The sequence below is a fragment of the Rhinopithecus roxellana genome, chromosome 11, assembly GCF_007565055.1.
Source record: "Rhinopithecus roxellana isolate Shanxi Qingling chromosome 11, ASM756505v1, whole genome shotgun sequence".
Lineage (NCBI taxonomy): Eukaryota > Metazoa > Chordata > Mammalia > Primates > Cercopithecidae > Rhinopithecus > Rhinopithecus roxellana.
The window spans coordinates 80,444,982-80,584,334 of NC_044559.1; the positions used below are offsets into that span (position 1 = coordinate 80,444,982).

The 139,353-nt window shown below is 43.8% G+C and overlaps 1 protein-coding gene and 1 pseudogene across 3 annotated transcripts; one reads left to right on the forward strand and one right to left on the reverse strand.

The window, feature by feature from the left end:
- Positions 1-20,377: 20,377 nt before the first annotated feature.
- On the forward strand, positions 20,378-103,273 carry LOC104665807 (annotated as a pseudogene).
- A 29,445-nt stretch (positions 103,274-132,718) lies between these two features.
- On the reverse strand, positions 132,719-136,826 carry LOC104676509 (cytochrome P450 26A1). Of its 3 annotated transcripts, none has more exons than XM_030940964.1 (7): positions 136,102-136,826; positions 135,569-135,916; positions 135,155-135,445; positions 134,917-135,075; positions 134,269-134,403; positions 133,520-133,672; positions 132,719-133,252 (listed from the first exon to the last, which is right to left on the reverse strand). In XM_030940964.1, the coding sequence occupies exons 1-7, from the start codon at positions 136,288-136,290 to the stop codon at positions 132,911-132,913; spliced, it is 1,617 nt and encodes a 538-aa protein (XP_030796824.1). In that variant the 5' UTR covers positions 136,291-136,826; the 3' UTR covers positions 132,719-132,910. The 3 variants fall into 3 exon arrangements, with proteins under 3 accessions (XP_030796824.1, XP_010379633.1, XP_010379632.1); XM_010381331.2 differs by having other exon boundaries at positions 135,692-135,916; positions 136,391-136,821; XM_010381330.2 differs by having other exon boundaries at positions 135,692-135,916; positions 136,102-136,385.
- Between the last annotated feature and the right edge of the window lie 2,527 nt (positions 136,827-139,353).

The window sequence follows — 139,353 nt, forward strand, 5'->3', positions numbered from 1 at the left end:
ATATTTAATGCTAAACTTTTTCCTTTATTAATTGCATTAGTTGAATAGCCAGGACTTGATTATTTGTGTTTTCATTATCATTCTTTTCCAGAAATTCTGTAATTTCAGGTTGTTCTTCTATCTCTAACAGCTGCTTAGTAACATGATTTTTTCCTAATTTTCAGATAGAGTAGTCTTTTGAGTTTTTTTTTTTTTTTTTTTGGTCTTTTTGGTTTTCTAATTTTGTTCATGCTTTGGTTTTTGTGCTTTTGTTTTGGTTTTGTATTATTACCAGTTGGTATCTATATCATAAACTCAACAAACATAGTTAACATGTTTTAGTCTGTCGTAGAGGAAATTATGATCAGAGAGTATTCTCTTTGTTCTTTGAAATTTAATGAGGTTTTCCTTATGGCCCAAAGTGTAGTCATTTGAGAAGGTGTGTTTGTCACTATTGGGGTCCAGGTTTCTACATACATCTTTAAGATCTACCTTATTGATTAAGTTTGTATCTCCTGCATCCTTATTGTCCATTTGATCTCTCTTGGATTGACAGACATGGATTAAAATCAAGTATTTGGGTTTCCATTTCCCCTGCATCTTTAGTTTTAGGTGCTTCAATGTTAATAACTTATGTATCTTCAATGTGAATTGTTACCTTTAGCATTCTAAAGTCTCCTTCTTGCCTCCTTTAGTGCTTTTTGGTTTAAATTCCATCTTGTCAGCTATCAAAATTATAACTGCTTTTAAGTTTTAGTTTGCATTTGTTTTAATATCTTTTTCTTTTTTTTTTTTTTAACTTTTCAGGACCTCTTGTTTTAGGTGTGTCTCTCGCGTAGAGCAGTGTTAAATTTTGCTACATTGGCCAATGTGGAAATCCTTATTTTAGTAGGTAAATTAAGCCTATTTATATTTTTTGATATTATTGATACGTTTGATCTTGCTCTATCATCTTATTTTATCTTATTAACTTCGAAAATACCTTTTTATCCTTGAAACTTTTCTTCCAGCCTGTAAGCCCTTCACTGGGCAAAGTTCCAAATAACTCGCTTTTCTTTCCACCATCCTTCATGCTGTTTTTGATGCTATTTTCTAGTTCACACCGATCATATATCCGTCTTGTGAGCCTAAAGCTTGGAAACCTCAGCCTGTTAAAACACTTAGAGTCAAAGCATTAGTCTGTGGCAGTGTGTTCCATCACGAATGAAGGAGTTGTTTAGAGAGACTCACCCAGGCTCGCTTGACATAGGAATGAACCCGGAGTTTGGAAATTAAAAGACAAAGGGTGTTAGGAGAGGAGAGAAGTGCTTCTGGGAGCCTTTCCCCTTACTTAATGAATTACTAGGAGATTTGTGGCTACACAGCCCGTCCGGGTAAGTCTTTCAGCATGTGGACCCAGGAGTGTCATGGGCTTGCTCCACTATATCCTTGCTGCCCTTTCTGTGAACTGAGACACTTCCTGTCACCAGTTTATTTTCACTTCTCTCCTGGCAGCTGGCCACTGCAATCGGCATGCATTTGAAATCATTTGCTACTTACTTGAGAATTCACACTAGGGAGAAAGGGAAGAAAATAACCATTCCTGGGGACACCACAAAAGTCAACATTAATGAAAACTTATTTCCACTTTTTCTTTTTTTTTTTTTTTTTTTTTTTTTTTTTGCCACCCAAATGACTGTGGATTAACAGACCCAGAGAATGCCAAATAAACCATAGGATAAGAGAAAGAAAAGTTCAAGTCAGTTGCAGGGGTGCCTTAATGAAGCTGCAATCCCTTTGCTAGCCTCGTGCAAGCCAGTCGGCTCCGTGGTCTATCACCCTCCCTGTTGGTGTTCAGCGCCAGACTCATCTGCCCCAGGCAGAAGTTGCACATGTCGGGATTTTCTTGGGATTTTTCTGAAGAGCTTTGATTTGGTCTCAGATGTGTGGGTTTTTGTTGTTTGTAAACTAGAAACATAGGAAGTTGAAACTGAGAGGAAACCTCAGAGGAAGGCAATATCACAGCAAGAGCTTTGGTTTAAATAGTCTAGGATTCAAATCATAGCTCTGACACCGTGTGACCTCTCTGAGCCTCAGTTTCCCCATCCAAAGGATGAAGAATATAACACAGCATTTTTTCAAGTCTTAAATAAGTTAATTTAAGTCAGTGGTCCTCAGGTCAGCAGCATCAGTATCACCTGGAAACTTGTTAGAGATGCAAAATGTCAGGCCTCACCCCAGGCCCACTGAATCAGCAGCTCAGGAGGTAGGTTTTGCAACCTCTGACTGAAAAAGCTCTCCAGGTGATGCTAATGCGTTTGATAACCACTGGTGTAACTAAAGTGTCTAGCACATAGTCGGCAACATAGTAAGTCTTAGATAAATGGTAGCTCTTTGCATTGTTATTATTTAGAGCTCAACTCAATCCTGTGTTTATGGCTGGATCAACAGGGGCCCAGGGAGGTAGCAGTTTGCTCAAGATCACAGTGAATTAGTTGAATTAGTGGCACAGCTGGAGTTGAACCTGTATCTTCTGGGTCCTTCCTGTCTCTTTCTCGCCTCCCAGGAGACAGCCATAGTTGACTTCTGTATGTTTTCTTCTATAATTTTAATGCACATAGATATAGGTATACAATGTAATAGTTATATATTATACATGTATATAGTATGTAATGTCATTCATATAATATATATAAGAGGTGTGTGAGTGTGTGTGTTTCATAACACAAAATTGGGATCACACTGACTAAAGGGATTTAGAAGTCAAATAGTACTACTAAGTTTATAATTTTTAAAATAACTCCATCTCTCCCCACTCCCAATTCTTGTTCCCAGAGGTAACTACTTACTATCTTTTCAGCTATTTCTTATATTTTACTTCATTTTTATAAATTACAGCTTATAGTACTTTCATTAATTTTTCATATTATCCATTAACTCTCAGCTATGGAGAAGGAGGATTTAGGTACTGCCTAATTTCTTAGTAGTAGCTCACTGTGCACAGTTTGGTAACACCTAATGTTTGTTGAGTACGTATTATATGGCAGGTATATTCTAAGTGCAAATGTAGATTATTTGTTCTTAAACATATTCTTTTCTTCTTGCAGATGAGAAAATGGAAGCCCAGAGACTTAAGTAGTTTGCTCAGAATAACATACGCTAGCCCCTCAAAATGCATGCATACACTATAGTGGACATATTTTTAAGTACCTCATCTTATTTATTTATTTATTTAGTTTTGAGATGGAGTTTTGCTCTTGTTGCCCAGGCTGGAGTGTAATGGTGCGATCTCAGCTCACCTCAACCTCCGACTTCCAGGTTCAAGTGATTCTCCTGCCTCACCCTCCCGAGCAGCTGGGATTACAGGCATGTGCCACCACGCCTGGCTAGAAGTACCTCATCTTACATAGACTCCTTCAACTCCCTCTCCCCTACCCATTATGGTGAGTTCCCAAAAACCATCAAAGTCCTTACCGTAGGAATCTGGAATTGGAATGGAGAAAGAGTTAGAATTTCAGGCTGTCTGGAATTGTCATGTGTGTACATTTGGGCACTGTGGGTAACTCTTTGCATTTGCCCCATAGACTAAATATCAGAGAGATCTGGTATGCAGTGAGAATGACCTAGAGGTCCAGAGAGAAGCAGAGATCCACCAAACAAGAAGATTTGTGCAAATTTCCCACTTCCTAACTCCAACCCCCCATGAAAGTTGGCTCATTCCTACTGTTTAATTTAGTAGAATGTCCCTGAATCTCAATAATAAATTGTCTATCTTTGCTTTAAAAGTTCAAGTGTGTTTCTGTTCCTTGCCCCCAAACAAGCTCTAATGATTATATGATCATACATAACAGTCCCAGCTTAAGAACCCCTGCCTTAGGCACAAGAGCAGGCACAGAGTTGATAGGAAATTGGGTATATCCCCATTCACCCAGTTGCAGTATAAGGGATAATTAGATTGGAAAACAGGATCATGAGAAATAGAGAGGAGGAAAACATTTTGCAGCAGCATCTTGTAGATGGATGAGATCCCCATTCAGCGCTTGGTAGGACCAGAAATCCCAGAAGCAGTTATGGATGACTGGGACAAGGTCATGTGGAAATGTAGGATATGAGTATGGTTTGGAAGGTGTCTTGGATTCAAAAAGAGAAATTTGGAACTGTTGCAGCTCTTGTGATCTAGCTGGTTGGGAAAATCACAGAATAACTTTAAGTTTCTATTTCTTGTGAATCTATTGATTCTTCCTCAAAGATCAAACCGGCTTTGTGCAACCTAATAAAATGAGCTCGTTCCTGGTCCAGTCCAAGTCAGGAGCTGCTAGCATTGAAACAACAACCCAAAAAATAATTATACAATTTTTATCCCTCACTCCTCCCATAGTTCTCCTGACACTCTCCAAATTCCCATTCTAAGAAGGCAACTATTTTATTTATCTATTTATTTATTTGTCTACCTTATTTGTTGCATAGCAAATCACTAAGTTTTAAGACTTAGTGGCTTAAAACAACTATTTATGATCTCTATGGCTTCTATAGGCCAGAAATTTGGAAGTGGCTCAGCTAGCCAGTTCTGGCTTGGGGTCTCTCATGAGGCTACAGTCAAATGTTGGCTGGGGCTGCATCATCATCCAAAGGCTGTACGAAGGTTGGAGAATCCAATTCCAAGGTAGCTCACTCATGTGATTTGCAAGTTGATGCTGGTTGTCGGCAAGAGGCCTTAGTTCCTCTCCTCATGGACTTCTCCACAGGGCTGCTTGAGTGTCCTTATGCCATGGTAGCTGGCCTTCTCCAGAGTGTGCATTGCAAATATTAGAGAGAGCCAGGTGGAAGCTATATCTTTTTAATGATGGGCTTGGAAGCCACATAGCATTACTTCTGCCACACTCTATAACATTCTATGTTTTTTTTGTTTTTTTTGTTTTTTTTTTTTTTTTTTTTTTTTTTTTTGAGATGGAGTCTCGCTCTTGTTGCCCAGGCTGCAGTACAGTGGTGTGATCTTGGCTCACTGCAACCTCCACCACCCAGGCTGAAGCAATTCGCCTGCCTCAGCCTCCCAGGTAGCTGGGACTACAAGCACCCACCAACATGCCCAGCTCATTTTTGCATTTTTAGTAGAGACGGCGTTTCACCATGTTGGCCAGGCTGATCTCAAACTCGTGTCCTCAGGTGATCCACCCACCTCGGCCTCCCAAAGTGTTGGGATTACAGGCGCGAGCCACCATACCTGGCCAACATTCTATGTTATAAGTGACTCACCAATGGCCGACATTCAAGGGGAAGGGAATTAAACTCTACCTCCTGAAGAAAGGTGTGTCAAAGAATTTGAAGACATATATTAAAATCGCCACAGTAACCAACGTATCTGTTTCCATGGAAATAGAGGAAAAACTACTACAGTTCTTTCTTTATTTAATATTTGAATACCTACAATCAGGGAGGGCTAATAGGATTCAGATCATGTGCCAATTCCCACCTGTTGCAAGTGGCTTCCAGAGGCACTGTACTGCAAAATATTCTGAGGGCATATCAGGAAAGAGTAGTGCCATGGTTCATTTGCCATATCTGCCATCACAAACCCTATACATCCCTACACCAGAGTAGGGAGTGCTGGCACATGAGCCCAGAATTTCTGTGACAGGTGCTTAGCCCTGTGATAGGGACAAATATGAATAAGACACAGGCCTAGCTCTCCAATTGTTTACAATCTATTTATTGAAGACTATGATGAACATAGTGAACTATTCACTAAATTCCAGTACTCCCTTTTGTTTCATAGTGATAAAACTATAGCTAGACACATGGGTACCCAGTGGATACATGTTCTAATTTCCTATAGAGTTAGCTGTGGCCACGTGACTAAGTTTTCTCCAAGGTAAGTAGAAGTGACAGATGCCACTTCTGCTCTGGTGCCTTAACACTGGCTACACCTAGGAGATGGTAAAGAAAAAATATGGAAAGAACTAAGGTCCCTGAATGACTATGTGGACTACAGGCACCAGCCAATCTGAAATCTGCTTCCTGAATTTTTACATGAGAGAGAAATACATGTTTCTGTTCTTTAAGCAACTGGTCTTGGAGATCTCCTTCTTGTAGCAATTAATACAACAAACACAAATGAGACATATAATAAACCCTGCAAAGTCTTCCTATAGTACAAGATAATCACACAAAAGACATCATAACCTCATGTAAGGACCAAATGAGTCATACTGAATATTGATGATACAAATTTAATAGCAATAGAACCTAATTGTAAATAGTAACTACTCATAGAATTCTGAAAGTTAAATGAGATAATATCTATGAAGTGCTTTGGATAGTGTACAGAATAATGTAAATGCTCAATACATTTCAGGATGTTGTTCACATAAATTCAGTTATAAACACTGGTGGGGTGTGTTTTGGCACAAAGTGTATATAACAAGAATCAGACATTTTTGTACTTAAACACAAATTCTGTCCCATTATTTCAGTTTGTTTTCTGGGGCAGGTCTATTCTTTGCCCATTAATCTGTTTATCTGATATGAAACCAGGACGATGTCTGAGGCAAGAAAGCTAATGTACAGCACAGATGTGGCCTTGGTCTCTAAGGAATTCATCACAGGCGCAGGAGAGATGAGTGAAAACCTGTTCTTGACATTGAAAAACTAAAACCATGGAAGGAATTTAAAGCATTAGAAGTAAAAGCAGTAATTCTATGTCTGAGCCAAGGCCGTCTAAGTATTGGATGTGTATTAACGTTCATAAGCAAAGCTGCTGTATAACCAGCAATTTTTTCATGAAGATATGCACTTAGTGGAGAAGCACACAGTACACAAATATATGACAGCAGAGAGTGCCCTTCCCTGCTTCTCAAAACTTCCTCAGGAAGAAGAATACAACACAATTATTAGGAATTATATACTTGGTTCCTCCTTAGCATTACGAAGAAAGGCACTTTTTACCTTGTTCCTTCTGTGTGTTCTTTTGAGGCGGGGCCTCGGATAGTCACGGGACTAATATGTGAGAAAGCGAGAGGAAGGTTGGAGGTCATGGCTGTGGGAAATTAGATGGAATATGTGGCCAGTTCCTCCTCTCACTGAGCTTACAGTCTTATGGGAAAGATGGATGCTCACAAGGAAAAGACAGAAGGCACAAATTATACACCCACAGCTAACAAATGGTTAAATCTCACAGCCCGGCCTGAATGTTACAGGAGGCAGAGAAAGGATCATGCATTGTGAACTAGGTTAGACCCATTAAATATCAGAGCTGGAAGGCACTAGTGGCTTGGTATTGGTTTTCTTCTTGCAGTTGGTAATAGCTTATTAGTCTAATTCCTGCTTATATTGTATAACAATGCACATTCCAGAGCCAAGTAGAGAAAAAAAATTTACTATGGATCATTTTTGGTCTGGCTGGTAAGAAGAGGAAGAGGGGCTTATAAAATAAAGCAAAGAGAGAACTTTTGTGTCTCTTCTGGTGCAATCCCTCAAAAAACACCCCCAACCCACCCCACACCTCCACTCCAGCCTTAGGTTGATTCTATTCTAGCTTCTATTCAAAGGGGATCAAATGAACCCATTTAATGTGTCATATGGCGTTCCAATATATTTGTTTTCACTTGTATATAAGCTTTCACAGGATTTCTCTCTGGGATTTGAAACTTTCAGTGCTGCCTTCCATTCCAATGATGACTTTGTCTTTTGAAAGTCTAAGAAATATCCCTTCAGCTGGATTTGAGATGTGAGAGAGTCAAGTTGGGGTAAAAAAGTTTTTTTAGCTTAAAAAAATTCTCAGACATTTTTTGCTAAGCCATAAATCAACAGTGGTTGAATTAAAACCGATCAAGCTTGGCTTGGGTTTAGACCTCCATGAGGTCTCTGGCTAAGCTTGAAGGGGAAAAAAAATAAGTTAATACTAAAAAAGAAAAAAAAAAAAAAAAGGCTCCTGTGCATGTCCAGTTGGAAGAGAGCAAATTCCACTTAATGAGAATCGGCCCTTTTAATCACCACAACAAATGTATCAACATAGCATTTCTTCATGTTGGCCCCAAACCTGGTTTTCTGTTCTTTTCTTTACACATGGACCAAGACTGATAGAGAAGAAAATGGAACTTGCTTCGAGAATCCAGAGCCCATCTTTCAGAAACCGTGGCTCAGCCAGGGAATTGGTATCTAATCTGTAATATCAACTTCAGTGAGAACATAAATTGGTTTGTTCCTTGGTCTCTGGCTTCAAGGAGCAGCTTACAGACAGGGCGTCAAAATGGTCCACTCCCCAAGACGGAGTGTCTGGCTGGATGCTGGAAGAAGTCTTCATAGCATCCTGGCCCTCTCTCTTTCTCCTCAATGGGTCAAATCTAACAGAAACATCTTTGTTCATAAGGCCAAAATCTAAGCAGAAAGTCATTAGAAAGTCACCTGTGATTTTTCAGAGGCGGCATCTGCATAGAACCACGGTCTCAACTGTTTTGATTGCAAATCTTTTGGGCATTTCTCTGAAAAGCAACATAAAAGAGATTTCCAGAGCCATTGAATTTTTGAGGATACGTATTACTTCCCAGGCACTACAAGCATTTGATTCTGTGGGTCCCCAGTGTTGGAACTTATACAACTTATGTAATGTAATCATTTTATAATTGCATGTGGGTTTTCTTCATGGTTTCTTTCTATTTTTTTGTAATTTTATTATCCATGTTTAACGTTCGGGAACATATCTCAAAAGTAGCCCTACCCCTACCCCGACCTCAAGTTCTAACCATCAGTTGATCTGCCTTGCTTTCTGCCTTGCTTTTTTTTTTTTTTTTTTTTTTTTTGGCTAATGTAATGAGCAAAACAGTACTTTCATGAACTATTTGGACTATTTAAGTCCTGGAAAGCTAAAATCAGAGAGATATCTTGCAAATGTTTATATAATACAGAAAAATATCTGTTAAGCTTAAAAATCTCTAGTTAATTCACTTATCAAACATAACTGTAATAACATCACATCAAGAAAATGAAAAAGTTAAAGTACCAAGATAGGCTAGGTCTCTGACCTTGACTGTGAACCTATTGCTTTGGCTCTTTTAAGCAGAATTTCAAATGGAGAGGTCTTTAAAAGCACATTAACACTATTTTTTCTTTTCTTTTCTTTTCTTTTTCTTTTGAGACGAAACTTCACTCTTGTTGCCCAGGCTGGAGTGCAATGGCGCAATCTTGGCTTACCACAACCTCCACCTCCCGAATTCAAGTGATTCTCCTGCCTCAGCCTCCAGAGTAGCTGGGATCATCACAGACACAGGCCACCATGCCCGGCTAATTATTTTTATTTTTAGGACAGACGGGGTTTCTCCAATTTGGTCAGGCTGGTCTTGAACTCCTGACCTCAGGTGATTCGCCCACCTCAGTCTCCCAAAGTGTTGGGATTACAGGCATGAGCCACCATGCCCGGTCACATTAACATTATTTAGCTGCCTATAAGGTGGCTAAAAATCACAATGTCTTTGACATACTTGCTAATTTAATCAAGTCTCTGCTAACTTTCTTTTTCTGAAACAGCCTCAACAAGTCCAGAAGCAACCCTCTCTTACTCTTTTCTTTTTTTTCTGTATCTTCTCTATCCTTTGTAGCAGAAGCCTATAATGTCATTTTACTTCTGTAGTTTCCAATTCTCTTCCTCCACATATGTAAATGCACAATGAATTATGATTAAGGAGAAAAAAAGCAACCAGATATGGTTTACATACATTAAATGTAGGCATCCACTAATTCACAAATTAAATCTATTTCAAAAGTATGTTATTGGGGACTTAACATGCTCCCCGCCCCCCACAGAGACTGTGTTACACATGATATATACAGTCTACATGGCTCACAGAAGTATGTTTGCTTTTATTATCAAGCTGAGATAATATTAGTTGTCTTCTAGTTTCCCATTATTTCTTTGAGTTACTCCTGGAATTCCAAATTCCAATGAGAAATCCAGACACAGGAATTACATCTTTCCCAGTGTAACCCCAGAAACTAGAAGACAACTTCCCCTCCTCAAATGCTACGTCTAATGCCTCCGTAGCAAAAAGAAATGTTTCTAGCTGCTCTTGTTTCCCCTATACCAGTTCAAAGCCAAACGAGGAGCATCAGAGCATTGTGAATAAGAGCTGAACATGGTTTCTAGCTCTGCTACACACTACCAGTGGGAGCTTCAGGAAGTTATGAAATCTCTCTGAACTTCAGTTTCTTCCTGTCTAAATGACAATGATAATACTTGTCTCTGCCCTAAAGTAAAGATAACAATACCCACCCACTGGCTTGTTAGAATTAAATTAGATAATGTATAGAACATCTTTAATGCACTGTAAGTGCCTGATGAATAGCAGCTATGATTTGCACCCTCCTGATCCTGAGACCATGTGGTGTTGGTGGGGAGAGCTCACTTCATCTGTGAGTCAGGAGCCTACCCAGGCCCACCCGTACAGTGAATGCTTTCCCCCAGTAACTGCAAGTCAAACATAGGCAGATTTCTTCAGGTTAAAAAAAACAAAACAAAAAAATACTGGTTGTGTTTACCAATAGGGTTTGGCAAGCCACAGCTGCCAAGCCCTCCTGCCAATCGGGTCCAGCCACAAGCCAAACTGGTAGTAAATGCAGGACCCTCGGCCAGAATGGGGAGCGGGGGGAGAATAGGGGAATGCAACTGGTCAAACCAGTTTGACTTTCTTTAAATGAAAGAAAAATGGTGAGATTGGCACAACTGATGATGGCTGAAAAATAAACATTTAGGGCATCTTAACCACTCTTTAAATATTGATTCCATTGAAATAGTTTCAAGATATTATGCAGGCCAAGATTTTCCAATCTGCAGAAAGCAGACTATTAATAGAGTATAAAATCAATTTAATGGGTTGCTATTGGCATTTAAAAAAATAATAATTAATTTTATAGAGACAAGGTCTCACTATGTTGCCCAGGCTTGTCTCGAACTCCTGGCCTTGATTGATCCTCCTGCAGCAGCCTCTCGAAGTTCTGGGATTACAGGAGTTAGCCATCAGTCCGGTCAGCATTTTTCAAAGAAATGGAATAGAATAGAAAACAACAGAACGCACCAAAACAAAGTAATGTTGAGTTTTGTTTCATGAAACTGGGTTAAGACATAAAATGAATTTTTATTGTGTGCTGCAGTGAAAAATTTTGAAAGTCACTGATATAGACTGTTTTGCTTATAGTTCTTAGAAAGGACAATTTTGCTAAAATATTATCTATATTCAGCAAGAACAAGTTTTATTTTTTATTTTTTATTTTTTTTATTTTATTTATTTTTTTTTTGAGACGGAGTCTTGCTCTGCCGCCCGGGCTGGAGTGCAGCGGCCGGATCCCAGCTCACTGCAAGCTCCGCCTCCCGGGTTCACCCCATTCTCCTGCCTCAGCCTCCCGAGTAGCTGGGACTACAGGCGCCCACCTCGTCGCCCGGCTAGTTTTTTGTATTTTTTAGTAGAGACGGGGTTTCACCGTATTAGCCAGGATGGTCTCGATCTCCTGACCTCGTGATCCGCCCGTCTCGGCCTCCCAAAGTGCTGGGATTACAGGCTTGAGCCACCGCGCCCGGCCAAGTTTTATTTTTAAAGTTCTTCACAGAATCAAAAGTACTGCCTCTGCTTAAAAAAAAAAAAAAAAAAAAAAAATTGGGGCACCAACAACTTGAGTTCTTGTCCAGAAAAAACTATAAACTTTCTCTTAGATTCTGAGAGGCTTTGGGATTCAGTTGTCCAGACAGACTATCAAGTCAAACAAAATTGGGATTTACCAGAAAAGTAAAGCAGATGTGGTTATATAAATACTGATCCAAATGGAGAGGATTAATTGGAATCTTATTGAAAAATGGGAGAAAATGATCCCTATGAATGAGAATGATGGGTGGGGGGTAAATGGGACTTTCTTCTAATGGTATCTGGTACATAATAGGTACTCAATGAATATTTTTGAATAAATGAAAATGATCATGTTACAGGGATAACCAGCTATGACTTTCAGATTGCACTGGGGTGGGGCTGGGGGTGTCCCAACCCACAATTCTTGAGAAGTTTGGCCAATAAAATGACATTTAGCAAGAGTGATGAAAAATAATGCTCTGAGTAAATATATATTCTGGGTATGAGAGAGAGTTTGTACCTGGTGTTGGTTATTCTCTGAATTCCACCCACCCCTGCCCCACCCAATTCATTCTCTACTTTTTTTGGCCCTGTTCTGTATCCTGAGTGACTGACCTTCACCTCTGGCTTCCAGTTGGATTTGGTCAGCAGAGATTAGCAGGCTGGAAAAGAAAGAGGTCAAGATATTTCTTCTCTGTTCCTATTCCACTTCAGCACCCTGGTTCTCATAGAGGCTGCATCCCTCCAAGACAATGGACGCCACCAGCTCCTTCCTCCATGGCTGTCCAGCCCTCTCCAGCAACAATGCTTCCTTTCCTTGTCACTTAAGGCCCCAGTATGGTCATGGATCCCCACTACTGCTAGTCTTTAGATGCCTCAGTTTCCCTTGGGAATTCCCTCAACACTGATCACTTCTCTATAACTGGTCATTTCACAAAGTCTCCTAATTTGAACTACCTGAGGTTTATTCTGTTTTTGGACCCTGAGAAGTCCCGTATTTAAAGCATACATGAATTAACATTTTTTAAAATTGAAGAATGGCACCAAACTCATAAGCCAAGAACGTTTCGAAACACCATTTCTTCTATCTATAATAAATAAAAAGGCAGTTTAAGCTCTTAAAGTGTTGGACTTGTTGTAAATAGCGTTTGGAAGAGAAGAGTGAGCATTTCAGTGGCTGGGCTTCTGGTTGTTTGGTTTCTGGATAAAGAGAAATATCTTGTGATGTGACATGAGACTTGGTTAGGCCCATTGGGCTGGTTGTCCAGGAAAGTCCAGGAGTGGGATTACACAGGGCTTTGGGGTGAGAGAATTTCTTAATGGGAAAAATTTGGTGGTAACTAGGGAAAGGGGAAGATAAATCTGGCTACCTTTCCCCCAAAGTTTCAGCGAGGAAGGGAAAATAAAAGAACAATCTTCAAGAAGAGTGCAGTGGGCAATGGTACAGCTGGAAGAAGTTCCTGGAAAGAGGCTGAACGTGGTCTACACGGAGGATTCACCAGAGTCTTTCACGGCTGCAGTAGTGCTTGTCTCCCAGTCCCTCTCTTTTCTTTTATTCCTTTCCCCTTGGTGATATTGGCATCAGTACCACCTATCCCAGCCACCAGATGAACCCAGTCTCCCTCTTCCAGCAATAGCTTTCCTTTTCCTTTCATTTTCTTTGAGACAGGATCACACTCTGTCACTCAGGCTGGAGTATAGTGGCACTATCAGAGCTCACTGTAAGTTTAAACTCCTGGGCTCAAGCAATCCTCCCTCCTCTCCAGTAGCTGGGATTACAGACACACATCATCATACATGGCTAATTTAAAAAAAAAAAAATTTTTTATTTTTGTAGAGATGGGGTCTCCCTGTATTGCCCAGGCTGGTCTTGAACTCCTGGGCTCAGGGCATCCTCCCACCTTGGCCTCCCAAAGTGTTTGGATTACGGGTGTGAGCCAATGTGCCCGGCCTTCTTTTACTATTATTGGACTTGTAGATTTGAGTATTTTCCAGCATTTTGTTTCTAACCCAGCACATCTAAGGTGATGGAGTGATTGGTACAATCAGAGGCCAGGTATAAAACAAAAATAACCTGGGGTTAGTGAAGGCAGGAAGTCAGAAGTTTGTCCTCAAATGCAAGAGCTCCCTGAGTGCAGGGACCACATCTATCTTGTTCATTGTTGTTCTCCAGTGCAGGGTACGTAACAGATGCTCACTAAATATTTACATAGTGCAGGATGGTATCAGAAACCAACTGACAGCTTATTCAAAACCTCTTTGGCCTGAGCAATGAACCTAAAGGTGAGGTAGGCAAACTCTAATGAAAAGCATATTTCCTTAAATGTAAGGGACATTGTGACTCTAACATAATATAGTTACATCTTAACTTGAAACACTTCACCAAAAATTAGAGCCTCCACTGAGGAAGTTCCTTGGACCTACAGAGGCTCAGGTGTCCCCTCCTGCCCCTCTTCCCAGATGAAAGGGAGCCCATCTGGCACAGGCTGTAAACCAGATGTGCTGCAGCAACCAGCATAAAGGTCTCCCTGTACTCACAATTCCTGTCTAGGAAGTCAGAGAACTTTTGGGAAATGCAGAGAAATGGCCAAATTGGTTTGCCATGGAATGTACAAACCCAACTGACCCCATGATTGGATTTCATCCTCTGACCACAAGAGTGCCAGGCAAGGGAAATGACTGAAGTTTTCCCCCATCTAGGGCCCATTAAGACAAACTGATTGACTTTAAACTTTCAGGTTTTAATTTGCCTTCTACCCACATGGCCCCTTGGGAAGATGGAAATAGCCCTTCCCCCTAAAAACTGGTTTAACTCTTTTTCACTTTGGTTTCTTTGAAGATGGTATTATATGATGGAACTTAATTTAAAATACGTATTATTTTTCTAATTGTAAAAGAGGTAACATACTTATGTAGAAAGTTCTGGAAATCCTAAGAAAATATTTAAAGTAACATTTAAAAAATCAACCGCTATCTTTCCACCCAGAGATAATCTCACAGTTGATGTTTTGGTATACTTCTTATTAGATTTTTTATGTAAATATACTTGGGTGTGGATGTGTATTTTAAAAATCAGGACCAACATTTTTTCTAGCAAAAATTACCCTGTTAAAAGAAATTACCTAAAATTTATGAAATTACCCAAAATATTAGGTAAAATACAGGGAAAATTACCCACAATATAAGAAATTACCTAAAATTTTCTAGCATAAATTACCCTGTTATAGAAAACCCCAGAGTCTTGGCCCAAAAGCTCCTTAAGCTGATAAACAACTTCAGCAAAGTCTCAGGATACAAAATCAATGTGCAAAAATCACTAGCATTCCTATTCACCAACTATAGTCAAGCCAAGAGCCAAATCAGGAACACAATCCCATTCATAACTGCCACAAAAAGAATAAAATATCTAGGAATACAGCTAATCAGGGAGGTGAAAGAGCTCTACAAGGAGAAATACAAAACACTGCTCAAATAAATCAGAGATGACACAAAGAAATGAAAAAAACGTTCCATGACCATGGATAGGAAGCATCAATATTGTTAAAATGGCCATACTGCTCAAAGCAATTTATAGATTCACTGCTATTCCTATTAAACTACCAATGACATTCTTCACAGAACTAGAAAAAACTACTCTAGCCTGGGTGCGGTGGCTCACGCCTGTAATCCCAGCACTTTGAGAGGCCAAGGCAGGTGGACCACGAGGTCAAGAGATTGAGACCATCCTGGTCAACATGGTGAAACCCATCTCTATTAAAAATACAAAAATTAGCGGGGTGTGGTGGCATGCACCTGTAGTCCCAGTTACTCAGAAGGCTGAGGCAGGAGAATGACTTGAACCCAGGAGGCAGAGGCTGCAGTGAGCCGAGATCGTGCCACTGCACTCCAGCCCGGCAACAGAGCAAGACTCTGTCTCAAGAAATTAAAAAAAAAAAAAAAAAAAAAAAAAAAAAAAACTACTCTAAAATTCATATGGAACCAAAAAAAGCCTGAATAGTCAAGACAATCCTAAGCAAAAAGAAGAAAGCTGGAAGCATCATGCTACCTGACTTCAAACTATACTACAGGGCTATAGTAACTAAAACAGCATGGTACTAGAACAAAAACAGACACATAGACCAATGCAACAGAATAGGGAACCTAGAAGTAAGGCCACACATCTACAACTATCTGATCTTCGACAAACCTGACAAAAACAAGCACTGGTGAAAGGACCCCTATTCAATAAATGATGCTGGGATAAATAACTGGCCATACGCAGAAGATTGAAACTGGACCCCTTCCTTACACCATATACAAAGATTAACTCAAGATGAATTAAAGACTTAAATATAAAACTCAAAACTATAAAAACCCTGGAAGACAACCTAAGTAATACCATTCTGGACATAGGAATAGGCAAAGATTTTATGACAAAGATGCCAGAAACAATTGCAACAAAAGCAAAAATTGACAAATGATATATATTTAAACGAAATAACTTTTGCACAGCAAAAAAACAAAACAAAACAAAACAAAAAACTATCAACAGAGTGAACACACAACCTACAGAATGGGAGAAAAGTTTTGTAAACTGCATCTGACAAAGGCCTAATATCTAGCATCCATAAGGAACCTAAACAAATTTATAAGAAAAAAAAAACATTAAAAAGCAGGCAGATGACACAGACACTTTTCAAAAGAAGACATAGAAGCGTCCAAAAAGCATATGAATAAAAGCTCAACATCACAGATCATTAGAGAAACGCAAATCAAAACCACAATGATATACCATCTCACACCAGTCAGAATGGCTATTACTAAAATGTCAAAAAATAACAGATGATGGTGAAGTTGTGGAGAAAAATGAATGCTATATACTGTTGGTGGGAGTGTGAATTAGTTCAGCCATTGTGGAATATAGTGTGGTGATTCCTCAAAGACCTAAAGACAGAAATACCATTTGACCCAGCAATCACACTAATGGGTATAGACCCAAAGAAATGTAAGTTGTTCTACCAAAAAGACATATGCATGTGTATATTTATTGCAACTCTATTCACAACAGCTAAGACATGGAATCAACCCAAATGCCTATCAATGATGGGCTGGATAAAGAAAATGTGGTACACGTACACATGGAATACTATGCAGTCATAAAAAAGAATGTGATCATGTCCTTTGTGGGGACATGGATGGAGCTGGAGGCCATTATCCTCAGTAAACCAAGGCGGGAACAGAAAACCAAATACCACATGTTCTCACTTATAGGTGGGAACTGAATGATGCGAACACATGGACACACAGAGGGGAGCAACCCTCTTAGAGGGCTGGGGGTGGGAGGAGGGAGAGGATCAGGAAAAATAACTAGTGGGTACTAGACTTAATACCTGGGTGATGAAATAATCTGTACAACAAACCCCCATGACACAAGTTTACTTATGTAACAAACCTGCACACGTACCCCTAAACCTAAAATAAAACTTAAAATAAAAATCAGGACCAAAATTTTTCTAGCATGAATTACCCTGTTATAAGTGAACATCCTAGAACAAACTTTCTCTACATCTCTGTCTGTATTTCCCCATGCTTTATTCATGAACCAACATTTTTGAGGCTCTTGATACATATTGTCAAATTGTCCTCAAGGAAGATTGTACCAATTTTTGCTTTATCTGCTTGTTTGATTTTATTTTTCTTTTCTTTTCTTTTTTTTTTTTTTTTTTTGAGACAGTCTTAGTCACACAGGCTGGAATATAGTGGCATGATCTCTGCTCACTGCAACCTCCTCCTCCCGGGTTCAAGCGATTCTCATGCCTCAGCTCTCCTGAGTAGCTGGAATTACAGGTGTGCACCACCATGCCCAGCTAATTTTTGTATTTTTAGTAGAGACAGGGTTTCGCTATGTTGGCCAGGCTGGTCTTGAACTCCTGGCCTCAAGTGATCCTCCCGCCTTGGCCTCCAATTTTATTTTTGAAGGAAGTTTGCCTCCTTCCCTCAGAGTGTTTTATAAGTTGAAATTCTAGGGCAAATTCTAGGGCAACCTGTCTGTAACACGTGATGGAGTCCTCCGTGCACTTACAGGTGCAGGTGAAGAGACAGGTTAGACCATCTCAGGAGTGCTTTCCATCCAAATACCTATGACTCCATCCATGAATCAAAGACTGCTCTCAGGAATCCTCAATCTCCAGCCCTCTCATTCATTTAGGTATCCAAGGATTTTTTTTTTGGCACTATTAACATGTATTTTATTTATTATAAGCTCCAATATTTAAACTAAACCAAATAAACATTAACTGAGGAAAAAGATTTGGTGTTTAGTCTGGCAACAATAAAATATCCAGCTTGGAATAGGCAGATAGGACTTCACACATCTCATGAAAGGCCACAGTAAGGTGTATCCTTACTTTGGATGTGTCCAGGTTAGGCAACAAATCCAAATTTCTCAATAAGGTAAACATTTGGTAGCTTTTAGGATGGCTTAGTGTCTGATTTCCCTTTTGACATTTTGTGGGAAATTTCCTACCATATGAACCTTGGAACAGTGTTTTCCTTTCTCCCAAAAGCCAAATACTGAATTTCCCAGCATCCTTTGTACTAGGGCAAGGGCATGGGGTCCAAACTGGCAGAAGCAGAGTGCCCACTTCAGACACAGAATTGGGAGCTGGCAACTCATGAAGCAAGATAAAGGGAATTATTTCTGCAGCCACAGCAGTAGTACCAACATCCAGTTTTCAAATGGCTGCAGTGGTGGCAGCAGCAGCAGCCCCCAGAGTCCAGAGCTAGTGGTACTGGTGAACAGTTCTGCAATGTGAATTTGGCTATAGTCTTTAGAGCATGTATTCCAAGCCTTTTCCTGCCCTGTTTTCCAAGCTCGTCCCCTAACTTTCCCAGTGATTCTATGACCTCCCTGATACCCTTCTGATAAACTTCTTTTCTGCTTAAATCATTGTGTTACTTGCAATCAAGAGCTCTGATATATTAATAGCCTCTTCAGTCTTAGTGTGGTCATCTATAAAATGGGATTATGGGTGCTGCCTCAGAATGAAAGAGCACATGAAGGCCCCCTAACCCTACATCATGTATATAGTAGAAGCTCAACACAATGTCTAGTGGATTGTCACACTTATTTTCTATTTTGGGCCTCTCAGTTTACCTTAACCATGGATATCAGGGTGTGTTGGGGAGAAGAAAATCAAGCCATTTTAATCACAGTTGTAAATATCACCATCATTGTCTTGATTGTGGCAGTTTTTCATTTATCGAATGCCCTATTGCATGCCCAGCACTGTGCCTGGCAACATATATATCCTGTTTCTAATCCCTGTAACACTGCAAGGTACATATCCTTCCCATTATTCAGATAAACAATCTGACTTTACAAATGGTAAGTTTTCACAATGAATTTAAGCCCAATGGAGCAGAAACTGCGCAAAAGGAATTGTGCAAAAGTTTACAGCCTTCTCAGAAAAACTAAGGAACTTGGAATGCAGCTATATTTAGACATCCAGACATAATGAGTTTAACCATTTTGACCGAATCAGCACTATTAAATGGTTTGGTTGAGGTTTCAGACTAGAAACCTTGACCCAGAATCCTGTGACTTAAGTCAAAGAGACTGAATAGTTGTGCCTCTGTTTAGACCCTGGAATTTCAATGGGTGCAGATGATGTTTATCAGAATCATCTTGAGAATTCTTTCAAACCACACATACCTGTCCTCCCCTCCTCCCCAAAGAGAAGGGACTGAGTGGCAATTGCTGATACAAGAAAATCCTGAGACCAGACATAGATGCCCTGCAATTTGGGGAAACAGAAGGGAATTTTTCTTTTCCCATGAAGACTCATAGTCCAGCTTTACTGTCTCTAGGCACTAGGAAAAAAAGAAATTTCAAAGGTCAAAAATAAAAGTACTCGTTTTGCACAATGCCACTGGAGTGACACTGCAATGACGGGAAAATGTGAACTATGTGAGGGAGGGCGAGTTTCACATGCAGGCAGACAGGCTCTTCTCAATGCAGGGACTCCAGAGCCCCAGGCGTCTGGAACCCACCAGGCGCCTTCACCCACCCGGGGAAGCCTGGTGCCTTTGCATGTCTTAAAAGTTAGTCTATATTTTGGCTCCTGGAATGAAAAATCACACCAAAAGAAATGCCTGATTTTTATTAACTAGCCTCAAAAAGAGTCTTTCACTAATTCTGGGGAAAGTATTTTGCTTGAGTGCTATCCCACTTTGGCAAATGTGATCTGGAGGGGTTGGCTCTAAGGGGTTTTGCACTGGGCAAATGTTTGAGCACAAACACCCTGCTGACTCCAGGGACAATTTAAAGGCGAGGGAAGAGATTTCCTTGAATCGATATGGTAGAGCCAAAATAAATGGCTACTCCTGTTGTCTTGAGAAAACATTATTATGATTTTCTTTTTTTTTTTTTTTTCCACAGAAGAGATCCCTGATGCAATTGACCAGGGAGAGCACTAGGAGGCCTGGTTCGGGATTCAAAGAGGCTGGGCCTAGTCCAGAAGCCTCTGAAGCCGGTTGCTCAGCCGCCATGTGCCTGGAGCAAGGGAAGGGGCGGAAGTGGCTTTGGATCTGCGCCACCCTCGCAGCATGTGAACAGGCCTGGGTTTTGACAGATTAAAGATGGCTCCTGCAGACAGGGCAGGAGTGGGTGGTATCAGAGCTTTTACCCAAAGCTCTCCGTCAACTGCAGCAAAGTGAAAACGCACATGGACAATCCTGGATCAGCAGCAAAGATTTTGGAAGGAAATGTTAGTGAAAAGCCAGAGCAGGAGGCCAGAGCAATAAATCAGGCCGGGAGAAGTCTGAGTTGAAGGATGCTGCTGCCTGGCCTATCACTCCCCGGCCAGCGGAAGCACACGTGGGTCGCAGCCGGCGTTGACTCTAGCACCCTGCCAGCTTATTCTGGCTCCAAGAAAATGAGAACATCTTGGCTAAAGATGCTGGGGACAGTGAGTGATTTTCAGTAAAAAAAAAAAAAATTTACTCGAAGGGAAACCAAAGGCCTGGGGCCTCTCACTGTAGACAAAGGCGCTAACTAAAGCATGGTGGCCAGGAACTAAGGCTCACAGGAGAAGAAAAGCTAATGGAAAAGAGAAAAGCAGGGGAAAGAACCAGTCTCCATCTTTCAGGGATGTTTTCTTGGGTACCACACTGATGATGATTTTTAGAAAATTAATAGTAAAATGCCAACAAAAACTCCCTAGTCGCTATTATAAGGTGGTTAAAAGCTCAGGATTGATTGATTAATTGATTATTTGAGACAGAGTCTTGCTCTGTCACCCAGGCTGTAGTGTAGTGCCACAATCTTGGCTCACTACAATCTCTACCTCCCAGGTTCAAGCAATTCTCCTGCCTTAGCCTCCCGAATAACTGGGCTACTGGCATGCAGCACCATGCCCAGCTAATTTTTGTATTTTTAGTAGAGACGGGGTTTTACCATGTTGGCCAGGCTGGTCTCAAACTCCTGACCTCAGGTGATCTGCCTGCCTTGGCCTCCCAAAGTGCTGGGATTACAGGCGTGAGCCACCACACCTGGCCCAAAAGTCCAGGATTTAGATTCAGACCTCTGAGCCTCAATTTCTTCATCCATATAACAGGTGCAATAATTCCTGCTTCACAATGCAAGGATTGTCCAAAGCACAGGGCCCTGGTGTGGCAGCTGAGATCATTTGTAACCACTTCAGAAAAGTGTTTCCAGAAATCATGGCAGTTAATGGGAAAGAGGCCTCGTTCTTCCAGATTTCTTTGTGAATGGCCAAGGAGAAAGCAGAGAAAAATTAGCTAATTGTGTTGGTAAAAAATTGATCCACATTAAAGAGAGAGAGAGAGAGAGAGAGAATCCACTTTGTTCTTCTCAGCCTCTGCCTCTTCTAATTTAACTCACCTTGATGCCAGAGTAACCTTTATACCCCAAATCTCTCTGACCAGGTCTTTCCTTTGTCCAGAATTTGCACTGGTTCTTCACACTCTAAGGGAAAGGTCTTATACACTGCAGCCCTAGCCTCCCATTCAAGTCTCAAGCACCACCTCCTGTGGTTCTCATGCAGGGAGGAGCTGGCCCTCTCCCTCCACTAGGTCCACATCCAGGGGCTTTTGGAAATGATTAGAAGCCTGTGCTTGTCGCTGCAGGCGGGCTTGATGGGGAAGGGACGTAAACTGTATGAGGTGTAATTGTGGTGTGGGCAGTCTATCACCGTCCTGTACCAAACGCCAACAGCAGCCCTGCTGAAGAACCCTGGGCCCCTGTGAAATAGAGTTCATGCCTCTGGTCTTTGTTCCTGCTGTGTCTTCTGCCTAGAGTGTTCTTGCCTTCACTCCACTCCACCAAACTTGTTCTTCCTCAAAGGCCTAGTTCCAAACTGATCTCCACTAGGAAGCCTTCTGAGGGGAGATCAGTCCATCTACACCCCCAGCAGCAGAGCTACTGGTTTGCTCCTAAGTACTCCTCTGAACCAGCCACTATGGGGCCCCCATTCACACTGGATTAGTTGACACATCTACCTCCCCCTTCCCAAGGGTTGAGAAGTGGTCCTCCTCATCTTTGCACCCTCAGAGCCTAGCACAGTGCTCAGTACTTACTGAAAAGAGGAAGGAATGATAACCTCCAGCTGTTCTTCTTGTCCACGAGCACATGTCAACAAAGTCTGCAGGACAGGACTCTATCTTCTCCAGGAAACAGCACAGGAGTCTTGCAAGATTAACTGAAATCGCATTGCTAGCATGCTCACACTTCTTCATTGAGAGCTAGGTTGCTGAGACATCTGCTCTTTATTTTTTTCTGTGAATTGAGTTACTTTTTCTGGGTCATTAAAAGTTGTTTAATTTGGTTAATACTGGGTCATTAAAAGTTGTTTAATTTGGTTAATACCTTATTTATTTAATAATAGAGTCTACCCTGGAAGTCAAGTTCAGGAACTGGGATGCAGGGTTGCTATTTCTTTGATAGAGATCTCCTTGGCTCCAGTGATCTTAGTGCAGGCACACTCTAGGAAACAGACTCAAGTTGAACATTTGGATTCCTTGGGGAGGTGCTATCATGGTGGAGACAGACATATAAATAGCTATATATGAAGCAGAAGGTTGTTAGTGCTAAACAGGGAGAAGCACAGTGCCAGAAGAGAAGTGCTAAATAACATGTGGTGAGTGAATAGAAACCAGCAATCAGTTTGAGAATAGAGGAGGCAGCAGAGACACAAGTCACTCAAATAATGATCATCTTTGGTTAGCTTAGAAGCTGGTCCAAATTGTGATTATGACATTTGATTACTGACATTAATTACTTACTAGATTCATGTCCTTCCATCCATTCTGCACAATGCTATGGGGTTAAAATTCTGAAAATGTATTTCCTGTCTTCTCCCCAACACTTAACTTTCAATAACCTCCCATAATCTATAACCCAAACTCTTTAGCCTGGCATCTGAAGGTCTCTCCCAGTTCCCCACTGTGAACCAAGTCCTCCTCCCTGCCTTCTGCCACACCCCCGCAAACTTCCACTTTAGGCAAAGTGATCAACTGACTGTCCCCAAACATGAAGAGAGGCCCTGTCACCTTTGTGAATATGATCATGCTGTTTCTATTACCTAAAACATCTTCTTTCCCTCAACTCCTCCAAATCCTGCCTTTTCAAGCTTCAATTTCCCCAGTACACTCACTTGCTCAATTTCCCAAAGCCAAAGCCTCCCAAGTGGTGCCATTTATTTTTTCAGCCAGTTTCAAAGCTATAAATTGGCAACCCTTGCATTCAATCACTTCTGATTTGGAGGACAGATCCCATGATCCAAACATAGTTACCTGGCGCCACAGCCCTCAGCACCACCATGAGCAGGCTAATGTTCCTGAGAATGAAACAGAAGTTGAAAAAGCACACAGCAAATTGAGCCTGATTTTTCCTTTTGCTTTTCTTGTCGTTGACAGGTCTCAAACTATCCTGGACTTAGTCAATTTAAAAAGAGCTTTGACCAGGCGCATTGGCTCACACCTGTAATCCCAACACTTTGGGAGGCCGAGGCAGACAGATCACCTGAGGTCAGGAGTTTGAGACCAGCCTGACCAACAAGGACAAACCCTGTCTGTACTAAAAATACAAAATTAGGCCGGGCGCGGTAGCTCATGCCTGTAATCCCAGCACTTTGAGAGGCCGAGACGGGCAGATCACGAGGTCAGGAGATGGAGAACATCCTGGCTAACACGGTGAAACCCCGTCTCTACTAAAAATACAAAAATTAGTCGGGCGTGGTGGCGGGCGCCTATGGTCCCAGCTACTCGGGAGACTGAGGCAGGAGAATGGCGTGAACCCGGTAGGCAGAGCTTGCAGTGAGCCGAGATTGCACCACTGCACTCCAGCCTGGGCGACAGAGCAAGACACCATCTCAAAAAACAAACAAACAAACAAACAAACAAAATTAGCCAAGCATGGTGGCACATGCCTATAATCCCAGCTACTCAGGAGACTGAGGCAGGAGAATTGCTTGAACCCGGGAGTTAGAGGTTGCAGTGAGCTAAGATTGCGCCATTGCACTGCAGCCTGGACAACAAGAGCAAAACTCCGTCTCAATAAAAAATAAAATAAAACGTTGGCCAGGCGCGGTGACTCATGCCTGTGATCCCAGCACTTTGGGAGGCCAAGGCGGGTGGATCACCTGAAGTCAGGAGTTTGAAACCAGCCTGACCAACATGGATAAACCCCGTCTCTACTAAAAATACAAAATTAGCCGGGCATAGTGGCACATGCCTGTAATCCCAGCTACTTGGGAGGCTGAGGCAGGAGAATCGCTTGAACCCGGGAGGCTGAGGCAAGAGAATTGCTTGAACCCAGGAGGCAGAGGTTGCAGTGAGCCGAGATCGTGCCATTGCACTCCAGTTTGGGCAACAAGAGTGAAACTCCGCCTCAAAAAAAAAAAGAAAAAAGAAAGAAAAGAAAGAAAAGAAAGAAAGAAAGAAAGAAAGAAAGAAAGAAAGAAAGAAAGAAAGAAAGAAAGAAAGAAAGAAAGAAAGAAAGAAAGAAAGAAAGACTAAAAAAAGCTTTATTCCTTTTTACAAAGTCCTGTTGGATAGGAACCCAGGTTCGAAACCTTGTTCTGTGGTGGTTACAGGAGGGATACTGAGACCACGTGGCCAAGGATATCACCCAGGACAGCCTGGGGCTTCTCAAATCCATCCCAGAGCATGGAAGCACAGACCCAGGCAGTCTTCCTGGTGGCCTGAAGGCTACCCACAGAGGTAGCCATTCCTGTCCCCACCATCCAAAGATTCAAGTGAATCCTTCTTCCCTTAAGGTAAAGTAAGGCCTAACATCAGAGGAATTGGCTTCCAGACCATCCCCACTACCTTCCAGACAGGTGTACCCAGTTAAGTCATTTAACCTCTGGGCCTCAGTTTCCTCAATCATAAACTACAGATCTAGCCCATACTTCAAAAGACTGTTTAAGGATTAGAGCTAACACATGTATACATAAGAATACTGATAGAAAGAATTTGATAGGTAATTGCTAGTTAGGGTTCCCTGTAGACAGCTGTTGGGAGTCCTAAAAACTAATGCAGAGTGACATCCATATAGACAGGAAGTCACCGGGACACAGCACAAATCCATGGTGAGTGGAATACCGGACAGTTTTGCATTGAAATGCTGTCTTCTCTGCCGGTCTCCACTATCCTCAATACACATGCATGCATGCGCACACGTACACACACACACACACACACACACACACACACACACACACACTCTACAGTCAGCCTTTCCTAAGCTGAATGGGACCTTCTCAGCCTGACGCCCTCAGAAGTCTTGTTTCTGTCATTTTCTCATACATCTGCCTTGTATTCTAGAGTCACTGCCATGGCACTTTTGTCCCTCGAGAATCCATATCCCCTTCTCACTGTCCTACAGATAAGACCAAAGGGTGCAGACCGGACCGCAGCTCCCATTTCCATTCCCAGATTTCCTCTCTTGATGTGTCCCCACAGAAATCTCTCTTACTTCCCACCCGACCCCCTCCTGACAGACCCTCAGCCATCATTCCCCTGAAGTAGGTTCTCCATAAACACTTTATGAGTGAACAAAAACTCCTGTCATTATTCACTATCTTACAAGCTCTTTAAAAGAATGCCACCAACTCCCCTCCTGTCCTGGCCTCATCAGGAGACACGCAGCACCACTATACAGGGCAGGTCAACCAGAAACAGAGCCGTAAAATCTGGGCAGCCCAGTTCAGCCAGCCACAAAAGCAGTGAACCTTGTTTTTCCTTCCAGCCTCACAACCCCACCAGGAAGACAGACCACCTTTAACTAGGTCAACCAAATTTCACAGTCTTCACCCCATACTTTCCCCCTTTATCATCATGGTTCTCAGTTCTTGGTTGGAGGCATTACATTTATTGTGATGATTTATGTCTGGATAAAAGGAAAAATCTCACCAATTCTTGACTGAACTGAAGAAGACCTTCTTGTATGGAAAAACATACCATTCAGGACAGCAGGATAGCCTCAGACCATCTCTGCTGGGGGATTTTTCTAAAGAGTCCTAAGCTGGCTAAAGCTAAAATTTGGGCAACTTCGAGACAAAAGTCAGGACAGGGAGGAAACTGCTTTTGAAAAGCCAGTCTCATTTAACTCATGAAGAACCATCCGTCACAGGACTTGACCTTCTCACCCCATCCCTTCCTCTCTGCTTCCACAAATGACCAAGCGTAGCTTTCCTCTCGTGACCCTGCAGACCAATCCCCTGGTAAACAAAGAGGGATAAACAGCTGCCATATAAAAACACCTTGCTTGGACTGACTCCACTTGCCCCAAATGGTCTGCCTCAAAGTTGTCCCTTTGCTTTTACACACTGCAACCTAAAATCCAACGAGAAACACATTTCTTCGTAAGAAACGAAGCATAATATGTTGATGCAATATGAAATCTCATTCCACAGTATTGAGGATTTCACTGGGTTTAAGCTGAAAGACACCCTAACCCAAGGAGGCTCGTTATCTTGTTTGCTTTAGCCCCAACCCTAAAGCTGCAAACACAAGGCTTACGAAACAAGGGGATCTTGAACTGAATTTCAGTGTGCGTGTATTTATTAATAGACAAGTGAGAACACAGCATTATTCTCGTTCCTGTGAAAATTTCCCTCCACCTACACTTGTGTAACCAGGTCAAATCAAGCCTGAGTTATATGAGAACGTGGATTCTAACTTTAACAAATACATAAAGTCATGACCCTTTTGTTTTGATATGCTGCCTGGTCCAGACAGGCAGAAAAGCCACCACTAAAACCAAGGGGTATACAAGACTTCACAATTTATTAAGAAGATTAGTTGGCTTTAGTTTGCCCACTAATGATTAGTCACTGAATGTGCATTCCCTTGGAAGTCTCAGAGGTCAGGTAACTCAAGGAACAGTTTGGTTTAATTTTGTTTCCCTCTTTCTTTTTGATACGTCACTGTGCTCTGGAAATTAAGGGCTGTTTTACCTAAAACCATTCCTAACTATATTATATACAATGTGACAAGCCCACCTTAAATACTGTATGTTTATTCACTTTCCACTATATTTGTAGAACTGCCTGCTGTGAAATTACAAAGTTCATGGTTCAGCTGAACTTTTGAACTCAAGTGAGGATTTGACACAGCAAAACAATCTAAATGAACCCAACACGAAGTTTTCATAGTCGAAACTGCTTTTCAGCCTATTGTCTGGGGTAATTGGGTAGGAAAGTTCTTTATTGATGTTGTAAAAACTACCAGTTTAATAACAGGCAGAGGGAGTGGAGAGGAGATGAGTGGATGTACCTTGGAGCGTCTAAAATCACGCTTCTTTGCGAGTTCACTGAACTCTACCTGACCCCGTGAGGAAGGTCTCCCCAGGACAACCCAACAACTCTAAGGTTTGTGACCAAATGGCTGCAGCCTGCCAGCTCCCAATACCTCAGTGCAGAGTGACCTTTCAAATGCCACACAAAACAATAAGAATATTCATTTAAAAAATAGTAGCTGCCACAATGCATTGAATGACTACCAAGGACCAGTACCAGGTATACACTTCTTCATTAAATCTTCATAAGAACTATACCAGGCTAGGATTGCCATCTCCATTTTATAGATGAGAAAACTGAGACCAAAGACATTAAGCAGTTTGTCCAAGATCATACAGCTGATATCAGTGCCTCAGTTTCCTCATCTGCAAAACAGATGTTGGACTAAGTGATCTCAGAGTTGAGGTTTTAAGTGCTGGCTTACATGCATGTGGCAGTCAGAGAGGGAAATTCCATGTGGAAGATAGAAGAGCTTTCATTCACTGTAATCCTAGCACGACCTATGAAGTAAGTTGAGGTAGGATAACTTCAACTTTATTGAAGAAATTGAGTTTACATGGGTTAGTTGACTTGCCCAAGGTCACACAGCTGGCAGGAGCAAAGTTAGGATAAAATTCCAGACTCTAAAGCTTATGCTTCTTCCATCTCTTGACTGCAAAGTCAGTGTGATGTCCTTTGGGTCTCTAGCTCCACATTAAAAATTTCGATTGAGTTTGAGAGTGAAGGTTGGCAGGCTAAGGGTGGGAAGGAGGGTTTGTTTGTACTAAATATCAGAGTTATTGCTTCAGAGTTTTTATTCTAAAAAATAAAAGCTTCACCTCTTTGATTTGGGAGTAATTGTGTCCAAAAGCTCTCCTACAGTGTGGTGCTAACATCTGCTATCCCTGGTCGCATTGCCTTTGGTATGACTGCTCTTGAGGAAGCCAATGAAGAAAACCTGCTGCACATTAATAATTGAGAAAAAATGCATAAAATGCTTAGTCTAGTTATTTAGCAAATGCTTAACAAAGTTACCTATTACTACATTTTGGTTATTCCTACTTGAAAAATAAGAACACAAGGTCCTCCCACTCCACATCCTGGCCATTACCAATGTCCAACAGGACTTCTCCCTTACATTTTATATATGCCTAATATATAGCAATGTGTAGATTTGGGGTTTTAAAAAATTTTATTATTTTGTCTTTTAATTGGACACTTTATCTATTTACATGTAGCTTAATTACTAGTTCATGTGGGTTTAAGGCTGCCATGTTATAGTTTGCATTCTGAATTTCCCTACTTGATTTACATTCCTTTTGTCTTCTTTTGGATAAATAAAATACTCTTTTATTATTCCACCCATGCCACCATTAGTTTGGAGATATGTACACTATATTAATTTTTAGGGGCTACCCTAGTGCATTAGTCTGTTCAGGCTGCTATAACAAAATATCATAAACTGGGTAGTTATTTCTTATAGTTTGGAAGGCTGGAAAGTCCAAGACCAGAGTGCTCGTGGATCTGATGACTGGTGAAGGCCTGCATTTTGGTTCATGGATGGTACCTCCTCACATGTCTTCTTGTGATGGAAGGGGTAAGGGGTCTCTCTCGGGTCACCTTCATAAGGGCACTACTCCCATTCATGATGGCTCCATCTTCATGATCTGTTCACCTCCCACCAAAGGCCTCACCTCCTAACACCATCACATTGGTGATTAGGTGTCAACATGAATTTTGGGAGGACACAAACCTAGAGGTTCAGACCACAACACCTAGAGATTATAACACTCATCCTTGATTTATCAGGTTCTAGTGTTATTTGATACTTTTACCCATTTCCTATTACTCTCTCCTCCATAATGTTATACCACGATTTTGTATTTTAACTCTACATCTTGAGCCTTCCTACATATTATAACTGTTTTATATGAGTAATACACATTTAGATTTACCACATATTTGCCTTTTGTCTTACTTCTTGAATCTCTGACCTTCCGTGTGAATTATTTTTCTTCTGTCTGAAGAACACTCTTTTATATTTCCTTTCGTGTAATCTGCTGATGATACATTTTCTTGACTTTGGTTATCATTCTTAAATGATATGTTCCTGGCTTTAGAATAGCAGGTTGGCAGTTATTTTCTTTCACTACATTAAATATATATCCCATTGTTTTCTGTCTGCCATTGTTTCTGTTATGAAGGCATCCATTATATTTTTTGAGAAGTTTAGTGTTAGTCTAAATGTTGCTTTCTCTCTAGCTGTTTTTTGTTTTCTGTTTTTGTTTTTCATTTTGTTGTGTCTTGTTTTTTTGAGACAGGGTCTCACTCTGTCACTCAGGCTGGAGTGCAGTGGCATGACCACGGTTGACTATAGCCTCAACCTCCTGGGCTCAGGTAATTCTCCCACCTCAGTCGCCCAAGTAGCTGGGACTACAGGGGCCCGCCACCATGCCTGGCTAATTTTTGTATATTTTGTAGAGATGGAGTTTTACCATGTTGCCTGGGCTGGTCTTGAACTCTTGGGCTCAAGCTATCCTCCTGCCTCCGCCTTTCAAAGTGCTAGGATTACAGGCGTAAGCCACTGAGCCCCGCCTCTCTGACTGTTTTTAAGATTTTGTTTTGTGCTATGGTTTGAATGTATTCCCCAACGTTTATGTGTTGGAAATTTAATCCCCCGTAAAATAGTGTTGAGAGGTGGGACCTTTAAGAGATGATTAGGTCATGAAGACAATGAATGGATTAATGTCATTATCATGAGAGTGGTTTGTTGTAAAAGCAAGTTTGATACTCTCTTGCTCTCTTGCACTCTCTCATCCTGCTCTCCACCATAGGATGATACAGCACAAAAGCCTTTGCCAGGTGTGGGCTCTTCCGTCTTGGACTTTCCAGCCTCCAGAACTGTAAGAAATAAATCTCTTTTCTTCATAAATTACCCAGTCTCAGGTATTCTGTTACAGCAGCACAAAACTGACTAAGACATCTTGTCTTTTTTTTTTTTTTTTTGAGATGGAGTTTCGCTCTTGTTGCCCAAGCTGGAGTACAATGGTGCCATCTCAGCTCACTGCAACCTCCGTCTCCTGGATTCAAGCAATTCTCCTGTCTCAGCCTCCTGAGTAGCTGGGATTACAGGTGCATGCCACCACGCCCAGCTAATTTTTGTATTTTTAGTAGAGATGGGGTTTCATCATATTGGTCAGGCTGGTCTCGAACTCCTGACCTCAGGTGATCCACCCACCTTGGCCTCCCAAAGTGCTGGGATTACAGGCGTGAGCCACCGCGCCTGGCCTTGTCTTTGGTTTTTAGCAGTTTTACTGTGAAGTATCCAGGTGTGTTTCTTTATATTTACCTGTTTGGGGTTAAATCTGCGACTTGATGATTTTATCAGTTTAGAAAAATTCTCAGCCTTCAACTCCAAATAATTATTTCTGCCTTGTCTCCCCCACTCTACTTCTGGGATTCCAAATCCTCTCATCCTCTGTGTCTCTTATTCTCTCTTCTGTATTTTCTATCCTTTCTGAATTTTTTATGTTTCATTCCAGATCTTTTCACTGACATATCTTTTACTTCATTAATTCTCTCTTCAACAGTATCTATTCTGTATAAAACCTATCAATAGTATTAACAATTTGGGTTACTGTATTTTTCAGTTCTAAGTTTTCTGCTTGGTTCTTTTTCAGATCTACCAAGTCTTTTATTATGGTTTTCAGGTCTCTGACAAAATTCTCAATCTTGTCCTTTTTTCTTTGAATATTAAGCATAGTTATTTTAAAGTCTGTGGTTCAATAATTTCAATATCTAGAGTCTATATGGGACTGTTCTATTATCTGTTGTTTCTTCTGATTTATTTTGTGTTGTCTTGTCTCCATGTGTGTGTGGTTATTTTTTATTGTGTGTCACATGTTGTGTTTGTAAAACTATTTGTAAAATCATTTTGAAGGCTAGGGTATTATCTTCTTCTAGAGAGGGTTTATATTTTCGTATTCCAGTGCTTAGGGGCACTAGCAATCTAGACTTACCCTAATCCAATTTCTTGGACTGATACCATTCAAAGCTGGACAGAGAAAGCCTAAAGTTCACCTTTACACCTAAGGTGTAGCCTCTCAAGATCTTACCTCAAAGAGACAGTAGTGGGAGGGGTTAGCCAATCACTTTTTCAGGCCTTACATTCCACCTTTTGTTCGCTTAGCCCCATGAGACTGTTAAAAGAAGAGGTCATTCTCTCAACCACCTCTCAACCACAAACACCCTAAGTGCCAGAATTACCTTTCTGGATTTCCTTGTTTTCTTAGATCTTATACCAGTAGTTCTTCACTATCTCTATGTCTTTCTAATGTCTACACAGAGTTTTTTTAAAAATGTAGTTTCTTTAGCTTTTCTACTTATCCTCACCAGTAGCATTGGTCCAAATTACCTATTCTATAATTATTAACAGTGAAACTTTTTTAAAAAGTATTTTTAATGTTCTTTACATTGAGATTGTTCTTTTTCTAGATTTTTTTTACATTAAAATCCTTTTTCTTTTAGAAAGTGATGATCAGAGCAAAATGAAAGTTTTGTGTTTTGTTTTTAATCATATTGACCAAAAGTAATGTCAATCTAATAGCAGTTCCCAAAATTCCTTTGAAATGTTAATGAGTCATAAAACTTATAAATTCAGGAACACCTAAATTATTATAATAAACCTATAGAGTAGGCACTATTATTCTTACTTTACAGATGAGGAGACTGCTTCACAGAAGTTTTTTTTGTTTTTTTTTTTGTTTTTTTTTGAGACGGAGTCTCGCTCTGTGGCCCAGGCTGGAGTGCAGTGGCGCGATCCCGGCTCACTGCAAGCTCCGCCTCCCGGGTTCCCGCCATTCTCCTGCCTCAGCCTTCCAAGCAGCTGGGACTACAAGCGCTCGCCGCCACGCCCGGCTAATTTTTTGCATTTTTAGTAGAGACGGGGTTTCACCGTGTTAGCCAGGATGGTCTCGATCTCCTGACCTTGTGATCCGCCCGTCTCGGCCTCCCACAGTGCTGGGATTACAGGCGTGAGCCACCGCGCCCGGCCGGAAGTTTTATAATATAATTCTAGCCAGAGCCGGGTGCCATGGCTCATGCCTGTAATCCCAGCACTTTGGGAGGCCAAGGCTGTGAATTACCCGAGGTCAGGAGTTCAAGACCAGCCTTACCAACATGAAGAAACCTCATCTCTACTAAATACACAAAATTAGCTGGGCGTGATAGTGCATGCTGTAATCCCAGTTACTTGAAAGGCTGAGGTAGGAGAATTGCTTGAACCGGGGAGGTACAGTGAGCCGAGATTGTGCCATTGCACTCCAGCCTGGGCGACAAGAGTGAAACTCCATCTCAAAAAACTTCCGGCCAGGAGCAGTGGCTTACGCCTGTAATCCCAGCACTTTGGGAGGCCAAGGCTGGTGGATCACCTGAGGTCAGGAGTTTGAGACCAGCTTGGCCAACACAGCAAAATCCCGTCTCTATTAAAAATACAAAAATTAGCCAGGCGTGGTGCCACACACCTGTAATCCCAGCTGCTCAGGAGGCTGGGGCATGAGAATCACTTGAACCTGGGAGGCAGAGGTCGCAGTGAGCTGAGATTGCACCACTGCACTCCATTCTGGGTGACGGAGTTTTGAGATGGAGTCTCAAAAAAAAAATTTCATAAAATAATTTCCTTAGGATTATGCAAGTAAGGGCTAAGTCAGATTTTAAATCCAGGCTTATCTTCCTTTAGCAATTGGGGGTTAATTTTTTAAGTTTTAAATTTTCGTTAAATATACACGATATGGTTTGGTTCTGTGTCTCCACTCAAATCTCATCTCAAATTGTAATCCCCATGTGTCACAGGAGGGGCATGGGGGGAGGTGACTAAATCATGGGAGCAGACTTGCTGTCTGCTATCTTGCTGTTCTTGTAATAATGAGTGAGATCTCATGACATCTGATGGTTTAAAAGTATATGACCCTTCCCCCTTCACTCTCTCTTTCTTTTCTGTCACCAAGAGAGGACATGTCTTGCTTCCCCTTTGCCTTCTACCATGATTATAAGTTTCCTGAGGCCTCACCAGCCATGTGGAATGGTGAGTCGATTAAACCTCTTTTCTTCATAAATTACCCAGTTTTAGGTAGTTATTTAGAGCAATGTGAAAACGGATTAATACAATACATAAAATTTACCATTTTTTACCATTTAAAAATGTATGGTTCTGTGGTATTAAGTATATTCACATTGTTGTGAAATTATCATCACCATCCCTCTCTAGAAGTTTTCCCTCTTCCCCAACTGAAACTCTGTACCAATGAAACACTGATTCTCTATTCTCACCTCCCTCTAGCCCGTGGTAACCACCATTCATCTTTCTGTCTCTATGAATTTGACTACTCTAATTTCCTCATGTAGTGAAATCATATAATATTTATCCCTTTGTGACTGGCTTCTTTAACCTAGCATAATGTCTTCAAGGTTCATCCATGTCATAGCATGTGTCACAATTTCCTTTCCTTTTTTTTTTGAGATGGAGTCTCGCTCTGTCACCTAGGCTGGAGTGCAGTGGTGCCATCTCAGCTCACTGCAGCCTCCGCCTCCCAGGTTCAAGGGATTCTTGTGCCTGAGCCTCCTGAGTAGCTGGGATTACAGGCATCTGCCACCGTGCATGGCTAATTTTTGTATTTTTAGTAGAGACAGGGTTTCACCATATTGGCCAGGCTGGTTTCAAACTCCTGACCTCAGGAGATCTGCCCACCTCGATTTCCCGAAGTGCTGGGATTACAGGCGTGAGCCACTGCACCTGGCCTTTCCTTCCTTTTTAAGGCTGAATATTTTATTGTTGTGTATTTCATCTCTTGTTTATCCATGCATCAGTTGATGGATGCTTGGGTTGCTTCCACCTTAACTTTTTTATTTGCAACTTATTTTATTTGCAAATTTGAGTATGTTCATCTATTCATTTATTCATTCATTCAACAAATATGTATTCTTTCCTATTATAAGCTCAGGGGTTTATAGCTATGACAAGATAAACAAGGTTCTTACTCTCACACAGATTTTATACTGGTGGGAGAAGCAGATGATAGACAAGCAAGCGTATAAATTATCAAAAATCATGCAGTATGATATGTGATATGCATAGAATTAAAATAGAATGATGTTATAGTTAACAAGTTGGAGGCTACTTTCAACAGGGTGCTCAGGGAAAACATATCTGAAAAGATAACATGTGAGCAAAAATTTGAATGTAAGAAAGGAGCCAACACCAGGCAAGGTGGCTCACGCCTGGAGTCTCAACTACTCAGAAGACTGAAGTGGGAGGGCTGCTTGAGGCCAGGAGTTTGAGACCAGCCTGGACAACACAGTGAGACTCTGTCTCTAAAAAAAAAATCAAAATAAAAAGATAAGCTGGGCATGGTGGCACATGCCTTGTAGTTCCAACCACTCAGGAGGCTGAGGCACGCTTGGGTCCTGGTGGGTGAGAGGGAGAATGGGGATCAGGTAGGAGTGGTAGGCAATGTTTTTAAGATAGGATAGGGAGTTTTGATTTTTTTCCTACTAGTAGTAGTAGTAGTTTTTCTTAGTAGTATAATATGTAGATGCCCCACCCAGATCTTCTCAGCATTCGTATCTAAACAACAAAGTTTGCTTACTGCAAACACCAGTGCCTGTCTACCTGAGGACTGCATGCAAAGCAAGCCAGAAGTTCCAGGGATCAATGCACCTGGAAGCTGCTCTCTGGTAAGGCATTGGTGGATAAATACCACCAGCACTGCTGGATAAATACACAGAGTTGGTGGATAAATACCCTACCCTATACCTTTGTTGGGATAACTCTGAGGCATGGCCTTACTCTCTTTCAGAGTTCTTTGGCAGGACTAAGCTCCAGTTGTAACTTGTAACTTAACACACCTTATTTGGCTTCCAGGTTTCACTTCTCCACTCCCTTGCAGGTGTTTCCTGGGATCACCTCCTAAATAAACTATTTGCCTTAAAAACCCTTATATTGGAACCTGCTTCTGAGAGAATTCAAAGCAAAAAGATAGGAGTCATTAAAGGAAATATAATTGTATTTTTAAAGAATCACTTAGGAAGTTCTGTCTGTTTCTAATTCTGTCTCTAGTTCTGTCTCTTCCTATTAAAAGTATAGACACGACAAAATAAAATAATAGTTCAAAGTCGCTAGAGAGAGATAAAAAAACAGCAGAAACTGGAGGGGATAGACACTTAAAGAATGGAACTGAAATGGATGAAATCTACTTTTATATAAAGTTTCAACTGAGGGCATTCCTCAGTCTGAGTGGTGCAGAACAGAAGTAGCTCAAGCAGAAAATATCAGTTTTATCAGGCTGAGGAGTCAGAGTTTGGAATTCAGGGCTGTCACAGCAGCTGAAAATTGAAGGAAGAAATTCCCAAAACAGTGAGTCACAGAAGAGGAGCATCAAATTTTCCATATAAATTATCCTTCAATCCTTTACTAACCCCTGAGCTGTGCATGCATGGGGAAGATGACAAGAAGTCCAATGGAAAGCAACAACCAAGAGACTGAAAAAGACTGAGCAGCTATCCAGTGCTGGGGATCTGGAGTTTGAAGTTCAAGTTCCAGCAAATCAGATAGTTGGTAAACACTCCAAGTCTTCCACTGAAACCCAGAAAGGCCATATTTAGGAGGAACTTCCATCCTTAGGAGTAAGGATCACAGCACAGTGTAAAGGCTATGTTCTAGATCTAAGGGCAAAGTCCAAATAAACCAACTCTAATGAACCTTATACCATGCCTTCACAGGATCAAGGTGATTTGTCTGCTGGAACTACCTTAAATCAATACTCCTTAAAGAAAGAAAATAGAACCCAGCAGCCATATGCAGAAGATTAAAACTGGACCCCTTCCTTATACCATATACAAAAATTAACTTGAGGTAGATTAAAGACTTAAATATAAAACCCAAAACAATAAAAACCCTGAAAGATAACCTAGGCAATACTGTTTAAGTCATAGCCATGGGCAAAGATTTCATGGCACAGACACCAAAAGCAATTGCAACAAAAGCAAATTTGGCAAATAGGATCTCATGAAACTGAAGAGCTTCTGCACAGCAAAAGAAACTATCATCAGAATGAACAGACAACCTACAGAATGAGAGAAACATTTTTTAAAATTATGCATCTGACAAAGGTCTAATATCCAACATCTATAAGAAACCTAAACAAATTTACAAGAAAAAAAAAACATTAAAAAGTGGGCAAAGGACGTGAACAGTTTTCAAAAGAAGACATACATGTGGCCAACAAGCATATGAAAAAACTCTCATCCCTGATCATTAGAGAAATGCAAATCAAAGCCATCATGAGACAACCATCTCACACCAGTCAGAATGGTGATTATTAAAAGGTCGAAAACTAACAGATGTTGGTGATATTGTGGAGAAAAACAAATGCTTATACAATGTTGAAGGGAGTGTTCTACCATTATGGAATTAGTTCAACCATGTGGAAGACAATGTGGTGATTCCTCAAAGACCTAAAGACAGAAATATCATTCAACTCAGCAATCCCATTACTGGGTATATACCCAAAGAAATATAAATTGCTCTACCAAAAAAAAAAAATCCCATTCACAATAACAAAGATATGAAATCAACCTAAATGCCCATCAATGATAGACTAAAGAAAATACGGTACGTATACACCATGGAATACTATGCAGCCAGAAAAAGGAATGAGATCATGTCCTCTGCAGGGACATGGAAGGAGGCTGGAGGCCATTAGCCTCAACAAACTAACACAGGAACAGAAAACCAAATACCACATGTTCTCACTTATAGGTGGGAGCTAAGTGATGAGAACACATGGACACATAGAGGGGAATAACATGCACTGGGGCCTCTCAGAGGGTGAAGGGTGGGAGGAAGAAGAGGATCAGGAAAAATAACTAATGGGTACTAGGCTGAGTGATAAAATAATCTGTACAACAAACCCCCATGACACAAGTTTACTTATGTAACAAACCGGCACATGTACCCATGAACTTAAAAGTTAAAAAAAAGAAAACAGAACCCCAAATATCTATGGTGTACCACAGTCAAGCAAAAGTTACTAAATGTATGAAAAGGCAGATAATGTAATTAAGACATGAAAAGAAATAAAAGTAGTCACCAGAAACATTCAAAGGTGACCAAATGTTATAATTAGTAGACAAAAACCTTAAAGTAACTCTGATAAATATGTTACAGAATTTTATAGGAAAAGAGAAATATAATAGATGAGAAATGGGAAATTTCAGGAAAGATATGGAAACTCTAAAAAAGAATCAAATGAAACTCACAAATATGAAAAATAAAATATTTGACATAAAAAATTTATTGCCGGGCGCGGTGGCTCAAGCCTGTAATCCCAGCACTTTGGGAGGCCGAGACGGGCGGATCACGAGGTCAGGAGATCGAGACCATCCTGGCTAATACGGTGAAACCCCGTCTCTACTAAAAAATACAAAAAACTAGCCGGGCGACGAGGCGGGCGCCTGTAGTCCCAGCTACTCGGGAGGCTGAGACAGGAGAATGGCGTGAACCCGGGAGGCGGAGCTTGCAGTGAGCTGAGAGCCGGCCACTGCACTCCAGCCTGGGCGGCAGAGCAAGACTCCGTCTCAAAAAAAAAAAAAAAAAAAAAAAAAAAAAAAAAAATTTATTTAAGATTCACAGTAAATTTGGCAATACAGTAAAAAAATTTGTGAACTTGACAGGTTAATAGAAATTAAACAAGGCTGGATGTGGTGGCTGAGGCCTATAATTCCAGCACTTTGGGAGGCCAAGGTGGGCAGATTGCTTGAGCCCAGGAGTCTGATACCAGCCTGGGCAACATGGTAAAACCCTGTCTCTACCAAAAAAAAAAAAAAAAAAAATACAAAAATCAGCTGGGCCTGGTGGTATGTGCCTGTAGTCCCAGCTACTTGGGAGGCTGAGGTGTGAGGATGACTTGAGCCCAGGATGTGAAGGTTGCAGTGAACTGGGATTGTACTACTGTACTCCAGCCTGGGTGACAGAGACAGACAGTGTCTCAAAAAAAAAAAAAAAAAATTGGCCAGGTGTGGTGGCGGGCACCTGTAGTCCCAGCTTCTCGGGAGGCTGAGGCAGGAGAATCACTTGAACCCGGGAGGCAGAGGTTGCAGTGAGCCGAGATCACGCCACTACACTTCAGCCTGGGTGACAAGAGCAAAAACTCCATCTCAAAAAAAACAAAAACAAAAAAGAAAGAAAGAAGAAGAGGGGAAAAGATTAAACAAATTGAATAACAGAAAGAAAAAAGGTTAAAAAAAAAAAAAAAGAGTCATGGTGAATCATCAGAAAGTATTAACTAGCCTAACATATGGGTAATTGGAATCCCAAAAAGTAAGAGAAAAAAAGGAGTGGGTAGAAAAACATATAAATTTGAAGTAATATTGGCCCAAATTTTTTTCTTCTTTGATTGAAAGCATCAGCCCACACACCCAAGACATCAAGGGAACTTCAGGCTGAATAAAATCAAGGAAAGCCACAATTTGTGATTAAGACAAAGAGGCATATTATAGTCCCTAGAACAACCAGTAAAACAATAAAACCGAAAAAAAAGCTAAACATTTAATATAATAGAATGAAACACTGCTTTTTTTTAAGTTAGCTCCCCAAAAGGCACAAAACTAGGAATAGAGAAACAAAGAACAGAGGTACAAATAGAAATACAGCAGGATTAGAGACTTGAACCCAATCATATCAATAATTATATTAACTATAAGTAGACTAAACACTCCAACTAAAAGTTAGATATTATTAGATCCAACTATGTGCTGTTTACAAGAAACACACATTAAACACAAATTGAAAGAAAGAAAATAGTTATTGTACAAACACTAAGCATGTTAACATCAGATAGAGAATACTTCAATACCTTTGACATGGATTACCAGAGATAAACACCAGAGATAAAGAGAATTACTTGAAATAAAGAGGGACATTTTACAACATTAATGAAGAAAATATAACAATTTTAACTGCATATACATCTAGTAATGGGGTCTCAAAATACACAATGCAAAAATTGACAGAATTTAAAGGGAGAAATAGATAAATCCACAATTATGTTTGGAGACTGTAACACTTCCTTTCTCAGTAATTGTCAGAACAAAAAAGGCATAATGTCAGTAAGGGTATAGATTGAAAGAACATTATTAAACAACTGGGCCCAATTGACATTTATAGAGCACTGAACAACTGCAGAATACAAATTACTTTCAAGTACACACAAAACATTCACCAAGACAGGCCAAATACTACGACCCAAATTTTAAATTGAGTATTGGACATTTTCTGTTCTTAAAAAGTCTCCTACTACCCTTCCCTATTGCTTCTCCTAATTGCACTGCAATTGCCACCCCCTCTCTTCTCCAGTCTCTTTTCTTTCTTTTCCTTTATGATGATAATCAATTTCGTTGTCATATTTGTTTCCTTGAACTTTGCTAACTCATGCTTTCATTATCTCATCTTCTGCCTGAAGAGGCTTATTGAGTTATTTTCTTGAACAAAGACGGTTTCCTCCCTAAGGGGAATTTTTGTTCCCTGTGATTAAAAAAGAAAGTTGTCCCCAACTTTCAACTAAACTTAATTTTTTTGTGTAGAGGGGGCAGGGACAAGGTCTCACTCTGTCACCCAGGCTGGAGTGCTGTGGCACAATCATGACTCATTGCAGCCTCAAACTCCTGGGCTCATGTGATCCTGCCATCTCAGCCTCCCCAGTATCTGGGACTACAGGCAAACACCATCATGCCCAGCCAATTTTTGTATTTGTTGTAGAGACAGGGTCTACCTATGTTGTTCAGGCTAGCCTCAAACCCCTGGCCTCAAGCAATCCCCCCGATCTCGGCCTCCCAAAGTGCTGGGATTATAGGCGTGAGACACCACACCTGTCCGGAGCTGTGAGGCCCGGAAATTGCCGCGGCCTCTGTTGCTTAAGCTCCGCATTGTGGAGACAAGATGGCTCACTTCCTGGTTCTTCATCATCAACTTTTCCCGCACGCGGGAACTTTTCCCGCCCGCGTGTAGATAACCTCCTGCACCGGGGAAAGACTAAGTCTACCGAGCATGCGCCTGGTGACGTCTCTCATTATTCTCCTCCCCGCCTGCTCTGAGCCCTTCCTCTTCCCTGCCAGCCTATATAAGGCATTGTACCGCCGCCATTAAACGAGACTTGATCAGGATACTGTCTTGTCTCCATTTCTTGTGTCTCTTGTCTCTCTAAATTCCCATCCCCTCCTCCAAGGTCTGTGTTAACGATCCTGCTGGACGGGACACACACCCATCCTAAACTTAATTTTATGGGCAGATTGTTTCCTCATGGCAAGAGTTCTGGTCAAAAGGTTCCTCTTTGGAGGACTCCATGGTGATTTGAGGCTCTGTTACTCTCTCTGCCCACCTTTGGGTGTCCACCATAGCTGAGCTGGGAGGAAACACTCCCAGACTCACCAGAGTACACTCAGCTCATAATTTGCTTTCTCCTATTCCTGCCTTGAAAGCTATTGCCTTATTTCAGTCATGAGTGAGTTTCCCAGTGGCGGTCATCCACACTATGACGATGTGCTTCCCCAGAAGAGGGAAGTGGCTGATTCCCAGGAACCAGCAGTAGCAGACAGGCTTGGCTCATAGAACAGACAGCGTGGCTCCTCCTAGGCGGAGTGGGAAGCAGAGAGGCCAAGCCACAAACAGGAGCGCCTCATCAGACACTGGGCACACACAAAAGCAAAGGCCAGGCCTCCCACATACACACCATGTGTGGGGGCCTCCTCACATAGGGCAGCCCACGTGGGGAACAGAGCCACCAGCAGGAGCCTCGTGTAAGATGTAGCCTGAGAACTCTGACCTACCCACTCGAGGAAGCTACAACTGCCAAAGGAATAGCCTTTCCTAAGGGAACAATGTGCTAATTGTGCAAAGACAAGAGACTTCAATACGTCTTCCTCCCTTGGAAAAGTCAAATTTTTAAAATATAGGCTAAGAAGAATGGTAATTCCTATGTAATTTCCAGGTATTTTGCTAAATGGTTTTTACGTATATTATTTCTAATTCTTACAATAATCTCACATGTGAGGTGTCATTATCCTCATATTATAGACAAGGAGATTGAGGACTTGAGAAATTAAGAAACTCATCCAAAGAACACAGTTAGGACATGGTAGAGAAAAGGATAAAGTAAAACTTTATTTGTTCTAAAACCTACATCACACTACTTTTTGAAGAATTCCCTTAGAAGCAACAAAGACTTGTTAAACAACCACATTCTGTAATCCTAAAAGAAACTCCTTCTGGCCACTTGTGGAACCTCCCAACTTCACAGATACTCTTGCCTAGCTCTCATCTCATCCAGTTCTCTGTTGTCTCTTGCCCAGCTGGCTTCTGGACATAACCTTGTCTTTCTGGCCCTCTACTTGTCCAGTTTAATACTCCTGCTGGAAAACATGAGATGTATTTTTCTAGGCTCAAACTTCTGATACCCTTCTAAGGTCTTCCTTTTCACTTCTTGTTTTTAGTCAGAAGAACATGCCTAGATCCAGTGTGATTTATGGGACTCTGACAATTGACAGTTAAAATACCCAATGAAAAATTTAGCCCCTTCCATCTCTGGAACACACGAAGAAAATGATCTTACAAAGGCCACCCATTAGAAGCCCACTACTGCAAAAGTTACCCTTATTTTTTTTAACTGACTTTATTCTGCAGAGCAGTTTTAGCTTCACAGCAAAACTGCGAGGAAAGTACAGAGTTTTTTTATATATACCTGCTTCCCCCACTTATATAGCATCCCTCATTATCAGCATCCCCCACTGGAGAGGTACCTTTTTACAACAGATGAACCTACATCAAAACATTATTAGCACTGGAAGTCCATCATTTACATTAAGTTTCTAGAATTACCTTTTAAAAAAACAAGTCTTATGTCATACTCTTGCTTAAAAACCTCCACTGGGCCTCTGTAGCTTAAGCCCACATTTCCCAGAGTACAGATCATTATGATCAAACCATCTTCTTCAGCCCCACCTCTATGTTACCACAACATTGAATTTCCAGTCTTTTGTATCTTTAGGCATTTGCACTGTTGTTTTCTCTACCAAGAAAACCCTTTCCCTGTGCCTGGAGAACTCAAGGCCCATCAGTCTTTCCTGATTGCTCCCATGGCTTTTTGCTCTTATCCCATATCAGTGGTTCATCGTCTTTCAAGTCAACAAACGCTTCATGAGCACCAAGTGCCGGGAGAAGAGCTAGGATTTGGGCCACGAAGATGAGTGAGCCAGAGTTCCTTTTCTTGAAGAGTTCTCCTGACAATGAAAGTGTATTAGTTCATTTTCATGCTGCTGATAAAGACATATCTGAGACTGGTAATTTATAAAGAAAAAAAGGTTTAATGGACTCACAGTTCCACATGGCTGGGGAGGCCTCACAATCATGGTGGAAGGCAAAAGCCACATCTTACATAGTGGCAGCAGACAAGAGACAACGGGAGCCAAGTGAAAGGGAAAACCCCTTATAAAACCATCAGATCTCATGAGACTTATTTACTACCTCATGGAGGTAGTATGGAGGAAACAGTATGGAGGAAACCACCCCATGATTCAATTCTCTCCCACCACGTCCTTCTCACAACATGTGGGAATTACGGGAGCTACAATTCAAGATGAGATTTGGGTGGGGACACACCCAAACCATATCAGGAAGCAATAACACCAATGCCACTATCAAAACACATTGTTTTAGTCTATTTGCATTGTTATAAAGGAATACCTGAGGCTGGGTAATTTATAAAGAAAAGAGGTTTATTTGGTTCACGGTTCTGAAGACTGTACGTGTAGCATAGTGCTGGCATCTGCTTCTGGTGAGGCCTCAGGAAGCTTACAGTCATGGCAGGCAATGGGAGCCAGCATGTCACATGGCAAGAGAGTGAGCAAGGTGGGGGGTGTGCCACATTTTTTTAAACAACAAGATCTCACTTAAACTCAGAGTGAGACCTCACTCATTACTGTAAGGAGGGCATCAAGACATTCATGAGGGATCCAACGCCATGATCCAAACACCTCCCACTAGGCCCCACCTCTAACATTGGGGATCACATTTCAACATGAGATTTGGAAGGGACACACATTCAAACCATGTCACTCATCTATCAGAAAAGTAAAATAAAATTTGCAAAGAAAAGAAAGGTTGACCCAGTCTGGGGAAGTCAGGGAAACCATCATGGAGGTGGACAACCTAAGCAAACTCTGGCTAAGTATGACTCTGTTGATAAATGGGGTAAGCAGGGAACTGCTGGGGAGAACATTGCACAAGAATATTATCACATAAAATCAACAATGTAAGCATGAGTATATTCCTTAGCATTTCTTGAAGAGAAATGAGGTTGGAGTTTGTGTTAGTTCATTTTGCACTATTATAAAAGAATATCTGAGACTGGGTAACTTATAAAGAAAAGAGGCTTTTTTTTTTTTTTTTGAGATAAAGTCTCACTCTGTCGCCCAGGTTGGAGCACAGTGGCACGATCTTGGCTCACTGCAACCTCCTCCTCCTGGGTTCAAGTGATTCTCCTGCCTCAGCCTCCCAAGTAGCTGGGACTACAGGCAGGCACCACCATGCCTGGCTAATTTTTGTATTTTTAGTAGAGTTGGGGTTTCACTCTGTTGGCCAGACTGGTCTTGAACTCCTGACGTCAGGTGATCTGCCTGCCTCGGCCTCCCAAAGTGCTGGGATTATAGGTGTGAGCCACTGTGCCTGGCCAAGAGAAGAGGTTTAATTGGCTCACAGTTCAGCAAGCTATATGAGAAGCATGGTGCTGGCATCTATTTGGCTCCTGGTGAGGCCTCAGAGAGCTTTTACTCATGGCAGAAGTTGAAGCAGGAGCAGGCACATCACATGGCAAGAGAGGTAGCAAGGGTGGGAAGGAGGTCTCAGACTCTTAAATAACCAGATTTCACATGAACTCATAGAACAAGAATTCACTCATTATTGTGAGGGTGGCACCAGCCCATTCATAAGGGATCTGCCCCCATGACCCAAACACCTCCCACCAGGCCCCACCTTCAACACTGGGAATTACATTTTAACATGATATTAAAGGGGACAAATATTCAAACCATATCAGAATTGTTTCATCTATAGAGTGTATTACAGAATTCTGTGCCAGATATGTACTGAGAATAAATAGAATAAAAAATTACTATGTAAAATAAAAAATGGGCCTATAATATTTCTTCAGCAAAGGAAAGGTGATCACAACTTGCTCTCTTGTAACCACACATCACAACTAACATTTGGAGCAAAAGCATTACATGTGAATTCTACAAATCCGAATGTAGTATTGCAGCAGACACAAAGAACAGAATTCAGGAAGGCACCTGAGGTTGTTATAGATGTGGCACTTTATAAGCCACATGGATCAATTTGAAAAATAAATTAAGCTCTTAATAAGAGAAAGTACTGTTGCCAAAAAATGCAAGAGAATATGCAAATGGCAGGCAATTTTTTTCATATTATTCAGAAAGATGAAAGTGAGCAGTATTAGAAGTTGCACCTTGCCTCCAACTGACTTTACTTTTTTGAGATGGAGTCTTGCTCTGATGCCCAGACTGGAGTGCAGTGGAGAGATCTCAGCTCACTGCAACCTCCACCTCCTGGGTTCAAGCGATTTTCCCACCTCAGCCTCCCGAGTAGCTGGGACTACAGGCGACAGGCGGGCGCCACCAACCCTGGATAATTTTTGTATTTTTAGTAGAGACGGGGTTTCTAATTTTTATATTTTTAGCAGAGACAGGGTTTTGCCATGTTGGCCAGGCTTGTCTCGAGCTCCTGACCTCAAGCAATCTGCCCACCTCCACCTCCCAAAGTGCTGGAATTACAGGCGCGAGCCACTGCACCCAGCCACCTCCAACTGACTTTTACTCCTACTTTGCTGCTCTTGTAGTTGCACAGGCATGCAGTTAGGGATTCATTACTGAGCACACAGAATAATACAGACTCAAAACCAGGCTCAGAGTATGCCCTGACAGAGATGCTAAAGCCACATACTTAAACAATAAGGGTTTCTTTTTTCTTTTCTTTTCTTTTCTTTTCTTTTTTTTTAAGACGAAGTCTCGCTCTGTCACCCAGACTAGAGTGCAGTGGCACAATCTTGGCTCACTGCTACCTCTGCTTCCTGGGTTCAAGTGATTCTCCTGTCTCGGCCTCCTGAGTAATTGGGATAATAGGCATGCGCCACCACGCCTGGCTAATTTTTGTATTTTTAGTAGACACAGGGTTTCACCATATTGGCCAGGCTGGTCTCAAACTCCTGATCTCAGGTGATCCACCTGCCTTGGCTTCCCAAAGTGCTGGGATTACATGCGTGAGCCACCATGCCTGGCCTAACCAATAAGGATTTCAACGTATGAGTGATTTGGTGACAATATTCTAGTTAGACATGGGGGCTTTTTCAAAGAGCACTATTTTTACTTCAGTTATCTATCTAGAGTAGTTTTGTGAGGGTTAATAGAACTGCCAAGGAAGTAAAAGCTATGTCCACATCACTGCCACACAAGCCATCTCAGCTGGCACCACTGCTATCAGTCACCACCCAGCTTTTCAAAGGAATGGTCTGCACCACTGCCTCTCCTTCCCACATCTCCCCTTCAAACCGGTTTCTACTCCTTCCACTGAGACCATTTTCTTAAAGTTCACCAATAACCTTAGTGGACAAAGAAAACAGGGTTTTCAGCTTTTGTTCTCTTCAGCCTCTCCATAGAATTTACATTCTGACCACTCCCTCCTTCCTAAAACTCTTCCAATACTTCTATAATAATAAATCATGCGGTTCTTCTTAAGCCTTCCTTTTTCTTATTCTCCATTCTCCACTCCATACGCCACATACACATAAGAGTTTTCAAAGTTAAGGCTTGACTTATCTATGCTTCTTCCAGTCATCTATGCTTAAGGCTTCAACTAATACATTTGTGCAGAGGACACTGAAAACTTGAAGCATCTTAAAGACCCCAAGCAGTTTTTTTCTGTTTCTTGTCATATTGCCTTGTCTAGGATTTATAGTCCAATGCTGGTAATAGAGATGATATCGACATCCTTGCTTATTCCTAACTATAGTGAGAAGATTTCTAATGCTTTCTCACTTAGACTTATTAATATAGGTTTCTAGTCAATACTCTTTATCAGGTTGAGGAAGTTATCTTCTATTCCCATTTTGCTAAAAATGTACTGTTTGCTTGTTTGGGGCTGTGTGTGTGTGTGTGTGTGTGTGTGATAAAGTACACATAACATAAAATTTATCACTGGTAACATTTAGTATATGTATAATCTTTTGCAATCATCACCACTATCTAGTTCCAGAAAATTTTCATCACCCCAAAAGGAAATCCTGCACCCATGAAGCAATCCTCCCCATTTCCCCCTAATCCCAGCCTCTGGCAACCATTAATCTGCTTTATGTCTGTACATTTTATATTCCGGAAATGTAATCATACAATATGTGGTTTTGGTGTCTGGCTTCTTTCACGTAGCATAATGTTGTCAAGATTCGCCCATACTGTAGCATCTATTGGTACTTCACTCCTTTTTATGACTGAATAATATTCTGTTATCTGGATATGCCATATTTTGTTTATCCATTTGTTAGTTGATGAACATTTAAATTGTGTCCATCTTTCGACTATTGTGAATAGCGCTGCTATGAAGATTTGTGTATAAGTTTTTGTTTGAACGTCTGTTTTTAGTTCTTTCAGTTATATACCCAGGCATGGAATTGTTGGGTCTATGCTAATCCTATGTTTAACTTATGGAAGAAATGTCAAAGTGCTTTTCGCAGCCTCTGCACCATTTTACGTTCTCACTACCAATGTTAAAGAGGTCCAGCTTCTCCACATACTTGCCGATGCTTGTTTTCTTTCTTTCTTTTTTTTTTTATGATAGCTATCTTAGTGGGTATGAGGCAATACCTTGTGGTTTTGGCTTGAGTTTTCTTAATGACTACTGCTATTGAGCATCATTCCATATACTTTTTGGCCACTTGTATATCTTTTTTTGTAGAAATGCCTATTCAATTTAGTTGCCTATTTTGTTGTTGTTGTTCAGTTGCAAGAGTTACTTGTATATTATGGATACTAGTCCTTTGTCAAATATGTGATTTCCACAGATTTTCTCCTATTTTATGGGTATTATTTTCACTTTGTTGATAATGTTCTTTGAGGAACAAAAGTTTTTAATTTTAATGAAGTCTAATTCATCTATTTTTTTCTTATCTTGTTTGTGCTTTTGGTGTCATATCTAAGAAACCATTGCCAAATCAAGGTCATAAAGATTTACTCATATGTTTTTTTGTAAGAGATTTCCATCTCTCATTCTCATATTTAGGACTTCTATCTGTTTTATATTTGTATGTGGTATAAAATAAAGGTTCAACTTACTTATTTTTTATAGGGTCTTGCTATGTGGTCCAGGCTGATCCTGAACTCCTGGCCTCAAGCAATTCTACCGCCTCAACTTCCCAAAGTGCTTAGATTACAGGCATGAGCCACTGCACCTGGCCAAACTTTATTCTTTTGTATGTGGACATCCAGTTGTTTCAGCGCTATTTATCAAAGAGTAGTCTCTTTCCCCATTGGATGGTCTTGATACCTTTGTAATAATAAATTGACCATAGATGTTGGGTTTGTTTCTGGACTTTCATTATTAACTGAATGTTTGTATAACTCCAAAATTCAGATGTTGAAGCCCTAACCCCTGATGCAATGGTATTTGGAGATGGGCCTTTAGGAGGTGTCTTAGTCCATATTGTGCTACTATAATGGAATACTTGAGTCTAGGTAATTTACAATAAACAGAAATTTATTGTCTCATGGTTGTGGAGGCTGGAAAGTCCAAGATCAGGCAGCCAACATCTTGTGAGGGCCTTCTTGCTGTATCATCCCATGGCAGAAGGCAATGAACATGAGAGAGCAAGAGAGAGAGCAAGATTTCAAACTTGCAGCTTCAAGCCCTTTTCTAATCTGCATTAATTCATTCATGAACCTGGAGTCCACATAACCTAAACACCTCCCAGTTAGGCCCCACCTCCCAACACTGTTACATTGGGGGTTAAGTTTTCAATGCATGGTTTTTGGAAGACACATTCAAACCATAGCAGGAGGTAATTAGGCTTAGATTAAGTCATAATCTCAAGGCCCCCATGATGGGATTAGTAGACTTATCAGAAGGAAGAGAGTTCTCTCAGCCCTCCTCTCCAAACGGCATGCTCCAAGAAAAGGCCATGTGAAGACATAGCAAAAAGACAGTCATCTGCAAGCCAAGAAGAGAGTATTCACCAGGAACTGAATCAGCCAGCACCTTTATCTGAGACTTCCAGCCTTCAAAACTATGAGAAATAAATTTTTGCTGTTCAAACTACCTGTCTATGGTATTTTATTATGGCAACCCAAGCTGACTAAGACAACTTTCAATTCTATTCCATTGATCTGTATTTCTACCCTTATGCCAGGACCACACTGTTTTGATTACTGTAACTTTATAGTAAGTTTTGAAATTGGAAAGTGTGAGTGAACCCTCCAACTTCGTTCATCTTTTTCAAAATTATTTTGACTATTTGGAGTCCCTTGCAATTTCTTGTGAATTTTAGGACCGGCTTTCCCATTTTTGCAAAAGAGGACATTGGTATTTTGATAATTATTGCATTGAATCGGTAGGTCTCTTTGGGTGGTATTGCCATTTCACCCATATTAAGCCTTCTAATCCATGAACACAGGATGTCTTTTCAATTATTTAGGTCTTTTCTAATTTTTTTGGTAATGTTTTATAGTTTATAGTGTATAATTCTTTCACCTATTTGGCTAAATTCATTCCTAGGTATTATATTCTTATTTGTTTCTAACTGTAGAAGAAAGTATTAATTTTATGAAATACTTTTCTCAGTTTATGATCTCCCCATGATTATTTTCCTTTAATTTGTTAATATGGTGAATTACACTGATAAATTTCCTAAAATTGAACCATCCTTGTAACCCTGGTATAAACCTTAGTTGATAACAATATATTATGCTTTTTGTATATTGCTAAACAGAGGGGAGAAAGAATAGAGAAGCCCAAACTTAAAAAAAAACAAAAAACAAAAAAAAAAACTCAAACTTTACTTCTTAGCCCGCCTTGCAGCTAAGGGTGAGTAGTCATTTGACACAGTTCTGGCCAACAAGACAAAAGCAACAGTTGCTCCGTGGGGCTTCCAGGAAAAACTCTTTCAAAAGGAACTTATGTGGAGGGTCTAAGCCCCTCTCCTAGAAAAGCACAACTGTTTTGCATGATGACTCACTTTGGGGTGATGAAGGCTGCTGTGCTGGCCAACACATCTGACAGGGATTTTAGAGAAAGAGCTCATTTTTTAACTTAATTCTTGGGTAAGAAATATAATAAATGATGTGACTAAACACCATTGGAATTTAAAGCTCTGTAAAAACACTCTCATCTGCCAGACCTATCCATCCCTATTCAATACCCTCAACTCTGAGTAGGAGACCCCTTCTGTCATTGTGAGGTGGGAGGCAATATAGGGTGACAAGGCAGAGGGTGGGTTTTATGGACTCAGCCAGACCTGGGTTCAAGTCTTAGCTCTGTAAGCTCTGACTTGACCTCTCTGAGCCTCATTTCCCCACCAAGTAAGTGGTAATAACGAGAGTTCCAACCTTGTAGGACTATTTGGGGGTAAAGAATAAAATGAAATGTTGCATGTAAAGTACATGGCACAGTACTCACATATAAGCTGTTGTTCTGCTTATTATCATTAGTATAATTTATGTATCAGTTTAAGTAGAATACAAAAATGATTACATTTTTAAAACAATGATGTGCTTTTGGAAAGTCCTCCATTTGAGTTACTTGAGGAGGCAGCATCACGTGTTACCACCCAAGGAAGTAATTCTAGCACCTGGTGACTGTTAGCGCCTCAGGAAAAGGGAGCCAGAAGCTCTGCCTTGAATGCAGAACCAACTTCTGCTACATGGTAGGGAAGCATAGACCAGGTAAGCAGAATCAAGAGTGGGTTCAAGTTGCAAGGAGTGGGGAGAGAGGGGCGAGCCTCCGGGGAGACAAGATGACCAGCCAGGGACAAAATGGCCTCCCCCCTGCCTGGGTGCTCAGGAGGTAGCCCAACAGCTGGCACATAGCAATAGATAGAGGGCAGGAATCCTGGCCTGCCTCGGAGACAGATACATCCATCATCCTCAGGCAATCAAGCAGTTTTTAGTGGAAGGTGGTGACTAGGAAGTCAGCAAGCAATTTTCAGTTCTAAAAGGATTTCAAAGCCTGGACAGCCCAAGAAGCAGCACAGCATGACCTGAAGCCTACACAGAGTGTCTGAGCTTGGGAAGATCAGCCAGAAGATCAGCCTTCTTAAGACGCCAGGAGTCTTACTCTAGAGCCTTGGCTGGTAGTGGAGTTGGGGCAGGGATGACTAGGCCACGTGAGAAGAGGAAATGCCTGAATACAAGGCCTTCTCCAGTGCATGGAGGATATTAGCGCTCTGACCGGACCTGCTGGGGTTGCTGCACTATCTTGGGGCATACTGGCTCCCAGTGGCCTTTTATTCACAACAGCACCTGCATCTCTTTTAATGGAGGGCTCCCCTCTGGCAGTCAGAATCCCTTTCCCTGGTAATTTGTCTCTTTGGGGGCAGCCCTTAACCAATGACAATCGCCCCCTGATCAGGACCATCTGAGATGTGACCTACATGCCTCAGTGCTACCCCAGAGGATGGAACCAAAACAGCCTTATGTGGGACTGTGCTTGATATTGCACCCCTGGTTAGCTTTCTCCCCTGCCTGCCTCATTCCCCACTGCCCTCTGGTTTTTCCTGGGAATACTTATAAACAAATCACTTGGCAAGAATCCTCCATATCTCAGGGTTTGTGCCTGGGGAACTGTGCTTCTCAGCAATGGTATCTACCACCATGCCTTGCACAGGTGCATGTTAAATATTTGGAGAGAGAGACAGACAGAGGGAGAGGGACATTCTAGCATGACCTGAGCCACTTCTGTCCATAGACAAGAACTCAGGCCTGGCCAGGACAGCATATGGTCAGAAAAAAAGGGCTCACCCTAGAAAAATCATTGTAACCTGGGGGCAGAAAAAGACAACACTTTGTCCTGTGGGTAGAATTTCCTCTTCATTTCCTTTCGTGAATGCCTCCACAAACCACAATGGGTTGGGTATGAAGTCTCTTTGACTCAGACCTGAAGGAAGTTCAATGTCAGGTCAAAAAATAGGGAAAGGGAGGTGAGAGAACATGCCCAGAGAGCAGGTCAGAGAAAGGTGGAGGCCGCAGATCATTGCCATCCAGCCTTCCCTGTACAGCCAAGAGAGGTGGCACTGAGACCAGTGCCCCAAGGGTGGCAAATGTCCTGCCCCCTCCCAATCTCTTCTTTATATTTCTTCTAGAATGACATTTCTGGAATGGAACCAGGGAGAGTATCACAGAGAAGATGGGGTTGAGCTAGGTCATTGTGGTAGGTAAAATAATGGCCCCCCAAATATGTCTGTATCCTAATCCCTAGAACCTGTGAATATGGTACCTTATATGGCAAAAGGGACTTTGCAGATGCACTTAAGTTGAGGGTGTTAAAATGGGAGAATTATCGGGGAGGGCCCAATGTAATCACAAAGGTTCATTTGAGAGGTGGGAGGATCAGAAGGAGAAGATGTCACAACAGAAGCAGTGGTCAGAATGATGTGGCCATGAGCCAAGGAATGCAGCAGGCCTCTAGAAGCTGGGAAGCGCAAGGAACAGATTCTTCTTAGACCCCCCAGAAGGTACGCAGCTCTACAGACACTTTGATATTGGCCCCCAAGATACCCGTTTTTGACTTCTGCCCTCCACAACTATAACACATTTATGTCATTTAAGCCACTAAACATGTGGCAATTTGTTATGGCAGCAGTAGAAAACTAACACAGCCATAAAGGATGAAGAAGAGTCTTCCAGAAGAAACATGGAGAAGCAAGACTTTTTTTTTTTTTTGGTGACACAGTTTCACTGTGCTACATAGGCTGGAGTGCAGTGGCACGATCTTGGCTCACTGCACCCTCTGCCTCCCAGGTTCAAGTGATTCTCCTGCCTCAGCCTCCCAAATAGCTGGGATTACAGGCACTTACCACTACAGCTGGCTAATTTTTGTATTTTTAGTAGAGACGGGGGTCTCACCATGTTGGCCAGGCTGCTCTTGAACTCCTGATCTCAGGTGATCCACCCGTCTCAGTCGCTCAATGTGCTGGGATTACAGGTGTGAGCCACTGCACCCAGCTGCAAGACATTCTTGAAAAGAAATAGAAAGGCCATGACAGGCATGACAGGTGTGACAAAACACAGTGGGTGGTGGAAGCTGCTGGCAAATGGTAGTGGATGCTGTTGGTTGCCTATCCGGCATCAGTGCCCCCTACTACCTTCTTTTTTTTTTTTTTTAGGCAGAGTCTCGCTCTGTCGCCCAGGCTGGAGTGCAGTGGCGTGATCTCGGCTCACTGCAAACTCCACCTCCCGGGTTCACGCCATTCTCCTGCCTCAGCCTCCTGAGTAGCTGGGACTACAGGCGCCTGCCACCACGCCCGGCTAATTTTTTTATATTTTTAGTAGAGACGGGGTTTCACCGTGTTAGCCAGGATGGTCTCAATCTCCTGACCTTGTGATCCACCCACCTCGGCCTCCCAAAGTGCTGGGATTACAGGCTTGAGCCACCGCGCCCAGCCCCCTCTACTACCTTCTTAGCCAAATCCCAAGTTTTCTCAGGTACCTCTTACCCCACAAAGCCACATGCCTCAGGGGAAGCTGGCACCGCTCTCCACTCTGGGGTGGGAGGAGACCCATTGGCCTGAGAGTGACACCAGCCAATGGGTATGAGCCCAGTTCTGGCCAGTGAGAGGAAGGGAAGTCACCAAAGGCAGGGGCCCTGAGGGAGGCTTTCTTCTCTCCTCTGCATCTAGACATCGTTGGTCTGGCTGTGTGTCATGGAATCCCTCTAGCCATCTTATGCCCAACTGGAGGAAGAAATCAGCACCCAAAGGAGAGCAGAATGGACAGGTAGAAAGAATCTGGCTCTTCATGGATGTCACTGAGTCCTTAAGCTACTTGAAGTCTTCTCTTTTAGTGGACTTTCTGTGTTGTGAAATCATACATTTTCCTATTATCTGAACTGCAGTTTCTGTTACTTGCAGCCCAAAGCATCCTAACTGACACTGCTGATTTAAAAGGTCAAGGCCAGCTTATAAAAGACCTTGAAGGCCATGGTGAGGGATGAGCAATGCAGGCACCTGTCATCAGGGATTAGACATTTTTAATAGGGGAGTGACCTAACTTGTGTTTGGAACAAATGACTGTTAGTACACAGAAGATAAAAGGGGATCGGAACAGACTGAATTAAGGGGAGAGAAGAGAAAGCTACCATAACAGTGCAGGTGAGGTGGGCTGAACCAAGGGATGGCTTGGAGGTGGGGAGGAAAAGTGACGAGATTCAGGTCCCATCAAAGAACTTGGAACCTGAGAGAATACAGAGCATGAGAAGTAGAGACAACTACAGAATTTTAAAAAATATACTCATTACTGTAATCCCAAGAATAAAGTATGTTAAATGCATTTTAATGTCTACAGCTATAATAAAGGGAAGCCTCAAGTCTCCTTCCCCTCCATTTCAGCTGGGCTGGAGCCTGTATTTAAAGTACGTCAAAAGAAACAGTGATTGAAGTCAACACAGATGTTAAGAGTAAGATTAACACCCAGAAAAGCTGCAGGGCCCATAACCTTCCCCCAGAGGGGAGCCGACATGTTCTCTTTTTTTCTTCTTTTGTCTCTTGGACATGTACCAAATTGTGCCCCAACTGAAACATCTGGAAGTGCACCAGGGCCTCTCCAACAAAGGACAACCCTGGGAGCGAACTTGGCAATGACATTAGCACTTCTGCAGTAGCCACACCAGTGTCACTTTTCAATTTAAAAAGCAAAACAAAACAAAACAAAAAGTAAACACTCCTTTTCAGATTTTTGCCCCAGGTTAGATTCCTTTCTCAGGTAAAAATGCCATCATAGGCATGGAGTCAAGACTGTGAAAAGGAGACCCACGCTCACATATTCCAAATGGCAGCTGACTTCTGGCTCCCCATTTGTAAGAAAATACCACAAGCTGTTGAGAAATGATGAATAGTCCTAAAACTGTAAAGTGAAGAGTGATCAACACCACCACAATTTGAAGTATGAAGACTATCTGTAGACAACCTGCACGTTTAACATCATAAAAGATGTCCGATGAAAGATTTCTGCTCCAGAGTAAGCTAAGCGTTTGCCTCGCCTTCCGTTTGACTCCCATTCAGCCTCTGTATTTATATAGGTGAATATATTACAGTTTGAGATTTTCAGGTTATATTTCACAGATGACATTTTTAATCTGCCTCAAAAATGTAAACATAGCAAGGGTGTTCTGCAGACACACTGCCTGGAGCAACTGTCAAATGGAAAATTCAGTGGAAAGTTTAGCCTGTCTCCAGTTTAACTAAGTTGAAGAATGCTGCAAAAACAGGTGTTGTCTGACACAAGTAATAATTATCTTTCACCTTGATGGATGTTAGTTTAATCTGTTCCTTACACGGTAGCTTGGTCTCAGCTGACTGAATTTAGTGCCAAAAAAGCAGATGAGAGGGTGAGTGTGGCTGGTATGTGACACTAGTTACAAGACAAGGCTTTGGGGAAGTTTTGATTGATTTTCCTAAGGGGGTTTAATCATTTCTCCTGTTTGCCCAATAAATATTTAAATCTAGATGGATATCATGGTACTCTGTTAAGGTACTAACATTTTCATTAATGGATTTTAAGAGAGTTTCATTGAGAGCATGATTCAATTCAATGACTTTCACAGAGAAGGGAAAATGAATTATTAGAACATTTCCTAAGACATGAACAGACCCTATATATTGATGTTTCAGGATAAATTGCTCAGTCAGAGGGACTGCAGTGTTAGCTGGGGAAAAGTAGAAGAAAGGTCTTCCAAATGCGATCTTAAGCCTTATTCAAAGTCTTTCAAACTGAAAGGCATATAACTTGAAACATTACTCATGTATCTAGCAGCCCCAAAGAAGCCTGTCTGCCCCAAGGATAAAGCTGCATTGTCACTATGTGCTGCTTTCTTTTTTATCTTCTGGAAAATTTTTTAAGCTAATGACAGGCAATTCAATAAGATGCTTTTGGCAGTCTTTTGGACACAGTCATTTCAGAAGGGAAAGTGGTCTATCATCCCCAAATGGCAGGAATATGTATTATAGATAATATTCAGAACAAAGCCTGTGAAACTAACCATACCCAATTCATGGAATATTGAAGTTCCTACCATGAAAGTCAGTAGAGTGTAGTGAGGAAGCTGGGACCCTGGATTGCTTGGATCTTGACTTCTTTGCCCACCAGGTGAGTGGCCTTGAGCAAGGCACTTACCTTTTCTATGCCTCAGTTTCCTCATCTGTGAAATGGGGATGATGTATTTCTTACTTCATGGGATTTCATTGTAGTTGTAGTAAACATCACAGAAGCCTGTGGGGAATAAGATGATGAATGAGATGCCACATGCATGTGCGTACCTTCTCAAAGAACTTACAACAAAGCAAGGGAGGCAGAGATTCATGAACCATTGCAGAATACGAATGGGATAATGACCAAGGGTAATAGATAAACAAAGAGTTCTAGGAGCAAGGAATGACTTGATCCAACATGAGCCGGGCCTTAGAAATTAAGTAGGATCTCAGTGGGAAGGACATATCTGCAGGTAGAGGGAGTTAACTGCTGTGATGGAGAAGTAAAGAGAGTAATCTCCCAGCTGAAAGATCACTGCAAAAGGAAGCAAGCAGGCTTTGTCCTGCCATACAACCCTGCACCAAAGGCAAAACACTGGGAATATTCAAGGCTCTTTAGAAACACTGTTCCACCTCAATTGCCCCAGAATAGACTGTTTCAACAAGCTACAATCAGAGCCATCAGTTTGATGCAGACAAATCAGCCATGAATTTTATTACAAACTAGTGTCTTCTCTGGGTCCAGTCCCAGGATCAAGGCCCACAGGGACCAGGGAGCTGGTGAGAGAGCTGGTGGGGAGCAGATCCTGTGTGTTTGTTACTGGGATCTCCTATGTTTTTACCCAAGAGTGAGTACCATGGTCCCATTGATAGCCATACCCCAGGCTGCCCAGGCTTTTCCTAGGATTTCACTTTCAACTCTTCTCTTCAGGAGGTCTGTCTCCTGGACAGCTCTCACACAATAATGGCTAACATTTACTGATCACCTACTTTGTGTGGGGCACTGTTCTTGGCTGTCAGTAATCCAGGAGATGGGTACTATTTATTTTTATTTTTATTTTTTGAGATGGAGCCTCATTCTTGTTGCCCAGGCTAGAGTACAGTAGCACAATCTTGGCCCACTGTAACCTCTGCCTCCTGGGTTCAAGCAATTCTCCTGCCTCAGCCTCCCAAGTAGCTGGGATTACAGGCACCCACCACCACCCCCAGCTAATTTTTATATTTTTAGTAGAGACGGGGTTTCATCACGTTGGCCAGGCTGGTCTTGAACTCCTGACCTTAGGCGATCCACCCGCCTTGGCCTCCCAAAGTGCTGGGATTACAGGCATGAGCCACTGCGCCCGGCCTACGATAGGTACTGTTATTATGCCCTTTCCACAGAGGTAAGAACTTGTGTTACATGAGCCTCACCATGTAAAATGTAGCTTGACAGCCCCTCACTCAGGGCCATACCAACTTATTGCCCTGTGATTGCCAGGCCACTATTTTTCTGTCTTCCACCAGGTATTGCCTGAACTGCCACCACCCTCTCCTGACCACCCACCTCTAAGGATCTTCTCCTGTTTCCTGGGCTCTTCACAGCAGAGACATTGGGCTCCAAGTGACAGTTCTTACCTTACTACCCCAGCCCTTTTCCAGGGCATCCTTTGTAGGAGGGCCAGTGAGGGAACAGGCATGGAAATGGAGGCCATGCACACCCAGAAACCTGGGACCCCTCTCAGCCCTGCCTCCTGTTTAATCTGACTGTGATGCGGGATTTTTCTTCTCAGTCACTTCGCATGTCAGGGACCCCTGTCCAATGATGCCCCACCCGGGCCTTGCTTAGCCATGCTGAGGTACCCCAGCTTGCCTGTGTTGTAGCTTGTGCCCATGTTCAGTGGTTCCCAAGCTCTTGTACTGTGCCCAAGAAGAATGAGGATGCACTGTACATTGAAGGATGAGGAGCTGGGAGAAGAATGTTACTGAGTGATGAAACAGATTTTAGCAGAGGGGACATGCAGGTGGTCCCCCACTACCTAAAGGCAGGAAAGTTCCACTCGTACGGCTGGACCCAGGGCCTCTTATGGACTCAGAATGGGGAATGCTTGCTGATGGGTTTGGGAGTGTGCAAAAAACGTTAAAGCAAAAACACCACTCAAAGGTGGGCACGATAGTGTAGAAAACCAATTAAGAAAGGGTAGGTATATGTGAAATAGATGAAGGGTGGGGAACAATCAGAGGAAAGTGTGCCAAACAGGAAGACAAGTTCTCAATCCGGTCCAAGGATTGAACTTGCAGTTTGGCTTTCAGGCTTTTTAAACTGTCTTTGGCTTAGAGGTGGGGTTTCACTGGGGCTCCGCCCCTATCTGCCTAGGTATTTGGCTGCCTTCTGATGCTCTCCACTGTCTCTGCCAAGGTTCTTTACTGCCGGTGACTTTCCCTCCAGAGACTCCATGGTCCTCCCTCCAGTCTGGCCCCCTTCGGAAACCCTTTTCCAGGATCTCAAACAGGATTTAACATGACCAAACCTAAGTTGTGAGCCAAGTTCAAGTCTCCCCTCAGGTCCCAAGTAAATAAGATGGGGTTGAGCCCCTAGTGTTCAGTGCTCCTAAATGTGGTCCATGAAAGAAAAGAAGTTTCCATAGCATTCTGTCATAAGAGCCGCTATCATACAGAAGCCCTCAGGAGATGGCTTTTTCTATATCAGTCCTAAGCACCATATTCCATGTGGAAACAGCCACAGTCCCTACAATTCTGAGACCTCTCCAGAGGCCTAGATCTGTGCTGATGTCACTGATAGGATCCCCTATGAAGAAAGCCCTACCTCACCCCATAGCATAGTGTATACCTAGCTGCCTCATCTACACACATACCTGGAATGCAGGTTTTACTCTAGAACCAGGACAAGATGGCCCAGCACAATCAGGACTTACTAATACATAATGGCTAAATCAGCTGATGTTCATTGATAAGTGCATGGTCATATTAAAACTTCAGTGTTCTGAATGTTACAGTATCTCCCATTCATTAGGCATTTCTCATGCCTAGCAGTTTAGTCTACCCCATTAATTCTTCCAACAACAATAATATGTTGGAGCTATTATTTTATCCACTTTTCAACAGGAAAATTGGGGCTTAGAGAGGTAAAATCACATGCTCCAAGTTGCACAACCAGCAACTTCCCTATCCCAGAGGTTTCAAAACATAAAAAGAATAGCTAGCAGAGCATGAATAAGAGCCCAGAGCAATCTAACGGCAAAGCTCACCACCAAAGAAAAAGGTGTCTTCCTACCAGAAATGTCCCAAAAAAGATGGTTCTGCTTTCCCTAGATGAAGCCAGGAGAGGCTATAGGTCCACAGCAGTCCCCTCACACCCTGTATGGGAAGGAGGCGATCAGCAGGGCTGGAGCAGAGAGGGACTACATTTCAGGAACTATCAGCTCAGGTCAGCAGTCAATCTGTAGACCCAAAATCCAGAAGTGGAAGGACAAAGAGCTCTACAAGACCCACCCATGTCAGCTTGGCCAAAGCCCTGGAGCCAGAGTGATATTAACCCACAGCTAGAGTGAAATGATTTGTTTTGGGAAACCAAAGGCTCAGGAAGAAATGACACGATCAGACCTTGGTGAAGTATTATCTGAAGTCAAAAAGTAGGACTATATCCCATCTTACTGTGACCACAGTGCACCAGCCGCAAAGTCTACAAATGCTTCTCCACCTACCCCCTTCCTAAACCCTCAAGAAGACCAGCCCTCTGACAATGATGACTGAAGAGAGTCTCAAAGGTCCTTCCCTGGATTCCCTTGTTTCCTCTCCAGTCTCTTTTCTCCCTCCACCTCACGAACACCTGGGTCTTCCTACCACATTGGTCCTCCCCTCAGGGTCTTGGTTCCATTTGGAGGGGCAGGGCATCCTTGAGGTCCTCCAGATGCCTAGGGGCACCAGATCTTTCCTGCACTCCACAGTAAACATCTACAATACAGACAAATGCTTATATAGCTCAGAGTGGTCATAATTCAGACGCACGGTTCTTCTCAGAAAGTCTTTTTCTATACCACAAAGCATGGGGAGAGAAAGGAAAGAAGGAGGTAAGGGGGAAGAAAAACACAACCTACCATTCACTCATCACCCTGGTAACCATGTAAGTGTCTCAGTGCCCCTAGAAATGGTGCCCAACATGGTGCCTGACATATAATAAACACTTGATAATGTGTGGAATTGAGTTAAAATTTATACATTAAATATCTATTTTTAAAGCTCAGAACCTAAGAAGTGCCAACAAAACAAGCACCTTAAATGTCCATCTGTACATCTACACTAGGAACTTATATAGTACATCTCTAAGTTCTATACAATGTATAAGTATATTGTGACAAATCCAATGTAATGGCCCAGAAATAAAGGCAATCGATTTTCAAGAAAATGGCAATGGCTCATCAGAAATCTGAAGACCTAAGTTTCTCCTTTGTGATCTCTTCCAACTCACTGTGAAAGCTGGATTCCTGAGGATTTAACCCCAGGGCAAAATTCAGGTATGACAGACGTAGGTGGCTGTCCTTCCAGGAAGCCTCTTCTGGTGTGGTTATAATCCACGGACAAATCTAAGGACAGACTCAAACCCAAAAGGTCTACAGTGGGAAGAAAGGAAGAAGAACACACACTAAATCCAGTGAAGCTAGACTAGAACTGTGCTAATTTAAGTGTGTGTATGTTCCTACATAATACACACACACACACTCGCACGCACGCACGCGCACACACACACATATACATACGTTCTTTTTTTAATGACGGAATGAGTGAATCCCAGAATTCTGGAATTTTGCTTTGACAACTATAAGAAATACGGAGACAGAGATGAAAACTGACCAGAAGTCATTGCAATGAAATTTTTGCAACTCAACATTTAGTTGACTTAAACACATATTTTTGAGTGCTTACTACATTCCCAGTCTAGGACTGGAGATGTAAAGATGAAAGTAACACTATCCCTGCCCCTGAAAATCTTACAACCCAGTCAACTATTACTTCCTTTTTTTTTTTTTTTTTTTTTTTTTGAGATGGAGTCTCGCTCTATCGCCCAGGCTGGAGTGCAGTGGCCGGATCTCAGCTCACTGCAAGCTCCGCCTCCCGGGTTTACGCCATTCTCCTGCCTCAGCCTCCCGAGTAGCTGGGACTACAGGCGCCCGCCACCTCGCCCGGCTAGTTTTTTGTATTTTTTAGTAGAGACGGGGTTTCACGGTGTTAGCCAGGATGGTCTCGATCCCCTGACCTCGTGATCCACCCGTCTCGGCCTCCCAAAGTGCTGGGATTACAGGCTTGAGCCACCGCGCCCGGCCATCATTTGCCGTCTTTTAACCACTGACACTCACGTCTTAAAGGTTACACAGCCCTAGAACAAGCAATTAAGTGTCACAGTCAGTCTTCATTACTGATTAGCCATAGAAAGTTAAGCAAAGCAAGAATGAAAAGACAGGCACAATCATTTATTGAACACTTATTGGGTGCCAGCCACTGTGCTAAGAGCTTCACCATGCATTATCCCGTTAGTGCATAACAACCACATGAAGTAGGCATTATTATTCAGTTTTATAGATGAGAGAACAGAGGGGAAGAGAGGCTAAAGAAATTGCCAAGGTCATGCAACTAGTAAATGATAGAGCTGGGATTTGGACCCAGATTCATCTGACACCAGAAAAACAAATTCTTAACTTCTAATCTGTGTTATCTCCTAGGGTGATATAGTGGTTATTGGGGACATCTCAGAAATCATGTCTCATTTGATTCTAATATGGTGGCCCCAAGAATAGAATGAGAAAATGCAGATTGATGAAAACATTCAAATGTCCAAAAGGATCATGGTTCCAATCAATTGATAAAGAAAGAGTTTAGGAGGTCTCTTAGGCAACATGGGAACCACCAAATGAGGTAAGCAGATGAGTAGATGAAAGAATGTGACTGGGGAAGGGAACGACAATTGGAGTAAATGGTGTATATGGCTGGAGCAGAAAGTGAGAGATTGGGTCAGAATGGAGAGTTGGGGCTGAGGGGGTGGCTCATGCCTGTAATCTTATCACTTTGGGAGGCCTAGGCAGGTGAATCACCTGAGGTCAGGAGTTTGAGACCAGCCTGGCCAACATGGCAAAACCCCATCTCCACTTAAAATACAAAAATTAGCCAGGCATGGTGGCGGATGCCTGTAATCCCAGCTACTCAAGAGACTGAGACAGGAGAATTGCTTGAACCTGGGAGGCAGAGGTTGCAGTGAGCTGAGATCAGCCACTGCACTCCATCCTGAGTGAAAGAGTGAAACTCAGTCCCCCCCACAAAAAAAGAATGGAAAGTTGGGGGAGATTGAACTAAGGAATCTTTCTCATAGTCCATATAGAGCCTGAGCCCAAAAGTGGTATAAAAGAATCTGTGAATGCAATTGAATGGAGGTGGTTGGGGGAACAATGACAGGATGGATGAGAAAGGCCGTGCCAATTCCAGAGTCAGAGGAGGCTCTGAGTTTATAATCTGGAATGGAATGAGAAGACCTCAAAAGTTCACAGACATTTCTCATTGCATCTGAACTGCTGGTACTGGGAATGGCATGAATGGCAGAAAGGCTGGAGGGCAAGGGGGCCAGAGCAGGGGTGGGGAGGGAAGAAGGAAAAAGACTTTAGCTGGATTTGGAGGCTGATTGGGTGAGAATGGAAGTCAAAGAGTCTGGGCATCTTGAACAATGGCGTTGTTACTAACAGAACAGGAAACTCTGAAAGGGAGAGCAGGTTTGTTGATTGCTTGGGATTTATGTGTTTGTTGAGGTGGGGTGATGAAGACAGAGATGAGTTTTATGTTTAGACACGTTAACATGATAGAACCACCATTTGTGAATATTCCACATAAGCCTGAAGCCTGGAAGATGTCTCAAGTTTAGAATGTGCATTTGGGAATCATCTGCTTCAAGAGGATCAAGTTGTTCTCTGTGCCTAAAGCAAAATAATAAATAAATAAAACTTAAAAACAGAACTTGAAGCCTTTCTAACTGTGATTTTCTTTTTTCAAAGGGGTACACTTCCAGAGGTGGAAGTGACCGGAACACTATCATCCTTGACTGTCCACTCGGCAAATTTTGAATTTGGTACTCTGTACACATTATCTCCTTCTATTGCCTTCCCACAACCCTGTAAAGAAGGGGTTATTTCCTCATTTTATAAGACTCAGAGAGGTTGATTAGATTTCACAATTTATGCATAGCAGAACTAAGATTGGAAGTCAAATAGGATTCCGAGATCCAGAGTTGCTTGCTGTTGTAGTGCTAGTTCAGTGGCATTAGCTCAAAGCTCAAGGTCAGGATGGTCCACTGAATCATTAGCCACCAAGCACAGATCCACTCTGAGACCCCGGAATATGGTTACCAGCTTTCCAGCTTGCGACACTAAGCCATATTCCAGAAGCTCTTGGGAAACTCTTCTGTCACAGGTATTTGGCCCTAGTAAGATGTCCACAGCCCATTCGACCCCTCAGAGCTGATTACAGTGATATTAACAGAAATTGCTGCCTTTGATAGTAGTATTTAGAATTTTTTTAAATCTTAAAATAGGCTGGATGTGGTGGCTCACACCTATAATCCCAACACTTTGGGAGGTTAAAGTAGGAGGATCGCTTGAGCTCAGGAGTTCAAGACCAGCCTGGGCAACCTAGTGAGACTTCATCTCTACTAAAAACACAAAAAATGACCCGTGCATGGTGGCATGTATCTGTAGTCCCGACTACTTGAGAGGTTGAGGCAGGAGGATCACTTGAGTTCACGAGTTCCAGGCTGCAGTGAGCTATGATAGCACTACTGCACTCCAGGAGCCTGGGGAACAGAGTGAGACCCTGTCTCAAACACACACACACACACACAAACTCTTAAGATAGTTGAATAAAGGTGTTAGTCAACAGACAAAAGAATTAGACAAACCCATTTATGAAATAGGTTTGCAATTGCCCTTGGGACATTGTCCAGGGAGATTCTCAGAGCGGCGAGGCGGCTCTGAAAGCCATTTCCTGAGAAGTGTATAAAGAATTTCCCTTTTTCATACATGTACATAGCATGAAAGGACTGAGATTCTTTTATGTTAATTAAAAATGGCAGCTTGATTTTATAACACATACTTCACTCAAAGACAATCATTCTGTAAACTAGAGCTGCCAATAATTGGACCCTTCCACAGCCTGGCACCTTTTCTTTCCCCTTAGGAAGGAGCCATCTCCTAGAAATGCAGACAGCTTGTCCCCAGACACAGGGAGTCATCACCAGCCTCTAATAACTGCTTGTCTTGCCAGGAAGACGGGCAAGCCAGGGCAAGCCCATGGCCTGCAGCATCCGTGTGCGATTCACTCTCCTCAGTAAGCAAACTTTCTTACCCTCAGAGTAGGGGAGGGTGAGGCAGAGCCATTTCATAGGCTCTAACTCAGCAGGAGTCCTTCTTGGATGTTACCTTCCATACATGGGGCACAACAAGTTCTTTGCAAGAGCACCAGTCACCCCAGCTCATTTGTATTTCCCGTATTCCCATATTGCCCACGAGTGTCCAAATCACACCCCCACACCCCTCCCAGCCAGCCACTGCATGCACAAGCTACTTCAAACTGACCTGTCCAGGAATCCTGCTTCCATGGTTGGAGTTGGAATGGAGTCTGGAACCTAACTCTGAAGTCATGAAAGATTACTCCTGACAGTTTTAAAATGAGTGTGAGTTGTATTTGAGAGCAGAGTTGGATCCATGTGTTCATCCAACAATGAGCTATGGCTTTTTTCCAGGGTAAGAAGATGTTTGTTTTCTTTGTTGTTTATTTCTTGTGGCTTGTATACTCAAACAGGATTGAGTTTTGAAAAAGCAAGTTCCCCAACTTTAAGATATTTTAAGATTGTTATGATTTCATAGCTAAGTGAAGCCTTATGTGAACGACTCTGGCCTCCTCGTAGCTGGCTACTCTATTTGACAGCAGCCTCCGTTCGACAAATGACAGCTAAAGAGAAAACCTGGCAAGCCTCCTTTTCTGAGGAAGAAGAGTGGTGAGCTCACAGAAATTACTGGTCCATCTTTTCCAGTGTAAGCCAAGCTATAAAAACACCCATCCACCTGGCTTGGTGGCTCACATCTGTAATCCCAGCACTTTGGGAGGTCAAGGCAGGCAGATCACTTGAGGTCAGGAGTTCAAGACCAGCCTGGCCAGCATAGCAAAACCCTGTCTCTACTAAAATACAAAAATTAACCAGGCATGGTGGCGGGCGCCTGTAATCCCAGCTACTTGGGAGGCTGAGGCACGAGATCCCTTGAACCTGGGAGGTGGAGGTTGCAGCAAGCTGAGATGACACCACTGCACTCCAGCCTAGGCGATAGAGCAAGACTCAGTCTCAGAAAAACAAACAAACAAAAACCATCCATCCTAGCAAAATGGATCCACATGGACTTATTGGCATTATGGATTAAGGATGATTTTTTTCTTGTTACTTAGGACACTGTGGAAACCCCTCTTCTGATTCTTTTTCACATGTGTTCTAAAAGGTAAGGACACTGTCTCTTGAGTGCTTAGCACTCAGTGGTAGCAACTCTCACTCTACAGAAGAGGAAACAGGCTCAGAGCTAGTCTAATAGCTACAATGAGATGATATAAGAATTCAGATCCATTCCAGTAGCAAACTCTCATCAATTTGTTTCCCTCCCTAGGAAATGGTCCAAAGAGGAAAGGCTCTGAGCTCAGCCAATCCTAGCACGTCTCATGACTACAAGGAAAGTTTAAAATGTTAGACAAAAACGTTCTTTAAATAAGCAAACAAGCTTCTGAGAAAATAAGAGTACTTCCCTCCTTGAGGCCAGGGTTGAAGCAGGAGATCAGAGCTAAATTAACTATTGCCACCACTGCATACCTGGGGCATCTATGGACCTTCAGGTATCTCATATGGAGTGAAGAGCCAGACCACCCTGTATAAAGCCAAGATTCAAGTAGAGTATGCCCTGAGGAAAAGATAAACTAGAAGAAAACCCACCCAGCAATTTCAGACACCAAAGAAAATTGTAGAGGTAAAAATAGCAAAACAATAATAAAATTTCCCTGAGATTTTATAACACAAATTTGGCCACATAGAGAGATTTGGGGCCACAAACTCTAGTACTCATATGGATCAAAAAAAAGCTCAAGGAGTATTTCATTTAAAATAAAGAACTTTAGTCCAGGCACAGTGGCTCATGCCTATAATCTCAGCAGTTTGGGAGGCCAAGGCAGGAGGATCACTTGAGAATAAGAGTTCGAGACTAGCCTGGGCAACGTAGCAAGACCCCATCTCTACAAAAACTTTTAACTTTTTAAAAAAATGTTTTAAATGTTAGAAAAATAGTCTAAGGAAATCAGCAAGGATTTATCCAAAGATTAAACTATAAAGGTATTTGTCACAGTGTTATTCATAAAATTGATACAAATTAAGTATCAAACAATGGATTAGTTAATCATCATCATCATACTAATGTTTGTTGGCCACTTCCAGTGCCTGGCGCTGTGAACTTGGCACAACAGCCACTATTTTTATAGGCTCCGCTTAACAAACTCACTGGTTGACCACCGATCATTAGTTCTGCAAGTCATGCCATCTAATGATCACAGTGAGCTGAACACACCAGGCTAGCTGGCCTTTCCCAAGTAGACTTGTGCATCCTGTCCTCATAAGTGAGCTCTGCGCTCTTCAAAAGTAAGATGGGCTTGTTCCTGGTGTGAGAGAAACAAACAATTGCAAAAGATTGGGGGAAATAATACATGTAAGACACTGGATACTCAGGACTTTTTGTTTGCATGGGACATACTTATACTAAAAAAAAAAAAAAAAAAAGTGTTGTTTTTCTGACATTTAAATTTAATTGGTTGGGCCAGGTACAGGTGGCTCATGCCTGTAATCCCAGCACTTCGGGAGGCTAAGACAGGTAGATCACTTGAGCTCAGGATTTTGAGCCCAGCCTGGGAACCGTAACAAACCCCCAAATAATAATTTTGGTAATTATTTTTAAATAATTTACCAAAATTATTTAAAAATTAGCTGGATGCAGTGGCACTTGCCTGTAGTCCCAGCTACTTGGGAGGCTGAGATGGGAGAATCACTTGAGCCCAGGAGGTGGCAGTTGCAGTAAGCTATGATCATGCTACTGCGCTCCAGCCTGGGTGACAAAGCAAGACCCTGTCTCAAAAACAACAAAAAAAATTAACTAGGTGTCTTGTATTTTATCTGGCAACTCTCCTAGTGATTCTTCTAGATAGTCCTTACCCAAAGCTCCTTCAAATACCAGCTTCACTCACAAGAAGGTATCTTATCTCCACAGTGATCTTTGTGTTCCTGCAGATCTCTGTCTGCCAAAAGAAAGACAAATATTCTCCTCCTCTAGGACAGGGGATGGACCTATTTCTAACCAATATTGAGGGGCTACTCTAAAAGTTGGCCTGAAGAGCTGGCTCAGCAAGAGCCCTAGGTACCCACGGAGTCCATGATGCTCCTAAGTGCTTGCAGCAGCAAGAAGTCAAGGAGAAGAGCAGAAGACAACCCTTACTCACCTGGCAGTTTTGCCCAGGATTAGCAGGTCATAACTAGGCTTGGGAAGCTGACCAGGGTTTCCCATGAACTCTTCCTGTGCTCTCCTGAGCCATTTTTTATTAGGCAGTTCATCCATACTTCCCAATCCCTTTGAAGCCTCCACTTCTGGATAAATAACCTGTCTTCACCTGCCCGTGAAGTCATGTCTACATCTTTCAAATGAGTCCAAGTCTAGTTAAAGAGGAAAAGGCTTCACCCAGTCAATTCTCTCCCAGAACAGAAAGTGAGACATTGTCTGAAGGCACTAGAGCATTGCACAGAGCACATGTGTGTGAACTTTTTCCTTATCTTAGGGACAGTTTATTGGCATGACACATTTGGACATCCCCATGAAAGGTGAGGTTGCTGCTGCAGTGAGGAAATGGCCTGCGATGAGAGGAAAATGTGAAGGGGAGGTGCCTTACTGTAGAACCTCATATACAGTAATGGCTGTCATGAAAATGACCCCAATTTTGCCTCTTCTTGCTGGGAACAAGAGAGGAATTTCACATCTCAACCTTTTGAAGGGGTATCCTTGGTGCTAGTTTGAGATGCAGGGAATTTCTAACTTTCAGAAAAACCTACAGGTTTGAGCAGATATGACATGAAGGCCCAGAAACTGGAAACCACGTCTTGGGATTTGATGATTTGGAGTTTATTTAACAATGATGTTATTTGATAGTGGAAAAATTGGAAACAGTCTGAAGGCCCATAATAGAGGATTACTTAAATAAATGAGGTGCCTGTGGATAGAATTCTCTGTTGCCATTAAACATGACATTGAAGGCCAGTTAATGATGAGAAAAGATATTTGATATATAATTAGGTGAAAAGTTACAAAACATGTGCAATAATAATTCACCAAAATGTAGACAGTAATCATCTTTGAGAGGCAGAATTACCTGTTATATTCTTCTTTTTGCAAATATTCATCTACTTTTCTTAAACAATGAACATGGGTTGCTTTGTGGAAAGAAAAAGAGTTATTCTCTACATACGAACAATCTTTAAATACTGCAGAACTGTAAAAACCTAGAATTGTGCTTTTAATTCAGATAAAAACCAAGGAACCAAAGATCTATTTAAAATCAAACAACAGCAAAGAAACTCAAAAAGGTTTCAAACCATTCCCTACATAATAGAGATAATATTAACATTTTATAAATTTGTACACTCTCCATGAAGCTGATGAGAGCATACGTGAGCTACGAGAGATCATAGAGACCAAGCAATGAAAAGCTATTATCTCTTGGCTGGATGCGGTGGCTCACGCCTATAATTCCAGCACTTTGGGAGGCCAAGGCAGACGGATCATTTGAGGTCAGGAGTTCAAGACCAGCCTGACCAACATGGTCTCTACTAAAATACAAAAATTAGCCGAGCATGGTGGTGGGCGCTTATAATCTCAGCTACTCAGGAGGCTGAGGCAGGAGAAGTGCTTGAACCTAAGAGGCGGGAGGTTGCTGCAGTGAACGAAGATTGCACCACTGCACTCCAGCCTGGGCGACAGAGTGCAGTGTAGGTTGCAACCAGGCTTGGCTGTCAAAATCAAGGTCTTTTTTCTATTTGATTATCAGATAAGAGAAGCTTTAAAAGTACAAAGAATGTGTGCATTTTCTTTAGTTGTTATGGGGGAAGAGAGTTAACCCAGGTCTACAGTCACATGCACTAGAACAAATGCCAACAAGAATCCAAAGAAAAGTTGAGTTTGTTCAACCAGTGGCTTATTTGTAGAAGAGCCAGTGGGCTAGCCAAATAAACCAGACTGGTATTTTAATGTTATAAAGGGTTGCTTGACTTAAGTTTCCACTGCCCTCCATTCCCTATTCCCATCCTGCACCCTCCTCCCTATCCAAGAGCAGGAGAATTCGGTGGGTATCTAATAAATGCAGTCTGCACATTAGGGCGGGGATTCCACACTCACAACCAGGTGTTTCTCCACATGACAAACAACCTTTTGATGTTTGGGGTTTTTTACATTTTCCCTGAACTGAACTGATATTCCGTCTCATGGAATTAAGTCAAGCCTGTTTGGATACCTTGTCCTTGAACAATAAGGCAAAACAGAAATATACTGATCCACGATGGCTGGGGTTTGCGAGCTCCCTTCCCCATTATCTAGACAAAAGTCATACAATCTTGACCTCTAAATCTGAAGGTATTTACCACCGAGACCATCAAATGTGCTATATGTGAGACTTCTAACTAGTGAAACGATCCCAGCCCAGAGCTCACTAGCAATGCAGCAGCGAGGTCTATTTAGAAAGAACATAAACAAGCCAAAGGCATGAATGAGGAAGCCGGTGCCTTCCCGACACAGGACTCCTTCACATTAATCGGGGAGAGGGTGTGTTTCAGGAGCCCAGCTTCAAGGGAGTAAGAAAACCCGAGGCTTCGTTCCATAATTCTTACTCGTTACTAAAGTCATGAGGCCAGGATGTGTGTTTAAAGCCTCTTTAATTCAAAGACCTGTTATCTTTACTTGACCTTATTTCCTGTCATTGGCGAGAATCAAGCTGCTTCTATTCCCCCTAATAACCATATAGTATAACCCTTGCTGGGAACAACCTCTGTGTGTACCTTCTTTTGTGGCAGGCCGCAATCTTGGGAAGTAATGTGTCTGTTTTGAAAAGAGTCATTTACAGCCTGCTGTTTGACCTAAGGGATCCAGGAACCCACCCTTTTCTGGCCTCATACACTGTATTTCCTTCCTGGGTTTTTCGCAGGTTTAATGCAGCACAGGTGGTGGTGTGTTTCGAAACCAGGTGTCTGAGGCTGAAGACATCCACTAAAATATTTGGGTTGCTTTTTTTTTTTTACTTTTTGACTTGGAATTTTAGCTCTGTGAACTACTGAGAGTTGGTGATGGCGTGACTTGATTTTTTTTTTTTTTAATTACATTTTGGACTGTCCTTTTCACAGTTTTTCCTCCCTGCAGTTTAACATTCCCTAGAGATGCTATAAAATCCCTATGGTTTACTTACTAACACTTTTCAATATAGTGTTGAGGCCACACACACAAGCTGACCACTCACCAGCTGATTAGAGGTAGGGCCAGGACTGCAACGAGCTAATCAGACCACAGAAGGGCAGGACGCAGGGAAATGCCTGGGCAGGTGGGTGGCTGCAGACAGGGCAGGACCTGACATTGACAAGGAAACAGATTCAGAAAGGTTAAGTAATTTGCCCACAGTCACACAGCTCCTAAGTGGTAGAGCTGGGTTCAAACCCACACTCTTTAACCACTGATAATACCATACCATTTGGGGATAAATATGTCTGTGCACCCAAAATATTTTAACACAGGCAATCCAGACATGTCAACGATGGAAAGTTGTTACAGATGGTCACTGACATGACCCTACAAAGGATTCCTCACTTGGCCTAATTTCATCAAAGCTCTGATTTTTCCATAAAATCTACTCTCACACCCTATTCTGTGAGACAAGTCTACCACAGAAACAAGTTTCTCATGGCTGACACTGACCTTTTGACAGAAAGTACTAGAATCAGTTCTACAGCCATTTCTCTCACTCATTAGCTTGAGAACCTTGGCAAAGTCATTTAGCTTCTCTGAGGGAAATAGTTAGGATGACCACATGTTCCAGGTTGCCCAAAACAGTTTACTAGTTTACGTGTGTTCATCCCACTGTGATGGTTAATGGCGCCCCTTTTCACTCTCTAAACTATTCTGGTCTGGATAAGTTATATGGTCACTTTAAGTAGAGTGTTCGTCTTTTGAGAATATTTCCCATTCTTTAAATATTAGCATCTCAATGTTTCTTGAGGAATCCTCCTGCCTAAGCCATATGGCTTAGGCAGCTGAAGATGGCCAATTAAGATTCCAAATTCTCCCAGCCATGGTGACTGTTTCAGAGATGAGCACATGGTCCACACCTGGCCAGTGAAGGTGGGCATGCCGGACTTTTATCGGAACTACCAAGCAAGAGGCCCTCTCCTTCCATTGAGGTTGTTGGGCTGTGGGAAGTAAGCCTGGGGCTGTTGCTGGCCATGACATGAGGAACATCTGCCAGAGAAGAAAGCCGTGCAGACCCTGGAGGAATGGAGAAGGGGAAAGGACCAGCATGATGGTACCTCTTGAACTCGTGGCCAGAAGCCAAATATATGGAGGGACTTCCTAGTGAAATGTACTAATAACTTCCCTGTTATGCATGAGCAAGTTTGAATTGGGTTCTGTCACTTGCAACTGAAGGAGGGCTGACTAAAAAGGGAGATTGGAATAGAGTATTTCAGCTCTGGCACATCATACCTCCATTGATAGATAAATTCACACACACAGAGTAACGTACACAGAGCTCCAACCCCACTGCAGAAACTGAGGCATTACTCACCCACATTTTTCATGGTTTCGTGATGCTTAGAAGAACATCAAACATTATCTTATCCGGTGGTTTTGACTGGTCCATGGAGACATAGGTTCTAGAGAAGTGTCTCAGTGGCTGCCCTAGGGGGTGAGAGGTGGATGTGAGAGTTAGGGTCAGAGAGTGAGAGCAGGCAGGATCTAATGGCTCTCCCCTACTTCACCCAGGGAAACTCCCCTGTTAGCTGTTTTATATATTAGGATTCAGGGTGAGAGTTCATGCAGGTGACGTAAAGGTTCCATTGCTCTAAGAAGATTGGAAAAACACTCATTTAGTCAACACCTAGCATTTTAAGAAGAGGACCCCAAAGCCCAAAGGTAGTAAGGGACACGTCTTCCCTCAAGGTCATACATAGCTGACTTGAGAGGGAAAACCTGAAACCTGTCTGGTTCTCTTTGACATCACAATGTCTTCTTTGGTACAATTTTTTTTTTTTTTTTTTGAGACGGAGTCTCGCTCTGTTGCCCGCGCTAGAGTGCAGTGACCGGATCTCAGCTCACTGCAAGCTCCGCCTCCCAGGTTCACGCCATTCTCCTGCCTCAGCTTCCCGAGTAGCTGGGACTACAGGCGCCCGCCACGTCGCCCGGCTAGTTTTTTGTATTTTTTAGTAGAGACGGGGTTTCACAGTGTTAGCCAGGATGGTCTCAATCTCCTGACCTCATGATCCGCCCGTCTTGGCCTCCCAAAGTGCTGGGATTACAGGCTTGAGCCACCGCGCCCGGCCAATTTTTTTTTTTTTTTTTTTTTTTTTGAGATGGAGTTTCACTCTTGCCGCCTAGGCTGGAGTGCAATGTTGCAATCTCGGCTCACTGCAACCTCTGCTCCCAGGTTCAAGTGATTCTCCTGCCTCAGCCTCCCAAGCAGCTGGGATTACAGGTGCACACTACCACACCCAGCTAATTTTTTGTATCTTCAGTAGAGACAGGTTTGGCCAGGCTGGTCCCAAACTCCTGACCTCAGGTGATCCACCCACCTCGGCCTCCCAAAGCGCTGGGATTACAGGCCTAAGCCACAGCACCTGAATTTTTTTTTAAAAAAAAGCTTTTATTTCATGATATTCTGAATACAAATAGAGTTATATTTATATCGTAAGCAACATATATTTATATATTATATAAAATAATACAAATAAAATTTTGTATCTGTTTCCTTGCTTGGTTTCTGTGTCCCTCCTTAGCCTCCAAGCCTCAGGTGCTCCCACCTTAAACACAGTGGGAGCACAGCAAAAACGTGTTTAAAAAGTAAGAAAATAGGCCGGGCGTGGTGGCTCAAGCCTGTAATCCCAGCACTTTGGGAGGCTGAGACAGGCAGATCACGAGGTCATGAGATCGAGACCATTCTGGCTAACACGGTGAAACCCCATCTCTACTAAAAAATACAAAAAACTAGCCGGGCGAGGTGGCGGCGCCTGTAGTCCCAGCTACTCAGGAGGCTGAGGCAGGAGAATGGCGTGAACCCAGGAGGCGGAGCTTGCAGTGAGCTGAGATCCAGCCACTGCACTCCAGCCTGGCCGACAGAGCGAGACTCCGTCTCAAAAAAATGTAAGAAAATAATTCACAGAGGAGCATGCCAAGCAGCACCCGGGGATGAAATAATCAAAATCCAGATTGCAGAAAATGCTCAGGACAAACGTGCTTCTTCAACAAATCTCAAGGGAAAAAAATAATAGACAATAAATCTGCAGATTAAGAGAGATCTGAGGAATAGATGAACCATATGCAATGTGGAATCTGAGTCAAACCAATGGTTAAACTTAAGGGAAGTTTCAAAGACTATCTGGATGTTGGATAATATAGTCGTTGTTTTAAGGGTAATGGCGATATCGTGGTCGTGTTTAGAATAAAAGAGTCCTCATCTTTTAGAAATACACACTGAAATATTACGGGCTGATGGTTGAAACAATGTAATCTTGCAAATTTTGTGCAAAAAACTTGGGGGTGAAAGGGGAGGTGGGAGATAGAGTTGAAAGATTGACCGAAAGTTGATCCTTGTTGAAGTTGGAGAGAGTCTGTTATGGAAATTCACTGTACTATTTTGCTATTTTTGGGTATGTTTGTAATTTTCTATAATAAAAATTTAGAAGGAATAAAGAGAGGAAAGCAAAGGAGAGAAAGGAAAAGAAGTAAGGCCCCTTTTTTCCCTTTTCTTTTTTTTATTTTTTGAGACAGAGTTTCGCGCTTGTTGCCCAGGCTGGAGTGCAACGGTGCGATCTCGGCTCACTGAAACCTCTGCCTCCTGGGTTCAAGCAATTCTCCTGACTCAGCCTCCTGAGTAGCTGGGATTACAGGTATGTGCCACCATGCCCAGCTAATTTTGTATTTTTAGTAGAGATGGGGTTTCTCCATGTTGGTCAGGCTGATCTCAAACTCCTGACCTCAGGTGATCCGCCCGCCTCGGCCTCCCAAAATGCTGAGATTACAGGCATGAGCCACCACACCTGTCTGGGAGACCCCTTCTTTGGAGCCAAACTTGGATTCACATCTTGGCTCTTCCATTTACCAGCTGTAAGCCTAAAGGTGTAGTAGGACAAGCTGCAGACAGAATCCCTCAGACACCCAGTTAAAGAAAGAAGGGCTTTATTCGGCTGGGAGCTTTGGCAAGACTCAGGTCTCCAAAAATGGAGCTCCCTGAGTGAGTAATTCCTGTCGCTTTTAAGGGCTTGCCACTCTAAGGGGGTCCGCGTGAGAGAGTCATGATCGATTGAGCAAGCAGGGGGTATGTGACTGGGGCCTGCATGCACCAGTAATCAGAACGGAACAGAACAGGACAGGGATTTTCACAATGCTTTTCCATACAATGTCTGGAATCTATAGATAACATAACCAGTTAGGTCAGGGGTCGATCTTTAACCAGGCCCAGGGCACAGCGCCAGGCTGTATACCTGTAGATTTCATTTCTGCCTTTTAGTTACAACTTCTTCTTTCTTTGGAGGCAGAAATTGGGCATAAGACAATGTGAGGGGTGGTCTCCTCCCTTAAAGGTTAGTATTTATCTTCAGTTTCCTTCACTGCAATGGTACTAAAAATACTACTTGTCTCCTAGAGAGGTTGTGAGAATCAAATGAAGTCATATACGCAAAATGTGTCTGATAAATTGTATGTAATAAAGGGTAACTGTTATTGTTAAGATCAAATGCTAAACATACTGCCCTCATATTCAAGTAATATTGGTGCCAGAAAAATTATACTTTAGGCCAGGCGCAGTGGCTCTTGCCTGAAATCCCAGTGCTGTGGGAGACCCAGGCAGGTGGATCACATGAGCTCAGGAGTTCAAGACCAGCCTGAGCAACATGGCAAAACCTCGTCTCTACAAAAAATACAAAAATTAGCCAGGCATGGTGGTGCATGCATGTAGTCCCAGCTACTTGGGAGGGTGAAGCATGAAAATCACTTGCGCTCAGGAGGTGGAGGTCGCAGTGAGCTGAGATAGCTCCACTGAACTCCAGCCTGGGCAATAGAGCCAGACCTCGTCTCAAAAACACAAAACTACACTTTAATAAAAATAATAACTAAAATTGTGGGGTGCTGTTTTACCTGTAATAACTGTCCTCCTCTCCTCCCTTTTCATTGATTTTTCCATCCTCATACTCAAAGTGAAACCTCTTTAAACAAAACTTAAAAATTGTAGTGAGGGGGTACACCCAAGATGGCCGAATAGGAACAGCTCCAGCCTCCAGCTCCCAGTGTGAGCGACACAGAAGACGGGTGATTTCTGCATTTTCAACTGAGGTGCAGACCGACACCTCACACCTCACACAGCTGGGTACAGCCCTGAGACGAAGCTTCCAGAGCAAGAATCAGACAGCAACACTCGCTGTTCAGCAGTATTCTATCTTCTGCAGCCTCCGCTGCTGATACCCAGGCAAACAGGGTCTGGAGTGGACCTCAAGCAAACTCCAACAGACCTGCAGCTGAGGGTCCTGACTGTTAGAAGGAAAACTAACAAACAGAAAGGACACCCACACCAAAACTCCATCAGTACGTCACCATCATCAAAGACCAAAGGCAGATAAAACCACAAAGATGGGAAAAAAGCAGTGCTTTTTCCAGAAAAGCTGGAAATTCAAAAAATCAGAGTGCAGCTCCCCCTCCAAAGGAACGCAGCTTGCCAGCAACGGAACAAAGCTGGACGGAGAATGACTTTGACGAGTTGAGAGAAGAAGGCTTCAGTTGATCAAACTTCTCAGAGCTAAAGGAGGAACTATATAACCAGCGCAAAGAAACTAAAAACCTTGAAAAAAGATTTGATGAATGGTTAACTAGAATAACCAATGTAGAGAAGTCCTTAAAAGAACTGATAGAGATGAAAACCATAACACAAGAACTACGTGACAAATGCACAAGTTTCAGTAACCAACTCCATCAACTGGAAGAAAGAGTATCAGTGATTGAAGATCAAATGAATGAAATGAAGCAAGAAGAGAAGTGTAGAGAAAAAAGAGTAAAAAGAAATGAACAAAGCCTCCAAGAAAGACGGGATTATGTGAAAAGACCAAATCTACAACTGATTGGTGTGCCTGAAAGTGACGGGGAAAATGGAACCAAGTTGGAAAACACTCTTCAGGATATCATCCAGGAGAACTTCCCCAACCTAGTAAGGCAGGCCAACATTCAAATTCAGGAAATTCAGAGAACACCACAAAGATACTCCTTGAGAAGAGCAACTGCAAGACACATAATTGTCAGATTCACCAAAGTTGAAATGAAGGAAAAAATGTTAAGGGCAGCCAGAGAGAAAGGTGGGGTTACCCACAAAGGGAAGCCCATCAGACTAAGAACAGATCTCTCGGCAGAAACTCTCCAAGCCAGAAGAGAGTGGGGGCCAATATTCAACATTCTTAAAGAAAAGAATTTTCAACCCAGAATTTAATATCCAGCCAAACTAAGTTTCATAAGTGAAGGAGAAATAAAATCCTTTACAGATAAGCAAATGCTGAGAGATTTTGTCACCACCAGGCCTGCCCTACAAGATATCCTGAAGGAAGCACTAAACGTGGAAAGGAAAAGCAGGTACCAGTCATTGCAAAAACATGTCAAAATGTAAAGTTCATCAATGCTAGGAAGAAACTGCATCAACTAACGAGCAAAATAACCAGCTAATATCATAATGACGGGATTAAGTTCACACATAACAATATTAACCTTAAATGTAAATGGACTAAATGGTCCAATTAAAAGACACAGACTGGCAAATTGGATAAAGAGTCAAGACCCGTCAGTCTGCTGTATTCAGGAGACCCATCTCACATGCAGAGACACACATAGGCTCAAAATAAAGGGATGGAGGAGGATCTACCAAACAAATGGAAAAAAAAAAAAAAGTAGGAGTTGCAATCCTAGTCTCTGATAAAACAGACTTTAAACCATCAAAGATCAAAAGAGACAAAGAAGACCATTACATAATGGTAAAGGGATCAATTCATCAGGAAGAGCTAACTATCCGAAATATATATGCACCCAATATAGGAACACCCAGATTCATAAAGCAAGTCCTTGGAGACTCACAAAGGGACTTAGACTCTCATACAATAATAATGGGAGACTTTAACACCCCACTGTCAACATTAGACAGATCAACGAGACAGAAAGTTAACAAGGATATCCAGGAATTGAACTCAACTCTGCACCAAGCAGACCTAATAGACATCTACAGAACTCTCCACCCCAAATCAACAGAATATGTATTCTTCTCAGCACCACATTGCACTTATTCCAAAATTGACCACATAGTTGGAAGTAAAGCACTCCTCAGCAAATGTAAAAGAACAGAAATTATAACAAACTGTCTCTCAGACCACAGTGCAATCAAACTAGAACTCAGGAATAAGAAACTCAATCAAAACCGCTCAACTACATGGAAACTGAACAACCTGCTCCTGAATGACTACTGGGTACATAACGAAATGAAGGCAGAAATAAAGATGTTCTTTGAAACCAATGAGAACAAAGATACAACATACCAGAATCTCTGGGACACATTTAAAGCAGTGTGTAGAGGGAAATTTATAGCACTAAATGCCCACAAGAGAAAGCAGGAAAGGTCTAAAATTGACACTCTAACATCACAATTAAAAGAACTAGAGAAGCAACAGCAAACACATTCAAAAGCTAGCAGAGGGCAAGAAACAACTAAGATCAGAGCAGAATTGAAGGAGATAGAGACACAAAAAAACCTTTCAAAAAATCAATGAATCCAGGAGCTGGTTTTTTGAAAAGATCAACAAAATTGATAGACCGCTAGCAAGATTAATAAAGAAGAAAAGAGAGAAGAATCAAATAGACGCAATAAAAAATGATAAAGGAGATATCACCACTGACCCCACAGAAATACAAAGTACCATCAGATAATACTATAAACACCTCTACGCAAATCAACTAGAAAACCTAGAAGAAATGGATAATTTCCTGGACATTTACACTCTCCCAAGACTAAACCAGGAAGAAGTTGAATCCCTGAACAGACCAATAGCAGGCTCTGAAATTGAGGCAATAATTAATAGCCTACCCACCAAAAAAAGTCCAGGACCAGATGGATTCACAGCCGAATACTACCAGAGGTACAAGGAGGAGTTGGTACCATTCCTACTGAAACTATTCAAATCAATAGTAAAAGAGAGAATCCTCCCTAACTCATTTTACGAGGCCAATATCATCCTGATACCAAAGCCTGGCAGAGACACAACAAAAAAAGAGAATTTTAGACCAATATCCCTGATGAACATTGATACAAAAATCATCAATAAAATACTGGCAAACTGAATCCAGAAGCACATCAAAAAGTTTATCCACCATGATCAAGTGGGCTTCATTCCTGGGATGCAAGGCTGGTTCAACATACGCAATTCAATAAACGTAATTCAGCATATAAACAGAACCAAAGACAAAAACCACATGATTATCTCAATAGATGCAGAAAAGGCCTTTGACAAAATTCAACAGCCCTTCATGCTAAAAACTCTCAATAAATCCGGTATTGATGGAACGTATCTCAAAATAATAAGAGCTATTTATGACAAACCCACAGCCAATATCATACTGAATGGGCAAAAACTGGAAGCATTCCCTTTGAAAACTGGCACAAGACAGGGATGCCCTCTCTCACCACTCCTATTCAACATAGTGTTGGAAGTTCTGGCTAGGGCAATCAGGCAAGAGAAAGAAATCAAGGGTATTCAGTTAGGAAAAGAAGAAGTCAAATTGTCCCTGTTTGTAGATCATATGATTGTATATTTAGAAAACCCCATCGTCTCAGCCCAAAATCTCCTTAAGCTGATAAGCAACTTCAGCAAAGTCTCAGGGTACAAAATCAATGTGCAAAAATCACAAGCATTCTTATACACCAGTAACAGACAAACAGAGAGCCAAATCATGAATGAACTCCCATTCACAATAGCTTCAAAGAGAATAAAATACCTAGGAATCCAACTTACAAGGGATGTAAAGGACTTCTTCAAGGAGAACTACAAACCACTGCTCAGTGAAATAAAAGAGGACACAAACAAATGGGAGAACATACCACAGTCATGGATAGGAAGAATCAATATTGTGAAAATGGCCATACTGCCCAAGGTAATTTATAGATTCAATGCTATCCCTATCAAGCTACCAATGACTTTCTTCACAGAATTGGAAAAAACTGCTTTAAAGTTCATATGGAACCAAAACAGACCCCACATTGCCAAGACAATCCTAAGCCAAAAGGACAAAGCTAGAGGCATCATGCTACCTGACTTCAAGCTATACTACATGGCAACAGTAACCAAAACAGCATGGTACTGGTACCAAAACAGAGATATAGACCAATGGAAAAGAACAGAGCCCTCAGAAATAATACCACACATCTACAGCCATCTGATCTTTGACAGACCTGACAAAAACAAGAAATGGGGAAAGGATTCCCTATTTAATAAATACTGCTGGGAAAATTGGCTAGCCATAAGTAGAAAGCTGAAACTGGATCCTTTCCTTACTCCTTATATGAAAATTAATTCAAGATGGATTAGAGACTTAAATGTTAGACCTAATACCATAAAAACCCTAGAAGAAAACCTAGGTAGTACCATTCAGGACATAGGCATGGGCAAGGACTTCATGTCTAAAACACCAAAAGCAACGGCAGCAAAAGCCAAAATTGACAAATGGGATCTAATTAAACTAAAGAGTTTCTGTACAGCAAAAGAAACAACCATCAGAGTGAACAGGCAACCTACAGAATGAGAGAAAACTTTTGCAATCTATTCATCTGACAAAGGGCTAATATCCAGAATCTACAAAGAACTCAATCAAATTTACAAGAAAAAAACCAAACAACCCCATCAAAAAGTGGGCAAAGGATATGAACAGACACTTCTCAAAAGAAGACATTCATACAGCCAACAGACACATGAAAAAATGCTCATCATCACTGGCCATTAGAGAAATGCAAATCAAAACCACAATGAGATACCATCTCACACCAGTTAGAATGGCAATCATTAAAAAAATCAGGAAACAACAGGTGCTGGAGAGGATGTGGAGAAATAGGAACACTTTTACACTGTTGGTGGGACTGTAAACTAGTTCAATCGTTGTGGAAAACAGTGTGGCGATTCCTCAAGGATCTAGAACTAGAAATACCATTTGACCCAGCCATCCCATTACTGGGGATATACCCAAAGGATTATAAATCACGTTGCTATAAAGACACATGCACATGTATGTTTACTGTGGCACTATTCACAATAGCAAAGACTTGGAATCAACCCAAATGTCCATCAGTGACAGACTGGATTAAGAAAATGTGGCACATATACACCATGGAATACTATGCAGCCATAAAAAAGGATGAGTTCGTGTCCTTTGTAGGGACATGGATGCAGCTGGAAACCATCATTCTCAACAAACTATCACAAGAACAGAAAATCAAATAACGCATGTTCTCACTCATTGGTGGGAAATGAACAATGAGATCACTTGGACACAGGAAGGGGAACATCATACACCGGGTCCTACTGTGGGGAGGGGGTAGGGGGGAGGGATAGCATTAGGAGATATACCTAATGTAAATGACGAGTTAATGAGTGGAGCACACCAACATAGTACATGTATACATATGTAACAAACCTGCACATTGTGCACGTGTACCCTAGAACTTAAAGTATAATAATAAAAAAAAGAATTTCTACCAAAAAAAATCATAGTAAATAGTAACATAATAAATGACAAAAACTAATGAAAATAATTTTTAAATGAAGCTAAATAGTTTATTTCATCTTATATGATGAAATTTGGAAAATAATGGTAAATGTGCTCTAATTCTTAGAACACAATAAATGTATTAGTTTCAGGGGTTTTGGTGCAATTTTCTGTCAACATTACATGACAGTACAATAGCAATACCTTCACTTCAGATTTTATTCTATAGTATCATAAAAATAGTCATTTTCACAAAAATATTACAAGACTTCACCCATTTCCTGAAGCCTTTCCTATTCAAGTCATTCTGTTTTGAAGCATCCTGCCACCATTCTTTTCTTCAATTGGTGGTGGACTAATTTAGTGATATTCATATTTTCAATAGCTTTTTCAGAAACCATAGGACTTTTCCAATATCACCCTTTAGAATGTTTCATGAAATCCTGTATCCTTGCATGATTTTTTTTATGTGTTATTAGCTTGGATAGATGCCGATGTTGGCCGGGCGCGGTGGCTCAAGCCTGTAATCCCAGCACTTTGGGAGGCCGAGCCGGGCGGATCACGAGGTCAGGAGATCGAGACCATCCTGGCTAACACGGTGAAACCCTGTCTCTACTAAAAATACAAAAAACTAGCCGGGCGAGGTGGCGGCGCCTGTAGTCCCAGCTACTCGGGAGGCTGAGGCAGGAGAATGGCGTGAGCCCGGGAGGCGGAGCTTGCAGTGAGCTGAGATCTGGCCACTGCACTCCAGCCTGGGTGACAGAGCAAGACTCCGTCTCAAAAAAAAAAAAAAAAAAAAAAAAAAAGATGCCGATGTTAAGTCAGGTGGAAGGAAACAGAGCTATTCAAAGGTGTACTAATTTTATAATGTGTTAGTTATTTGGGAATTCTGCATCCCTAAGCAACCTACCAATTGTTGGAACTGGAATACTAGGCACAACCAAGCTGTATTGTGCCAGTGCTGCCCCCTGGTGACAGATATGAAGAACTGGTCCTCCCTTCACTTCTTTCTCCTGGAGAGGCTCCCCACCCAGGCTGTGTTCTCCCTTTTTTCCTGCCACCACTTCCCCTTCCATAACCAAGACCAGGCTTTGTCTTTCATATGAAACCTCTATTTTCTTTCTTTTCTTTTGCTCACAAACCTCTGAAAACTCTTCCTCTTACCTGCCTCCAATTTCACTATCCATCTTGGTGCCAAAAACAACCTCAACAGAAGCTGATGAACATAAGGCTAGCTCTAGGAGCTTGCCTGTCTGTGTCACAGAACAGAAAAGCCATATGTTCAAAGTGAAGTTAGAATGAAAAACTTTGCTATCAACCTGGGGGGTCCTGGAAGGTGCCCAGAAGTTCTCTTCAGAACTCTGTGCCTCTTTCTTAACCTTTAAGAAAAACTTTCTCAAATACCAGCACTCATAATCAGTCACAATTTCTTTGTTAATCTTTTTATTGCTGCTCTGAGAGGGAAGAAACTTTTGTCTAGGTCATAGGGGTGGCCCTCCTAAGAGACTGTGCTGGAACTGTTGGGGCCCTCTTATATGAAGGCAGCCATCTTTCCCCTCCTCCAGATTGCTTCTTGGCATCCTAGTCTGCTGTGCTCTTCAGACTGCAGAGGACCCGGTGCTTACTGGTCTCCCACTCATACTCATGTTTGTTTCTCCCATCATTTGTCCTTCCCTCCTCCCTATTCATTGACTTTTCCACTCCCCAGCATAGCTTCGTCCTGGATTCAAGTTCTGGCAATACCACTTACTAGGCGTGTGTGATCAGGGCATGCCACCCTTCTAGGCCTGATATAGTTTGAATGTGTGTCCCCACCAAATCTCATGTTGTATTGTAATCCCCAATATTGGAAGTGGGGTCTGGTGGGAGGTGTTTGGATCATGGGGGCAAATCCCTCATGAATGGCTTGGGCCATCCCCTTGGTGATAGTTGTTTTGTTTTTCTAAGACCACCAGAGCGGGTACAAAAGAACCAGCGACTAGGCAAGGGTAGGAGCAAAACTGCAAGTTTATTTTGGTCACCTAGCTTCAAGGGAAGAAGGTGGGTAGGGAGAGGTCTGTTGGCCCCCCGACAAAAGGGGCCCCCAGAGTCACCCGTACAGCTCTCGGACAGAGTTCCCACAGTCCTGACATCCCGACAGGAGTGGAGGACTGAGGAAGGCCGCGCGTGGCATGCCTCCGGAGCGGCTTTTCTAGGAGTGGGAGGGCAATAGGTGGGGCACGGGCGTGTCCGGGGGCGTTCCACAGGTGCGACCAGGTAAATCTTGGTCTCTTCAGATTGACATCACCTGGCGCATGCCTAGTTGGTCTGCACCTTCCCGGGTCGCCGGCTGGATTTTCGCGCGCGCGGGAAAAGTTGGGGGGATGAAGAACCCGGAAGTGCGCCATCTTGCCTCCGTTCATCCAAACAATAGTGAGCTTTTGCTCTGAGTTCACATGAGATCTGGTCATTTAAAAGTGTATGGCATCTGCCCCCACTCTCTCTCTTGCTCCTGCTCATGCCATATGACCTGCCTATTCCCCCTTCACCTTCTGCCATGATTGAGAGCTCTCTGAGGCTTCACCAGAAGCCAAGCAGATGTCAGCACCATGCTTCCTGTAAAGCCTGCAGGGCCATGAGCCAATTAAACCTCTTTTCTTTATAAATTACCCAGTCTTGGGGTTTTTATTTTTGTTTTTGTTTTTGTTTTGTTTTGTTTTGTTTTGCGATGCAGTCTCGCTCTGTCGCCCAGGCTGGAGTGCAGTGGCACGATCTTGGCTCACTGCAAGCTCCGCCTCCCGGGTTCAGGCCATTCCCCTGTCTCAGCCTCCTGAGTAGCTGGGACTACAGGCACCTGCAACCACGCCCGGCTAATTTTTTGTATTTTTAGTAGAGACGGGGTTTCACTGTGTTAGCCAGGACAGTCTCAATCTCCTGACCTCGGGATCTGCCCACCTCGGCCTCCCAAAGTGCTGGGATTACAGGCGTGAGCCACCACGCCCAGCTGTCTTGGGTATTTCTTTATAGAAATGCAAGAACAGCCTAATACAAGGCTTCAGTGTTCCCATCTTTAAAATGAGAATAGTGACAGTACCAACTTCGTAAGGTCACAGTGAGGGTTAAATACATTAATAAACAACAGAGGTGTGTGTTTGGTGGCAGGGGGTTGGGTAGTGGTATTTGTGGTACTTAGCATTATGGCTGGCACAGAGCTAGCACTCAATAAATGTTAGCCCTTGCTTTTTTAGTTCCTTTGTGTCTTACACCTAGGCTATCATGAACTTGCCAACGAACCCCGGGGCAATACTCCTTCCTTGGCTCTTCATGTGCCAGACTCATTTTCACCATTGCCAGAAGATGTGTTAAGGTAGCAGCAGAGAAGATGTGAACAGCACAGCCTTTGTGGGAGTAAGGAACCTGCAGGATTTTTCCTAAAGAAGATTCACTTTTCTTCTTCCCTATTTTCCAAGACTTGACAGCCTCTTAGATTCAGGAACTAGCAAAAGCAGTTTCACCTTGGAACACACTTTTATTTGTTATTTAAAGTAAAGGTAGACTTTTAAATTTCTTCCTTTGTTTATAAATAGGATATGATCATTGAAGAGAATTTAGAAAACCACAGAAAGTTCAAAGATGAAAAAAATCACCTGACTTCCTCCTTTCAGAGATAACCACGGATAACATTTCACAATCTTTTTTGCACATGTATATCTCTATGTTTGTTAAAAATAGACTCCTGGCGGGGTGTGGTGGCTCATGCTTGTAATCCCAGCACTTTAGGAGACCCAGTTGGGTGGATTACTTGAGGTCAGGAATTAGAGACCAGCCTGACCAACATGGTGAAACCCCGTCTCTACTAAAAATACAAAATTAGCCAGGCATGGTGGCACACACCTATAGTCCCAGCTACTTGGGAGGCTGAGGCAGGAGAATCACTTGAACCCGGGAGGCAGAGGTTGCAGTGAGCCAAGATCACGCCATTGCACTCCGGACTGGGCGACAGAGCGAGACTCTGTCTCAAAAAAAAAAAAAAAAAAAAAAAAAAAAAAAAAAAAAAAAAAAAAGACTCCTACCATTGTTTAGTTTTTGTTATATTTTCATGCTTTGCTTTATCACTTAACCTATGTAGTGAACATTTCCCAGCATTCAATGTTCATCAAAAATGACTGTACCATAATTCATCATGTAAATGCACCATAAGTACTTATATATTCTTCTATCATGTTTAATCTAAACAACCCTGGAATGAACTCTTTTATCAGAAATCTGTTGTCTTCAATTCTGAGTACTTCTTCAGTATTAATTTCTGGAGGAGGATTGCTGGGGTTAGAATGGATTATCCCACTTGATACTCTTTATACAAATTGCAAAACTTTTGCAGAAAGGTTGTACCACTTTACAATCCCATCAGCAAAGTCTGAGGGACCTAAAAGGCCCACCTCTAGTCTCTTGTCCTGGAGACACAGCCCATCAGCTTCTGAGTGGAGGTTGTGAAGGGCTGCTCACCAGAGCATTCGAGAGGGATTCACACTGCTTCCTGTTGTTTATTTTCAAGAGAACCTCAGGTGTATTAAAAAGGTGCCATACTTCAAATGACTCCTGTGCTCTCACACTACGTTACATTTCTCCACCGTTTCTTGTTTTTAAAGACAGGGTCTTGCTCCGTCACCCAGGCCGGAGGGCAGTAGTGTAATCATAGCTCACTCTAACCTTGAACTCTTGGGTTCAATGATCCTGCCACCTCAGCCTTCTGAGTAGCTGGGACTGCAGGCACATGGCGCCACGCACAGCTAATTTTTTATTTTTTGTAGAGATGGGATCTCACTATATTGACCAGGCTGGTCTCAAACTTCTGGACTCAAGTGATCCTCCCACCTCAGCCTCCCAGAATGCTGGGATTACAGGCTTGAGCCACCGTACCCAGCCTACACCCTCTTTTTAGTGAAACCCTGAAGGCTCTAGCGCTAAAAGTGGTCAGCATGTGGACCAGCCCGAAACCCACCATCACTACCCCATTATTAGCTAACCCAGCCCCTCCCCCTCATGTTACCTGCAAACATTAATCACAAAAGTAGTTGCTTTTTACTCATTTATTTCTCATCTGTGTTCCTCACTATAATGTACGTTCCACAAGGGACCACATTGTCTTATTCATCACTGTAAGCCCTGCACCTGGCCCTCTGCCCAGTACAGAGCAGATGCTCCATCAATTTTTGTCGTATAATCAAATGATTCATCTTTGTCCCTCAAAAAGCTACCTATATCACATGTGCCTCCAAGTTTACAAGAGTTTGGGGCTCACTGCAAGCTCCACTTCTCAGGTTCAAGCGAATTCTCCTGCCTCAGCCTCCCAAGTAGCTGGGACTACAGAGGCATGCCATCACACCCAGCTAATTTTTGTATTTTTAGTAGAGACAGGGTTTCACTGCCTCTACATTACATAAGATGTAAATGTTTAATAGTAACTTAAGATATGGCCAGTTATTATATTGCCAAGCAGGATGTAAGTTTCATAGCTGGCATAGTCATTTTGTCAACAAAATCCACTGTTACTCACAACCTTCCCTATTTAGAAAGTCACTGCGAGGAGACCCCCAGCACGAGGCAATAACTTCACAGCTGTTCACTGAAGTGCATCACTGAGTTGGAGTTTGGGGCCAGCTTAGAACTCACATATTGGCCAAAGTAACACCTCTGGGATTCCAATTCTAGAGGAATATTTTAACCTGTCCAATCGGAACCAGCTGAACTGTTCACACCCCTGTGTGGCTAGTGCAAGCTACTGAGAGAACGGGTCTTTAACGACTGTCACTTTAAAAACTACTGTCACTTTAAGTTTGAAGTGCCCAAATATATTTTCGGGAGGCGTGAGTATATTTTCATGGTGTACGTAGAATGTAGGCACTAAACTACCCGGGCTTGACTCTCAGCCTCTCTCTTACTAGTTATATGACTCTGGGTAAATTTGTCAAGCTTGCTGTGCCTCGGTTTCCTCATCCGGAAAACAGGCATACTAACCGTGTCTACCTCGTATTGTTTTCAGGAGGATTCATGGACTAATACATGTAAAACACTTACATTGGTCCTCGCGCAGAGGAAGGGCCAATGAACATTCACCATGGTCGTCACTGCTGTCCCCTGGCCATCCTCCTTCCTCATGATATCACCTTCAACCCCTCCGTCCCCGGCCCTGCTCTTGCTCCTGCTATTCGTTCTCACCTCTCAGACTGTGGTCATTCAACAATAAAGACCTATTGGACCAGCCAGATACCGGAGACTATGCTAAGTGTGAAGGACACAGTTTGCCCTTTCTTCTTAGAGTCCACTAGAGGAAACAGACAAGGAGTCAGGCAGTTTCAAGGCAGTATGCTAAGAGCTAGGGTGTGGGTAGGCATGGCCTGCCATGGGGGCACCTGCCCCCCATGTGGCCAGAGAGGTCTTCCTGAACAGAGAAACCTGGCAGGTGAGCAGAAATTAGACAGTTGAGGGGTGAAGAAGAAAATTCCAGAAAGAGGGAAAAGCACACAGAGGGGCCTGGAGGCAGGAGAGCCAGTAAGACCAGCTCAGGGAAATCAAAAGAGCTCATTCTGACTGGAAACGGAGTCAGGGAAGGTGGACAGGGTGGAGAGTTCTGAGGGGTGATGATGTTGAGCCCAGCAAGGCCAGATTATTAAGGAGTCTGAGGCCTTAATATAATCTCCCAGGTCTCCCTGTTCCAATGGGGAACACCCAAAGAATGTTGAATAGGGGAATGATATGATTGTATTTCCATTTCAAAACATCGCTCTGGCTGCTGGCTGCAGACTACATCACAGGGGGTTAAGAATGGAGCCATGGAGACCAGTCAGGAGGCACTGGATCTAGGCAGGATGGTGGCCTGATCCAGGATGCCAGCGGGAACTGGGGATGGAGAAGAACAGACAGGTTCATGAGCTACTAGGAGGAGCTGTGAGGCTGATGTGATGATGGACTAGATAGTGGACAGTGGAGCCCTGACCCTGTCCCAGGCCCTGAGCTCTGGATCCTGTGATGCCACCCAGCCTGTCTTCCTATCTGCAGCCTCACCTGCCCCCACATGCCCCTTGCCTGGCAGCCTGGCATTCTGCTTCCCCGAATACGATCCTAAACTGGTCCCCTCTGATCCCACCAGGATTGCTTGGGCACCTCTACGCTCACCTGGGAACACAGTGGCTCCCCACCTCCCTTTTCATTCAAGCAGCTGACCCGCCCATTGCTCCCTCCACCTGGAGGTGTCTTCCCTGCTCTTCGGGACCTAGATCTCTCTCATTCTCAGGTCTCTGCTGAAACATCGCTTCCTCAAAGGATGCTTCCCTGGGCTCCCCCACTATGCTCTTCCTTGGAACACTGACGAGTTGTCTGTGTTTGTGGAGTTTCTGCAGTTTCTGCCCATCCCCTACCTCCCCCATAACATATACCCTTTGAATATCAGTCCAGGAGGACCCTTCTGCCTTGCTTTCCATTGTCTCCCAGGCATCTAGTGCTGTGCCTGAGATGCGCTGCTGCTCCACACATCGTTGTGGAATGAGTAATGAGTGAGGGAAGCACGCACTGTCCCCAACCATTAGTCAGAGCAGCTCCTTTCATAGTCCAGACCTTGCCTGCCTCTCAAGCTTCATCTCTAACCTCACCCCTACACACATACACTGCACATACACACACACACACACACACACACACACACACACACACACTTCAGGCTCTATGATGCCAATCTGATTACAATTCCCCACTGCCAAACCTTTGCACTCATGGGTTCCCTCACAGCCCTCCCATTAACCCAGTTCACCCCTAGGGATCCTCCAAACCCCAGCTCAGACATGACCTTTCAGGAAGCCTTTCCCTACCAACCATCACAACTAAGTCACTCTCCTCTCCCTCTGCTCCCTCTGTACCCCATCATTATTGCACCTGGAGATCACCATGAATTTGAATTCTCTGCATGTGTCTCCTAGTGGACTTGAGAGTAGACCCGATCTTTCAACTCTGGAACCACAGACGCCTCAGGGCTTCTGGAAGAATCGCACTGTTACCAGGGTTATATTGCCCCCTCCTCTCTCTTCAGAAAGACCTGCCCACCCTCTCAAGGCCCTCATGCCAGCAGCCTTCTGCTCTTAGACAGGGAGCTGACTGATGTGTCAAGCCTTGCCCTTGTCCTTCCACAGCTGGGGCAAGAGGCAAATTACAATTCTGCTTCCGCCTCTTTCATCCCCAATATTTTCTTTTTTTTTTTTTTTTGAGATGGAGTCTCACTCTATCACCCAGTCTGGGGTGCATTGATGTGGTCTTGGCTCACTGCAACCTCCGCCTCCCAGGTTCAAGCGATTCTCCCACCTCAGTCTCCCGAGTAGTTCAGACTACAGGCGTGGGCCACCACACCCGGATAATTTTTGTATTTTTAGTAGAGACAGGGTTTCACTATGTTGGCCAGGCTAGTCTCGAACTCCTGACCTCATGATCTGCCCGCCTAAGCCTCCCAAAGTACTGGGATTACAGGAGTGAGCCACCATGCCCGGCATCATCCCCAACATTTTCATACAAATAAAAGTAAATGCAGGTCTGGTGCGGTGCCTCATGCCTGTAATCCCAGCATTTTGGGAGACCGAGGTGTGTAGATCATTTGAGGTCAGGAGTTTGAGACCAACCTGGCCAACATGGTGAAACCTTATCGCTACTAAAAATACAAAAATTAGCTAGGTGTGGTGGTGCATGCCTGTAGTCCCAGCTATACAGGAGGCTGAGGCAGAAGAATTGCTTGAACCCGGGAGGCAGAGGTTGCAGTGGCCCAAGATTGTGCCACTGTACTCCAGCCTGTGTGACAGAGCAAGATCCCCATCTCAAAAAAAAAAAAAAAAAAAAATTAAATGCACAGATAGACATCCAAAACCAAAAATCAATAATGATGGCTTCTTCTGGAAGGTGAGGAACAGAAACATGGGGTCCGAGGAGGGAAGGAGACTTCACTCAACATCCTTTGTCTCCTTTTAACCAGGAGAATGCATTAGTGCTTATTGCATTGTAATAACAAAGTAGTTACTAAGCCAGAAATACATGAAGGGCAAAAATCTTTAAGAAGGAAGAGGTACCAGGTCAGGGCTTCGGGAAGCATGCAGTGGGGACAGGACCACCCAGGCTGGGAAGAGGCTGCATTTGCACGTCTGCCTCCTCTTCTGCCCCGCCCTTCTCCACCCCATCGGGAGGGGAACAAGCAGAGATCCCCATCCCCAGTCAAAAAAAAAAAGTGAGCCATCAACTGTATCTTCCTGACCCAAGAGTTACAGATGGAGCAGGAGAAGAAGCTTACACACCCGCAAATGACGTGTCCTGGAGACTTCCATTTCCAGCACCTGGGTTCCAGGACTGCTTCAGTGAAGGGCTCAGTGAAGTATGTGCCTTTATAGGCCTTCCATGGATGCAGAAGTGCAAACAGCTATCCACATGCCATGTAAGGCACCCATGATGGAAACACGTGCCAGGTACAGATGTGGGTGGAGAAAAGGGTAAAGCCTTTTCTTTTCTTTTTTTTCCCTTTTGAGACGAAGTCTCGCTCTTGTTTCCCAGGCTGGAGTGCAATGGTGCGATCTTGGCTCACTGCAACCTCCACCTCCTGGGTTCAAGTGATTCTCCTGCCTCAGCCTCCCAAGTAGCTGGGATTACAGGCGCCCACCACCACGCCCAGATAATTTTTTTGTATTTTTATTAGAAACGGAGTTTCACCATGTTGGCCAGGTTGGTCTCAAACTCCTGACTTCAGGAGTTGATCCACCCACCTTGGCCTCCCAGAGTGCTGGGATTACAGGCATGAGCCACCGCGCCCAGCCGGCTAAAGCCTTTTTTTCTGACTGCAGCATCAACTGGCCCACCTCTGCCCACCAAGGACCCAGAGCCAGGAAGGCTCAGTTCGTGGCTACCTGAGGGCTCCAGGACACACAGTCCATTCATCAGGGCAGTGAGTCTAGGGACCACTTGGCAATCGGTACCACTCCTTCTCCCAGGAGAAAGTGACTTCATTGTCCCAAGAGAAAGGGAGAAAAGAAATCCCTTCATGGGTTAGAAAGCAGGTTGCTTCCCCCCCCGCCCCCCCCCCCGCCCCGCCGCTCTCCTTTATGAATCTAGTTGTTGAACCTACCTTTGGCTGTTATGTCTCTCCATAATTATGCACAAGGCAAGAGAAAGCAACAACTGTAACTTGAGACTCAGCAATTCAGTTTAACCACCCCAAATAACTGACAGCGCGGGTATAAAACATCCCGCAACAATGCCGGCCCAATGGCTATTACAGTGATTTACTCTGGACCACATGAAGTTCAGCGGCCGGGGAATAGGGCAGAGCCTTAAACAGGCTTTCATGCCTGTGTCGTAAATTCAGATCATTGCTTCAAAGATGGTGCCAAAGTGCTGGTAACCCAAAGTCAAGGGGCCTGGGTTTTGTTTTCCAGGGCAAAGGGACACCATCAATGATGGGAGAGTTCTGCAGAGGTGACCCAGGGATGGGTTCCCTGCCACGTCTTCCCCAGCTTTGTCTCTTTGGCCTAGAAGAAGAGGCATAAAAGGTGTCAGCGGCCCCAGTGCTCGGTAAATCACTGGGTGTGAATCAGTGGGGCTTCGTGATGGCCTTAAGGGGTCCTTTCTCCTAGAGGCCAAGCCCAGAAGGCCCCACACTCGATGACCCCATCAATGGGTCATCAGGCCTTGCTCAGTTACAGAAGAGACCTCTTCCAGGGTTAGAAAGAGGTGATGGGAGAAGAGTCCTCAATTCCCACAAAGAAATAGCCTCAACCCACTATTTGGGTGGGAATTAAAGGAAAACGCAACGTGCTGATACTGACCACTTAATTATCTCTAACATTTAATGAGCTTGGGCTTTATGCCAGGATTACTGCTACTGGGGGGAAAAAAAACAGATTTTGTTTCAGAGCCAAAAAGACCAATGAGAAAAAGAAGTGTATATATTATATTTGAGATGAATATTAGTCATTCATCAACAACAGCTACCATCTATTAAGAGAACACTTGGCCGGGCGCGGTGGTTCAAGCCTGTAATCCCAGCACTTTGGGAGGCCGAGACGGGCTGATCACAAGGTCAGGAGATCGAGACCATCCTGGCTAACCCGGTGAAATCCCGTCTCTACTAAAAACTACAAAAAACTAGCCGGGCGAGGTGGTGGGCGCCTGTAGTCCCAGCTACTCGGGAGGCTGAGGCAGGAGAATGGCGTAAACCCGGGAGGCGGAGCTTGCAGTGAGTTGAGATCCGGCCACTGCACTCCAGCCGGGGTGACAGAGCGAGACTCCGTCTCAAAAAAAAAAAAAAAAAAAAAGAGAACACTTTACCCCAATATTTACCTGGAGAGGGAAATATTTTAACTGCCGTTTTGCAGGAAACAGAAGTTAAGAAACTGATCCACAATCTTACCGTTAGTTATACCTAGGTATATGCATGCTCTTTTATAGGATATTGGTATATTTATTTTATATTTTAAATTTAGAATTGGAAGTGGTTTACACTTAGTGATTAGGTATTTTGAAACATAAAGAACAACTGTGTGGCAGGATATGATGGCACTTGCCTGTAATCTCAACACCTTAGGAGGCCAAGGCAGGAGAATTGCTTAAACCCAGGAGTCTGAGATCAGCCTGAGCAACACAGCAAGACCTCCCCATCTCAAACAACAAAACAAACAACAAGAAAAGAATTGTTTTAACTATTTTTAAGCATTTCTGGAAAAGAAATGTCTTTATTTTATTGGATGTAGTAGAGAAACCATTTGGCACAACAGCAGCCATCTCTAGCATGTTTCCTAAGTCGAAAGAGTTGAGAAACAGTCCATGACCCAGGAAGGCCGAGTGGTTCGGGAGACCTGGGGTCTGATCCCAGCCTGACACTCACTTGCTGTGTTACCTGAGTCAAGCCCCTCCTCTTTCTGGGCCTTGGATTCATCTTCGAAGGTAAGAAGGCCGATTTCTCAGGTTCCCTCCATCCCAGCCCTAAAGCTTGGGATATAATTGGTGCACTCTTGGGGCAGGCTGCCACCTGGATACCCCATCCTGAGTGATACAAAACAGAATTTTCCTAGAGGAGTGGAACCAAGAGGGCTACTTTGTTCAAGGCCCTTTGTGCATTCTCTTGCCTCGCTGTGCTTGTAGAGCTAGATTTGCACTGTCTTCAGGCCCTACAAGAGTCTTGGGTTTTGTGTAGCGGAAGCTTCTGCCGTGAACACCACCATAATGGCCTGGTCCAGAGATGGCAAATGCGTTTTCTCTCATTTGCACAATGGTAGTCAGGGTCCAGTCAGGGGACAGAAATCACACCAGTGAATTTAATAGTCAGCACTGAACATGAGGAATTGTTAGCTAGGTATCCAAAAGGGTATAAACGGAACTCTAGGGTATCATGGAGATGGCAACTATGGAAAGCAGCTCCACCCACACAGCCAGAGCCCAAAGGAAGTATTGAAACATGGAAGGTTGGAAAAGGCAAAATTCAGACCTCTGAGGAAGGGGCTGGCAGGCTGGTGCCACTGTCTTTGAGGGGCACAACGAGGGTGGTGTCACAAATTTTTGAAAGACTGCAAACTGGCTCAGCTTTTGCCACAAGAAGAAACTGCTGTTGTCTGGAAGGACAAGCATTGCCTGGGTGATGTGCACAGGAACCACAAGCAGATAGGAAGGAGGGATACTGCTCCTCCTCCTCCTCCTCCTCCTCCCTCTCCTCTTCCCCCCTTCCCCTCCCCCTCCTCTCCCTCCTCCTCCTCCTCCTGGCTGGTTGTTTTCCTCTAGCTCCCCCTGGTGGGCAGAGTCGCAGCCCCAGCATCACAAAGCGGGTATGGAAGGGTGAGTTTGGAGCTGAGAAGGCTCCAAACTCACCACCTGGCCCAGCCACCTTCTTTGGGTTTGGTTGTAGCTTCCTGGAGTGCAGCATTGAGGCTTATGGGGCCTTGTCATCTTGTAATAACTTGGTGATGTCAGCCATAAGCCCAGAAAAGAGAAGTGGTGGCCTGAATGCCACATATTAGCCCTTTCTCTGGTGACTAAATTACCCGCCACAGTCAGCAGGAGAGGTGAGTGCCACTTCCTTACTTCTAAGGGCATGGACAGCTGAGCCACAAAGCCAAGACGATGATCAACAGAGTCCCTCCTCTTCACCTCCCTATCCAGCTCTCTTACCTAATGTCCACAATTAGGTCATGTCCAGAATCCAAAAGTAAAACGTAAACTCTTTACCCAGTGATTTCCTAGGAAATGTGGACTAGAGCAAGGAGAAGGACAGTTGAAAAAGAGGCATGCCCCTGGCCACCACCCTCTCACAGCCAAAGATATTCTTTTCCTAGGACCCTGGAAGGGCAAGAGTGAGGAATGGGAACAGACTCAGACAGTAGTGTGAGCCAAGCACTCCCCAAGAATTCAGCCCAGAGAAGAGCCAGTCAGAAAGCTGGTAAGGCTTTGGATTCAGGCAGCCATGGGTTAAAGTCTCAGGTCAGCCACTTTCTTTGTGTTTATAATTAAGTAACATACCATCTCTGTCCCTAAATTAGGTGGGCAAAAAACATAGATTCGTATGTTTTTATATATATATATATATATATATATATTTTTTTTTTTTTTTTTTTCTGAGACGGAGTCTTGCTCTGCCACCCAGGCTGGAGTGCAGTGGCCGGATCTCAGCTCACTGCAAGATCCGCCTCCCGGGTTTTACGCCATTCTCCTGCCTCAGCCTCCCGAGTAGCTGGGACTACAGGCGCCTGCCTCGTCACCGGGCTAGTTTTTTGTATTTTTTAGTAGAGACGGGGTTTCACCGTATTAGCCAGGATGGTCTCGATCTCCTGACCTCGTGATCCGCCCGTCTCGGCCTCCCAAAGTGCTGGGATTACAGGCTTGAGCCACCGCGCCCGGCCTGTTTTTTAAAATTTCAACTTCATTTCTATTTTGCTGATGAGAAATAATAATTCTAGTCTTTTCCATGGGGGTTTCAGGAGGATTTCGGTGGTGTGGCAGAGCTGGCTCGTATGGCTCATGGGAGCAGATTGCATGCTCCCTTCCCAGTTCTGCAGAGAGCTCACATTGGTATCCTGAAATCCACCACAGTAGGAGCTGCGCTACCAATCAGTGATGCTCAGTTTTGGTTTTTGGAGACCCAGATCACTAGTGCACCACAGATCCCCTTCTCTTCCCAAGGCCTGCATCAAGGTTGGGAGGTGAGAAGAGGTGGAGGGTACATTTGGTCATAGAAAAGGGTCCATCCGTTTTCAGCCAGGGCTTCACACAGATCAGCCCCAAGATGAAGCTTGCTCTTGTCTGCAAAGCATCTGTGCAATGCTTCTCTCATCCCCTTTCTGTGCCACCTTTGAGCATGGACCCTCTGCCTGGCTGTCCTTGTTCCCTCCCTGTACACACACTAGAAAGCACTTCCCGGCCGGGCGCAGTGGCTCACGCTTGTAATCCCGGCACTTTGGGAGGCCGAGGTGGGTGGATCACGAGGTCAGGAGATTGAGACCATCCTGGCTAACGCGGTGAAACCCCATCTCTACTAAAAATACAAAAAATTAGCCGGTCGTGGTGGCAGGGGCCTGTAGTCCCAGCTATACTCGGGAGGCTGAGGCAGGAGAATGGTGTGAACCCGGGAGGCGGAGCTTGCAGTGAGCTGAGATCTCGCCACAGCACTCCAGCCTGGGCGACAGAGAGAGACTCCGCCTCAAAAAAAAAAGAAAGAAAGAAAGAAAGCACTTCCCTTGCAGCTCTGGTGACAAAAGAGCTCTCTGCTCTCCTCACTCATCTCTAGCCCCATGAGTGTGCATAAACACTTGTATATAAAAAAGTGTATACACACTTTTTTAAGTGTGAATAAAATCCTTCCCTCCTCACCTTCCTCAAATACTATTATTAATGTTTTTAAACTTTTGGAAACAAAACACCAGGAAATTCTGTCTCACATCTACCTTGAGCTCAGGAGCACAGGGTGACTCTCTGTTTGAATGAGAGAAAGAGGAGGAGGGAAATACTAGAAAGGAAAAATAGGTTAATATGGCAAAAATTTCAGGCCATAAATACATTCTATAATTCTGACCTTTTGAGTCCCCCCACCCCCGCCTCCTCCCGCTAGCTAATAGCACTCTCACACTTCTCTGTTGAGGTTGGAAGGACAAATAATGTCAATAAATGGTCTGTACAGTGCCTAGCACATAGTAGGTCCTCAATAAATGGTGGCTTCTTTCACCTTCATTGAGGCTCTGCATGAAGACAAGATTCAGTGGGGATAGAAAGCGAGAAACAGGTGCCTCATCCTTCTTTCCCTTGCATGGTGGCAGGGACTATGACCCATTGGTGATCCATTGGGTTGGTCGTGTGACCCCTCCTTTGGGCTTTGATAAGCAGATACTGGTACATTAATAATGGGGAAAAAAACACACACACATACTCAGTTAACATGCAATGTCCTCTTAGGTGAAGCAGAAAGACTGATGGAATATTCGAAAAGTGGATGAAACCAGTAATGCTCCCTTGGAGCATGGAATCTTGACGAGCCACCATCTTCTCGGATGGTTTCCCCTCAGTCCCTTTCCAAGCCTTCCTCTTGCCTGTTGTTCCAACTCTACAAGTTTCACCTGGTCAGTTTCATCCATAATCATAACTGCCATGCACCTCTCCACGCCATCCATTGATGACTCCAATTCCATTCTTCTCAGCCCTGAACACCAGATTGTATTTGCAGCTCTCTTTTGAGCATTTCCAATAGATTCCACAGACAGCCCCACACTCGATACATTCCGTCTTGAACTCTTCATCTTCCCCCCTCTCCTGGCACTGACCATCATCTGCCCTCTCCATCCTAGTGAAGGTTACTTCCACCTCTAGTCATCCCAAGCACCTCCTTCATGTTCATTCCTCATATCAGTTGATTCTAAGTTCCTGTGGTTCTGCTCTTTAATCATGCCTGCCTCTGCAGCCCTTCTGTCCAGGAGATTAGAGCAGCCCTTGTTTCTCACAGGGTCACCAAATTCTCCTACAAATTCCTTTCTCTGCCCTCCTGTCTTGGCCCCTTCAATCCAGCCATCACTGCCTAAAACAAATCTGAATGTATTAAAGCTCCCTATTAAGCGACTCCCTATTACCCATGCGCTGAAGTTAGAACTTGACAAGACACTCACGGCTTTCCAGGATCCAGAGATAATGCCCCGAACTTCAGCCTCATCTATTTACTCTTCTCACACTGCCTATTGCCTGCTCCAGACACACTGAACTACTGATGCTTTCTAGTTCCTTCTGCCTATGGCACCATTTCTCCTTTTGCCCCAGTAAGCCATACTTACTTTTACTACTCCAACTCCAGCACCTCCTCTGTGAAGCCCTCCTGGATTCCTCACCTCTTTGATGAGATTTGATAATTCCCCACTTGAGTCTACTTCTGTCCCTTTTTTGGGCTTTACCGTTACCTTTCCACAGTACAATTCTTTCTTTTATACATCTGTCTTCCCCTCTACTCCGGGCTCATCGAGGAAAGGGAAAATGTCTTTTTTTTTTTTTTTTTTTTTTTTTTTTTGAGATGGATTCTTGTTCTGTGGGCCAGGCTGGAGTGCAGTGGCATGATCTCAGCTCACTGCAAGCTCTGCCTCCCGGATTCATGCTGTTCTCCTGCCTCAGCCTCCGGAGTAGCTGGGACTACAGGCGCCCGCCACCACGCCCAGCTAATTTTTTGTATTTTTAGTAGAGATGGGGTTTCACCGTGTTAGCCAGGATGGTCTCAATCTCCTGACCTCGTGATCCGCCTGCCTTGGCCTCCCAGAGTGCTGGGATTACAGGCGTGAGCCACCGTGCCCAGCCAACATGTCTGAATCAAGTTTTTTTTTCTATACAATGAGAGCCCTCTGATAAGGGGGGTGCAAATAGAATTATGCTGTTGTAAGGTGATTTCATTTGTAAATTAGGAAGTCAGAAGTTTGAAGCATCAGGGATGAAGTGTGATTATGAAATGTGAGGTAGTAAAATCCATTCTAAATGGTTTTGGATAAGATCGGGATGCATAATATTTGCCCTAGAAACCACTTAAAATATTTTTTAATGTATAGCTAAGAAATAAATAGAGGCCAGGCACGGTGGCTCGCGCCTGTAATCCTAGCTCTTTGGGAGGCCAAGGGGGGGAGGATCATGAGGTGAGGAGTTCAAGACCATCCTGGCTAACACGGTGAAACCCTATCTCTACTAAAAATACAAAAAATTAGCCGGGCGAGGTGGTGGGTGCCTGTAGTCCCAGCTACTTGGGAGGCTGAGGCAGGAGAATGGCGTGACCCTGGGAGGCGGAGCTTGCAGTGAGCTGAGATTGCGCCACTGCACTCCAGCCTGGGCGACAGAGCAAGACTCCGTCTCAAAAAAAAGAGTGAGACTCCATCTCCAAAAAAAAAAGAGAAACAAATAGAGAAAACAGGCTGGGCGCAGGGCCTTACGCCTGGAATCCCAGCACTTTGGAAGGCCGAGGAGGGCGGTTCATTTGCAGTCAGGAGTTCAAGACTAGCCTGGCCAACATGGTGAAACCCCATCTCTACAAAAAATACAAAAGAAAATTTAGCAGGATGTGGTGGCACGTGCCTGTAGTCCCAGCTACTGGGGAGGCTGAGGCATGAGAAATGCTTAATCCTGGGAGGTGGAGGTTGCAATGAGCTGAAATCATGGCACTGCACACAGAGCAAGACTCCATCTCAAAAACAAGAAAACGAAAGAAACAATAGAGGAAATAAAATGGAATATCAAAAAACATTTGGTGGTTGGGTGCGGTGGCTCAGGCCTGTAATCCCAGCACTTAGGGAGGCCAAGGCAGGCGGAGCACTTGAGGTCAGGCATTTGAGACCAGCCTGGCCAATGTGGTGAAACCTCATCTCTGCTAAAAAAAAAAACAAAAATTATCTGAGTGTAGTGGCACATGCCTGTAGTCCCAGCTACTTGGGAGGCTGAGGCAACAGAATTACTTGAACCTGGAAGGCAGAGGTTGCAGTGAGCCGATAACGCACCATGGCCCTCCTGCCTGGGCAACACAGTGAGACTCTATCTCCAAAAAAAAAAAAAAAAAAAAAAAAATTGGTTGACCCAAAAGAAGGCAGACAAGGAGCAACAAAGAAGAAAAAAACTGAATAAACAAATGGAAAATAAGTTGCAAAACAATATTAGGTTGGTGCAAAAGTAACTGCAGTTTTTGCTGCAATTACTTTTGTACCAACTTAATAGTTTTAAACACAGCCATATCAAAACTTGCTTTCAATGTAAAAGCCTCAAATTGAAAGGCAGAGATTGAGGCCCGGCATGGCGGCTCACACTTATGATTCCAGCACTTTCGGAGGCCAAGACGGGAGGATCACTTGAGCCCAGGAGTTTGAGACCAGGCTGGGCAACATGGTGAAACCCCTTCTCCAAAAAATGCAAAAAAATTAGCCAGACATGGTGGTGCGTGCCTGTAGGCCAAGTGGATGAAAAGTAGAACTCAAGGCCGGGCGCGGTGGCTCAAGCCTATAATCCCAGCACTTTGGGATGCCAAGACGGGCGGATCACGAGGTCAGGAGATCGAGACCATCCTGGCTAACACGGTGAAACCCCATTTCTACTAAAAAATACAAAAAACTAGCCGGGCGCGGTGGCAGGCGCCTGTAGTCGCAGCTACTGGGGAGGTTGAGGCAGGAGAATGGCGTAAACCCGGGAGGCGGAGCTTGCAGTGAGCTGAGATCCGGCCACTGCACTCCAGCCTGGGCGACAGAGCCAGACTCCCTCTCAAAAAAAAACAAAAAAAAAAAGAAAAGTAGAACTCAAATATATGTTATCTACAAGACATAAAGGTTCATTACGAAGACACACATAGACTGAAAATGCTTATAGCTTTATTTATAAGACCCCCAAACTGAAAACAACCCAAATATACATTTAACAGATGAACAAATCGTGGTATAGCAATAAAATATAATTTTACTCAGCAATCAAAATAGAAACTGTACTACTCATACCAACATGGATAAATCTCATAAAGACATTAGGAAGAACGAAAGACTTCAGATCCAAAAGAGTACACACTGCATGATTCCATTGATACAAAGTTCTGGAACAAGCAAAGTTTATCTACAGTTAACGTTAACAGTGGTTGACTAAAAGAGTCGAATTGACTCCAGATAGACATGAGGAAACTTTCTAAGGTGATAGGAAAGTTTTATTTCTTGATTGTGATGGTGATTATATAAATGCGTTCATCTGAGGAAACTCATTGAACCGTGTGCTTAAAATGTGTGTGATTTAAGGTATGTAAATTCATACCCCCAAAAAATCGATTGTTAAAAAAAAAGAGGATGAAAATGTGAAATGGTTAAGCCACTGTGGAAAGCAATTTGGCAGTTCTTCAAAAAGTTAAAAATAGAATTATCATATGACCCAGCAATCCCACTCCCAGGTATATTCACAAAAGAACTGAAAACAGGTACTGAAACAAACACATATACACGCGTGCTCGTGGCCACAGCATTCACAATATCCAAAAGCTGGTAACAACCAGAATGTCCATCAGCAGATACATGAAATCAACCAATCGTGGCATAGACATTAAAGGAAATCAAAATAGCACACCCAAAACCAAAAATTGGACGTATTTTGAGATCAGAGGGCCTGCAAACAGAAGTAGGCCTGCAAAGCTGCCTTTTGTGGAAGACACTTGCATCTATAAAGAAAATCTGCACGGATGCAGCCAGGCTTTCTCTGAGGCCTTCCCTTGTCTAATCTAGGAAAGATTAACTGAGCGTCTGACACCTTTAAAAGTCTGGAAGAAACATTTGCCATCTATTATCTCTGAGGGCTGCTACCTGTGAAGTTTCATTTACATTACAAGACCACCTTTGCTAGCCACACCTCCCCCTCTCCCCGTCCCGTAATCTAAGCCCTTATTCTTTCTGCAACCTCAAGATATTGTATAAGCTTCCGAACCCTATTGAGGGGTTGGAGTAATTACTCTGTGGTTTTCTCCCATGTGCACATTAATAAATCTGTGTGCCTTTTCTCTTATTAATTTGCCTTTTGTCAGTTGATTTTTCAGCAAAATTTCACAGGGCAAAGGAGGAGTTTTCCCTTGTGCCCTACAACATAGAATGAAAGAAATACCATTTGGCAATAAAAAGGAACGAAGTACTGATATGTACTACAGCATGGGTGAGCATTGAAAACATTATGCTGAGTGAAAGCCAGACACAAAAAAATCACATCTCATAGGATCCTATTTATATGAAATATCCAGAATATTTAAATCCAGAGAGAAGGCACAGGCCAAGGACTGAGAGAGGGGTAATAGGTTTTCTTCTGGAGTGATGAAAATGGGGACCAGACAGAGGTGGTGGTTGCACCACATTGTGAATATACTAAATGCCCCTGAATCGTTCATTTTTCAATGGTTACTTTTATGTTATCTGAATTTCACGTCAATAAAAAGAGATTTCTTTCTACTTCCAACCAAGAAAGCGTAACGGAAACCAGATTTACCCCCGTGCCTGAAACAACCAAAAAGAATGGAGAAAATATATGAAACAGCAGTTTCCAGGACACTTGGTAGCAGGCAACAAAGGACAGTGATCCCTGCGTGATAAGGAACAAATGATGGGAAGCCTATGACCGCCCCAGCTGATGGACTTGAAAGAGTTTCCAGGCCACAGCACATGGAGCAGTAATTCAAGCAGAATCCAGCAGACCCCTCAATCGAGGAGACACAGCTAAGAGTCTGGAAAGACCCAGACAGTAAGAGGAATACAATAACTATAGGAATACAAAATATCTTATTAAAACAAAAAACAAGCTGTAACTCAGAATGTCTGGCATCCAATTAAAAATTACTGGGTATAATAAAGAAGCTAAAAAATATGATCCAAAATGAGGAGAAAAATTACCAGTTTAAACCAACCCAGAACAAATGCAGATGTCAGGATTAGCAGAGATAGACATTAAAACAGTTATTATATTTCATGTGTTCAAAAAGTTAAGCAGAGACAAGGAAGATAATACCAGAGGGCTGGGAGAAGACACGCAAACTGAACTTCTACAGATGCAGACTACAATGTGAGATGAAAAATACTGTGGGCTGGGTCCAGTGGCTTATGCCTGTAATCCCAGCACTTTGGGAGGCTGAGGCAGGCAGATCACTTGAGGTCAGGAAGGATCACTTGAACCTGGAAGACGGAGGTTGCAGTGAGCTGAGATCACTGCATTGCACTACACCCTGGGTGACAGAGCGAGACTATGTCTCAAGAAAAACAAAAAGGAAAAAAAATACTGTGGATGGGATTAATAGCGGATGAGACACGCAGAAGAAGAAAATAGTAAATTTGAATAGATAGCAGTAAAAATTACCCAAAATGAAACAAAGAGAATTTTTAAAATGCAAAGAGCATCAGTAAACCATGAGATGACTTCAAGCAGTCCCCAAAGGAGAGGAAAGAGAGAAAGGAAAAAATTATTGAAGAAAATTATTGGCTAAAATTTTACAAAATTTGATGAAAAGTATAAATCCACAAATCCAAGGAGCTCAACAAACTCCAAGCACAAGGAATTTGGAAGTTCATTATAATAAAAATGCTCCCAACCAGTGTGAAAGAGAAAGTCTTAAAAAGCATTCAGAGGGAAAAAAAACCCCACATTATGTACAGAGAAACAGAAGTAGGGACAGCAATAAACGACTTGCTAGAAACAATCCAAAAAAGTAAGACAGTGGAGCAGTATCTTTAAAATACTAAAACAAAGAAACTATTAACCTAAAATTCTCTGTGGTAAAAAAAAAAAATATCTTTCAAAAACGAAAGCAAAATGAAGACTTTATTAGGCATACAAAAGCTGAAAGACTTAATTAGAACAGACACACATTACATGAAAGGTTTTTTTAAAAGTTCAGGTTTTCCTGCCAATGGGGCATGAGGATCCAGTGTTCCATTCTAGCGGGAAAATGTGGACCTGGCTGAAGAGCAGGCCTATATAATGTTTGAGAAGATCATGAAATACATCGGGGAGAATCTGCTGCCACTTGACAGGCCCAACGGCACCTACGCTATGCGAGTGAGAAGATTCTGAAGTTGGCTGCCAGTATCTCCAGGGACAAGCTGGTGTTGCTGGGAACCTGCTTCGGAAAATTCACTAAGACCCACAAGTTTCAGGTGCACATCACAGCTCTGGATTACCTGGTACCCTATGCCAAGTATAAAGTGCAGATAAAGCCTAGAGCTTCTTCCTGGAGCAGATCAGTCCTTCCTGTATGAGAACCATCTGTTGAAATATGGTCTGGGTTGAATCACCAAAAAGACTTCTCGGTACCAGCGAGTGGTGGTGTGCTCCATGGCAGACATTCCTTGGGTTTTGGGGTGGCAGGAAAATCTACACAAGACTGCAGAAAAGTGGACCTCCTGGTGATTGTGGTATTTCATCATGCAGACACTGGGAAATATGTGAGACATGAAATGACACTGATTTAAAACAAAGTCAAGGCCTCACAGCTGTGTGGAAGGGCCAGGCTTTGTTCCCTGTGTTTGTGTAGACTCCACTATCCTGTTGAACTTTGTCAACACTGTGACCTCTTCAGGGACTCCTCCGTTTACTATTCTCTCTACCACTGACAAATGCAGGCTGGATTCTTACTGTATAGAAATGGCTTTAGGCCGGGCGCGGTGGCTCAAGCCTGTAATCCCAGCACTTTGGGAGGCCGAGACGGGCGGATCACGAGGTCAGGAGATCGAGACCATCCTGGCTAACACGGTGAAACCCCGTCTCTATTAAAAAATACAAAAAACTAGCCGGGCGAGGTGGCGGGCGCCTGTAGTCCCAGCTACTCGGGACCCTGAGGCAGGAGAATGGCGTGAACCCGGGAGGCGGAGCTTGCAGTGAGCTGAGATCCGGCCACTGTACTCCAGCCTGGGCAACAGAGTGAGACTCCGTCTCAAAAAAAAAAAAAAAAAAAGAAATGGCTTTAAAATGGAGTTTCAGATCTTTGTGTTTGCACTAAATAGAATATTCTGTTCTGTATTTGAATCAGAGGGCTTCTTGTTCTGAATAACAGGTTCAAAATCATTGGAACTGAAGACAAGAATATCTGTGATATAACACTTTGGTTTCCAAACTCATAAGAGCAAAATGGATTTTCTCTGTTGTTTATTCACATCATGAAAGATAGATATTGTGCCACTTCTGGGATTTTACAAATGAAATTTGGCTAAAATAACAGGAGAAATTTATTCAGCTATTTTTCTATACAGTAAATTCTGTATGGTGTGGAAGGAAAACTTGGGTTCAAACCCCGGTTCTGCTGCCGACCAGCTATATGGCCTTGGATGAGTCATTCAACTTTAATAAGCATCATTTTCTTTTTCTGTTTAAAAAAACCACAAAACTTTGTTTCAAAACCTTAATCATTTACCTAAGAATGGTTTTTAGAATTAGAAATCAGGCTGGGCGTGGTGGCTCATGCCTGTAATCCCAGCACTTTGGGAGGCCAAGGTGGGTGGATCAGATGAGGTCAGGAGTTCAAGATCAGCCTGGCCAATGTGGTGAAACCCCGTCTCTACTAAAAATACAAAAAATTAGCTGGGCATGGTGGCACATGCCTGTAATCCCAGCTACTCAGGAGGCTGAGGCAGGAGAATCACTTGAACCCGGGAGGTGGAGGCTGCAGTGAGCCAAGATCGTGCCATTGTGCTCTAGCCTGGGCAACAAGAACAAAACTCCATCTCAAAAAAAAAAGAATTAGGAATCATAATTGTAAAGCATCTAGCACAGTGCCTGGGAAATGTTATGTACTGAATAAATGGTAAGAGTTATTTTTCTAGTACATATATCATATATTTCTATTATGAGGTGTGGGGTCTTATGAGTGTCATTTGATTACATTTTCTTGTTTTTGTTGTTGTTGTTGTTTGCTTTGTTTTATGAGAAAGAGTCTCATTCTGTCACCCAGGTTGGAGTGCAATGGGCGCCATCTCAGGTCACTGCAACCTCCGCCTCCTGGGTTCAAGTGATTCTCCTGCCTTAGCCTCCTGAGTAGCTGGTATTACAGGCACGTGCCACCACGCCCAGCTAATTTTTTTGTATTTTTAGTAGAGATGAGGTTTCACCATATTGGCCAGGCTGGTCTCAGACTCCTGACCTCAAGTGATCCACCCGCCTCGGCTTCCCAAAGTGCTGAGATTACAGGTGTAGGCCACCACACCTGGCCTACATTATCTTGTTTTTTTACAAGCTGTTTCCTCGGTCTTTTTCTTGGATGGAATGATCCCAGACTGAAATTTTTTTTTATTTTATGACTTTGATTTCATGAAACATAATTTACTCACAGGAAAAAAAGTTCAGGCAGAAGGTAAATGATACCAGATAGAACAATGTATCTACACAAAGGAACAAAGAACACCAAAAATGTTAGCTATATAAGATTCATTCTTAATATGCAAATATCTTTAAAAATAATTAACAGTTTGGGGGTTTGTTCTTTTTTTTAACCCTTATTCTATCTTTGTTTTTATTAATGAGAATGAAGAACATAAACAGAAAACATGTAAAAATAGAACTAATTATACAACGTAAAAGATTCCCTCTTCAAAAAAGACAAAGAGCACAACTTTTTTAAATTATCAGTTTACACCCTCAAAATTTGGAACAATTTCTTTAACACAACCGTACTGAATATCATTGGCACTTAGGTGAAAAGTGAACAATTCACACAAAGCTGGTGAGAATGTAAACTGGCACAGCTTTGCTGTAAGAAAAAATCAAGTGAATATTAAAAGCTTTGAAAAATAATCTTTCATACATCCAACAATATTTATTTGTTAGGCCCTATATGAGGTTTCAAATATACATTAACAAGACTGACCTTCTCCTAATTCATGATCTAGTGGTGGAATGAAAGACAAAATTTTTAAAATAATAGCTAATTACAATAGATGTTATGGAAGGAAGGGTCTACTTAAGAAAAGGGTAGTTGGGCAAAGCCTGAGAGGTATCCTGTATACTATAGATTGTACTAAATGCTATATATATATATATAGATAATAGACAGGTTTAATTTAAAAAATGTATCAAGAGGATTATAACATATTATGTTTAAATGTGTATACTTATAAGAAATAAAATGTTGATATATACATATATATATAGCAACAGGATCATAAAGGCCTAAAGGTAAAAATATGAATTTGAGGTATATTGTTGTAAGGTTCTTATACTACATAGGAAGTGATATAATATCACTTGAAGATAGACTGTGTAAATTCAGACTAACAAAACCAAGAGTTACAACTAACAAGTCAACTATTACAATGAAATGGAATAATAAAATTCAAAAGGTTTTCAAAAAGAGGAAAAGGGGAACAAAAAACAGATAATATAAAGTGAAATAAGTAGCAAAATGGTGGATTTAAATCTATCCATATCAATAATCACATTATATGTAAATGGTCTAAATATCCCTATTAAAAGGCAGAGACTGCCAGATTGGGTAAAAAAGCAAAATGCAACTATATGCTGCCTAGAATAAACCAAACTTAAAGGTAAAGAACCAATAAGGTTCAAAGTATAAACATGGGAAAAATATATCATGCTAACACTAATCAAAAGTAAGTGGAGTGGCTATATTAATTTCAGACAAAGTAGAAAAGTAAGTTTCAAAGAAAAAAGTTACCAGAGATAAAGAGGGTTATTTCATAATGATAAAAGGGTCAAAGCATCAAAAAGGCATAATTAATTTTGTCTATGCACCTATTAATATAGCTTTGAAATACATGAAGCAAAAACTGATAGAAATGAAAAGGAGAAATAAAATCACAATTATTGTTGGAGATTTTAACACAGATAGAACATGTCAGAAAATCAGTAAGGATATAGATGAATCAAATAATGCTGTCAACCAACTTGACATAATTCATATTTACACATCATTCATTCCACCCAACAACTGCAAAATGCACTTAAGTGCACATGGAGTATTTGCTATGATAGAATATATACTGAACCATAAAACAAGTCTTATTTGGAAGGATTCAAGTCAAACAAAGTGTGTTCTCTGACCACAATAGAACTAAATTATGAATCAGTAACAGGGAGATATCTGAAAATTTCTCCATGTATTTGAAGCAAAATAATGCATTTGAAATAACCTATGGGTCAAAGAAGAAATCAAAAGGGAAATTAGAAAGTATTTTAAAGTGAATGAAAATGAAAACACATCATATCAAAGTTTGTGCTCAAGAAGCACAAATTTCATGCTAAAGCAACATTGGGGGAAATTTATAGCACTAAAACACCTAGTTAGAAAAGTGCAAATGTCTCAAATTAATGACCTCATTTTCCTACTTAAGAAACTAGAAAAAAAAAAGACCAAATGAAACCTAAAGTTAAAAGAATAAAGAGCAGATCAAAAATCAATAAAAAAAAAAAAAGGGGGGGCCGGAGCAGTGGCTCATGCCTGTATTCCCAGCACTTTGGGAGGCTGAGGTGGGCCGATCACTTGAGGTCAGGTATTCAAGACCAGCCTGGCCAATATGGAGAAACCCCATCTCTACTAAAAATACAGAAGTTAGCCGGGCGTGGTGGCTCACGTCTGTAATCCCAGCACTTTGGGAGGCTGAGGCAGGTGGATCACCTGAAGTCAGGAGTTCGCGACCAGCCTGGTCAAATTGGTGAAACCCCGTCTCTACTAAATATACAAAAGTTATCCAGGCGTGGTGGCAGGTGCCTGTAATCCCAGCTACTCCGGAGGCTGAGGCAAGAGAATTGCTTGAACCGGGGACACAGAGGTTGCAGTGCGCTGAGATTGCGCCATTGTGCTCCAGCCTGGGCAACAGAGCAAAACTTCATCTCAAAAAATAAAAAAAATAAAAAAATAAAAAATACAGAAGTTAGCCAGGTGTGGTGGCATGCGCCTGTAATCCCAGCTACTCGGGAGACTGAGGCAGGAGAATCACTTGAACCTGGGAGGTGGAGGTTGCAGTATACTGAGATCCACCATTGCACTCCAGCCTGGGTGACAGGGCAAGACTTTGTCTCAAAAAAAAACAGAAAAAGAACATAAAATAAATAAAAGGAAAAACTAATTCTTTTTGAGAAAATCAATAAAATTAATAAACCTCTAGCTAGATTGATCAGGAAAAAAGGACAAAACATGCAAATTGCCACTAACATAAATGAGAGAGGTGACATCACCACAAACTCTACAGATTTTAAAAGAATAAGGAATTATTATAAAAAACTTTATGCCAATAAACTTGAAAACTTAGGTTAAATGGTCAAATTCCTTGAAAGACAAAAATTACTAAAGCTCACTCAAGAAGGAAGGTAACCTAAATAGGCCTGTATCTTTTTTTTTTTTTTTTTGAGACAAAGTCTCTCTCTGTTGCCCAGGCTGACTCCCGGGTTCACACCATTCTCCTGCCTCAGCCTCCCAAGTAGCTGGGACTACAGGCGCCACCACGCCCAGCTAATTTTTTGTATTTTAGTAGAGATGGGGTTTCATCGAGTTAGCCAAGATGGTCTTGATCTCCTGACCTCGTGATCCACCCACCTCAGCCTCCCAAAGTGCTGGGATTACAGGTGTGAGCCACCGTGCCTGGCCTAATAGGCCTATATCTATTAAATAAATTGAATTTGTGAGTAAAAGCCTTCCCATAAATGTCTAGCCCCAAATGGCTTTGTAGGTGAATTCCACCAAACATTAAAGGACAAAATAATACTGCTTCCACATAAACTCTTCCAGTAAAGTGAAAAGGAAGGAATGCTGTTTAATTGATTCTATCATGTCAGGACTACCTCGGTACCAGGACCATACAGAAACATTACAGGGAAAAATAACTACAACTCAGCATTCCTTAAGAACATAGATACAAAAATTCTTAACAAAATTTTATCAGAGCCTGTCTCGGTGTCTCATACCTGTGTAATTCCAGCGTTTTGAGAGGCCAAGGTGGGAGGATCACTTGAGCCCAGGAGTTTGAGACCACCCTGGGCAACATAGGGAGACCCTGTCTATACGAACAATTTTTTAAATTAGCTTGGCATGGTGGTGGGTGTTGGTAGTCTCAGCTACTCAGGATGATAAGGTGGGAGGATCACCTGAGCCCAGGAGGTCGGGGCTGCAGTAAGCCATGATCTCACCATTGCACTCCAGCTTGGGTGGCAGAATAAGACCCCCATTTCAAAAAAAAAAAAAATAAAGACCAGATGCAGTGGCTTTTGCTTGTAATCCCAGCCCAGCACTTTGGGCAGCTGGGGCAGGTGGATCCCCTGAGGTCAAGAGTTCAAGACCAGCTTGGGCAACATGGCAAAATCCCATATCTACTAAAAACACAAAAATTAACCAGGCATAATGGCACATGCCTGTAGTCCCAGCTACTCAGGAGGCTGAAGCATGAGAATCACTTGAACTGGGGAGGCAGAGGCTGCAGTGAGCCAAGATCACGCCACTGCACTCCAGCCTGGGTGACAGAGCAAGACTCTGTCTCAAAACATCATCATCATCATAATAAAGTAAAATAAAGTCTGGGCTTGGTGGCTCACACCTGTAATTTGTAACTTTAGGAGGCCAAGGTGGGAGAATCCCTTGAGCCCTGGGCAAGACAGTGAGACCTCATCTCTACAAAAAAATTCAAAAATTAGCTGGGCATGGTGGTATGTACCTATAGTCCCAGCTACTTGGAAGACTGAGGCAGGAGGATCTTCTGAGTCCAGGAATTCAAGGCAGCAGTGAGTTATGATCATGCCACTGCTCCAGCCTGGGTGACAGAGTGAGATCCCATCTCTAAATAAATAAATAAATAATTTTTTTAAAAAAAATTAACAAATAAAATCTTAAAAATATATAAAAAGACCAAGTAAGCTTTATCCCAGGAATGCAAGGTTAGTTTAAAATCAATCAGTGTAATTCACCATGTTAAGAGGCTGAAAAAGATAAATCATACGAACATCTTAATAGATGCAGTGAAGACATTTGATAAAATCTAACATCTGCCATTTATTGTTAAGAATATTGTCAGCAAACTAGGAATAGAAAGAACTTCCTCAACTTGATAAAGGGCATTTATGAAAAACCTTCAGGTGGCTGGGTGCGGTGGCTCACGCCTGTAATCCCAGCACTTTGGGAGGCCGAGGTGGGTGAATCACGAGGTCAGGAGTTCAATACCAACCTGGCCAAGATGGTGAAACCCCATCTCTCCTAAAAATATAAAAAAATCAGCCGGGCCTGGTGGCGGGCACCTGCAATCCCAGCTATTCAGGAGGCTGAGGCAGAGAATTGCTTGAATCCAAGAGGCGGAGGTTGCAGTGAACCAAGATCATGCCACTGCACTCCAGCCTGGGCAACAGAGTAAGACTCCGTCTCAAAAAGAAAAAAAAGAAAAAAGAAAAAGAAAACCCTTCAGGCAACACTCGATGGTGAAAGACTCTATGCTTTCCCCTTAAGACAAAGAACAGGGCACCCCTGTTCAATTCCTCATTTCTATTCCACATTGTACTGGAGGTTTACTAAGCCAAGAAAAAGAAATAAAAGGCACCCCAATTGGAAGGGAGGATGTAAAATTGTCTTTATCTACAGGTGATATAATCATCTATGTTGTAAGATACAAAATCAGTATACAAAAAATTTATTTTATTTCCATATACTTGCAATGAATAATCAGAAGTTGGAAACGAAAGTAATGTCATTTACAATGGCATAAACAACATGAAATATGCAGGGATAGATCTGATAAAAGATATGCAAGGCCTGTATGCTGAAGATTACAAAACATTCCTAAGAGACATTAAAATGAAGCGATATCTCCTGTTCTTACGTAGAAAGACTCAATATTGTTAAGATGTCAGTTTTCTTCATATTGATGTATAGATTCAATATACTCCCAACCAAAACCTCAGAAAGCTTTCTAAGAAATTAAAAAGCTGGGCCGGGCGCGGTGGCTCAAGCCTGTAATCCCAGCACTTTGGGAGGCCGAGGCGGGTGGATCACGAGGTCAGGAGATCGAGACCCTCCTGGCTAACACGGTGAAACCCCGTCTCTACTAAAAATACAAAAAACTAGCCGGGCGCGGTGGCGGGCGCCTGTAGTCCCAGCTACTCGGAGGCTGAGGCGGGAGAATGGCGGGAACCCGGGAGGCGGAGCTTGCAGTGAGCCGAGATCGCGCCACTGCACTCCAGCCCGGGCGACACAGCGAGACTTCGTCTCAAAAAAAAAAAAAAAAAAAAAAAATTAGCCGGGTGAGATGGCGGCGCCTGTAGTCCCAGCTACTCGGGAGGCTGAGGCAGGAGAATGGCGTGGACCCAGGAGGCGGAGCTTGCAGTGAGCTGAGATCCGGCCACTGCACTCCAGCCTGGGCGACAGAGTGAGACTCCGTCTCAAAAAAAAAAAAAAAAAAAAAAAAAAAAAAAAAAAAAGAAATTAAAAAGCTGATTCTAGAAGTCAGAAATACAAGGGACCTTAAATAACCAAAGCAACTTTGAAAAATAAAAACAATGTTGGAGAACTATACTACCTGATTTCAAAACTTATTATAAAACTACACTTAAGACTGTGGCATTGTTGTAAAAATGGCCAAATAGACCAATGGGACAGAATAGAGAGCCCAGAAATAGACACATATATGGACAACTGATTTTTTATGAAAGTACAAAGACAAATCAGTAAAGAACAATCTTTTCAAAACTGGTGCTGAAACAATTGCATATCCATATACAGAAAAATGAAATTTGATCTATACCTCAAACCACATACAAACATTAATGAAATACAGACCCTAGGCGGGGCGCAGGGGCTCATGCCTATAATCCCAACACTTTAGGATGCTGAGGTAGGCGGATCAACTTAAGTCAGGAGTTCAAGATCAGCCTGGCCAACATGGTGAAATCCAGTCCCTACTAAAGAAACAAAAATTAGCTGGGTGTGGTGGCACATGCCTGTAATCCCAGGTACCAGGGAGGCTGAGGCAGGAGAATCACTTAAAGCCGGGAGGCAGAGGCTGCAGTGAGCTGAGATCATGCCACTGCACTCCAGCCTGGGTGACAGAGCAAGACTCCAACTCAAAAAAAAAAAAGATAAAAGAAAAAGAAAAAGAAAGAGAGAAAGAAAGAAAAAGCAATATAGACCCTAAAACTATATAACTTCTAGAAGAATACACAGAAGATCTTTGTGGCTTTGGGTTAGGCAAAGGTTTCATAGACATGACACCAAAAGTCCAATCTGTTAAAGAAACAATGTATAAGCCAGATATTAGCAAAATTAAAAACCCTTTTTGAAAGACCATATTAAAAGAATGAAAAGACAATTCACATAATAGGAGAAAAGATTTGGAGATAATACAAATTACCTGTACCCAGAATATATAAAGAACTTTCAAAACTAAATAAAAACAATTCCTCCCTCCTCCCAAAATGGGCAAAAGATTTGAACAGACACTTCCCCAAAAAAGATATACAAATGGCAAATACAGTACTAACATGAAAAGATACTCAACATTGTTTGTCACTGGGGGAAAGTGGATTAAAACTACAATCATACCACTGTGCATCTATAAGAATGTCTAAAATCAAACAGTGACCACACCAACCATTGGTGAAGATGTGGAGCAAGTAGAACCCTCATGTACTGCTAGTGGGAATGTCAAATCCTCCGGATGTGGTGGCTCACATCTGCAATCCCAGCAACTTGGGAGGCCAAGGCAGGAGGATCACTTGAGCCCAAGAGTTGGAGATCAGCCTGGGCAACAAAGTGAGAGCCCGTCTCTACAAAAAAATAGAAAAAATTAGCCATGCATGGTGGCACACACTTGTAGTCCCAGATACTCAGGAGGCTGGGCTGGGAAGATCACTTGAGCCCAGGAGGGCAAGGACACAGTGAACCATGATCACGCCACTGCACTCCAAGCTGGGCAACAGAACAAGACTCTGTCTCCAAAAAATAGATACATAAATAAATAAAATGTAACACCACTTTGGAAAACAGTTTGGAAGTAGTTTTTTCTTTTTGTAATAGGTTAGCCCACTATATGACCTAGCCATTCCACTCCTAGGTATTTACTCAAGAGAAATGAAAGCATATGCCCATACAGAGACTTGTACAGAAGTGTCCTTAGCAGCTTTATCTGCAACAGCCAAAAACTGAAACCTAAATATCCGTCATATCTGAATAGGTAAATGCGGTCTATCTATACAATGGAGTACTACTCCACAATAAAAAGAAATAAGGCATACACACAATAGCATGAATGAATCTCAAAATAATTATGATGAGTGAAAGAATCTAACAGCAAAGGGCATATTGTATGATTCCATTTATAAAAAGTTCTAGAAAATACAAACTAATCTACAATGACAAACAGTATATCGGTGGTTTCTTGAGGACAAAGGAGCAGGGAGGAACAAAAGAGGGATGATAAAGAAGTGCAAGGAAACTTCTGTGGGTGACAGATGTGTGCCCTATCTTGATTGTGGTGGTGGTTTTGCAGGTGTATAACAATGTCAATATTTATAAAATTATATACTTTAATAGGTGCCATTTATCGTATGTGAATTATTCTTTACTAAAGCAGTTAAAATATTAAATAGAAACATAATACTTTTTTTTTTTTTTTTTTTTTTGAGGCAGAGTCTCACTCTGTCACCCAGGCTGGAGTGCAGTGGCGTGATCTTGGCTCACTACAACCTCTGTCTCCTGGGTTCAAGCAATTCTCCTACCTCAGCCTCCCAAGTAGCTGGGATTACAGGTGCCCGCCACCATGCTCAGTTAATTTTTACATTTTTAGTAGAGATGGGGTTTCACCACATCGGTCAGGCTGGTCTTGAACTCCTGACCTCAAGTGATCCGCCCACCTTGGCTTCCCAAAGTGCTGGGATTACAGGCATTAGCCACCGCGCCCAGCTCATAATACATTTTTAATATCTGTCCAGTGTCAGAATTTTCCTTCAGGTTTTTTTTGCTTTTGTTTTGTTTTGTTTTGTTTTTCGAGAAGTCTCGCTCTGTCGCCCAGGCTGGAGTGCAGTGGTGCAATCTTGGCTCACTGCAATCTCTGCCTCCTGAGTTCAAGTGATTCTCCTGCCTCAGCCTCCCAAGTAGCTGGGACTACAGGCGCCCGCCACCACGCCTGGCTAATTTTTGTATTTTCAGTAGAGACGGGGTTTCACCATATTGGTCAGGCTGGTCTCGAACTCCTGACTGCAAGTGATCCACCCACCTCAGCCTCCTAAAGTGCTGGGATTACAGGCATGAACCACCGCGCCCAGCTCCAGAATGTCTTGTAGCAGCTGTTTTCCTGTTCACGTCCCCTCCCTGCTGCATAGGGCAGGAGATATGGGCCGGAGTAGCTGTGATCAGCAAGAAACCAGGCTCCACGCCTCACCCCCAGGTCTCTCCAAGGCCCAATACAGACTCCAGGGCCTTCCAGCTCCCTCCCCTTCAGCCTCCTGCAGATTCACTGGAAAAGAAGAGCAAACCCCCAACCCCCTACCTCTGCACTGCCTGCTTCTTCCCTTCTCAGCCTGTGCTCCAACTGCCCTCCCGCCTTATCAGTTGTCCCCAAGCAACAGCTGGAAAGTCTGTAGTGGGGACCCCCCTCTGCTCCAGGTTCTTCTCTCACCTTCCTAGCTGAGGGCAGCCCCTCCAGGGCCCTCCTTAAGGCTCTCAAAGCTCCAACCAGCCCCTCTGTCAGTCACTTTTGGGGAAGTTCCATGCCACTCCTCCAAAGAAATTGAAACAGTTTGGTTCTCACTGAAAGCTTCTGTTTGCATTGAGGAGTTTGTCACACATGCTAATGAACAGCCGGCTGACCCAAGGGCCTCTAATGAATTCTTCCTGGCTGCTGTGCTGATAAGAGGCAAACAAGTGACCGGGGACTTGCCTGTGTCCTGGACTTAGGTCATTACAGCTCCAGTTCGTCTTCGTGATCAGCTCAGCTCCCAGACCTGCAGCTTCCAGGGCCCCCCGACTAGGCTGGGGCAAGGCAGGCAAGCAAGTGTGCTGGGCAGCAGGTGTGGGCAGCAGGTGGGCTGAAGGACTGGCAGGGCCCGGCTCCTGCTGGTTCTCTTCACGAGGCCCATCCGCAGGTGATTTTAAGTGGAGACAGCTGAGCAAGTAGGTTTGCACATTTTCTAAGGATCTCAACAATGCAAGACCACTTTCTCCTCCCTCCCTTAATTGTAGTGCCTTTTTTTCCATTTACATAAAAGTAGTTCACGCTTACTGCAGATCATTCTGCAAATAAAGAAATCGCGGTAAAAAATTAAACCACATGCAATCCCATCACCCGAGATGACCGCTTAAATTTGACTTCCATTCCTTCTTACCTTTGCTACACATGTGTTTTAAAAGCAAACATGGGGCTGGGTGTGGTGGCTCATGCCTGTAATCCCAGCACTTTGGGAGGATGAGGCAGGTGGGTTACCTGAGGTCAGGAGTTTGAGACCAGCCTGACCAATATGGTGAACACCCATATCTACTAAAAATACAAAACTTACCTGAGCATGATGCGCTCATAGTCCCAGCTACTCAGGAGGCTGAGACAGGAGAATTGCTTGAACCCGGGAGGCGGAGGTTGTAGGGAGCCAAGATCATGCCATTGCACTCCAGCCTGGGTGACAGGGCGAGACTCCATCTCAAAATAAAATAAAATAAAAGCAAACATGGAATCATAATAATAGTAATATTTATTAAGTAAGTGCTTACTATGCACTAGACTAAGCTAAACCTTTCACTTGGATTATCTCATTAAATTTTCACCATAAGTCTCTGAGTGATTATGTCATTATTATCCCAATTTTATAGATGGAGAAATTGAGGCTTAAAGAAGTTGAGTGATTTGTCCAATGTCATCCAGCAATTAAATGGTGGGGCTGAGATTCCAACTCAGGAGATCTGATTCCAGAACCACCACTCTCACTCTGACTGCTTTGAGACTGACTAAAATTTCTATTAATATCTAAGTCCTGAGCCTTCAGCATCATTTTTAATGACTACATAGCATTCTATTGTTCAGATGTACCATCATTTTCCCAGTTCCTTATCAATGAACAGAGGTTGTTTTCAATGTTTTCTATAATACCTTCACTGATAAAGATCCTCGTAGTTCAATATTTGCTCAAAAGCTAAAATTGGAATCCCTGGGCCAAAGTATATGTATAATTTTAAGGCTTTTTTTGATACCTATTGCCAAGATGGTCCTCCAAAAATAATGAACCAAATTATATACTTCCTACATCCTCATGCATACTAGAATACAAAGCATTCTTCATCCAAGTGATTAGAGGCAGCTCAAATTCTGCCACAAATCATATACAATTTAGATTAATTAGGGGGTTGGGGTAGCTCAACCGTTTCCATTGGAAATTCCATCCTCCTATCGCAGAAGAGCCAAGGCCAGACATTGAGCAGAAAGGAATCTGGGGCTGAGAGAATGAGAGCGACTTCCACTTAATTGAGTCAGGTCAATAATTCTGAAGTTCTCAGAAATGCCTTTGTCTCCATCACTGTCACTGAACAGTCACTGTCAGTGACCAAGGGGGAGAACAGTGTGTGGAATGTCCCTGAGTCCCTTGGCTAAGTCCAGTGGGAGGCAGCTTGGAGCACGGAGAGCACAGAGAGCTGGGGCTTAGGACTCAGGAGTGCTCATCTCAGCCCTGGGATTTCTAATGAGTGAAGCGTGACGCACCATGTCTCACTCCACTGTTCTGGAGGTGAATGCCTGGGAGGTGGGATCATGGCCTGGAGTTTCCACCAGCTGCAATCCCCTAAGTCCCAATGTCCCAGAATAGAACACTAACTAACACCAACTGCCATTTATTTCACTCCCACCTACACGAGACACAAACTCAGCATTACACTTGCATACATTATCCCACTTAAGCCTCCAAAATCTTTGTAGTGCCACTTTTGTCCTTGTTTGACAGATGAGAAAACTGAGGCATAAAAGTTTAAACGAGTCACCCAATGTTGGACTGGTGGCGAATGGCAGAGCCAGAATTAGAGCCCAAGACACTGACTCAATTTAAGACCCCATTTCTAAACACTGTGCTACACGTACTCTCCTCTAATAAGAAAAATAATTCAAGGCTAAGAGCCATGTTGGTGCTGTTCCTCACTCTGTCCCCAGCACCTAGCCCAATGTCACAGTAGGCAATCAAGGTTTGTGACTGTCTTAGTCGTCTATTGCTGTGTAATTACAAAAAACTCAGTGACTTAAAATGGTACCCATTTTCCAGGTGCATTGGCTCACACCTATAATTCCAGCACTTTGGGAGGCCGAGGCGTGTGAATCATGAGGTCAGGAGTTCAAGACCAGCCTGGCCAAGATGGTGAAACCCCACCCCTACTAAAAATACAAAAATTAGCCAGATGTGGCAGCAGGCAAGATCGCGCCACTGCATTCCAGCCCGGGCAACAGAGCAAGACTCATTCTAAAAAAAAAAAAAAAAAAAAAAAAAAAAATTAGCTGGGTGTGGTGGCACATGCCTATAGTCCCAGCTACTCAGGAGGCTGAGGCATGAGAATCGCTTGAACCGAAGAAGTAGAGGTTGCAGTGAGTCGAGATCGTGCCACTGCACTCCAGTCTGGCAACAGAGCGAGACTGCATCTCAAAAAAATAAATAAATAATAATAATAAAAAAACCCATTCATTATCTCACAGTTCTGGGAGTCAGAAATTCAAGTACAGCATCACTAGGGTCCCTGTTCAGCATCATATAAGGCTGAAATCAAGGTTTCAGCTGAACTATGTGCTCAGCTAAAGCTTGGGATCCTCTTCCAGGATCATTCCAATTATTGGTAGAATTCACTTACTTGCTGTAGCATGACTAAGGTCTCCATTTTCTAGCTAGCTGTCAACCAAGGACTGCTCTCAGCTCCTAAAAGCTACCGCCAAGTCCTTTCCATGTGATCTTATGGATTCTCACACTCTCACCCTCAAATCTCTTCCTTCAAGAGGAGTCCACCCTTTCTGAGATACCTTTTGGCTGAAATGCACATTCATTCATGCAACAATGTTTGTTGAAGACCTACAGTGAGCAAGGTACTTTGTTCTAGGTGCTCAGATACAGCAGTATCAAAAATAAAAATAAAACATCTCTGTCCTCAAGGTCCTTATATTTAGTGAAGAAGACTGATGGGAAACCAGAGAAATAAGTAAATTATACAGCGTAGTAGATGGTGGAAAAGTGGTTTGGAGAATAGCAAAGCAGGGAAGGGCAGAGGTCCAGGGAAGAAGGAGGCAATTATTTATTTATTTATTTATTTATTTATTTATTTATTTATTTATTTATGAGATGGAGTTTCGCTCTTTTCACCCAGGCTGGAGTGCAGTGGTGCAATCTCAGCTCACTGCAATCTCCGCCTCCTGGGTTCAAGCAATTCTCCTGCCTCAACCTCCCAAGTAGCTAGAACAACAGGCGCCCGCCACCATGCCCAGCTAATTTTTCGTATTTTTAGTAGAGACGGGGTTTTACCATGTTGACCAGAATGGTCTCGAACTCCTGGGTTCAAGTGATCCTCCCGCCTCGGCCTCCCAAAGTGCTGGGATTACAGGTGTGAGCCACTGCGCCCAGCCCTCTTTCAAGTAATTTTGAAGTACCAGCACCTTCCCAACTCACAGTACCCCTGTCTCTTCCCTAGAAGCCCTGGAAGGCCCACTCCTACCATGCCCACAGGTAGACACCTGATCCCAGCTGGATCGATCACATTCTCTCTCCCAGGAATTTGAATTTGGCCAAAGAGACAGCTTACCAGTCTCAGCAAGAGGATGGAATGAGGGGTAGATCTATCCAGTAACCCCAGCCTAGCCAGGTCATGCCTTATGGTCCTGGAAGTGAGAAAACCATGAACTCTATGAACATGTCTAAGCCCATTCCATGGGCCAGATCTGGAGAATCAAGGACATCCTAATAGTATACACGGACTTGGTCTTCCAAGGCTCTAGGCTTGCTGAGGAGGCAGACATGATACCAGATCATTGGCACTGTCCTGGAGGGGCTATGCCAGTAACACTGGGAGGACTTGCAAGCACTTCCCCCTTGGACCCCAGTTCCTCATCTAGGAAACAATCAAAAGGACTCTTCTGGTTTTACTGCCTATAGCTTCTGAAGACAAAAGACACTTGATTAGAGTTGGGAGGCTGGAAGGCAGATTTTAATTTCCCACCTGTTATGGACTGAATGTTTGTGTCCTCTCACAAAATTCATATGTTGAAACCCTAATCCCCGATGTGAGTATTTGGAGACAGGGCCAATGAGGAGGTGATAAAGGTTAAATGAGGTTAAAAGAATGGGACCCTAACTGGACAGGGCTGGTGTCCTTGTAAGAATGGGAAGAGACACCAGAGCTCTCTCTACACAATGAGAAGGTAGCCATCTGCACGCCAGTAAGGGAGCCCTCACCAGGAACCACACTGACCAGCACCATGATCTTGGACTTCCAGCCTCCAGAACTGTGAGAAAATAAATCTATCTTGTATCAGCCACCCATTCTGTAGTATTATGTTATGGCAGTCCAAGCTGACTAAGGGCCCACCTGGTCTTCAAAATTGGGCAAACAGCCAGGTGCAGTGGCTCACGCCTATAATCCCAACACTTTGGGAGGCCGAGGCAGGCAGATCACTAGAGGTCAGGAGTTTGAGACCAGCCCGGCCAACATGGTGAAACCCTGTCTCTACTAAAAGTACAAAACTTAGCGGGGCATGGTGGCAGACACCTGTAATCCCAGCTACTCGGGAGGCTGAGGCAGGAGAATCGCTTGAACCCGGGAGGCAGAGGTTGCAGTGAGCCGAGATCACACCACTGCTCTCCAGCCTGGGCAACAAAGCAAGACTCCATCTCAAAAAAAAAAAAAAAAAAAATTGAGCAGATGGGGCTCTTATATGTTGATATTTGCCCAGCGACACCTCCTGAAAGCACACAGACTGCTTCCAAAGACAGCGTCCACCAAGTTCTCAAGGGGTGTGAACAGGACGGTTCCTCTGGAAGCCTGAAATCTGCCCTGTCCCCAGCCCATGGCCACCCCACTACCAGAATCCAGGAGCTGATAAAACTCATCGTAGGTGCACTGGGTGGAACTCCAGCCTCCTCTAGTAAATTTCTAAATCCCTGCTGCTTTACCAGTGGGCAGAAGAAGCCACACTCATGAATGGGCAGCCTTGAATGCATGAGGCACAGAATGGGGCTGTTGGGCCTAGAGCGCAGCCCCACCTGAGCTGTTCCTCCAGCTTTCCTGCCGCAGTGTGTGTCAGTGCCAGACGGGACCCTGTGGGATGCTGGGAACTGGGTGACCCCAGGCCCCTCCCCAAACCAGGCTGCAATCATGCCCCACTTCCACAGGGGCTCCCCTCTTTTCTCTTCCTTCACCTGAGTTGACCCATTCCTTGCCTCCCTAAAGCTCATAAAATGCCATTTCATTACATGGTGTTTTCATTCATGCAAGAAGACCACCATATTCGTTAAGATGGAAGACAGAGAGAACTAAGTAGATCTTAGTTTTCCCTGCCTCTATTAATCATGAAAGCATGGCTCCTCAAAATCCAATCTTGCCTTTTGTTTCAATGTCCCAGCCTCCCTTTCCCTTTAGAGTTCTCTCTTTTTCTTTTTTCTTTTTTCTTTCTTTCTTTGTTTTTGTTTTTGTTTTTTTTTTTTTTGAGATGGAGTCTCGCTCTGTCGCCCAGGCTGGAGTGCAGTGGCTCAATCTCGGCTCACTGCAACCTCTACCTCCCAGGTTCAAGCGATTCTCCCGCCTCAGCCTCCTGAGTAGTTGGGATTACAGGTGTGCACCACCACTCCTGGCTAATTTTTGTATTTTTAGTAGAAATGGGGTTTCACCATGTTGGTCAGGCTGGTCTCGAACTCCTGACTTCATGATTTGCCCGCCTCGACCTCCCAAAGTGCTGGGATTACAGCATGAGCCACTGCGCCCAGCCTAGAGTTCTCTCTTTCATAGGCCCACATCAAGCTCAGTGCCCTTTGGAGTTACCTCCTGAAGAATATTTGAAAAAACAAAACAATAAAAGTCTCTCTCCTCCCTTGGCTATGTGATCCCAGCTCCCCAGCCTCCCTCTTTCCTCTCTGGACCATCCATCTCTGGCCCATTCCCCTTCTCCCTGCTGACGTCATCCACTCCCTCCAAGCCTACTCCACAGGCGGAGCTCTCCGCAGACGCAGACCTGCCTGTGACACTTCCACCCAGTGCCCTGTCGTTTTCCACTCCACAGGCCCAGACAGGACTCAGCATCCCTTCCCCAAACCAGCATCTGCTCCTGGTCTGCATCTCTCCTGGGGACCTTGCCTGTGCCCAGTCACCACAGCTCTCAAACCTGGGCTCCTGCTTCTTGATCTAGAGTTACTGCGAACCGAGGTAACATACATAAATATAAATCAACTAGCACAGTGCTCAGCCTTTGCCAAACAAATGCTCATTCATCTCTCCTTTCCCCATTTCTGCAGCCCTGTTCTCCATCATGTGTTTTATCCTCTAGAGACCAGTCTGATTTCTGGAGTCACCATTTGCCAAATACACCCTGCAATTTTCTGTTTCTAATAATCCAGCTGCAGAGGTAATGAGTGTCTTTTTTTTTTTTTAATCTTAAAACAAGTTGATATTGTATAAAATTATCTGGTTGTTTTGATTTATCTAAAATATTTAGACTAAGAGGATACCTGAATTTTAAAAAATAATTATTATTTTTTTAAAAGTTTGTCTCAGGAAGTTTTTATAAAACAAAGTAGAAAGAACTCATTCCAGCCAACCATTAGCCTTCCTTCTCACTCTGCTTTTGGAACGATTTGCAATTCAAATTGAGGATAAACTATTTTCACTTAGAAAAACACATTCCCTCTAGCAAAGAAACTCTTTTGAATAAATCTCTGCAAAACAGCCATATCTTTATGTTTCATATGTGCAACATTTAACAAGAAAATTCTATTAATCTTTTTCTTCTTTTACTCTTTCCCATCATCATAATGATTTTCCATAATGAAGGAAATTTAGAACTGCCCAGTCCACAATCACACACATACCTCCTTTGTCTTTTCAGATTTCTTCCCAACAAAACCCCACAGACAATGGAGATCAGATTTAGTTTAAATTATTTTAGCTGACATCAGCTTCGGGCCAGATCCTTGGTATCAAAATGGAACGGAAAATTGAAATAAAACCCAGAACTATAGCTCAATTATCTTAATAATTGTCTAAATTTCTGTATCCCCTAAGAGAACTGCTTTCAGATCAATGCAGAAGAGAAAAAGCATATTGGTGTATTTATAAATAAAAGGAACAAATGGCCCTGGGGAGTCTGGTGTGTGGGCTCTGGAAATAGATTTTCTGATTTGAACCTCGACTGTGTCCCCTACCAGCTGAGGGACCCTGGGTGAGTTGCTGATATCTCTGAGTTTTAGTTTTCTCATTTGGGGTTGTTGCGAAGATTAAATGAATTAATTCATGCAAAGTGGTAAGGACAGTTCCTGGCACATACTAAGTGCTCAGTGAAAATAGGAATCCTAGGCCAGCACAGTGATTCACACCTGTGATTCCAGTACTTTGGGAGGCCAAGGTGGGTGGATCACTTGAGGTTAGGAGTTTGAGATCAGCCTAGCCAACATGGTGAAACCCTGTCTCTACTACAAATACAAGAATTAACCAGGCATGGTGGTATGTGCCTGTAGTCCCAACTACTAGGGAGGCTGAGGTGGGAGAATTGCTTGAACCTGGGAGATGGAAGTTGTAGTGAGCCGAAATCTCACCACCGCACTCCAGCCTGTGTGACAGAGTGAGACTCCGTCGGGAGGGGGTGGGGAGGGCAGAGGAATCATTATCTGTGCCAGTTTCAAATTCTATAAACCTAGCACATATAGTGCAGTGTAATCATTAGAACCTTCTACTCAGATGGCCTTGGTTCAAACCCTGGCTCTACCACTTACTAGCTGCGTGACTCTGGGCAAGTTACCCAACAGTGGCTCCATTAACACAAAGGATGTTAAACATTGTGTCTGCATCACGGATATTGTCACGCGTACGAAACGGTGTGAAATACTTGGCACTTACAATAAATGCTCAGTGAATTTTGGCTGTTAGTTGTCCTTGCATGCTACAAAAATCAGGCTGATTAACTCAGAACTGCTTCCCCAAATGCCTGGGGGTTTTCAAAAGGGTAGAGCTATAAGATTTTTCTACCTTAGTTGTTGATTAGGGACCAAATAGCATTACAATACACCTCCTATTTGGGGCAGTGGTTGGGGCTACAAGCCGTCATAGGTGGGCAGCAGGGGCCCCTTAGACAAAAGAAGTCAGACATTCCCTCTCCTTCCACTGGCAGCCCAGTCATGGGCACCTGGCCTGCGCTCAGCCAATCAAAAGTTGCAAAAGTTGTCTTTTTGCAACTGACAAGAGACTATGCTTCTGAAAGTAGGGAGAAGGAAGGTTGGAGGTGATGGGTGGAGACAGGAAAGGTGGGTTGAAAGGGAAGACTGACAGCTGATCTCTAGAGTCTTGTCCGCTCCCACCACTGCATCTCCACTTTTTCTCTCTCCTAAAATTCTGAATTACAAAATCAATACATTCTTTACAAACAGAAGAAACATCCATGAATGTATTCAGAAAGTGTGAATGAACACCTTGCAAAGTATCCTCCTCAATTCTCCCCCAACTAGCCACGTCCCTCTGCAACTTATGCTCCCTGTGTGATGGCATGTCATAGCCATCCCTCAAGGTCAACGGATGTCTACTGTATGTACTCCACTATAGCACCATCATTTTCCATAACATAAGTACACCATTGTTTTTTCAAGCACTCCTCTTTGGATGGGCACCTTTTTTGATATCCATTACCATTTTAAATGCACATCCTTAGTGACCCAGCAACCTCGCTTTCAGGAACCAAACCCCAGAAATACAACACTAGTGTATACATAAGGCTGTGCATGCAGGATACTTAGTACACGTTGCCTGGAATGTCAGGAACTGGAAATAACCTAAATGCCCAGCCATCTCCCCTTATCTGTGTTGTTTATGGCATTTTGTTTCAGGAGGGGGAAAATTTCAACCATTAAAAGTATTTTGTGAAAACCACAGCTCAAACCCAGGTGAGAGTTGGGACTTTTAGTTTCCTTCCAGCAATTACATTTTAGCTGTCTTTCCTCTGGGAGGTTATAGGGAGGCAGGAACCAAAAATACAACGTGTATGTCAAGGTCTGATTACCACAGCACAAGTGGATCATTGTTAAGTCCATTTTACCCACAGAGACAGCAAATTGGAATCCTCAGAGAGGCCAAGTTGAGGTTATGTTTCCATCCGGAGAGTCTCAAACCTTAGTGTACATACAGTTCCCCTGGGGCTCTTGTTACACTGCAGATTGATTCATTAGGTCTGGGGTGGGGCCTGAGATGTTGCAGCTCCAATAAGCAAACAGGTGATACAGATGCTGCTGACCCATGGACCACACTTCGAGTTGTAAGGATCAGATCAATTCACATCTACTGTCTGAGCTGAATCCCAGGACTATCCAAGTTTTGGCACTGAAAGTTCCGAGTCCCAAGAAACCCTTGAGTCCCAGGCAAACCAGGACAGTTGGTCACCCTAGGGGTTGTATTAGCTCAAGTTCAGATGACTCAGAGGCCTGAAAACATAAATGAATGAAATTGGCTAGTTGAAAACTTTGGCAAACAGAACTTAAACACCTGCTCACTCAGGCTCTACCCGAGAGTCTCCAACTTGCAACTTTGTCCTAGATGACCCCGTAGACTGCATCCAGCTGAGAAATTCTGTAACATGTTTTTTTTCTGATGGTAACTGTAAGTATCTATGGATGACAGGTCACAATGACAATAGTAGAAATCAAGGGCTACTCAGAAACAACATGAAAGTGACTTAAAGAGAAGTCAGGGAAAGAGTCTATACAACCAGTGAAAATCTCATTATGGGCCAGGCATGGTGGCTCACGCCTGTAATCCCAACACTTTGGGAGCCCAAGATGGGCGGATCACCTGAGGTCAGGAGTTCAAGACCAGCCTGGCTAACACGGCAAAACCCCATCTCTACTAAAAAATACAAAAATTAGCTGGGCATGGTGGCACATACCTCTAATCCCTGCTACTCGGGAGGCTAAGGCAGGGAGAATTGCTTGAACCTGGGAGGCAGAGGTTGCAGTGAGCCAGTATCGCGCCACTGTGCTCCAGCCTGGGCAACAGAGGGAGACTCTATCTCAAAAACAAAAAGAAAAAAGAAAAAAAAGAAAAACTCACTATGGGCCAGGCACAGTGGCTCACATTTATAATCCCAACACCTTGCAAGGCAAAGGCAGGAGGATTGCTTGAGCCCCGGAGTTTAAGACCAGCCTGGGCAACACAGTGACATTCTGTCTCTACCTCTTTTTTTTTTTTTTTTTTTTTTTTTTAATTAGTCAGGCATGGTGGCACATACTTGTGGCCCTGAGCTGCTCAGGAGGTCAAGGTGAGAGGATTGGTTGGGACCAGGAGATCGAGGTTGCAGTGAGCCTTGATCATGCCACTGTACTCCAGCCTAAGCGACAGAGCAAGACCCTGTCTCAAAACAAAAACAAAACAAACAAACAAAACAAAACTCACTATGACAGCCAGCCTCCAAGATGACTCCCAGTGATTCTCGCCCCCTGGCATTCATGCCCTGTGTGCTTCTCTCCTACACTGGATACAGCTAACCTGTGTAATCAATAGAATATTGTAGACATTAAGAAGTATGACTTTTGGCCGGGCGTGGTGGCTCAAGCCTGTAATCCCAGCACTTTGGGAGGCTGAGACGGGTGGATCACGAGGTCAGGAGATCGAGACCATCCTGGCTAACACGGTGAAACCCCGTCTCTGCTAAAAATACAAAAAACTAGCCGGGCGAGGTGGCGGGCACCTGTAGTCCCAGCTACTTCGGAGGCTGAGGCAGGAGAATGGCGTAAACCCGGGAGGCGGAGCTTGCAGTGAGCTGAGATCCGGCCACTGCACTCCAGTCCGGGCGACAGAGCGAGACTCCGCCTCAAAAAAAAAAAAAAAAAAAAAAAAAGAAGTATGACTTCCAAGGCTAAGTCATAAAAAGCATTGAGGCCTTGATCTTGCTGTTTTGTTTGTTCTTTGATCACTTGCTCTGGGGAAAGCCAAGTGCCATGCCATGGGGATACCCCAGCAGCCCTGTGGAGAGAATCACATAGCAAGGTACTGGGGCCTCCTGCTAACAGCCATATGAAGGAGCCATCTTGGAAACAGACCCTCCAGCCTCAGTCAAGACTTCAAATGACTGCAACCTGGCCCACATCTTAACTGCAACTTTATGACAGACTCTGAAACAGACCCACTCAGCTAAGCCACTTTTGCTCAAGCACTCTAAAAACTCTCCAAAGATCAAAAACCCAAGAAGTTGCAAACTGGCCACCAGCAGGGCCACAAACAAGTTTTATTTTGCCTGCACAGTTTTTAAAAAGGTAATTAGCCACCAACATCTAAAAAAACAGGATATTCCCATTATATATTGCTTATGTAAACCTGGATTTCTAGCACTTCCTGAAACACTGAAAGAGTTTCAAACCGAGGTCTTCATTCCTACAGGCCAAGAGTAGGTCAGCACTGAGCAGCAACTGCCCACTTTAGAGGGAAGTTCACATCAGCAGCACGCCCACCATATCCTACTGTCTCTCCACCTGGCTCACATTACTTGTTAACATTATCTGCCAGCCCTCCTAAGTCTGTGATCCTTGACTCACAGATGAGAAGCCTTTACACCAATGGTACTCAAAGCACGGTCCCCGGACCAATAGCATCAGCATCACCTGGGAACTTGCTAGACGTGCAAATTCTTGGATCAACCCAGAAACTCTGGAGTGGGCAATCATCCTTGTTTAAGCCAGCCCTCTGGATGATTCTGATGCCCCATAAAGTCTGAGAACCCCTGTTTCTCACAAGTAAGTGCTCTTGCCTTTTTTTTTTTTTTGAGATGGAATTTTGCTCTTAATGCCCAGGCTAGAGTGCAGTAGCGCAATCTCGGCTCACTGCAACCTCCGCCTTCCGGTTTCAAGCGAGTCTCCCGCCTCAGCCTCCCAAGTCGCTGGGATTACAGGCGCTCATCACCATGCCCAGCTAATTTTTTTGTATTTTTAGTAGAGACGGGGTTTCACCATGTTGGTCAGGCTGGTCTCCAACTGCTGACCTCGTGATCCACCCACCTCAGCCTCCCAAAGTGCTGGGATTACAGGCGTGAGCCACCACGCCCGGTGTGCTCTTGCCTTTAAAACCCATTATCTACTGTTTAGTAGAAGGGACTCAAACGATCTGAAAGTCCATCTCCACCAATGTGAAGACTTCAGCACCCACCCCCACAATAAATGCCAGTAATCTGTACCTTCTGCCAGGTTTTGTGTCAAATTCTCTGAGGCCACAAAATTCCAAGTTCTCACAACACCTCCCAGAGTCCACATACTCTCAGCAGTATCATGACAAATAAGAACTATTTGGTCTCAAATAGCCTGTTCACCTGCATTTTTTTCTCTGACATGTATATAAGTAAACAATACAGTTGATTTTTTTTTTTTAACTGAGAGCAGGGTCGAGTACCTACAGTATGCTGGGCACATTCTCTGTTGTAACCTAAAATTTTTTTCAACCTCGAGTTTCTCAACTGTAAACTGAGGGGCCAGATTATCTGTCCTCCTTTATGGCTCTAAAAGTCTGTGACTACCTGACATTAAATGAACTTTCAATTTCGGAATACTGAATGCCCCCATCTATCATTAAGTCATTGTTGTGTTGGACAACATGGCTGTACTTAATGAACCAGTCAATGAATTGATTTGGCTGTACTTAACAAATTTGTCTTGTCACATATCTATTATAAGCAAAGCACCTGGTCCTCTTTTCACAATGCATTTAAGTGAACCCATTAGTGACTTCAGATAAAAATCTTGAAGCGGGGCAGCGTGGTGGCTCACGCCTATAATCCCAGCACTTTGGGAGGCCAAGGCTGGCGGATCACGAGGTCAAGAGATCGAGACCATCCTTACCAACATGGTGAAATCCCGTCTCTACTAAAACTACAAAAATTAGCTGGGCGTGGTGGAGCATGCCTGTAATCCCAGCTACTGGGGAGGTTGAGGCAAGAGAATTGCTTGAACCTGGGAGGTGGAGGTTGCAGTGAGCTGAGATCGTGTCACTGTACTCCAGCCTGGCAACAGAGTGAGACTCCGTCTCAAAACAAACAAACAGAACAAAAATCTTGAAGCATCTACCATCCTAAAGGCGTGAACAGGTTTCTAACTCCTCAACGGAATAGGGAGGGCTCAGCAGCAGTGAGAAATCTTTCAGTGTGGGGCAGCTTCTGTGCTGAGGGTGCGTGGTTATGAATATTGCAAAATGATATGTCTCACCCAGAAAACCCACCATGTAGTCCCGGGCTGAGTCTTCATCCCTGTCCCAGGGTTCTAACTCGAGTTGACTCTACTTCAAAGGAAGGAAAGCTTGTTTGGCCAAATACCCGTGGAGCATCGGTTTCAGGAATGTGACATGCTGTTAAACCACAGCCGTGTATGCTTGCAGCCACTGAGATTTTTCAAGGATGAAAGTTTCACTTTTCAAAGAAAAACATGGCACCATGTAAGTTGGAGAAACATAAGGTAAATGGTGTCAATTGGCCCCAAGAAGCTTTTTCTTCCTGAGAACACCTACTACGTGTGCATTCCAGGGGAGGCTGTAGAGGTGTGTGAAAATGGATTAAATGTATAAGATTAGAACAATGAGACACAGTTCCTGCCTTCCAGCATATTTCAGGAGGTGGAGATAAAGGACAGCCGGGATGAGTAGAGAACAATGCCAGTGCATGGGATTATGGAGACAGGAGAGGACTGGGGAAGGGAGCGGGATGTGATCCCAGAGGCCAGGTCAAGCGAATGGTCAGCATGGGCAGGTTGGGGAGACTAGGGGTTGTTGGAGCAGACACAGAACCTGGAGCAGGAAACACCAAGTACAGGGCAGGGGAGAGGTCCCTGGGCAGTCAACACAGGGCACTTGGGCCTTTCTGAGGTCACATATCTGGGCTCCCGCCTCCACATCTGCCCTGAGGTTTGGGAGAATGATCACCGAAGACTGCTGAATGCCGCTGGAATAGGACATGCGGATGTTCCATCTCCACAGCCCGGGGCATTTCAAAGTGGGTATCTGAGGAGTTGAATTAATACAGAATCACATTGCAGAGATTCACAACTGTTTAATTTTGGAAGGGGGCTGGGGGGTCATCTAACCCAAGCTCGCCCTCCATGTCTTGGATCTCTGTGGCGGCTTAGGTATCCAGCTTCGTATTTGGCTGCCTCTGTTGACAGGGAGCTCACTCCCTCTCACAAGGTAGCATGTTTCATCACCAAAGGGCTGGAGTTGTCTCAGAATGTTTTCCTTATATGGCGCCAGCATCTCTCTCCTTCTACTTTACCCTCCTAGGCTCATGCTCTGTCCCTCAGAACGGGTCTGAGCCTGTGTTGACTACAGCAGCCCTTTGACTGTCTGAAGGAGCCACCGCAACCTCCGTATACGTCCCTCGTTCCTCCCTAGGTGGTTTTGTGCGGTGGCTCCCGCACATGGTTGCGGTCATCCGGACACTGACTAGTTTACCCGCGTTCTTTGTAAACTGTGCTCCCTGCTCCCTCATTTTCCGGGTAGAGTGAAAGTAGCATAAGTCACACGTGGGCAGTGTGAGGGCAATGCTGGAAACCTGGGCCACTAACCCCACAGACCACAAAGGGTTGGCGGCTGCTTCAGGATCTGTAAGAGGCGCAGGTCAGCCCAGCCTGGGGTGACCCCTTCCAGAGGGGCCAGGCAGCCTTGACCAGGCCTGATGCCAAGTACTTCCTAAGCCCTGGGTGGCTTCTCACTGTTCGAGGTAAAAGCGGGCCCTGGGCCAGTGTCTTGGACACTGGAATTCGTGGACACTGGTGGGGAAAACCACTGGCCTCTGAGCCTGGCATAGAAGGGAGAGGCCCGCCCCCTTGTGGATCTCTGGAGAGTAACACGGTGCAAAAAGCACTGAAACCCTAACAGGGGACAGGGAGTCTCAGGGAGCAGCCACCTCCTCTCAGTGCTCCCATTTCACCAACCGCCTCTGGGGACCTGCAAGAGAACTGATCTGTGCTGTCACGGGAGTGGTAGCAGGGGACATAAAAGGAAGTTAGAAAGTTGAGACCCCTGGATTATGTGTCTGGCAACAACGAGTTAGAAAGAAATGGGGCAAGTGTTATTAGCTGTTTAAAAAAAGAAAGCAGAAAAAAAAATGGCATCTGGAAGTCTTTCCTGGTTCTGCCACTTCCTGTGTGGCCCCAGGAAAACTATAGTCTCTCTCTGGGCCTCCAAGGACCTTGCTAGGTTAAAGGCTCCAATCCCTCTGAATGTTGAAGCCTCAGGCTTTCACATCTTGGTCCTGACAGTGGTCTGTCGTTGGTGGCACCACATTCCTGATTGAAGAGAACATGGGAAGCAGCAAGGGCAAAGGGCATTGTGCAAGGGGAAGCAGAGGGCATCAGCTTGGCCACCCACCCGCAGCCCTGGACAGCACAGCACCCCTATCACTACACCATGCTGCTAGGAGCCCAAAGGGTCATTTTCCAGAGTGAGTCCAAGAGGGGTCATGTCCCCTCCTTCCACAGTTTTGGCCAAATCTACATCATTTCTCCATCACGTGGACACCAGCCCAGAGGTGCCTGTGCCATAAAACATGCTTGACCCAGAGAGATGTAACCTAGGCCCATTGTCCAAGACAGCAGCCTTGCTCACACGCTTCCAGACTGCCTTGACTCTACACGAAGCACATGATCAAAGATTGTGTTTTTAACATATTTTCAAGATGAATTCTTTGCTACTCTGTAACTGATCAGGATAATTGGGCTAAATCTAGCCCTGGGAAATGCAAATCAGAAGCACTTTCCTCGAAGCGCCCCAGATTAAAAAATGAATGATATATATGTTAAGATGGCTCAGATTTCCAACTGCACCACACTCACAGAGAAACAGAGCCACCAAGTCAGCGAAGATAGTGTTTTAAAGGCCAGCTGTCCTCCAGAAGAATGAAGAGTATTAAAACTCTTTTAGGTGGAGCACGGTGGCTCATGTCTGTAATCCCAGCACTTTGGGAGGCCAAGGTGGATGAATCACTTGAGGTCAGGAGTTCGAGACCAGCCTGGCCAATGTGGTGAAACCAAATCTCTACCCAAAATACAAAAATTAGCCAGGCATGGTGGCATGCACCTATAGTTCCAGCTACTCAGGTGGCTGAGGCACAAGAATCACTTGAACTCGTTAGGTGGAGGTTGCAGTGAGCTGAGATTGCACCACTGCACACCAGCCTGGGCTACAGGGCAAGATTGTTTAAAAAAAAAAAAAAAATCCTGTAAAATGGCTTTGTGCCAGGCGCAGTGGCTCACAACTGTAATCCCAGCACTCTGGGAGGCCAAGGTGGGCGGATCACCTGAGGTCAGTGGTTCAAGACCACCCTGGTCAACATGGTGGAAGCCCCCCGTCTCTACCAAAATTACAAAAATTAACTGGGCGTGGTGGTGTGCACCTATAATCCCAGTTACTCAGGAGGCTGAGGCAGGTGAATCACTTGAACCCAGGAGGCAGAGGTTGCAGTGAGCCAAGATCATGCCACTACACTCCAGCCTAGGTGCAGAGTGAAACTCTGTCTCGAAAAATAAATAAATAAAATTGAATTTTAAAATGCCTTTGTATAAATTATCTGAAATAATTATGCCCTCAGTCTAGCATGCTCCTAGCTGGAAATGTACAGGACAAATGTTAGGGGTAGAAGAGTCATCTATGCACACTATAGTACACTAAAGCTTTGGCTGAAACTACATAGCCTGTAATGTCTCATTTTTTAATGGCATTATAAGGCATTATGAGTTATTACATAAACATCCTTTAAAATTCAGAGTAGTCCAACAATAAGAACAACTCAAGTTCTACCTAAAAAACTACAGTCAGGTAGAACACACAACTAACTGTAGACAGAACACTTTTCAAACACCTATTCAGACCACCTGGTTTCTGCAGCATTGCCAAATTCTAAAATTGTAATGAAAAATGTAAAGTTTAAAACCTACAAGTCATCAGAGGTTCAGTGAGCAGATTGTGCCATTCCAAAACCGAAAATGTGCTTGCATAAGCAAGTCACCGGGGCTAACCTTTCTGGATTGAGAGTCTGGCCTTCAGTTCAGACCGTGGCTATGCCAGGGTCAGAAATGTGACAAAACTGCGCTTTCACGGAGGTTAGCCAAGGTTCACAGGGTCATGACTGGGCCATTTTATCAGTCATGTCAGGCTCACACCCTATTGCCTGGGATAGATAAAAACTTTATCTGTCAGTTTGCTAAATCTGCTCCTCCTGCCTCATTTTGCATAAAGAAAACCTGGGCTTAGCTTATCTAAACCAGAGATGCTGCCTTTCCTAATACTGTTTCCATATGCAACTTCTAAGTAAAGGTGACACGCCAGTGATTTCTGGTCTCATTTTAGTCAAGAACTGTCCATAACTGGAGTGACTGGCTTTGTCTTATCTAAAACCTTCACTTCAGAGAACAGATTTATTATGTTTATGACATGTTAGATGAGCTGGAGGGGTTACAGTGACAGTTCTCAGTGTTACCTTTTTCCCTAAAGTAAAGCAAACCAAAAAAATTTTTTTAATTAACGTAGATCAATTTTCCAAATAGGGAATCTAAATGACTGTAGAAGAATTTACAGAGAAATGTCTGGAATAACACACACACACATGTATTTTCTAATAACTGTTAACATAAAAAGCAGCTAAGATTTCTTCTCACAGAAAGCAGAGATGCACAGATAAGCCCAGGTGGGCATTGTAAAATCTGGTTAAATACACTAAGCAAATATTAAACTGGTGAATTTTACCCAACAGGAATCTTAAATACCAGAAAAGTACCTTCAAATTTTACTTTATTTGGAAATAATACAAATTCATTATTTTAATATTTAAAGATTGTGGTAATATAGTCAAAACACATAAATATTATAATATACATTTAGAAATTAAATATAAAGTCAACACAACACGCCTTAAAAACTCATATGTACACTTGCAGTAAGTCTGAGGTTTGAGCATTCAAGCTCATCAGATTTCCTCATGAAAATGGGTGAATCTTGCAGGGAGATTGTCCACAGGATACACGGTGGGACTGGTTTTCATTGTAGGAGGTCCATTTAGAAGCTGCCAGTCACAATGCCTGGCCAGCTCCACTGTAAATATTTTGAGAAGAATTTTTGCAAATTCTTTGCCTACACAGCTCCTAAGGCCTCCTCCAAATGGAATGAAGCTGAACCTGGATGCATCCTCTGGGTGAGACAGCATGAATCGGTCAGGATTAAATTCTTCCTTGTTGGTGAAGATCTCTGCCACATCATGAGTATCACAGATACTGTAGATAACATTCCAGCCCTTGGGAATCTGGTATCCCTGCAAAAGATTATGAAACCCCAAGGGCTGACAAACTGGAATTTAACTTTCAACAACAAAAAGCAGTCACTGATATCTTTGGGGAAAATTATGAGCTAAAAGCAAGGGAGAGGTAGAAAGAGAAAGGTGGATCCAGGTTGCTGAAACACACCTTCATATAGGGCAGAACAATTATCAAAAGCATAAGAATTGCAGCCACAGCATAGGGAAGCAAGAGGAGTTTTTTAAACCACAACAAAAGGGAGAAGGAAGAGAATTTTAACTTACATTTAATTCAAAAGTCTTCAGAGCAACCCGAAACCCTCCTGGAACTGGGGGATTCAGTCGAAGGGTCTCCTTAATAACACACCCGATGTATTTAAGTTGTTCCAAAATTTCCATGTCCAACTTGTTGTCTTGATTGCTCTTGCAAAGTAAACCCTATCAAAACAGTCATACAGAGGTGAACAGTTATTTTGTGTTCCAATAAAATCATCCCAGCAGACGTAAACAGGGCTTAAGTGGAGACTAAACCCAAAGGGCCCCATGATGGGAGAGACTGGGAGGGGGAAACAGCAGCTAGTGGCCTGCCCAAACTCACTATCTATTTACAATCCCAAGAGAATGCTGCTCACCAGTTAGAAGGGCCAAGTTTCTCCCCTTGCCCCGCCCCCACAACCCTCCTACTCACCACCACCACCCACACTAATCAGCTATTCACATTGATCACACTATGTATGCCCTCGGACACACCAATTCAAGAAAGTGGAACCTATCTGAGAATCTCCTCGGTTCAGCAAAAGGTGGAGGAGGGGTAGAAATGAATACAAGGTCAAACCCTGCGCAAGTGGGATCACAGCTCAAGACTCCATCCTGTTTATTCACAAAGCTAATTCTCCCCACTGGCTCACACAGCCCTGGGCCCTGCACTTTCAAAACACTCCATGAAGGCAGCACACTGACTTATTCGGAAGTTGGCTAGGGAGCAGCTGAATTTCCTAAGCTAGTAAGGACACCTCCAGTCCCAGTCTCCCTACCTTACTCTTCAGCTCTTCTCGCACTTTCTGGAGAACATGGGGGTACAGCCCCAGGTAAGTGATCAGAGATGTGGCTGCACTGGCTGTGGTTTCGTGTCCTCCAAAGAGGAGTTCGGTTGAAGATTGCTTTAGTGCCTAAAATAGAGTAAGATCCACGTTCTCACAAGTCTGCATGCGGTTTGACAGAAGGATTACTCAGAATCGAACTGAGATTTCTGGAGGGAAGACTAAAAGGGCTAAATGTTTTGCTGACAGAAAGTCAAGGAAAGCAATATCTTTAAACAAAATGCAAAGTCCCTTTAGTTCAGCTAGAGCAGTAAGGCGAGTACGACCCCACTCTACCGGAAACTCCTGAGTTAAAGTCTTAGCTTTATTAAAATCGCAAGGTTCTTTATTAACATTTTTGCAAATTTCAACTTTCCCTCTGAAGCCTGGAAAGGCTAGGGGACGCTCCCAGTTCCGCCGCAGCCCCTTCCGCAGCTCTCCTGACCCGGCGTCTCAGCCTTCGGGATTCCATCACTGTAGTCTGAGAGGGCCGCCCACTCCAGAAAGCTGGGTCCCAGGCGCGCGCTTTGGGGACCCCAGGAACCACGCTTGGAAAGCCAGGGGACCAAACTCCGCAATGCCTGGTCTGAAGCCGTCACTCACCTGCATGTCCAGCCGCTCTCCCCTCTCCCACGAGTGCTCGATCAACAGCTGCAGCGCGTCTTTGCAGCCCCGGCCCGCCTCGGATGCCCGCAGCCCGCAGATCTTGGCGCGAATGTTCTGCTCGATGCGCGCGTGAATGAGGTTCCGTGCCTTCATGCCCTGAGCGCAGAGAGCGCGCGGAGGTGAGCAGACGCCCGGGTCCCGCGCCCCTAGTCCGCAGCCCGTTAGCCGCCCTTACCCGGTACAGCCCGCTGAAGGGCACGTCGATGGGCAGCGAGAAGAGATTGCGGGTCATTTCCTCGAAGGCCTCCACAAGCTGCTGCTCGGCGTCCCCGTCGCCCGCCAGTTGGGGTTCGCAGCCCAGTAAGATGCGCATGGCTATTCGGAACATGAGGCGCTTCACCTCGGGGTAGACCAGGAGGCCGCGCTCACCGCAGCTCAGCCACTGCTCCAGGCTGCTGCCCACTTCCTCGGTGATCACCGGCACGTAGCACTCGAGTGCCTCGCGGCTGAAGGCCCGCATAATCACCTGAGCCCCGAGGAGGGGAGAGCGTTAAAACCCTCTATCCGCCCCTCTCGTCTACCGCCGTCCCCTTCCAGACACCCCCAGTCCTGCCAGACACATGGCACTCTCCGAGCTGGGAAAGCTAACCTGGAGCTGGCAGAAGGTCCCAGCCAACATCAAGCTGCTAGCCCGCGCCCAGCATCCACCAGCCGGAATTCCTGTCATAAATGGGGTCCCCCTCCCTGTCCATCCGTCGCCTCCCGCCCCCACCTTCTTGCGCTGCTTGTGCGAGGAGTCGTGCAGGTTAGAGAGGCAGCCAGATCCCAGAATGGTGCGCACCGACGCTGGCCAGTGGACCGACACCAGCCGGTGCTCTCCGAGCAAGATGCGCCGCACATTGTCCGCGCCCATCACCCGCACTGTGGGCCGCCCGAACAGATGCGTCTTGTAGATGAAGCCGTATTTCCTGCGCTTCATCTGCAGGAACTTCCTCCGCTGTGGGAGGAAGCCCGAGGAGAGAGGCGGGCATGAGGGGGCGCCGGGGAGCGCCGCGCCTCCCGCCAGCCCTGCTCCTAGCCGCAATCGCCTGCCTCCCGGGGGCGCCTACCCCGACTTCAGCAGAAGCCCAGAGCCGCTCCGGGCTCCGGGAAAGAGGCCTGTCCCGCCCCATGCTCCCTTACCTGCAGTACCATCTGCAAGGTTTCCCCAAAGAAGGGAAAGCCCATAGTCCCGGGGGGCAATGGGAGGGCACAACTGCGGTCGCGGCCGCTCACGCAGTACAGGTCCCAGAGCTTGATCGCAGCCAGGAAGAGCAGCAGTGGCAGCACGAAGGTGCAGAGCGCACTGGCCAGCAGCGCCGGGAGCCCCATGGCGCGCCGCGACCTCCCGCGCCACCTGCCGCCGCCGCCAGCTCTCCAAACCCCACGGCGCGGCCGCTTTATAGGCGGCCCAGGTTGCTGCCCACGTTACCTTGGTCAGACAATTAGTTCACCCAAAGTTCATCTTTAATTGCGGATTGGGCCCCTGGCTCCTCCCCCCGCGAGGCGCTGCCCAAAATCTTTAACCGTTTGTTCCGCGCCGAGGCAGAGGCGGCGCGGTGGCGGCTTCCCTCCGAGCGCGCCTCCTGGGGTGCGGGGCTAGGAGCTGCCCGCCTCCCCCATCCAAGGTGTGCCGAGCTCCGAGGCGGCGGTGGGGGAGGGCCAGGACTCCGAGGAGCCGGAATTCCAAGCTCTAGCCTTCCCGGCGGTCTCTTTGGAATCCCTCCCGCCGGGTCCCACCCGCTGCCCCGGCCCAAAGCAGCCTTCACTGGCTTTCCATTTCCAGGCGCCGCGTGGGCTCTCTTCCACCTGCTGAGGAAGCAAGGGGAAGTCCGTTCAGGAATCGTCCAGCTGCCTCCTCCCACGAGTGGGGAAACTGAGGTCCAAGAGAGATGCATAAAGCAGGCCTCCCGACTTTTCCTAAGGATCGAGCAGAAGAGCCCAGTGCCAGAGTCCAAGAGAGAGCCGCGGGGCATCCGGCGCAACAGGCAGATCTGGGATCCCCAGCTCCCCAACCCCTGCAAGGGAGCCAGCACTTGTGAAGTCTTGGAAGGTCCTACTTCAGGATACAAGAGGGCCTCCAGGTCCCTCAGGTCCCCAGGTGCTACCCTGCACAAGCCTGATCCCCGACCCTGGGGCACTTCGTCTGGGGCTCGGCAGTCGGTGCCCGTCTTTGAGATACGAGCACAGCCCGCCCATTCTGAGGGCCCTGCGGCTTGGCGCCCCAGCTGGACAGCAGAGAAGGGGGTCCTCAGCCCTGGCAGGATAAAGAGACGGTGTAAGAGGAAGGGGAGCCCAGGAGTCCTGGCTTCGAGTCCCGGCTCCATCTCTACTGCGCGTGACCTTGGGCAAGTCACCACACATCACCGTGCCTGTTTCGTCCTTCTTAACAGGGAGGCGATCATTCCTGATCTGTCTAAGCCTCAGGGTTGTGAGTTCCCAAAAGGGGGCTCCGGTTGCAACTACTCTTTCCAGCTCCGGGCACGGTAGGCTGCGTTACCTGTCCGGTACAACGGGCACTGGAGTCCTCCTCTCTCCCAAGTCCCACCCAGAGTAAAGCCACTGTAATCACCCAGGTGAGGGTGGTGCTTGGCCCTAAACTCAGGCCTCTGCCGACCACTAAGTTTGGGGGGGAGTGAAGGAATCTGTATTGGGAAGTCTTCTGTACTTTGCCTAATTACAATCAGCAGCTACTGTAGCCAATGCCCGGAGCTCAGACGCTGCGGGACGCGCACCTGCGCTCTCTTCTCTCCACCTGCCGGAGCTTCCCGGCTCGGGACCAGCCAGGGCCACACGCTACCTGGGTTTGGGCGCTGAACGCACCAGCAGCGCCGAAAATGAAACAGAATGACCTGCATTTGTTTAGAACCGAACACTGGCTCTGGCAGAAGCACGCCGCATGCCTTGGAAAGCGTCCCTTGGAGGTGGAAAACTCTGCTCCTGAGAGCTTAAATGCGTTGCCCTTCTCGCGGTGGTCCCCAAACCCGGAGGTATCAGGAAATATCTGCAGAGGTTGGAGGGACCCGCGCAATCCTAGCGACGCTCCAAGCCCGAGTCGCCGCCACAGGGCGTGTTTCCGGGGGTCAGCGTTTCCCCATAACCTGCCCAGTGTTTCAGAGGCTCTGGGCAGGGTTTCAGTCTCCGGCAAACGATTTGGTGGCTGTAAACACGGCGAGCCAACCTCTGGCCACCGCAGGAAGCCAGGCCAATCGAGCTGGAGGTAATTCTCAGAAATCCCGAGTCCGCCCCTTTCTGGACAGCGCCTCCGGCCGGGGTGCAAAGCCGGCGAACGGGGACGTGACCTGGGGCCCATTCCCAATCCTCCGGCCTGACCCGCCTGTGACCCCTGCAGGCCGGACCGTGACATCCGAGTGAACTCTGCGGGGCCACCTCGCCAAGTTCAGCGCACCGAGTCACAAGATGAGCGGGGCCTGCACGCTGGAAATTGCCTCAGGGAAAAAAACGTTTTAATCTATCTGCACATCGAGGCCAGCGGGGGCGTCCGGCAGGAAAGGATTAAATTTGAGAGTGAACGATCATTAAAGAACATCTTGAAGGGGGGCAGGGTGGGGGGGGTGTCAATAAATTACCAGCCCAATAGGAACTTTGATCTAGGAATCTTGCCAAGCTTCCGTGGGTGGTGGTGGGCGGGGAGGGGGGTGGGTTCACTGAAAAACAACTTGTTTCCAAGATGTTTACAAAACAGCCTCCCTATTGCTAAGAGGCGGGATACGGAGTCGGTGTTTTTTTTGTTTTTTGTTTTTTGTTTTTTGTTTTTTTTTTTTGCTGGTAGGGAGGGGTGAGGGTGCAGGGACTAGACTGGAGTCACAACAAAGCAGTCCACCTCCAGTTTTCTCCTTCCAGCCCCCCTTCTCATTTCTGAACATGCGTTCCTGTCTCAGGGTTCTATACCTGCTGTTCCCTCTGCATGCCGCACCCCTCCCTCAGGCCTGGCTGGTTCCTTCCAAAGTCAAATGTCACCTCCTCCAAGGTTCCCCCCACCCATCCAGCCTAATTTAGCCCCAGACACTCTCTATCACAGGCCTGTTTTATTTCCATGACAGCGCTTATCACCGCTGGACATATTCTTACCCTTTTGTTTGCTAGTTTATTTCTTGTCTGCCTCCCTCCAGAGCATATCAAGTGCAGGAGGGAAGGAACCTCCTCTGCTCCTTCCCCAGAGAATCTGCAGCTACTAAAACAGGAGCTCAGATATCCCTTGAAATTACTGAGCATGATGTACCCATGGAAAATTAAAATTGGAGCCACCCCTACAGAGGCTTATAGTTATTCCAGACCCCAATGCAGGTCAACCAGGCCTTCTTGGAACCAGCTCAACCGACCTTGCTTCTGAGGGTGCCCACCCCATTCTTCTCTCCTCTCTCTAAATCACAA

Excerpts from the sequence above, each read along its gene's own strand:
- LOC104676509 (XM_030940964.1), bottom strand. The coding sequence starts at position 136,290 with ATGGGGCTCCCGGCGCTGCTGGCCAGTGCGCTCTGCACCTTCGTGCTG. Across the intron at positions 135,917-136,101 it reads CCTTGCAGATGGTACTGCAG|CGGAGGAAGTTCCTGCAGAT; the intron begins GTAAGGGAGCAT and ends TTCCTCCCACAG. Across the intron at positions 135,446-135,568 it reads GGACCTTCTGCCAGCTCCAG|GTGATTATGCGGGCCTTCAG; the intron begins GTTAGCTTTCCC and ends CTCGGGGCTCAG.